The following is a 143,516-nucleotide window of genomic DNA, read 5'->3' on the forward strand; positions in this document are numbered from 1 at the left end:
TGTAACTGAGTCAGGTTTGTAGGCATCCTTGCTCGCACACGCAAGGAGGTCAGGGCTTTGTGATGGCCACTTCAATACCTTGACTTTGTTGTCCTTAAGCCATTTCGCCACAACTTTGGAAGTATGCTTGGGGTCATTGTCCATTTGGAAGACCCATTTGCGACCAAGCTTTAACTTCCTGACTGATGTCTTGAGATGTTGCTTCATTATATCCAAATACATTTCCTACCTCATGATACTATCTATTTTGTGAAGTGTACCAGTCCCTCCTGCAGCAAAGCACCCCCACAACATGATGCAGTCACTCCCGTGCTTCACGGTTGGGATGGTGTTCTTCGGCTTGCAAAAGCCTCCCCCTTTTTCCTCCAAACACAGCGATGGTCATTATGGCCAAACAGTTCTATTTTTGTTTCATCAGACCAGAGGACATTTGTCCAGAAAGTACGATCTTTGTCACCATGTGCAGTTGCAAACTGTAGTCTGGCTTTTTAATGGCGATTTTGGAGCAGGGGCTTCTTCCTTGCTTAGTGGCCTTTCAGGTTATGTCGATATAGGACTAGTTTTACTGTGGATATAGATACTTTTGTACCCGTTTCCCTCAGAAACTCGGTCTCAACCTTTAAGTCTTTACTGAAGACTCATCTCTTCAGTGGGTCATATGATTGAGTGTAGTCTGGCCCAGGAGTGTGAAGGTGAACGGAAAGGCTCTGGAGCAACGAACCGCCCTTGCTGTCTCTCCCTGGCCGGTTCCCCTCTTTCCACTGTGATTCTCTGCCTCTAACCCTATTGCAGGGGCTGACTCACTGGCTTACTGGTGCTCTTTCATGCCGCCCCTAGGAGGGGTGCATCACTTGAGCGGGTTGAGTCACTGATGTGATCTTCCTGTCTTGGGCTGTGCCGTGGCGGAGATCTTTGTGGGCTATACTCGGCCTTGTCTCAGGATAGTAAGTTGGTGGTTGAAGATATCCCTCTCGTGGTGTGGGGGCTGTGCTTTGGCAAAGTGGGTGGGGTTATATCCTTCCTGTTTGGCCCTGTCTGGGGGTATCATTGGATGGGGCCACAGTGTCTCCTGATCCCTCCTGTCTCAGCCTCCATTATTTATGCTGCAGTAGCTTGTGTCTGGGGGCTAGGGTCAGTTTGTTATATCTGGAGTACTTCTCCTGTCTTATCCGGTGTCCTGTGTGAATTTAAGTATGCTCTCTCTAATTCTCTCTTTCTCTCTTTCTTTCTCTCTCTCTTGGAGGACCTGAGCCCTAGGACCATGCCTCAGGACTACCTGGCCTGATGACTACTTGCTGTCCCCAGTCCACCTGGCTGTACTGCTGCTCCAGTTTCAACTGTTCTGCCTGTGATTATTACTATTTGACCATGCTGGTCATTTATGAACATTTGAACATCTTGGCCATGTTCTATTATAATCTCCGCCCGGCACAGCCAGAAGAGGACTGGCCACCCCTCATAGCCTGGTTCCTCTCTAGGTTTCTTCCTAGGTTTTGGCCTTTCTAGGGAGTTTTTCCTAGCCACCGTGCTTCTACACCTGCATTGCTTGCTGTTTGGGGTTTTAGGCTGGGTTTCTGTCCAGCACTTTGAGATATCAGCTGATGTACGAAGGGCTATATAAATACATTTGATTTGATATTAATTTCCACAAAGTTTGCTGCTTCAGTGTCTTTAGATATTTTTGTCAGATGTTACTATGGAATACTGAATTATAAGTGTCAAAGGCTTTAATTGACAATTACATGAAGTTGATGCAAATAGTCAATATTTGCAGTGTTGACCCTTCTTTTTCAAGACCTCTGCAATCCGCCCTGGCTTGCTGTCAATTACAGTGCCTTGCGAAAGTATTCGGCCCCCTTGAACTTTGCGACCTTTTGCCACATTTCAGGCTTCAAACATAAAGATATAAAACTGTATTTTTTTGTGAAGAATCAACAACAAGTGGGACACAATCATGAAGTGGAATGACATTTATTGGATATTTAAAACTTTTTAACAAATCAAAAACTGAAAAATTGGGCGTGCAAAATTATTCAGCCCCCTTAAGTTAATACTTTGTAGCGCCACCTTTTGCTGCGATTACAGCTGTAAGTCGCTTGGGGTATGTCTCTCTCAGTTTTGCACATCGAGAGACTGACATTTTTTCCCATTCCTCCTTGCAAAACAGCTCGAGCTCAGTGAGGTTGGATGGAGAGCATTTGTGAACAGCAGTTTTCAGTTCTTTCCACAGATTCTCGATTGGATTCAGTCTGGACTTTGACTTGGTCATTCTAACACCTGGATATGTTTATTTTTGAACCATTCCATTGTAGATTTTGCTTTATGTTTTGGATCATTGTCTTGTTGGAAGACAAATCTCCGTCCCAGTCTCAGGTCTTTTGCAGACTCCATCAGGTTTTCTTCCAGAATGGTCCTGTATTTGGCTCCATCCATCTTCCTATCAATTTTAACCATCTTCCCTGTCCCTGCTGAAGAAAAGCAGGCCCAAACCATGATGCTGCCACCACCATGTTTGACAGTGGGGATGGTGTGTTCAGCTGTGATGCTTTTACGCCAAACATAACGTTTTGCATTGTTGCCAAAAAGTTCAATTTTTGTTTCATCTGACCAGAGCACCTTCTTCCACATGTTTGGTGTGTCTCCCAGGTGGCTTGTGGCAAACTTTAAACAACACTTTTTATGGATATCTTTAAGAAATGGCTTTCTTCTTGCCACTCTTCCATAAAGGCCAGATTTGTGCAATATACGACTGATTGTCTTCCTATGGACAGAGTCTCCCACCTCAGCTGTAGATCTCTGCAGTTCATCCAGAGTGTTCATGGGCCTCTTGGCTGCATCTCTGATCAGTCTTCTCCTTGTATGAGCTGAAAGTTTAGAGGGACGGCCAGGTCTTGGTAGATTTGCAGTGGTCTGATACTCCTTCCATTTCAATATTATCGCTTGCACAGTGCTCCTTGGGATGTTTAAAGCTTGGGAAATCTTTTTGTATCCAAATCCGGCTTTAAACTTCTGCACAACAGTATCTCGAACCTGCCTGGTGTGTTCCTTGTTCTTCATGATGCTCTCTGCGCTTTTAACGGACCTCTGAGACTATCACAGTGCAGGTGCATTTATACGGAGACTTGATTACACACAGGTGGATTGTATTTATCATCATTAGTCATTTAGGTCAACATTGGATCATTCAGAGATCCTCACTGAACTTCTGGAGAGAGTTTGCTGCACTGAAAGTAAAGGGGCTGAATAATTTTGCACGCCCAATTTTTCAGTTTTTGATTTGTTAAAAAAGTTTGAAATATCCAATAAATGTCGTTCCACTTCATGATTGTGTCCCACTTGTTGTTGTTTCTTCACAAAAAAATACAGTTTTATATCTTTATGTTTGAAGCCTGAAATGTGGCAAAAGGTCGCAAAGTTCAAGGGGGCCGAATACTTTCGCAAGGCACTGTAACTTCTGGGCCACATCCTGACTGATGGCAGCCCATTATTGCATAATCAATGCTTGGAGTATGGCAGAATTTGTGGGTTTTTGTTTGTCCACCCACCTCTTGAGGATTGACTACAAGTTCTCAATGGGATTAAGGTCTGGGAAGTTTCCTGGCCATGGACCCAAAATATTTATGTTTTGTTCCCCGAGCCACTCAGTTATCACTTTTGCCTTATGGCAAGGTGCTCCATCATGCTGGAAAAGGCATTGTTCGTCACCAAACTGTTCCTGGATGGTTGGGAGAAGTTGCTCTCGGAGGATGTGTTGGTACCATTCTTTATTCATACCTGTGTTCTTAGGCAAAATTGTGAGTGAGCCCACTCCCTTGGCTGAGAAGCAACCCCACACATGAATGGTTTCAGGATGCTTTAATGTTGGCATGACACAGGACTGATGGTAGCGCTCACCTTGTCTTCTCCGGACAATCTTTTTTCCGGATGCCCCAAACAATCGGAAAGAGGATTCATGAGAGTAAACGATTTTACCCCATACCTCAGCAGTCCAATCCCTGTACCTTTTGTGAAATGTCAGTCTGTCCCTGATGTTTTTCCTGGAGAGAAGTGGATTCTTCTTGTGGCTGCCCTTCTTGACACCAGGCCATCCTCCAAAAGTCTTCACCTCACTGTGCATGCAGATGCACTCACACCTGCCTGCTGCCATTCCTGAGTAAGCTCTGTACTGGTGGTGCCCCGATCCCGCAGCTGAATCAACTTTAGGAAACAGTCCTGACGCTTGCTGGACTTTGTTGGGCACTCTGAAGCATTCTTCACAACAATTGAACCGCTCTCCTTGAAGTTCTTGATGATCTGATAAATTATTGATTTAGGTGCAATCTTACTGGCAGCAATGTCCTTGCCTGTGAAGCCGTTTTTGTGCAAAGCAATGATGACGGCACGTGTTTCCTTGCAGGTAACCATGATTGACAGAGGAAGAACAATGATTCCAAGCACCACCCTCCTTTTGAAGCTTCCAGTCTGTTATTCAAACTCAATCAGCATGACAGAGTGATCTCCAGCCTTGTCCTCATCAACACTCACACCTGTGTTAACGAGAGAATCACTGACATGATGTCAGCTGGTCCTTTTGTGGCAGGGCTGAAATGCAGTGGAAATGTTTTTTGGGATTCAGTTCATTTGCATGGCAAATTACTTTGGACTTTGCAATTCATCTGATCACTCTTTATAACATTCTGGAGTATATGCAAATTGCCATCATATAAAAACTGAGGCAGCAGACTTTGTGAAAATTAATATTTGTGTCATTCTCAAAACTTTTGGCCACGACTGTATACCTTCCTGGTGACAGTCCTTCTCATGGAGATAGTAAAGAAGAACTCCCTAAGTGAATAATTGAGCAGAGATCCTATGTTTGCAACTCCCTTCTTTGCCACCCTCTTTTCCCAATACTGCTTCCTAGTTCTGTTGCTATGACTGCATTTCATCAACAACGCTACTGCCATCCTAAATGACCCGTTATACAAAATAAGAAATGTCAACAGCTGGTAGTAAAGTGCCATGACAAACGAGACATCCATGTCCTCTCCACTGTCCATACAGCAACCATGTCGGCCACAGGGAAGGTGGACCACCTGACGGGAGAGAGAAACATCAAACCAGACTGCGTGCTTGACTATAACCTCAAAATGGGGGCAGTGGATAAGGCGGACATGATAAACAGCTTTGTGGAATGCACTCAGAAAACGACCAAGTGGTATAAGATATTTTTCAATTTTTCCAGGGTAGCTTCAAAATACAATAAGCCACTACTTCTGACGCAACTAGCATTGTTTTACAGAGCTAATATAAGAATGTAACTAGCTACATAAGCACGATTGAATATAACACCATAAAGGTTATGACATGAGTAACGTTACCTCGCGTGTCCGCGGTTATAAGGAATATACACAAATATATATATTTGCTCCATACACACAGTGAGCTACATTAGAAACGGTATAACATGACACAGAAACTATTATAATGGAATAAGGCACTTACTTTGATAGAAACGCATTCTGGATTTGAACATCGGTGTCTGTAGTGACACCTCTAGCACTGAGACGCTGTGCCACTTGGGAGTCATAAGGCCAGGGTAGCTTCAAAATACAACACATGCTAATACTTCTCTGACTCAATTAGCATTGTTTTCCAGGGCTAATAGAAGAATGTAGCTAGCTACCTAAGCATTGAGTATAACACCATAAAGGTTATGAAATGAGTAACGTTACATCGTGTGTCCATGGTTATAAGGAATATACACAAAAACATTATGCTACAGTAGAAACGACATAACGCGACATGCAGAAAGTATTACAACGTAATATGGCACTTACTTTGATAGAAACGCACACATTTCCAAAGTAATTATTTGTAACGAAAACAACTTTGATTGCGATGCAGGCAACAGACGGAAAATGTGAACACATGTATGCAGGACAGAAGATGAGCAAATGTCTGCAGACTTGAACTGTGTTTGGGGAATTCTGTCCGGGTCAGAAATGTCAACAAAAAGTAATTGGTCCGCAAAAGTAAAAATGACTACTTTTATGTGAATGAATGAGGCGGAACACACCTCAATTCAAACTGTTATTAGAAAATAAAAAACTTGTTAGAAAATAATTTAAAATTGAGCGTGGATTAAATGTACTGTTACGTAACAATCACATTCTGGAATGGAGAGAACGTTCTAACATCACGTGCATAAAAAAACTCACGCTGGGGCGACCGTTTGAGATATTTGGAACACATGAAAGGGTTAATCCTGTATTGACGCTTTGCTTGTTTGATGGTTCGTCTGAGTGCATAGCGGGATTTCTTGTCTGGATTAGTCTCCCACTCCTTGAAAGCGGCAGCTCTAGCCTTTAGCTCGATGTGGATGTTACCTGTAATTCATGGCTTCTGGTTGAGATATATACGTACAGACACTGTGGGGACGACATCATCGATGCAATTATTGATGAAACAAATGACTGAGGTGGTGTATTCCTCAATGCCATTGGATGAATCGCGGAACATATTCCAGTCTGCGCTAGCAAAACAGTCCTGTAATGTAGCATCCCCGTTGTCTGACCACTTCCGTATTGAGAGAGTCACTGGGACTTCCTGCTTTAGTTTTTGCTTGTAAGCAGGAGCCAGGAGGATAGAATTATGGTCAGATTTGCCAAATGGAGGGCGGGGGAGAGCTTTGCATGCATCTCTGTGTGTGGAGTAAAGGTGGTCTAGGATCCACCCCCCCCCCCCCCCCCCCTTGTTGCACATGTGACATGCTGGTAAAAATTTGGTAAAACTGGTTGAAGTTTGCCTGCATTAAAGTCCCCGGCAACTAGGAGAGCCGCTTCTGGGTGAGCATTTTCTTCTTTGCTTATGACCTTATAAAGTTGGTTGAGAATGGTCATCGTGCCAGCTTCGCTTTGTGGCGGTAAATAGACGGCTACGAATAATGCAGATGAGAACTCTCTTTGTAGATGGTGTGGTCTACAGCTTATCATAAGGTACTCTACCTCAAGCGAGCAATACCTTGACACTTCTTTAATATTAGACATCGCGCACCAGCTGTTATTAACAAAAAGACACACACCCCCAACCCCGCTCGTCCAGAGGTAGCGTGCGTCTCTGTTCTGCCGGTGCATGGAAAATCCCGCTAGCTCTATATTGTCCGCATCTTCGTTTAGCCACGTCTCGGTGAAACATAAGATGTTACCGTTTAATGTCCCGTTGGTATGATATTTATCCAGAGGTAATTTATCAGTGATACAGTTGTAAAAGTGTTCTATTGGTATTAATTATTATTATCCACATTTTGTCTCATTCACTTTTTACCTGCACTCTTGGATCCCGGAGCATAACATTTTCATTGTACCCTGCAATTACATCTGCTTCCTTGTACATGTGACATAACACAATCTAATCAAGAAGCTTTGTTTCCCTATCACTATGAAAAGGCTTAAAATCCTTCTTTAACCCATCTCCTCCCCTTCATCTATAATAACAGGTGACATCAATAAGGAATCATAGCTTTCACCTGGATTCACCTGGTCAGTCTATGTAATGGAAAGAGCAGGTGTTCCTAATGTTTTGAACAACCAGGTATATCACTATAATATGAGTGGGAATACTTTAGAACAGATTTCCCAAATTAAAATCACTAGGATCTGATTTGCTGGTGTTTGTAGTCTTTTATGTCCAACAACTAAAACAAATAAAAGTTTATTCTTGGCCCAGAAAACTTGGGGGGCCAAATAAAATCACCCGTGGGCCAAATTCATGGCACCAGTTGGGGAACACTGAATTACAGTGCCTTGCGAAAGTATTCGTCCCCCTTGAACTTTGCGACCTTTTGCCACATTTCAGGCTTCAAACATAAAGATATGAAACTGTATTTTTTTGTGAAGAATCAACAACAAGTGGGACACAATCATGAAGTGGAACGACATTTATTGGATATTTCAAACTTTTTTAACAAATCAAAAACTGAAAAATTGGGCGTGCAAAATTATTCAGCCCCTTTACTTTCAGTGCAGCAAACTCTCTCCAGAAGTTCAGTGAGGATCTCTGAATGATCCAATGTTGACCTAAATGACTAATGATGATAAATACAATCCACCTGTGTGTAATCAAGTCTCCGTATAAATGCACCTGCACTGTGATAGTCTCAGAGGTCCGTCAAAAGCGCAGAGAGCATCATGAAGAACAAGGAACACACCAGGCAGGTCCGAGATACTGTTGTGAACAAGTTTAAAGCCGGATATGGATACAAAAAGATTTCCCAAGCTTTAAACATCCCAAGGATCACTGTGCAAGCGATAATATTGAAATGGAAGGAGTATCAGACCACTGCAAATCTACCAAGACCTGGCCGTCCCTCTAAACTTTCAGCTCATACAAGGAGAAGACTGATCAGAGATGCAGCCAAGAGGCCCATGATCACTCTGGATGAACTGCAGAGATCTACAGCTGAGGTGGGAGACTCTGTCCATAGGACAACAATCAGTCATATATTGCACAAATCTGGCCTTTATGGAAGAGTGGCAAGAAGAAAGCCATTTCTTAAAGATATCCATAAAAAGTGTTGTTTAAAGTTTGCCACAAGCCACCTGGGAGACACACCAAACATGTGGAAGAAGGTGCTCTGGTCAGATGAAACCAAAATTGAACTTTTTGGCAACAATGCAAAACGTTATGTTTGGCGTAAAAGCAACACAGCTCATCACCCTGAACACACCATCACCACTGTCAAACATGGTGGTGGCAGCATCATGGTTTGGGCCTGCTTTTCTTCAACAGGGACAGGGAAGATGGCTAAAATTGATGGGAAGATGGATGGAGCCAAATACAGGACCATTCTGGAGGAAACCTGATGGAGTCTGCAAAAGACCTGAGACTGGGACGGAGATTTGTCTTCCAACAAGACAATGATCCAAAACATAAAGCAAAATCTACAATGGAATGGTTCAAAAATAAACATATCCAGGTGTTAGAATGGCCAAGTCAAAGTCCAGACCTGAATCCAATCGAGAATCTGTGGAAAGAACTGAAAACTGCTGTTCACAAATGCTCTCCGTCCAACCTCACTGAGCTCGAGCTGTTTTGCAAGGAGGAATGGGAAAAAATTTCAGTCTCTCGATGTGCAAAACTGATAGAGACATACCCCATGCGACTTACAGCTGTAATCGCAGCAAAAGGTGGCGCTACAAAGTATTAACTTAAGGGGGCTGAATAATTTTGCACACCCAATTTTTCAGTTTTTGATTTGTTAAAAAGTTTGAAATATCCAATAAATGTCGTTCCACTTCATGATTGTGTCCCACTTGTTGTTTATTCTTCACAAAAAAATAGTTTTATATCTTTATGTTTGAAGCCTGAAATGTGGCAAAAGGTCGCAAAGTTCAAGGGGGCCGAATACTTTCGCAAGGCACTGTACATCATGAATATAAGTGCCAGTCCTACAGAATGGCATATGTTAGCCTATATATTCTTAGAATGATAAAGGGAAATACAGTATAAGAAATGTTGACAAACACAGAGAAGGTGTAGAGAAACTTTATTTGGAGCACAGAGACAATGAAACTGGGCAGCTCAGTAAAAGTGCAGGCATTTCTGAGATGTCCTGTTGCTTGAATCAATCAGTTTTTTCATGTTTGCAGGATTTTCACATAGCATTGTACAAGCCATATATTTAACACAACGCTATTCATCTGAAAGAGACAACTAAGCAACCTCTGAGAATTCAGTTATGGCAGATTTGTAATATACATTGGATTTAAATCTGGGTTCAAATGACCCATTTGCAAGCCCTGGATGAAAGGGGTACGTCAATGCTCTGGCAGATGAAAGGCGCTATAAATAACTCGAGGTACTAAGTGTTTGAATTTCTTTTCACCTTTTTTCAGGATGTTGCATAACCAACTTGGTTCAATCATAGTGGAAAGTTTTAATATATCAAACACTTATTTGCATGATAGTCCTTCTAAACTTCTAAATTAAGCTACTGTAGTGTCGTACACTGATATTTAAAAAAAACTATTTTGGAAATGCCTATCAATCGGTGATTCATCTGCAAGTTTTAAACAGTCAAGAAACCTGGCATGGTTTAGAATAAAAACCAAACAAAAATATAAATGCAACATGTAAAGTCTTGGTCCCATGATTTCATGAGCTAAAATAAAAGATCACAGAAATGTTTCCATATGCACAAAAAGCTTATTTCACTCAAATGTTGTGCACAAATTTGTTTACATCCCGGTTAGTGAGCATTTTTTCCTTTGCTAAGATAATCCATCCACCTGACAGGTGTGGCATATCAAGGAGCTGATTAAACAGCTTGATCATTACACAGGTACAGCTTGTGCTGCTGACAATAAAAGGCCAGTCTAAAATGTGCAGTTGTCACACAACACAATGCCACAGATGTTTTGAAGGAATGGGCAATTTGCATGCTGACTGCAGGAATGTCCACCAGAGCTGTTGCCAGAGAACTGCATGTTCATTTCTGTACCATAAGCCGTTGTTTTAGAGAATTTGACAGTACGGCCAACCGGCCTAAAGAACCGCAGACCACGTGTAACTATGCCAGTCCAGGACCTACACATACAGCTTCTTCATCTGTGGGATCGTCTGATACCAGCCACCCCGACAGCTGATGAAACTGAGGAGTATTTCGGTCTGTAATAAAACCCTTTTGTGGGAAGAAAAACTCATTCTGATTGGCTGGGCCTTGCTCCCCAGTGTGTGGTCCTATGCCCTCCCAGGCCCACCGATGTCTGCGCCCCTGCCCAGTCATGTGAAATCCATAGATTAGGGCCTAATGTATTTATTTAATTTGACTGATTTCCTTACGTGAATTTTAACTGAGTAAAATTAGTGGAAATTGTTGCGCTTATATTTTCGTTCAGTATATTTTATATTCAATTGACAAGTGCACACAGCCTTGCCTGACGACTCAAACTGAATTCTTCCACTGCTCTATCTTTGGTAACAGACTTCAGTCTGAGAGTGTGATCATTGAAGTCGATTTGTGGCGACGTCATAATGAGGGGTGTTGTACAAAACAAGGCATCAGCGATTGATCATCTCTAACCCATCAGCATATCAAAGCCAATTACTAATTTTCAAAATGCCGATTTACCCACGTGTTCTGGCTCAACCCATTGGTTTCTGGAACCAATCAGACGGTCTAGATTGGATTTTCATTCTAGAAATCATCAGGGAGGTACTCAGATCCAGACTCATTGTGGAGGAGAAATTAATGTCCGTTGGCGTGGCATTCGGCCGGAACAAGGAGTTTGGGTAGCTAGGCAACACAGCCATAGAGGCCCACCTAATCATCAAGAGCATTATAGGAGAAAAATAGAAAACAATGTAAAAAAAAGTATTAACACTGAAATGCAACACAGAACCATTTCACACACACATTATCACCATCATTAAAACTTTGACAGTCTGAGTACATAAATGTTGTCAGTGTCCCCTCTACAGCAGCTGACTGTAGCGTATGTGGAATGCTATCCAGCCAGTGCAGCCCCTCCTTTCACACGCACAGCCCCAATCAGTATCGCCATGACGGCGGGCTGATACCCTGGGGAACATAGTGATCCGGGTGAGAACATTCCCATCCACTGCTCAGGTGGCAGGCAGTCTCCTGTGACCTCATTCCCTTAAGGCTCACAGGGTGTCTCTCCCTGTTGGGAAACATCAGTCATGTCTCTCATTAAAACAAATAGGTGACTGGTTTTGCTCAGAGGAGAAGAGACAAGAGGAAACAACTATTACGTGTCTGTATATTGGTGTGTGACTGAGGGAGAGAGTCACTGCTGATGCTGTTCCAATGTGACTCCTTTCCACAAAGTAAAGCACCTCAGGGATGTCTAGGAGGAATGTTGAGTGTTGAATGGTGGAATTCATGTAGAGTTCGCTCCACCAATAAAAAAGGACATTCTGTTCAATGGGTTTCAAAATGTAGCCCCAAATCTGTTGTCTTCAGCCGTATATACACACACAACACGTGTATTTTACATGACGTGCCATCATACTATCATCTTCCACCTGTTCCTCTCATGGCACCCACTTGACAACAAACCAAACAGGGGTCTGTCCATCATGGAACATTTAAACATGATTTTTGTCATAAAATATTAAAAACAAATATTAAAATATTAAAAACAAAACTACAACCAGGTAAATGTCTGTACAAAATCCTTTGAACTCAGTCCTGGTTTGCAGTTACTCATCATTGCCATAGAACGGTGTCTACTTTGAATAACGTCCAAGGCTGGAAGTAGCGCACAGAGGTTTCTTTTGACCCAGTGGACACTGGTGCAGAACAAAGTCAAAGTTCGCTGACGTGCACATGGCGTAGAAGACGTTAGCTTTGTCCGGAATGAGTAACTCTGAAAAACAGAAGATGATGGGGTTGGTATGAGAAAGTAGAATATTACATACAGTATACGTACAATATTCTACTATAGGTAGGTGTAGTTAATGCCAAACTATAACAACTCTTTGCTTGGCCAACACTGATCTGCACAGTGATGTGGCATCTTTGAGTGGGCATATAAGAGCACTGATTGTTTTAGCTCACCTCTTTCCTGGGAGATCAACTGTGTGAGGGTGAAGTCTTGACAGGTCAGGTGCTCCAGGTTGTGTTTTTCCAGGGCCCTCTGGATCACCTGGGCAGTTTTGTCCTGACTAGTCAGCTGAGAAGGACAAGTCAAACAAGCAGTTCATATGCTGTAATGAGGTAGCGAAAGCTTTGGCTGCAAAACCTCCCTTCAACCAACCAGAGTATGTTAAATAACACCCACCCCCCGACTTCGCTGATAACTGCTTTGAGGAAAAATGTACATACTACGACTGTGATATGTGGTTGTCTTACCTAGCTATCTTAAGATCAACGCAATAACTAAGTCACTCTGGATAAGAGCGTCTGCCAAATAACTAAAATGTAACCAACACAGCAGTTCTTATCTTAGATTTCATCATAACCAAATGTACAGAGCTAGATTACTACACACATGATCCCTTTTACATTTCCATAACAGGACCCCAAGATAATCCCTACCGCCAGATCCCAACCCAAGCTCACCAGGATGCTCTTGTACATGTTGCCGTTGCCAGCCTCCACACTGACCCTCACTATACAGGAGTCAGCCACCTGTCTGTTGTAGAGGGGGAGGGAGGTCATGGACACAGAGCGCTTGTGATGAGAGGCCAGCATGGGTTTAAGGTGGGCACCCACTGGAGCAGAGAGGTCAGGCTGAGAACTGGAGGAACAACTGGAGGGAGTGGAGCCATCCAGGGAGGAGGGTAAGGCCTCTGCCACATTTTGACAGGAGCTGGACAGAGACTGGGACAAGGTAGAGAGACCGAACATGCATGAGTGCCTATGGAAATAATTAATTAGTCTTTCAGTTTGTCTGTCTGAGACATTGACCTCAGCACATTTGTGGACAACTGAAGTATTGAGCCATGCTTCACCAGCGAGGCATGTGCTAAGCAAACACCACTCCTGCTTGGCTTCGAGGACCTGGTCAATTGACATTCCAGTTCTCAAGGACATCAGTTTCGATGAGATGTCAATGGGGATCACTGTTATGAATGGGAGGTTATATAAAAAGACACATAATGGCTTTCATTACTTTTGAATTGCTTCATGGTGTAACTACTGGTATTAGTAAAGTGTAACTACAGGATGTTTTGTAGTACAGTGTGTTCTATCAAAACATTTGAAACAGCTTTAACCAGGGTGTGCAATGACTGACAGAAAGAGAGAGACAGTCAGAGGCAAGTCTAAAGGGGATCGGCGAGAGCTGTACCTGCAGTCTGAGTGTGGAGGGAGGGGTGGAGAGATCCTCCATCTCAGAGCCACTGGACCCTGAAGACGACACACTGATCTGGTCTGCATGGGTTTTCCTGCTGGATCCCTCACTCACTTTCAGGAGTCTGCAAATACACACAGTTAGAACTTTCCACTAAATTAACAAATGTGGTCAACGTTCACTAGTAAAACCTTAAATACTGCATTTTGTCATTGTTCTTTTACAGTTCTTGTTTATTTGCAACAATGTTACAATAGTTGTATATGTTAGAGATGGGGTGAATACTACTGTCTTGAGTAGAATTAACAAGATGGCAACTGCTGTTAAGAGAAGTGTTCAGTACTCACGAGGACAGTTTCTTGCTGAGCAAACGGTGGCTCCAGGCGCTTGGGGAGCAGAGGTCTATTGGAGGCTCCAGGTTTCTGGACAGTTCATAGCTGTGGCAGAACACATAGAAAACAGTTATGAGCCCCGAAGTCAGGGTGGACTTGTCTAAATGTATACAGCCTTTTGTTCCAGCCCTGCACTAACACATCTGATTCTAAAAGCCTGAACACACTGCAGCCCTGTGTCAACCCCAGCTCTAGATGGGTTTTCCATTCATTTTCCTTAACAGGCAAAACCAGGGTAGGGATTTAGGGAATTGTGTTTTACATGTCATTTGAGTAGTACATTTGGGTATACAGCATATTAGAAAGAGACTATTCAGGTTGTATAAAGGGTTTATTGGCTATAAGGGGCATAATTGTAAGACATTATTAGGCCCCATCAATCCTACAAAGCTCACCAGCTCTTTATCTCCTCACTGATCTACAATAAAACAAGTGGGGGACAGATTCTCACCTCTCCTGGTCAGTGAGCAACTTCTGGCCCTGCAACCAGGCAGTGATCCTGGTGTGATGGGGCAGGTTGTACTGAGAGCAGGAGGCTTGGAGCTGCCGGATCTGAGAGAGAATCTCAAACTCCTGCAGAGAGAGGGAGATCATGAGCCCATGTCAGCTATGTGGTTGTTAAGTAACGTGTCCTGAACTAGTAACACCTGACAACACTTTTAACAGTCATGGGGCTCCAATAAAGGCTAGGAGATAGTCATTTAGAGCAGTAAGCAAACATCCTTAAGCATAAAGGTGTGCACTTTTCCCTTCGGCATGTGAAAGTACCACTAAAATGTGGTGGTGAGTGTACCACCAATTCAATGCATGTCATATAACAAGGGTGAAATATTTATTAGACATGTTCGTACTGCATCTTTTGTTTTCTTTACATGAAATCCTATTCCCTACAGGCTTAGAGATTGAAGACAAAAACAGCAACAACTTACCCTCCTCCTCTTTTCAAAGTTTATGAGGTCCCCCTGTCAAAAATAGCACAACATGCTATTATACTTGACAATATGGAAGATGTATTATCAATATTAAACATTAAGATAGCAATCCGCTAAAGTAAATATAGAGTTAACTTAAAGTAGCTGCCATAACTGAGACGTCTGTTTCAATGGCTGTTTGCTTACCTCCACAGTATCTGGTAGAGCAGTGTCCAGCATTGTGAGGATAGTCAGGTATGTGCCCAGGTAAGGAACCACCCCACTGGAGGTGCTCTGAGGAGACAACAGTACAGAGACAGCATGTCAGCAGAGGATTCTAGTAACACAGCTTTAGAGAATGTGCATATGATGCTAGAAAAGGTATTGGTCTATGATTACTGTCCTTTCATAGCCTAGTAATCTGTGGCCATTTGAAACATCCGTGGCTAAGGATAGGATGGCTTCCTCTTGCCACACATGACACTCTCGGTCTTTGAATAGATTTCTCCTAGATTTTTCCTCTTGTGGGTTAAAAGCTGATGGGGATAAGGGGCTACATGTGACTTCAAGAAGCAGAAACTGCCACCGCAAAATACTGAGTAGACAGTACTAGGATGCTTCCTCCCCTTTCCACCCCCCATAATAGCTTATAATAAATGTATATGTATCTTTTTTTTAACTTTCAGATACACAGAATTCTGCTTTCATTTCTATTTTTCTGCTTTCACTCCTTTTTCGTGATATCCAATAGCGATCTTGTCTCATCGCTGCAACTCCCCAATGGGCTTGGGAGAGGCGAAGGTCGACTCATGCGTCCTCCAAAACATGACCGACCCCCCCCCCCCAAGCCGCGCTTCTTAACGCCTGCTCAACCCGGAAGCCAGCTGTTCCAATGTGTCGGAGGAAACACAGTTCAACTGACGACCAGAGTCCATTTGCAGTTGCCCAGCCCACCACAAGGAGTCGCTAGTGTGCGATGAGCCAAGTAAAGCCCCCCTCCAGCCAAACCCTCCCTTAGACCACGTCGCCATTTGGGAGGCCTCTGCTATCATTTCTGTCCATTTAATGTTGCATGGAAAGAAGTGAAAGCTAAACTCAAACTTATTGACCCCCACTATATATAGATAGATATATATCTCATGTCTACATATCATGTCTGCAATGTCTCTTACTCAATCGCTCTCTGAAGTATTGCTTACCATCTGTCTGGCAATAGGACATCGCTTGGATATCTTGGGAGAAATGTTATCCATGGCTGTTTGGCTTCCATCCTGAAACGGGGTCAGATAGAAGCTAAATTCAGTCTGCATTTATGGCCTTCCATTGTCAACCTGTCCACTCATCTGCAATGACCTACAGCATATGCAAAGAGTCAGTCAAATATGTTCTAGGTCAGAACTTACTTTACCAGCTTATAGGGTCAACACCACATTGGTTGTTCTTAGAATAGACCCTCACACACACACATTATGTAAACAATATATTGAGCTATTAAAATCCATGCAAACATGTGAACAAAAGCAGTTTTGTGCTAAGGAGCATTTTGATAAGAACATGTGTCAAAAGCACAAATCCTGTGAGGCTGTTAATGCAGACACAGGGAGCAACTGAAACTATTTATCTGGAACTGTTCAATTGAACAAGGGGTGGACCAATACAGTAAAATTAAATAAAGACATGAGGCAAATGAAGGCGTTTCTCAAGGAACTGCTGGGGAAATTGTCATTAGTGTAGTGTTTGTTGACAATGATGCTAATATTAGCATGTTATTTGGAAATTCTGGACAATATGTAGAATTTGACTTTAGAGCCCGCTCACTGTAACCAGACCTAGTGAAGATTTGAGACAAACACCCAGAGCCGACAGAAAAATAGAACACCCTCTCTTTTGCTTTGGGACAATGGCTTACTATTAACACACTGTTACGCAATTTCACTAAACATTAACTTGACAGAAAGATGGGTTTTAATAAGTCGTAAAAGTAAAATATCAAGGTGCTTGAAGATGTAAGTAAAGGTCAACTGCTCTCAAAACAATAAAACACTCCATATTGTAAGTATTTCAACAGTGTCATATCGTCTGCATTACATTTGTGCAGAGACTCAAGTAAAGAAAAATGAAGTCAAAACAATTTCCTTAAGGTACTTGATTCTTACCCCCACAATGATCTCTCTGTTGCTCAACACACAGTTCTCATCAGGGAAGGTTTCACAGAGGTTATCAAAGATGGCCACGCTGTCCCTGAAGAAGAACAAACCAATTAAATCCAATCAATCCAAAAATAACACTCAGACAAGACACCACTAGCAACTTCATTACAAAATATATCCTTGAAACTTCAAAAGGATTTAGAGTTGGTAAGGCATGGCATGTTGACCTAAAATTATTGTTCAACTATTCTTGACTGACTCAATAAAAATAGCTTATTGCATAGTTATGGCATGAAGTACAAACTAAGGTTAGTTGAATAATGTAGGTCAATTACTAGTAAATAATTTATTTACTAAGCCTTACATTCTCAGAGGATAAGGACACCCTTGTTATTTCTTTTTGACATATATATTCTTTTTGACATATTCAGTCAATGTTATTATAGCTTCATGACTCAACTAACCCTTCCAGTATGACCCGACAGACCGTACCTACACACAGCAGCCCACGTCTTCCTCAGCCTGTAGACGGCATTGGACTGAAGGGCAGACAGGATGGCCCTCAAAGAGGAGAAATTCTTCAGCTGCCGACACTCCTGTTTCAGAAAACAGTCACAAGTTAGAGACTGACTTAGAACTTCCTACTTACTAAACGCACTGAGAACCAGGATGCAGGTTCACGTTGTGTAAGAATGTGTAAGAAGGATGCACTTGGATTTGAAATTGTATCCCTCAAATGGTCCAAGTCCCTAGATGTGTCTGACCTGTCCTACTCTGATCCACTTCTCAATGACGCAGGCCCTCTGAGCTGGGCTGGAGGCCCTGAGGACAGAAGTGGGGCTGGAGGTGGGCCGGCAGAGCAGCGAGGTGATGACTCGGTTGGTGACTGCATTAAACTGGGCAATGGTGGCGCTAACAGTAGCAGACAGGTTCTCCTTCTTGTCTCTCTGGGACCACACACAGCCCAGACACTGGTAGGGAACCACCTTCCTAAACAGCCCCTGAGAGATGCACAGATAAGGAAGGTAAAATGGAAAAAGAGTGTTAATGATCCACTCCTGAGGACGCATATTAAGAGTCAGAAATTATCTGCCATGATTGACACTTACAGCGTCCAGTCGGGTGAGCTGTTCTGCGATGCCTGTGACTGAGAAGTCCATGATGTCACCCTGATCCAGTGGGCTGTCCCATTCTAGGCCTTCCTCCCCTGAGCTCTCGTCTTCCTGATTAACCTCAGCCTGGGCAGAATGGCCACCAGTATCCATTTCTATTAAAGGAGAGAGGAATGACAGAAGGGGGTCAACAATGGTATAAAAAATCAAAGGCAATTCACAGAAACGGTTAGGAAAAACAAGTAAATTGAGAATCCTGTACCTTCTCTCTGGAACTTATTAAGCAGAGTTTCAGAGAGCTGGGACAGTGAACAGAAGGAGGATAGGCAGTGCAGGTGGTCCAACAGCAGCCTTAGGGAGGGGTGCTGAGGAGGATCCCGGAAGTCCTCACTGTACTCCTCCAACCAAGTCTGGATCAGGGGCAACAGACGCCTGAGGAGACAACATGATGAAACAATGTCTTCCCTGTTTCAGAGTCAAGGAAATAAATGTGATCAAGGGAAAAGCAGCCAGCTCACCTCCTGTGACATTCACTGTTGTACACATCTGAAGCCCCATTGTCCCTGTGAGAACAATTAGGAAGAGTGTCAGACTCATCTAAACCGGGACTGGACCACTGTCCTGTTGGTCACATTCTTCTTCAGACTGTTTTTCTTTGGTCTGTCTCTATGCTCTGTTGTTATCCTGACACTGACCTCACTCCAAACTCAGTGAATAAATGTTGTTGTTGTAAAACCTGTAATGGCTAACTACCTGCTGGGTGCTTATTATCATTACATCAAAGATGCTGAGATAGTCATTTTGTGAGGGAAGCAAGAAAGAAAAAAGTATCTGACGAAATTAAGTGACCATACACAGCGAGAGGTGTTGTTCAAAAACAGCCACTCTCGACATACCCTCTCATCTGTGTCCAACATTACATTCTGAATCCAATTTGGCTAATCTTATTTGTTACTGTGGTAACTCGGAATGTGTCAAAAGAGAGAAGAGATAGGGAGAGACATTTTTAGGTCATTTCACCAAACATTCATTTGATAGAAGATGGTAAAAGTACACCGTCAAGGCTACAGAGATCATACAACTTGCTCACATCATTTTATACTGTCTAATTTTAACAGTGAAACAGCTTCTGCATTATGCTCTGAGACAATGGTCAGGTGAAACATGATAGCAGTTATGAGTACTGTAACTTAATGACATGGCCCACCTCTGGAAGAGCAGCTCAATGAGTGCACTGGTAGTGGTGAACGTCTGGTAGGTGGACAGAAAGATCCATCTGTAGTCAGGCTCCTGACAGCAGGGGTCCAGGAGGTGGCTCACTAGCCGGTTCAGGGTGGCTGCCTTCAGCCTGCGCACCTTGCAGGTCCGGTACTGGACGAAGGCAACGCATGGCCGGGCCTCGGTGGGGCTGGCTGGTATCTGGACGGGCTCCCGACGCAGGGTGATTCCATACAACGCCCCCTCCTCAAACTCCTCACCCCACTCCTGCACTGGGTTCTGGGTGGGAAGGAGGAACTCACACAATGAGATGGGGAGACATGTAGACCACTGACAGGACAGATCCTAAAGACCATAATGACCAACTGTGAGACCAGATTGATGTTTATGGTCCATTACAGTAAGCCTATTCAGAGGCATGCCAGCCTTGTGAGCAAAATGTAGACACTTCACCCGGGAGGTCTGTGATACAGGGAGCGCGTTGGGTTTATCAGTTATTCAGCTGGGAGGTCTGTGATACAGGGAGCGCGTTGGGTTTATCAGTTATTCACCTGGGAGGTCTGTGATACAGGGAGTGCTTTGGGTTTATCAGTTATTCAGCTGGGAGGTCTGTGATACAGGGAGCGCTTTGGGTTTATCAGTTATTCAGCTGGGAGGTCTGATACAGGGAGCGCGTTGGGTTTATCAGTTATTCAGCTGGGAGGTCTGTGATACAGGGAGCGCTTTGGGTTTATCAGTTATTCAGCTGGGAGGTCTGTGATACAGGGAGCGTGTTGGGTTTATCAGTTATTCAGCTGGGAGGTCTGTGATACAGGGAGCGCGTTGGGTTTATCAGTTATTCAGCTGGGAGGTCTGATACAGGGAGCGCGTTGGGTTTATCAGTTATTCAGCTGGGAGGTCTGTTACAGGGAGCGCTTTGGGTTTATCAGTTATTCAGCAGAGGTGAAAAGGCAAACTCATGTTTACATCTGCACACACACCATCACAGATTTGTCTCAGGATATTCACACGTTGGTTTAGCAAAGCTAGATTTAGATGAGATTTCTTCACTTTAAAAGGTTTAATTCAAATCTCTTAGAAACACTGTACTGTTTACATTAGAGAAAACACTGAGCAGAAATGGAAATATGAATTCAATCACTTTGACAGCATCCCTTTTTCCCACATACATGTTTGCTGATGGAAGAAGTGCTCAGCAAGTGACTCTTTGGACATGAATGGCAAAACATTCAGGAGATAAGAGGTGCTCAAAGTTTCCCCATTTTGCATACCCCGCCATACCATCAGACATCCATGTCTTGATCATTGGAAAAGATACATGGTTAAACAGGATTGTCAAACTCATTTAGAATTTCTTGAATAAAAAGGTATGATTATTTTTTTAACCTTTAACATAAATGATCATCCACCCTGTATTTAAGAGCATGTTGTGTCTCGACTGATGGCGGACACAACACAACCTCAGATTATGTCAAATAGGGTCGAAGCTACAACGTGCCAATTAGAACAAATATATTATTTTATGTTTAAGGTTAAATATTTTCCTGTGATGAAAACATGGGTCTCATGGTATGGTATGCAAAATAGGTCAACTTTAAGCACCTTTCTCTGTTTTGGCATTCAGATCCAAAAAGTAACTTTCTGAGCACTTCTACAACGGGCAAATATGTATGGAAGGTTTTGTTTAAATCAAAAGGGGTGCTGTCAAAAAGTGACTGAATTCAAATGGAATTACCTAATTACAACATTTCAGACAATAGTCTGCATATTTAGCAGGACAAGGAACATAACTAATGTTTTCCAAAGAACAACATGAAAAGGGTACACAGCTTGCCGATTGAGGACAAGAGCAATGTGGTACAAAGAGACGGGCACCTGGGTCAAATAATTGAAACGACATGATCAAAGAAACTGTAAATAAATCAGCATAATCCCCTTTAAAATATGCAACCTATTAAATCTACAGTGGCAAGAAAAAGTACGTAAACCCTTTGGAATTACCTGGCTTACCTAAATTGGTTAACCAGACTGTCTATTGTTGTGACCTAGATGAAGATCAGATCAAACGTTATGACCAATTTATGCAGAAATCCAGGTATTTCCAAATAGTTCACATACTTTTTCTTGCCACTGTATCCCTCCACCCACTCCCCCAACTCAGTCCTCCATACAAGTCTGTCGCTAGCCCCCAATCAACCTCTCTGTTCTGATACACGCCCCTCATATCTGTCCACCGCTTCCTGATATAATTTAGGCTTTCCCCCCTATGTCCCTGTCAAAACTAAACAGTCTGGTTTTAACATTGGCACTTATATTATCCATGTATGATCAAAGCAAATCAGAGCATTTGAAGTCATATGCCATCTGACAGACATGCAGATGCGTATAGTGGGCAGAGCACTCAAGGCACATTATAATCATTACCCAGCTCCTAAATTACAGAGGGTTACTGAGGTTCAAGGCAGGCAGACGTGTGTCACAATCTAATTATACACACTTGATAAAAGACCAGGCCAAGAAAGAGAGACACTATTATCGGTGTCGTGAGGGGACCAATATCACACCATTGTCCTTTATGGAATACTGCATTACATTATCTGTAGGCCTACATGAGGCCAAGGCAAAGATATCCTAATTCTATGGGCAAGGATACAATACAGTAACATCTTTATCTTAGGTGTACCAAACTAAATTCAAAACAGACAAGAATTGTCCAATATTGAGACTAAACATAATGATACAAATGATATCAGGATAGCTCTCGAAAACACTTCTTCCCCATATGTGAACTACAATTTCAATGCTTTATTTTTTATGTTTAGAAACATAAATCATAGCTTTCAAACCGGTTTTTGAAACACATTCCGATATGCACTTTATCTTTCATATCAACGAGAAAAAATGTTCAAATAAGATAACTTACTGTAGTAGCTTTGCACAAACTGTGTGCCTCCAGTGACGAACTACACTTCCTCCCCAGTTTGTCTTTTTTGAGAGAGATCAAATCTCTCTTCTTTTTTTTTTATTAACAACAAATCAATACAGGAAATACATAGGGGAACACAAGTGTATATATAAATAATATACAAAGGACATTTAGGCTAGGGGGTACAATATCACATTACACAAGGACATTAAGGGACATACAGAACCTTATTATTCTAACAGCTTTTTTGTTAGTAGAGTATTTGTCTTAAAATAGTTCATTTTCTTTTTGTAAGGTAAGAAAATGTGGTGTTTTGTTTATAAATTTACATTTGTGAATATGAAATTTGGACAAAAGAATAATGAAATGAATTACATAAATGTTTCAAGCTTATTTCTATCGTAGGTAAAGAATCCAAGCAGTACATCTCTCCACAATAGTGTGAAATCTTCATAAATGTGTTCAATTATAAATCTACTGATGTCTTGACACAGTTTTCTTACATGCATACAATGCCAAAAAAGATGCAACACTGTTTGAGTGGTCATCACAAAAGGAGCAATTTGAGTTTGTTTTCCTTAAACTTCTTCATATAGTGGTTAGCAGGACAATATACACTTCCTCCCCAGTTATGCTTACACACAGGTTAACGCTAGATAGCAAATTAGCACAGGTGGCAGCCTATGTCTTCAGTAAACATGCGATGTAACGTGGAGATATAGCCGTGTAGGAACACTAACCTTAAAAGGTCGGTAGTAATTTAATTCTCGCCGATATGAAACATGATCCTTGTTTCCAATACCATACCGCAAGCGATGCGTTTTAACGTTTAGAACGAGTGTCGGGGATCTTTAACAAAACTGCCCCGACCAGAAAATACTATTGTCAATAGTTGCTAAAGCAGTTAACATTATGATATCACCATGTATTGTTGGAAACCAGCTATAGGTCTAATACTCGTTTTTCCATTCAGGCAGTTTTATCTAATTAATAAATAGACCATGAGGCTAAAATATTGTAACGACCCTGGGTTTATAAGCGCGGATATCGACTCTGCCGCAGGAGCATGCTTTTGCGGAACAGTTGATAGCGCGTTGGACTAGGTGGGCTAGGTCAAGGGTTCGAGACCTGCTCCCTGCCTGTTTCATTACAATATGCACCATCAGTCGTCACAGGACAATGATGCAAATAAGTCTCACTTGCAGACATTCATACACTAAATACAAGGATATCCTGGACATCCATGCAAGATGCATGCATTGGCAATATGTTGCAGTCTTATTCATTAGCTGCACATTAGCTTATTCATTGACGCCTTCTGGCCAGGGAAGTTTTGTTAAGAACCCAGACGTTCGCTCTAAATGTTAACACGAAGGATACATACGGACAAGTGGAGGCTGGTGGGAAGAGCTATAGGAGGACAGGCTCATTGTAATGGTTGGAATGGAACAGACTCAAATCGTGTGGTTTCCATATGTTTGATCCAATTCAATGAATTCCATTCCAGCCTTTACAATGAGCCAATTGCTCTTCCGATAAGGACCGTTGTCTTCTCGGGTATATATTTCATATCAGCAAGAAATACGTTTTTGTTGTTTTTAAAAATTATTATACTACTACCCACCTTTGTGGGGTTAGGGTTCCCACACAAACATATTTCCATGTTACAGCGGACAGACAGAAGACAAAGTCCACTGCCTATGCTAATTAACTGCTTCTCCAAACACCTGTGTGTAAACAGAAGACTGATGCCACAAAGTGCTGTCACTGAAAAATACTGTCTGCTGCAACTGTTTTAAAACCGGTTTGAACCGTGTACAGTAAGTGTAGCTATTATTTTGCACTTGTGGAATGATTTGGGATGTGACATGAAAGAGTGCTTTATGTTCCTAAAAAGCATACCGCAATTATGAATCGATTCACGTTTAGATGGAGTATTTGGCTGCCATAACCAATTCACCTCGAAATAGAACATCCAAGGTCCTTAGATTATACGGAGTAACGTTAGGCTTATTTAGTCCATTATTGGGCTATAGCTACACATGACTATAACCCTATGACAAGACAACACTGTCTGATTTATGACCAACAGGTGTAAAAAGAGAAATTAGGCTATTAACCGCATTTGACTCCGTTCAAAACAGTGCATACCCTATAATTCAAAAAGCCTACATTACATTATAGTTCTGAAAATACAGTAAAACTAATAAGATAGTTATCATTTCTAAATGAAACACGTCGTACAAATACAAAATTATTATGCATATCATTGGGAATTACCATTGATATCTCCCATTTTCCCATCTCGTCAGTCACCGCAGAACGTTTATGGTGTGATAACTTCCATCTTGTTCAAACTTAAGTGTTGAAGCAGAAAATACACATCCACTTCGAAGGAGTTGAAGTTTACGGCTGCATGGTGATATTAATAAATATTTTACGAAACGTATTTCTTTAAACTACATATTTAAAATATATATCATGTATATATTTTTTTATATATCTGCGTACTATTCGTCACATTTTGCGGCCGCATACAAGTAACACGCTATCACTTGTCAAGCGCTTCCCATAGCTACCCAATGCCTCTATCGCTAAATTCTTTAAAGCGAAGCTTGTCGTTCTTGCTTGAATCTCCCAGCTTTTATGCAGTGGGTGGCGGCTATGGGAAGAACATGCTTTTCATTTGAGGGCGGTCTTGATGAAAGGAGTGTGCTCTCTGTAAGTATTTGCATATTTTCTACAAAAACTACATAGGGGATAATCATCTGATCGAAACTCGAGCTCATTGCTTCTGCAAGTTCATCTTCTGGTTAGTTTTTTGGGATTATAAAGAAAAAACCTGGATGCTGAAAGTAAAATCTGTTGTAGGCGTGTTGGCAGCTCCACAACCTATGTATTCTATGGTAAACAAGGGTGGCAGAATGAGCAGGTGAGTGGGGTAAGTTGAGCCTCTCTTGTTTCTAGGAACCATAGACAGAATTGATCATTTGACCAAATATTTAGGAAGAGGTCATTTCATGGAGTCTGTGAAGAAAGAAACCACATGGAAAAATTGTAAGCAAGTTAGGTCCAAAAGATTTTCAGCAAGTCAAAATGCATTTGTGTTAGAGGTTTCATAACGCTTGTATCGTAACCAAAGTAGATCATTTTAAGAGTGTTCTGTACATCAGTTGGGGTCTCTATAAGCTTCAATATGAGGTCCTAAACCTAGCATGAAAGTGCATCGTTGTAGCTGTGGGGGCTAATATAGTTCAAATACTTGCCTTTGGGTACGTTGAGCCAGTGGTCATGGTGTAAGTTGAACCAATGGCAAGATGAACAAATGTAAGTGTTTTCTTCCCATGTGTTATGCAAGGTATTATTGTTGGGATATGAGGTAAGAACAGGGCCTGGCCTACGATAAAGGTGTTCTAAAAAAGTACAACGTCTTTGTTAGATGTTAAGCCTATGTTAAAGGATGCTTAAAATGATTATAATTCAAAAGTGATTGTGTTGAATTGTGTTTGGGAAATAGATGGACATGGTTTTAAAAAGGTTGTGTATTTCATTCAGTACATACATTTGTAGGTGGCTTAACTCACCCATTCCTGGGGTAAGTTGTGCCAAGAGATACATTTGTTTTGGACAAGCTGTGTTTTCAAAACTAATGTTTACATGAATTCTGATTATTTCCACGGATACACATCATCCTGAAATATATGTAGATATAATTATTAGAAAGAATACTAATTTCCCTTGACGGAATGACGCTGAATGTAAACAAATGGCTAAACTTACCCCACTATCCCCTATTGCAAATAAGGACAGAACACAAAAATGTTTTATTTCTCTCCCTGAACACACCCACACGGGCCCAGAGTCTGCTTCCTCCATTGGCTAGTGCCCCTTTTTCATTCTTCACAGCGAGTTGACAGTCTGGAAGACAGATGGAGAGACAGAGAGCATTGATTTGGTTGATTTGATAAAGCATGTGTTGGAAACAAATCCTGATTTCAAATTTCCTGAAAGAAAGGTCTATTTTTTGTAAATCTCAAATTAGTGAATTCAACTATCTATTCTGCATCTTCTAAAACTCGTTTTTGATTTATACTAAACAAAAATTTAAACGCAAAATGTAAAGTCTTGATCCCATGTTTCATGAGCTGAACTAAAAGATCCTTAACATTTTCAAAACATACAAAAAGTTTATTTCTCTCAAAATTTGTGCACAAATTTGTTTACATCCCTGTTAGTGAGCATTTCTCTTTTGCCAAGATAATCCATTCACCTGACAGGTGTGGCATATCAAGAAGTTGATTTAACAGCATGATCCTTACACAGGTGAACCTTGTGCTGGGGGCAATAAAAGGCCACTCTAAAATGTGCAGTTTTGTTACACAACATAATGCCACAGATGTCTCAAGTTTTGAGGGAGGGTGCAATTGGCATGCTGACTACAAGAATGTCCACCAGAGCTGTTGCCAGAGAATGTATTAATTTCTCTACCATAAGCCTCCAGAACCGCAGACCACGTGTATGGTGTTGTGGTGGGGGGGGGGGGGGGGGGGGTTGCTGCCGTCAACATTGTGAACAGAGTGCCCCATAGTGGCGGTGCGGTTATGGTATGGGCAGGCGTAAGCTATGGACAATGAACACAATTGCATTTTATCAATAACAATTTGACTGCACAGAGATACCGTGACGTGATCCTGAGGCCCATTGTCGTGACATTCATCTGCCGCCATCACCTCATGTTTCAGCATGATAATGCAAGGATCTGTATACAATTCCAGGAAGCTGAAAATGTCCCAGTTCTTCCATGGCCTGCATACTCACTAGACATGTCACCCATTGAGCATGTTTGGGATGCTCTGGATCGACGTGTACGACATCGTGTTCCAGTTCCCGCCAATATCCAGTAACTTCACACAGCCATTAAGAGGAGTAGGACAACATTCCACAGGCCACAATCAACAGCCTGATCAACTTTATGCGAAGAAGATGTGTCACGCTGCATGAGGTAAATGGTGGTCACACCAGATACTGACTGGTTTTCTGATCCACACCATTATTCTTTTTTTTAAGGTATCTGTGATCAACAGATGCATATCTGTATTCCAAGTCATTTGAAATCCATAGATTAGGGCCTAATGGATGTATTTCAGTTGACTGATTTCCTTGTATGAACTGTAACTCATATTTTTGTTCAGTATAGTTACTGTATGTGTAGCCAATCTGGGTAATTTGGCAGAATTATGACCTAAATTTAGCATCATCTTTGTTAAAGGTCCTGTGCAGCCAAAAATGTGTTTTCCTGGGTTTTCTATATATTTCCACACTATGAGGTTGGATTAGTACTGTGAAAATTATGATAATGCCCTTTTAGTGTTAGAGCTGTTTGAAATGACCGCCTGAAATTTCAACCTGTTTTGGTGGGATGGGGTTTTGACCTGTCTGGTGATGTCCCTATGTGGTAAATTAGTTAGACCAATAAGAAAGTATGCTCCAAACCTCTCTGCCAATAACAGCTAGTTTTCTGTTTTCCCCTCTCCACTCAGACCACTCCCAGACAATCCTAGCAAAATTCTTGCTTGAGAAATTTATTTTTGCTAAGAAGCTATTTTTGTGTCTTTTTCTAACCATTTTAATTGCAAACAATCACAGTAAGGTAGTTGTTATCCACTCATATTATTTTTCTATTATATCTATTTTTTCTCTGCATGGTTGGGAATGGCCCGTAAGTAGGCATTTCACTGTTAGTCTACATCTTTTGTTTACGAAGCATGTGACAAGTACCATTTTATTTGAAGTAGTTATTTTGCGATTTCTTCCTCGGTCTGGGTGATATCAGTTCAGTACTTTATCAGAATGTTTTCTTTACACTGTGCTTTTGTTATTTTGAGAAGGTTACAGAGACTACCTTGTATTGTTGTTTATCTCCCTAATACAACTTTATTTGACCTCATCTGTGTAATTTGAACTGTATTTCCACCAGGGTAGTCCATCCGTCTTTCTGGATATGTACCCTCCTGTAGGTCTGCTACAGGAGGGTGCATATGAGCATAGATATCCAGGAAAAGAGAACAGTTTAGTAAATCATTCTAAAACCATTTCAAAATTACAATAATGATGCCTATATGCTAGACAAAGATTGCACAAATATTGTTTCCCACATGTTTATGTTTGGTTGTACTCGACCCTCTTTCAACAGCATTTCTGAGTACTCTGTAGGTTTTCACACTTTCCCGGGAACCACCAAGTCTGACATAAGGGAAAGCTCCTTCTCCGCTCAAAGGTGTGCTAACTGCATCCTGTGTTGCGTGGTGACATCTCCTCAAAGTTGTAGCAGCTCAGCCATTGTTGGTGGTGGCACTTCAGGGAGTATTGGTTCATCTGATCTAAGGATCGTTCTCCTTATTAGCACCAATTGAGAGTCAAGTCTTCTCAACACTGCTCTCTGAAGTTCTGGGATGTAGGTGCAGTTTTCTAAGCATAGAGACTCCACTTTAGAGACTTGTTATTAGTCTCCTGTAGCTGAAAGATACAATAATATTTGGTGAGTATTTTGTCTACATAATTTAATTACTATCAGTGCAGAACTGTAGTGTTGACATCTGCTGAAAATATAACAGTAAATGTATTATATTTGTAGTTCTAATAATGGATTTTTGGGGGTTTTACATCATACAAATATTTTTCACAACCAGGAGGATGACTAACACTTAGATCTTGTTGCCTTCCACATTCTCCAAGTCTGGACGATGGTTATAATGGTTACAAGTGCTGCCAGTGGGGTTCCTGCCTCATAGACTGGAGTAGGGAAAGCAAACCACGTACATGAGTATGTACACCAGCTCACATGTAGACCAAGATCAGGGATGACCAACTCCCGTCCTCTGGGTTCTGATTGGTGTCACACTTTCTCCCAGAACTTTTGCTATCACGCTTGATTAAACTAATTGCAAGACCATGATTAGTTGATAATTGAAGTCAGGTGTGTCAGCTGGGGATGGGGCAAAATTGTGTTCCCAATCAAGCCCGAGGACTGGAGTTTCCCATCCCTGACTTAGATAGACAACAAATCAAACATGCTCAATCAATCCCAATCCTAATCTGGAATTCGATTTTACAATTTGACAGCAATGACAGAATTGCCTTTGATGACCATCAGTCTTATATTTCCAGGGTAGATACTTCCTTTTTTTATTTAACTAGGCAAGCCAGTTAAGAACAAATTCTTATTTACAATGACGACCTACCCTGGCCAAACACTAACCCGGACGACGCTGGGCTAATTGTGTGACGCCCTATGGGACTCCCAATCACGGCTGGTTGTGATACAGCCTGGAATCGAACCAGGGTCTGTAGTGATGCCTTTAGCACTGACATGCAGTAGACCGCTGTGCCACTCGGGAGCCCAAGACTGTACATTCAGTTTAGGATGAAGGGAGTTAGTCTTTTTTCTATAATTATAGAAACTATTAGAAAGAATGAATTCTTCCAGTCATTCAATATAATGTCATGTTACAATCTTATATTCAGTACAATATAATCTTATATTCAGTACATGTGTAGCTTTTGGGATGGGACTGTTTACATCTCATCCAGACAGCTCAAATGGGGAATAACACAGTAATATACTGAGTGTACAAAACATTATGAACAACTGTTCTTTCCATGACATAGACTGACCAAGTGAATCCAGGTGAAAGCTATGATCCTTTGTTGATGTCACCTGTGTTTGTGAACGGGAGGAGACAGGTTAAAGTATTTTTAACCCTTGAGACAATTGAGACATGGATTGTGTATGTGTGCCATTCAGAGAGTGAATGAGAGAGGCAAAAGATTGAAGTGTTTTGAACAGGGCATGGTTGTAGGTGCTGGGTTTTTCACGCTCAACAGTTTCCTGTGTGTATCAAGAATGGAACACCACCCAAGGACTTCCAGCCAACTTGACCCAACTGCGGGAAGCATTAGAGTCAGCATGGGCCAACATCCCTGTGGAACATTTTCGACACGTTGTAGAGTCCATGTCTTAGCTAATTGAGGCTGTTCTGAGGGCAAAAGGGGGTGCAACTCAATATTAGAAAGGTGTTCCTAATGTTTTGTACACTCAGTGAATAACAGCAAAAACAGGTTCAGTGGACAACATTTCTTCTCCACTAAATGTTCAAGTAAATCTGTTGGGTCTCTTTTTCCAAGGCTGTCGTGTTTGTGAAGACCAGAAGAGGCTGGTGGGAAGAGAAATGGGAGGACGGGCTCATTGTAATGATACCAAACACATGGAAACAATGTGTTTGACTCCGTTCCAGCTATTCCTTTCACACACAAGATCAGACACTCATCTCAGGAGTGGAAGACGAATTAGATTGACCCAACTAGTTCCTTCAACGGGCCTTTGAAGTCTGACTTCCAGTCTGAGTCTCCCTCCATGGATAGAATTGCGATTACACTGCATAGACATGGCACGTCAAATTGACACATTTTCTTTCAATGCTCATAAGCTAAAGAGCTGGTCACCCCAGAAAGACTATGCCAACAAATCCAACAATGTAGGGCTACTAGTGTAACATGTGTGTCATGGAATGGAAAGAGAGTATTTCTCAGTGAGTTGCTATAACAGATATTTGCACAGATGCTCACCTTTCCAGAGAACTTTCACAAAAAAACTTGTTACCCACCCAATCCATATCTGCCAAATAATGCTTTAAAATCAATGACGTTTGTTGGAGGGGTATTACATCCATACTGTATCTGATTAACCATTTAATATGTCACCATAAATCAGCCTAGGGCTCTAAACCTGTACCTGTTGTCGTCAGGACCTTCCATTTATCTGTTATTAATGTGTCATCTACAAATTAGGTTATGGGAAGTTAAAGAAATTACAACATTGTTCTCGGTAGGTATGGTTCTGTAACCTATCAAATAACTGTTCTGTCTGGAACAGACATCTAATAGTTTGTTTTGAAGGAAAAGTAAGAGATTATTCCAACTGATTGTATGGTTATTACACAGTAATAATTATTACTGATTGGATGTTATTATACAGTAATTATTATAACTGATTGTATATTACACAGTAATTGTTATTACTGATTGTATAGGTCATTACACAGTATGATACTTTAGATGTTGCAGGTTGTACTATTGCTGCTGCTAATGTTGATCATTAGTATTGTTTATATTTATATTGATGGCTGTCAGCCCATGACTGATGCACTTGCATTGTATGTATTACCTCTGGGACAAATAAAGTGGAAACCTGAACTTGATTCTTCTCCTATTAATATACAAGTGCCTCACTAAGCTGGTTGTGTAAGGGTTGGGTAGTACTTTCTAAATGTAATCGTTACAGTTACTAGTTACCTGTCCTAAATCAGTAACGTAACTTTTGGATTACCCAAACTCAGTAATGTAATCTGATTACTCTGATTACTTACTTTTGGATGACTTTCCCTTTAAAGGTCAACTGCCCCTTAGAACCAACTTCTCTGGTTTTAAACAGTCTATATGGCATCTATATGAGTCAGAAACAGTAACTCTAGTGTCAAAATTGACTTTAAAGTGTAAATAGGATAATTTGGTCATAAAGTCAGTCTTGTTCAAAACAGAGTTTGGTAAATGACTGTGTCATGATTTACTTGAGGTTTTGGTTTGGATTACAATTATGTCAACAATTCATTCTCCCTTTTGCCTATTAACACGTGGTGGCACCATGTTCTCTGGGAAAAGACTGGAGGAGTTCACTTGCACGACCCGGTGCCCCAGGCTGCAGGAATCCTCTCTTAAGGAGGACCAATGGAATGGTCAAAAATGCCTAAACCCCACCCACCTGGGGCACCGGGTCACACAAAATGAACTCGCCCACTGGAACCTCTTCCCCAGACAAGACGTGTGGTTAGTACTGGAACCTCTTCCCCAGACAAGACGTGTGGTTATTTCTTGCCCTTGCTTGGGAAATAGCTACTCTAGAGAAAATGGGCTTCCATAAAGTTGTTCATGGAATGGCCTGGATATTGATTACATCCAACTAGTTTCTACTTGGGCTGTCAACCGTCAAACCTGAGTCTGGTTTATTGTTGCTAAGTACCTAATTTGTCATTATGTGATAGCCTAGTATCATAGCGGCATAGCCCATGATACTGTGATGTAACTAGCTAAACATACAGCCTCTCCCTAACGTGTAATGTGAGAGGAAGATTTGCATAGCTAACGTTGCACCTGAAGACAGGTTTGATCCCTCCTTGCTAACATTAGCTAGCTAGCCCATAATCAAGAAAACCTGATGACATGTTTGATGCAAGTATGTTGCCAGCTTGCTTTCAATAATGTTTCAATTCGAACTGACTAACTAATGTCCTTGTTTGTTGTGATTGAATGGCAAAGACACACCCAAGACAACTCTCATTTGCCTTTAGTCATGACCGCTAGCATTTCTTAATAATAACGAGACCAAATCAGGAAGTGCAGCAGCCCTTTAAGAGACATTAGAAGAAAACAAAAATGATCCATCAAACGTGTCATCATCGTGGTCTCTGACTTGTGGTCACTCACTCAGGTCGAACAAATTTAAACTTGTCATCAATGTCATTAAGAAAACAAAGGTGTCACTGCATTTTCTTCTGCCAATATCCTTTCTGAATTTAAAAGTAATCCAAGAAGTAATTATCTAGTTATTCAAAGGTATCTGTAATCTGATTACAATATTTTTTCTGGTAAGTGATTACAGGTCGTTTTATTTGTAACCAGATTACATGTACCTGATGTAATCAGATTATATGTAACTGATGTAATCACACAAACCTGTTTGTAAAACACTTCAGCTCTCAGATTGTTTTCAATCGTCTCTGTTCTGCTGTTGAAATTACGATTAAGGGTTGTACTATTCACAGTGATGCACGCAATGATTAAGCAGGGGCGGAGCATTGATTACATTAGCCACTCCTACATCAAATCAAATTTGATTTGCCATATGCACCAAATACAACAGGTATAGGACCTTACTGTGAAATGCTTACTTACATGCCCTTTACCAACAGTGCTGTTCAAGAATTAGAGCTAAGAAAATATTTACTAAATAAAATAACATTTAAATAAAAAGTAACACAATCAAATAACAAGGCTATATACAGGGGGTACCAGTACCGAGTCAATGTGCGGGGTACAGGTTAGTGGAGGTCATTTGTACATGTAGGTAAGGGTAAAGTGACTATGCATAGATAATGAACAGCGAGTAGCAGCAGTGTAAAAACAAAGGGGGGGGGGGGGGGGGGGGGGGGATTAGATTAATTGTTCAGCAGTCTTATGGCTTGGGTGTAGAAGCTGTTAAGGAGCCATTTTGGGCCTTTCCCTGATACCGCCTAGTATATGGATGGCAGGAAGCTTGACCCCAGTGATGTACTGGGCCATACGTACTACCCTCTGTAGCGCCTTATGGTCAGATGCCGAGCAGTTGCCCTACCAGGCGGTGATGCAACCCGTCAGGATGTTCTTGTTGGTGCTGCTGTATAACTTTTTGAGGATCTGGGGACCCATGCCATATCTTTTCAGTCTCCCAAGGGAGACTGTCTTGGCTCCATTACAATGTCTTCCTCTAAACCTTATTTGCAGTTTTAGCAGTCAGATGTTCGATGGGCATCTGACATCAGATGACGTCAATGCATTTTCTTAGAATGTAGGATGGTGTTTGTAGAGGGCTATAGACATAATTTTGACATTTGAAGTTCAGTGGAATGTGGTTGAGCGTTAGGTGGAGTTTACAGTCCACATTCCTACCTGTGGAGAGAAAGTGCTGCCACAGCTGAGGCTCATGAGTTGTGACTGAGGGTTGACTATTGTGGTTGACCTGTGTGGCTGAGAACACATGGCCCCTGCATACAGGGTGGCAGGTAGCCTAGTGGTTAGAGCGTTGTACTTGTAACCGAAAGGTTGCAAGATCGAATCCCCAAGGTGACAAGGTAAAAATCTGTTGTTTGTTTTTACTTACATCATGTAACAATCCAAAACAGTACAATTAGTAAAAAGAGGAATTTTAGGATTGTTCACTCTCCCTAACATCAAGAGGTTTCAGATCTCTAAAGTGATCTAATGTAGAGATGAGTCCTTAACCCATAGTGCAGATGAAGCTCTACACGTGACAATGACAGCAAGTTGCGCGTGTCTTAGATAAATTCTTGCTGAATGAGGTCAACTTTGTTTTGCATGTAAACAGTGGCATGCCTGCTGGAGTCACACTGCGTGCTGAAAACCGGTCTGAACATTCCTCATGATTACACAGAAGGTGAATCCTTTCTCTTCTCACTGTTGGCATAAATCTCTTAGCATTTTGTATAAGGAAGTGCTGGTCAACAGTGGTATGTTTGCATGTAATAATCCTTCATTTATAATCCTAAATAGCATCATCAAGTACTTGACATTTCTGAAGCAGCCAGACCATGATGCCACCACATTCAGTGCATGCCAGACTGTCTCAAGGCCTGTACCTCTAATGAGAATGACTTGGTAGCCCTCTATGTCCACTGGGACAAGAATGAGAGGAATCCATAATACTGTGATTGACTCAGACCTCTGCAATGATGATGAACATCGCCACCAAGCCACCAGCATCCCTTCGCCATTGTTACCCTGTTTGATTCCAAACAAGATACACACTTAGTTGTTACATAAAAGCCACTGTGGTATGATCATGTGGTCCTGCCAGCCAATATAAACTGGACAACTTGATTACATTTTCGCTAAAGGGTTTGAGAAAAAGAATAGCACCACTTATATTACAATGGAGTTTTGTCCCTATTAAGCTGAGTTGCCTCTGGGGGAAGTATCCTCCTCTTACGCACTAAATACCCCATTATTGTGCTGTAGGACTGGTGTGACGTACCAGGGGGAAACAAAGTCTTGTGATTGTCACTTGAGACATACTCTATTGAAAAGGCTTTGTTTCCATGGTAAAAGAGCACAATGCATTTTGTTGAACTGATATGCCTTTGTGTATGTAAAGACTCAATGTGGGACTAAAGGGACTGAAAAGGGATGACCTTTCATAGTAGGTTACAAAATATTGTTACACAAAGACCTTTTCATGAAAGACTTCAATAGACGGCACAATAAATGGCCAACCTATTAGATTCAATTTTGCATTATTCAGGCATTTATGAATGCATATTTTAGGCTACACGTTTAGGGGGGAAAAAGGTGGTATCCAGAACCTAAAAGGTTCTAGGTATAACCATTTTGGGTCCCATGTAGAACCCTTACTACAGATGGTTCTACATGGAACCAAAGAGGGTTCTACCTGGAACCAGAAAGGGTTCTCCTATGAAGACAGCAGAAGAACCCTTTTGGAACCCTTCTTTCTAGAGTGGATAGGATCAAGTTATTTCCTGAATTGAGTGAGCTGAGAAGGTGCATTGGCTCTGTCAGCACCTCACAGAATCGTATTTGACACAGGGCACATCCACAATTCAATCATAGAGTCCCGTGAAGGAACCACAGACCTCCATAGGTTATGACCTAAATAATCACAAGCCTATTTGAGGTCACTGAACATATGCCCGAAAGCCTGATCGAGTCATCTCTAATATGTTATACAATGACTCAATTGTAGTGACTGTGAAAAATGTAGTCTATGGTGCTGCCAGTTTACGTTTTATGTAAAGTCCTGTTGGGACAATGCCAAGACAAAGTCAGTCATGCTGGTGCCAAGGACGATGGATGCTTCTTGGATCATAATGGTTCCTAGCCAGATGAGTAGGTGAATAAGCACCTGACGCAGAGCCAGCATTGGGACTGGGAGAGGTATGGAGATGCCTTAGAACTCCATCACCTTCTGCAGAATGAGCTATGCTGAGCTGTTCTTTCAATGATATACAGTTGAAGTCGGAAGACGATGCACTAGGTTGGAGTCATTAAAACTCATTTTTCAACCTCTCCAAAAATTTCTTGTTAACAAACTATAGTTTTGGTAAGTCGGTTATAACATCTACTTTGTGCATGACACAAGTAATATTTCCAACAATTGTTTACAGATTATTTCATTTATAATTCACTGTATCACAATTCCAGTGGGTGAGAAGTTTCATACACTAAGTTGACTGTGCCTTTAAACAGCTTGGAAAATAACAGAAAATTATGTCATGACTTTAATATCTTCTGATAGGCTAATTGACATCATTTGAGTCAATTGGAGGTGTACCCGTGGATGTATTTCAAGGCTTACCTTCAAACTCAGTGCCTCTTTGCTTGACATCATGGGAAAATCAAAAGAAATCAGCCAAGACCTCAAATTGTAGACCGCAAGTCTGGTCCATTCTTGGGAGCAATTTCCAAACGCCTGAAGGTACCATATTCATATGTACAAACAATAGTACACAAATATAAACACCATGGGACCACGCAGCCGTCATACCGCTCAGAAAGTGGACGCGTTCTGTCTCCTAGAGATTAACATACTTTGGTGCGAAAAGTGCAAATCAATCCCAGAACAACAGCAAAGGACCTTGTGAAGATGCTGGAGGAAACTGGTACAAAATAATCTATATCCACAGTAAAACGAGTCCCATAATCGACATAATCTGAAAGGCCGCTTAGCAAGGAAGACGCCACTGCTCTAAAACCGGCATAAAAAATCCAGACGACAGTTTGCAACTGCACATGGTGACAAAGATCATACTTTTTGGATTAATGTCCTCTGGTCTGATGAAACAAAAATAGAACTGTTTGGCCATCGTTATGTTTGGAGGGAAAAGGGAGGCTTGCAAGCCGAAGAACACCATCCCAACCTTGAAGCACGAGGTGACAGCATCATGTTGTGGGGGTGCTTTGCTGCAGGAGCGACTGGTGCGCTTCACAAAATAGATGGCATCATGAGGCTGGAAAATTATGTGGATATATTGAAGTAACATCTCAAGACGTCAGTCTTTAAGCTTGGTCGTAAATGGGTCTTCCAAATGGACAATGACCCCAAGCATACTTCCAAAGTTGTGGCAAAATGGCTTAAGGACAACAAAGTAAAGGTATTGGAGTGGCCATTACAAAGCCCTGACCTCAATCCTATAGAAAATTTGTGGGCAGAACTGAAAAGGTGTGTGCGAGCAAGGAGGCCTACAAACCTGACTCAGTTACAACAGCTCTGTCAGGAGGAATGGGCCAAAATTCACCCAACTTATTGTGGGAAGCTTGTGGAAGGCTACCCTAAAAATTTGACCCAAGTTAAACAATTTAAAGGCAACGCTACCAAATACTAATTGAGTGTATGTAAGCTTCTGACCCACTGGGAATGTGATGAAAGAAAAAAGCTTAAATAAATCACTCTATTATTCTGACATTTCACATTCTTAAAATAAAGTGGTGAATCTGACAGCCATAAGACAGGGAATGTTTACAATGATTAAATGTCAGGAATTGTGAAAAACTGAGTTTAAATGTATTTGGCTAAGGTGTATGTAAACTTCGGACTTCAACTGTATAATTGTCTGTCTGTAGAACAGTTCATTCTGTTTATAGATGCTTAATTACGCCATTCAGAGAGCCGTGAGGATCCACAGTTAGTCAGTTAAACTGTTTTAAATGGTCATCTGCCCTGACAGGCAGTCACACACACACACACACACACACACACAGGACTAAATGTACAAAAACAACTTTTATTTTAGTTTCAGAACTCCACAGGCACTTAAACAGATCCACATACACAACCCATATTTTCCCCTGCTTTCAGCCTCACACCATTTTAATACATTTCTTTACCACTCATTCCCTGGCAATTATAACAGAGAGCAAAGCATTGACGTTTAACAGCGGGTTAAAAAGGGGCTACAGTACTGTAGTAATGGCTTTGGTAATGACAAAGCAGAGAAAGTATTGCAACAAATATAAAGTAGTTACACAATTTCAAACAAGTATAAAATGTATGTCTTAGTACTGCATGTATTAAACTAATTGCATAGGTTACATATAAAAGTGCAGCTTTATGTAAATGTATAAAATACTTTACTAAATAGATCAGTTCTGTGCTCACCTTCATGTAACACACTCCAAGTAATATTCATAACAAAGCATGCTCATAACATACTGGTGTACAGCTGGCCTAATTACAGTAACATACAGCTATATTCAATAAGAACCACATTTGGTTGCTGGTTTTTGAAAATGAGGTCATCAAAATATACTTAAACAGACAAAAACTATGATTTCATCCAAACCAAATAACTGAATGAAAATGGGGGAAAAAACATCCTTGTAAGAAGCACTCTGCATGCAGCATTAAAATTCCATTTAGGATTTATACGCCTCACTCGACCACAGAGGACGGCAGCGATTGTTTGGACGCATGACAACAGATTGCCACATAGGTACTGGATGAGTGACAGCATGAGATCTTTTGCCAACCCAGTCTTTAAAGCATACTCCACTATATACAATTACACACCTGTACACACCAGAGCTTTTGCCCTTCTCCACACCACATGGGAGAGCTCTACTCTGCTGGTTCAGGCTTGTTCTTCTTATTCAGGACTTTGAGGAGGCGGTCAGACATCAGGTAGGGTCTCTCCGCACTGCCATCATTCCTCTCCAGGTCCTCCACTGAAGAATCAAGGAAAACATCATGAGACAAAAATGTGAAATGATTTCAAAAGGAAAAACTTGAACATTGTTACATTTCTAAGCAGGGGCCAGAACAGAACCAACTTGTGATGGATTAGCAAAGCTTCAAGGTTACGCCAAGTTAAACAGAAGTGCTTTAAGTCATTTAACATGTCATCCTACAAAACATATAATTGGCCTGCTTCTGACAGAATTGGTAAAGCTTGCCTAGTCAAACCCAAAAGGAAGTTTGTTACCTTAGCTTGTTCCCCATCAACACAATGCAGAAAGAGAATGAGGAGGAAGACAAATAACAGAAAGACTGGCAGCTTTAATCACTAGCAGACATACTACCAACATGCACAATAGCACAAGAAAGAGAGAAACTGCATTCAGTTAATGCTCATAGATCCTAGGAGTCTCCAGGGCAGTGCATCAAACAGACCTTGCTGACAGGCAAATATTTCAAGGCAATGAGGGATCTGATTGCATTGCTATACAGAACAAAAAATGGAGTCACTTCCCTCACAAGCGGAACTAAGAAATACATTTCAGTATATATAAAACTACATATGGCTTTTATAGATCATTGAAAAGATCACATTTTAATAATGCACTGATAGCAGTAATACTAAAGATGGAAGCATTGCAGAGATCTTTTGAATGCTTTAACTGTAAACAAATGTGATATCTGTAGGAGGTTCAATACATCAGACCAAAATGGATAGTTAGTCAATTAGGCACATTGTTTCCTATGGCTGACAGTGTTTTCCTTCTAGCAACAATGTCAGAACTGCAACATGTTCACTAAAACATCAGTGGAATTCCTAGCATTGTTTATGGGTCAGTGTCTTTTTTCCCAAATCAATGAAACAACTATCATTGAGCACAAATATATATATATATATATATATATATATATATATATATATATATATATATATATATATATATATATATATATACACACACACACACACACACACACACACACACGTTTCTATAGGGAGAAGACACTGGTCAAGCAGTTGACTTGTCCAAATTCAGGCCTTGATGTCAATCTACCAATCATGAACAGTAGCATGCCCATTTCTACAAGACAGATCTGCAGGTGGAGATCTCGTCCACAGTGTCTTTGCTATGACTACCCCTAAACGTCCTGGTCTTTCCCCTGCATCGGAGGCTGCTATTGTTTCAGCTGGACGTGTTGGTCATCTGGCTGATGTGGCGAGGACTGGGTTGGCTCCTCGGTCTCCTCCACAGCCTTGTTCTCCGACAGAATGTCATGGAGCGAAGCTGACATGTAATACGGTCTTGCCAGAGAGCCATCATTTCTCTCCAGGTCTTCGCCTATGTGTGTGTGTGTGTGTGTGTGTGTGTGTGTGTGTGTGTTAAATGGGGTCAAGGGATGGTTGATTGGAAAACAGGATGATGAAGGTGAAGGGTGGCATTAGTAAGGGAGATGGAGGAAAACAATATGAATTGAGAAGGGAGAGAAAGAGAAAGTCTGTCAAAATTCCCAGCAAAAGCACCCATTCGCATTTTAAATGAATAGATCAACACCCAAACTTCCCCATTGTCTGCAACCAGCAAGTTAACACTAGTCCTAGATAGCTGGGTTAGGATCAATAACTTAGCAATAAAGCATTATGAAGAACACCAGAATATCATCATGCAATTCATCATTAGTGGCAGCCCAACACCATTAGCAGTGAAAGAGGTCATGAAGAAAGGGAGAGGAGGTCACCGTTTCAGGACAACATGAACTCTAGACACATTGGGACATCTTTACTTCAAAACATTCCATTTAGTAAAGCTTTGAGATGTAAAAGAGTTGCCAACACGAGGCAGCCATTTCCTAAGTATACTGTGTACACCATAATCCTTTACCTTCTCACCACTGGTACCTTGTGTTTGTGGGGGAAAGACGATGCGTAAAACAAGAGGGGGATGGTTCTACTGTTACTCACAGAAGCAGAGGAAGAGTGTGTCCACACACATGGCGTACACGCTGAAGAAGCCATGGGCAATAAGGTAGGAACCAACCACCACTGTCTGAGGAGAGAAACACACTCCAACCATTACAATACATAACACCATAGGTTACACTCAGCTACATTTAAATCATAGATTAAACTACATAACCCACCAGACCCGGAGCATGGCTATGCTACTCACCAGGATGGGAACCCAGTAGTAGTGGAGGTTGGGCGCTGTGTTCTCAAAGGCCTTCACCCTCCCAGAGAAGAAGAAGAACGCAAAGATTCCTGGGAAACAGGACGGAAGAGTTCTCTTCCAATAGCACAACTGGTTGTCAACAATGAAACGTAATAAAAACTAAATACAATCATTAGAAGACTGGCCGTACGGAGAGCGTGTTATTGTTCATCATGTTTCCTGTAGAAACAGCCTCACTTACCCACAAGCCCCACAATGAGGAGTTTGCCCAGGAACAAGAGGAAGTCTGTCACCTTGTCCAGGACAGCTACCCTACAAGGTCAAACAGTGATACGTTGTGATGATCATAGTCCATTTTATAAAGTACAATTAAGTCAACACAAACATTAAGAGACAGCACACTCGCTCACCTGATCATGTTCCTCATGAGGAGGAAGAAGGCATCTTTGGCAGACGTGCAGAAGTTCTTGCCATATATCGCCACCTAGAGGCAGCAGACTCAAATTCATAATCAAGCATAAACCAAACGTTCTCCCACAGTTAACATTTACAGATGATCCAGGTGACAAAGCTCCTCTGAAATTAATTCTATCCAATATGACATGTATTTAACTGGGTGACATTGGGCATAGTAGGTGCACACAAACAGGTAGTACACAAACCATAATGTAGGCATTTCTGTTGATGAACTTGATGAATTTCTCCAGGCACCAGAAGCAGCACTTGAGACAGCACAGTAGGAACTTTGTGCACTTATTTTGGGTTCCTTTAGGGGAGAATAACAGACAGTAGGGCAGAACCAAATCAGAGCCAACACAAGTACTAAAAAACCCAACATTCATACACAGCTAGTGTAAAGTATGGTGAGGGTATACAGTGACAGCTGTGTTAATATCAACATACCGTAGTACTGCTAATACAGGATCTATGGCTCACCTTGTAGCTTGTGGTCGATGTACTCCAGCAGAACCCTGATGATCTGGATGATGGAGAGGATGAGCGAGCCAAACGCCAGGGAACCTGTGTGATACCTGAGCAGGGGAGTGAGGAGATGTCACTAACCAACCTTATTAAATGGCGCCAAGATATCCATATATGCAACAGAGCATCATGTACATATCTGAACACCCAACTTGGTTAGGAACAGGAACGTAAACAGTCACACACACCTGAGTGATCTGCCAAGGGATGAGAAGATGGGGAAGGCAGGCATGTCGTCAGGCTTGACCAAGGCCCAGTAGTAGGAGGCAAAGGCCCCAGCCAGGGTCATCTGACCCAGCGCTGTCACAAAGTTGGCACACCAGAAAAACAGGAAGACATTGTAGAACTGCAGGCCAATCAGGTACTTGTGGTAGACCGTCTCTCCACCGTAGAAGGCAAACAGACACTTGGAGTCTGGGCACTCCGCCTTCATACTGGAGGTGCTGAAGTTCTGGAGGAGACAGGTAGAGAAGAACCAACAGTTGACATTCTATACATTGTATACACTTTTATCATGGAGGTGATCGATGGTTCAATGTCTCTCCAATTAAGATCAGGCTGTTAGATGGTGACATATTGCATGGGCTAACGGAAAAGCAGGACTCACAGCTGGCTCGCAGATTTTCCTGGAGTGATCACAGGCCGTCTCATTGAACACCTTATAGATGGGCTGATTGGAGGTGGACAGGAACCTGGCCAGAGGCTGTCAAGGACTAGAATATGACCCAGAGAACTACAAATCCCAGCAAATACACATCAATCGTTCAGAAGAGCATGTTGAGTTACTCAAGCCTATGAGTCATTTTTCTCCAAACATGAAGGATACACAGCGGTGACAGCCCAGTAGGCGATGACAATGGATAAGAGGGCAAAGGTGAACAAGGGGTAAAACAGGGCTGACATCACATACCCAATGGCCCTGTAAACAAAACATCACAGTTTAGCACTAGAAAGGTCTTAGCCACCATCTATGTATTACGCCCCCATTTAAACCACAATGATCTAGCATTCAATGATCCATTTCCCATCCAATCCCATTAGAAAAGGCTGTAAGTGCAGAGATAACTCCCGTTTCCTGACCTGCTGGCTTCTTTGATGAGAGCGATAGCGATGAGGATTCTATTCCTGAGGAAGATGAGCAGCAAAATGATGATGACCTCCACAATGGCCAGAATAATAACTAAAGAGAACGGGAGAGAGAAAAGGCATAAAAACCAAATGGAGAATTCAGTCACGGCCATTTATACAGGAATCCTAGTAGTCCTTAGTATCAGTTTATGCTTGCAATAACACCGCAATGCATTATATCTAAGGGTTTATAAAAGTTACCTGGCTAACATTGATCCTGCTTCATGATATACAGTAGAACTCTAATGTATTGGCCCAGGTGTATACCTCCTGAGCCACACTAGCTGTAAGGTTGAGAGGAGGTTAGTGGGGAGACTTACTGAAGGCCAGCCAGGTCTGTCTGATATGCAGGTACACAGAGAAGTCTGTCTGGAAGCCCAGGTCCTTTAGAGTGACATTAGAGCCTGCCTCTGACTTCAGGCTAACATACTCCATGGAGCAGTGGAAGATGCCTGTGGTGCGATACAGAGCATGGCCACAAGAGGGAAGTACAGCATTTAGATAGAGAGATGGGAAAGGGACACAGGAGATGGCTTTGTTGATTAGAGCGTTCATAGAGACATGAACATTAAGAAACAACTAAAAATGGGACTTCTGTTGAACTGGTCTTTACCGTATCCAATGACCAGAATCACCATGACGATCATGACCCAAACCATGATCCCGGCCAGAAAGCGCAAGAGGACGATGAAGAGGAGACTGATGAGCATGGCAATCACCAACCCTCTGAACCCCGACACAAAAACAGACGATAGTGCCTACATAACTCACTCTTTGCTGATCAAGTGCTTTGGAATTCAGTGTGAATGCATTACTGCACAATAGTGTCAAAGGGAAGATGCTGACTTACATTAGGATCCAGTACCAGGACTGGGTGTAATCCTCAAAGATCTTCATGGCCACTTGTCGAGCCTCAATGACCACTGTGGCATTCCTATAGAAGAAAATACAGTGACCAATGCAGATTGTAGATGTAGCCCTAGCAACCATCACAGGAAAACATCATGCAAATTCTGTTTCTGTGGACTCACTTGACCCCCGCCACCAGATCTTTGGCATCTCTAATGTTCCCCTCCCCGTCATCAAACTTAGAGTTATTTCCCACGGTGATCTCCCCTCCCTTCTTCTGGCCCAGGGCAGGGAAGCACCTGCGGGTGACTGTAAGAAGAGGAAGGGGGGTGAAGGAGAAGACACAGGACAATGAGGGAGAACAGTAAAACAATGTCTTTCACTTTTTTCCAATTCCGGAAATGGGGAGGATGGGCTGGCCAGATGGAGGGTTGGGGAGTTTGACTCAGAGGAGCGGAAGAAGGGCAGGTAGACAGGATAGGGGAGCTAGAGCCGTACTTACAGGGTTTACTTGGCGTCAGCATGGCAGGACACAGGCCAGAACTCAGGATCTGTGTTACAGTCTAAAACACACATGAACAATCAGCACTTAGTATCTCAAACATTGGTGCGGCAATGTATATTCAAAGTTTGAATTGCTCACACTAAATTGCCACTGGGCACACTTTTGTTCTTCAAAAATACACTGTCACATTCTTGACATTTTATTGACATTGTCATCCATGTTGATTTTGGAAAACTACTACGCCACCCATCTCAGAATCCTCTTCACATGCTACTCACCAGCCCCTCTAGACCCTCCTTGCAGAAGTTCTTATAATACTTAAAATCCTCTTTATTGGTGTAGGCCTTCAGGAGCGTCATGAACTTATCAGGGCATTTCTCCACACACATCTGATGGCAAAATAAATGTAAGGCATGAGCCAAGATAATACAAGTGCATAGGCATGCATAAATAACATGGCGTTCAAGAACGTATCAACTGAAAACAAAGGTTCAGGTCACCTGTGTGGTTGGGCACTGAAACTCCAGCAGCACCATGGGACTGGCACACTTCATGATGTTGAAGTAGAACAGCAGGGGCTTCGTCCTACAATACAAACACAACCAGTTGTTCAGAGAACAGGAGCAGGTTAAAGAGTGAATGCCCAGGGGGGGGGGGGAATGATGGAGACAACCAACACATGTGAGTGTTAGTGATTGTCCGTTATGTATTCCACCGTGTATGAATGGTGAGGGCAGAACTTACTCCAGAGGTGTGCCTGCCTGCCCACAGAACTGTCCTCTGCTGTCTGTGGGATATATCACCTTCCTGGGGTCTCCCTGGGACCAGGCTAGGGGAGAAGGGAACCATCAACAACAAAGAAACAATCAAATACCAGGCATCTTTAACACACAGACATGCTTTAGGTGAGCAGCACTCAGAGACATACCTAAGGGCATGACTCAGGGTATACCCAAGTCCTTAATATGGGGTCAGTTAAGCTTGTTTGTGCCTACAGGACACATTTACTTACCAAGAATTCCCACTGCAACATAGCCCAGTATGCAAATAATGAAGAGGATGCAGCATACAATGTCAGTGCAGCCCCTAGAGTAAAGAGAGAAGGAGACATGGAAACGTTATGGGAACAATCGTTTTTAGATGTGAATTATGTGCCTTCCTGACTACAGTGTGGATGAACTGGCAAACCTCTCACCTGTTATAGATGGGGCCTTTGAAGGTGGGGTCATACTTTTTTGGTTCACCTAGATGGAAAGAATGCAAGTATTGAAAAATACAGTAGGAATAACATTTCAGATGGTAAATGGCTTGCAGCGTAGAAGTTAAATGAAAGTGTACACACTGCAGGGCTGTCAGAAGGCATTTCATAACCAAGATGCAGTTTGACACTGTTCCATGTGGGGGCGTCTGCCTCCTAGTTATACATTTCATGGGGTAAACAGAGTGGACTGCCCACGCGTTGACATTCTGCTCCCTTTACTGTTGGTCAGATGACTTTTCCCTCGGCGCAGACACACCTGGCAACCCAACAAATTCCTCTGTAGTGACTAAGCAGCCCTTCTGCAACATGAGAACCTGCAGTACCACAACAGTCACCAGAGGTCAGCGACTCTGTGTGAGCACAACCTATTCATCGAATCACATTTTTATTGTCACATGCTTCATAAACAACAGGTGTACACTAACAGTCAAAGGCTTACTTGGGGGTCCTTTTCCAACAATGCAGAGTTAAAATATAAAAATGGTGGCACAAGGAATAATACACAGTGAATACTGAATAACAATAACGAGTAAAAAGTAACATTGTTATATACAGGGAGTACCACTACCGAGTTGATGTGCAGGGGTACGAGGTAATTGAGGTAGCCATCTACATCACAGGTGGCACCTTAATTAGGGAGGACGGGCTGGAGAGGAATGGTATCAAATACATCAAACATGGTTTCCATGTGTTTGATGTCATTCCATTTGCTCCATTAGCATGAAACATCCTCCCCTCAGCAGCCTTCTGTGATCTACATATAGGTAGGGGTAAAGTGACCAAGCAACAGGACACATAAGACAGTAGCAGCAGCATATGTGGGGAATGAACTCGTGTGATGTCTCCTTCAGCCGATGTTACATTTGATTGAAGGACATAAGACACACAAAATGACAGATTAACCTTTTCATCAGTATTGATTACTTCTTAAAAGGTAAATGTTGATTAATGCCATGAAAAAGGTATTTTTTAAAATCTGTTCTTGTTAATGTTTCTTGATTTTCTTAACTTGATAACATCCCCCAAATTAAACTAGGCTATAAACCAGTGCACAATATCCTCTCCCTTTCATACCCAATATAATGTGTAACCTGGATCTGAACCCTGGGGTTCCAACAGGGTGAGGAGGAGCAAAGAGACGAGACTCTCCACATCTGCCCACATAAATCAAAGTTACCTACAGTTACTGTACAATGAGGGAATGAATATGTCATGAGCAAAACTGCATTCACTCAATGCCAGTTCTAAATCCTCAGACGACCAAAAGGAGGCATTAATGTCAACTACATTTAGGCCTAGATGAGAAAAGGTACGGTTATAACGATCAGTCAGAAGTGCTCAAGTTGAGCCATAGTGAATCCCAACTTCACAGAACATCAATAATCACAGTCTTAAGGTGGTTGAACCACTGGGTCTAGACCAGATACTATAGAGTATGACGTTCAGCATGGCGGCCATTAATAATGCAGAGCAGTGGTCAGGGTGCTGTTGCAGCATGCATTACAGTGGGCCTGCCCTCAGAGAACATCCTTCCACAAGCACAGAGACACAGAGTCTGGATGTTAAAGTGTTACATGGGCATAATCAGCCTGAGATGCCCTTCAAAGACATGGTGGAAACAGCCTGCCGAGGGAGTGTAGGCTGGAGCAACATGCAGAAACATTTGCCCAAAACAACAGTGGCTGATGCATTTATATTTTATCAGGGCTGAAAACAAACAATGTTTCCTGCCAATTTTCCAGCCCAGTCCTTTTACACACACACACACACACACACACACACACACACGCATTCGCATTCGATAGAGGAGAGAAAAGATTGACACAATGTTCACTTGCATTTCTCCACACACCTGTATAATCAGCAGGTTTAACCCACACCCATTCTCAGTCATGTTGTCATAATGCCGATACTAGAGGTCTAGTTTCACCCAGTGTCGCGCTTCTCTAGAGACAAATTACACCACCCATTAACAAGCTCCAACTGACAGATTCATTAAAACATTCAAGCAGTGAGAAAAGCTCTCTCTCACTTCAAGAACAAACTTAAGTTACAACCAAACCAGCCATCATAAAAGACACAAACAGCTTTTCATAAGGTTGAAAAAGGTAAAACCACATAAGCTCTAATGAAACTAAAATCAAGTAGGAGCAATTAGTAGTTACCATTCTTTCCGTAATAGGGTTGCTGCTCAGGCATCTTTAAATTCCTTTCTGGTAGTCAACTTATAAATGACCGGAAAACTCTCCTGCTTTTTCTTCAGCCCTTTTCTGCTTCCCTTCCTTTTCCTGCCAACTGGTGTGTTTAAGAAAGTGAGAGCGACAGGTATTGTGGGGAGAAACTTGTCCGACCTGTCTGCAACAGCTCTGAGCACACCCCTGTTCCTCAGAGTCCACCCACTGTCCCTCCCCCAACAGCTGCCTAACTCAAATCTCTGGTCCACCTGTTCCTTTCTCTTTCCCCTTTTCCCTCCACAAAGAGCTCTTTTTGTATGTGTTTCTCTCACTCTCTGCCTTTGTTCCTGGCTTTCTCTACCTCTTTCACACTCTCTCTCTCCCCAGAGTTTGGTCAGGTAGCTCACCTACAGGGAAGGGTGGGAGCACAACCAAGGCAAAATGGGTGGAGACAATTCCTCGTTTTTCACAACACTGACTCTCCCCTCCCCCTCTGTGAAAGAGCTGCTGGATATCCTTGTGGATCCCAAGCAAACTACACAGGAGTGATTAAAAGCATGTGTTTGGGGAAAAACAAAAATCTGTTGTGTGCACTGGAGACTGATGAGACTGGTGGGCTGGTTATAATACTGGATAGATGAGCGCTTTAATCAAGATCTCCAGCCCAGAAGCTAATTTGATTGTCAAATTAACACCAAGCTATATTTCGATAGCTCTAAAAGTTAAATAAGGTATCTTAAATGGCAATTCTGATATTTTTCCACTAATTGACCTTTTGGCGAATCAGATCAGCTCTGAAAAAGATCTGGGCCCATTGTTGGTTCTAACAAACTCAGCCTTAAGATGCTTTGGGAAACTGGGCCCTGATGTGAAAGATCTAATGTGGTTGTTCAAAAGACCAATTTGTGGAAATAATATCCGAATTGGACTGCCTGTGTAAACACAGCCTTTTTTAAACTTCATTCTAACGTCACTTCTACGTTTGAAAAATTGTCACCCCAGGGCTGCGTTCAGTATGTTTTTATGTTCTGGAACATTCAACTGAACGGCCAGGTTGGGGAATGCTGTATCATGGCCTCTGCCCTTTAAATACGTCACTCATTGCATCAAGGCATGACTCACCACACCCACCAAATGAGAGCAAATGTACCTCAAAGTCTGTTCAACGTACAAACCGTTTCTGCAACGTAGCAAACGTTCAAAGCAAACTGAGCGCACCTCTGCTGAATGGAGTATTCACAAGGTGCATTCAATTCAAAGCTGCTCATTAGGAAGTTCATTATAGGCTAAGATTGTCTATTATAGTGACAAGATAGACATGTGACTGCTCTAACAATGTAAATACATATCCTCAAAGATGGAAGACAGGCAGGAGGATGGACCATTCCAGCCAATGAGAGGGCAGATAAGCGTGTGAACAACTGGCCATAGAGCTAGATAGAGGACTCATCCTTGTATCTGTGCCATTATAGTATCTGTGACAGCATGGCATCTCCATTTTAAGGTAGTACATTTTCTTATTCTTCATTGGCTGATTGCTTCCAACTTATAGGAATCACCACCCAGTTGACTACTTTAAAATGGTGGAAGTCCTCAATGGCTAAATCAATCAGGGCTTGACATTCACTTTTTTAGCCAAGTAGGAGAGATTTTTGTTAATTGTCCGAAAGCTCAAGTCACTTGTAACCCCCCCCAACAAAAGCCAAAAAATATGACTGAAAATGTTTTGTATTATGCAAGTAACCACAAAATAATTAATTATTATCACTGGTATTGACAATGGAAGGCTGCTGGTCTGATCCCATGTATTATACAGTATCTCCTGCCGTTGTGGCCTTGAGCAAGGCACTTAACCCCCACAAAGTAAAATACGCACCAGAGTCAGCTTATCAAGGTCCTGTTGAGCAGCTGATTTTTTGCAATGTGCTGTGTTCAAGCAAGGCTGGAGCAAAAGACTGCACACCCAATAGCACTCCTGAAATCTCCTGGAGCATGATTGGCCTCCCTGCAACAATACAATTACAACCAAATATTTTTATGTCTTTATAAAATAATTCCCTCATTCAGTGAACCAGGGATCAAATGGTTAAGGTAGCTAACTAAGATGTTTATCTATTTATAAGGTTCAAATATTCAGTGTTCAGGGGAGATCTTGACAGCATAAGAGTTACTTGTCAATAAGCCTAGTCTAGGAATATTCTTGTAACTTTGTCAGAATTACATGGGCACTATTGACATTTTGAGAGACGGTTTTACAACCGGAGTTTGCAGCATTGGTTTCATCAACTGTGTACCCTGCATGTCAACTGTGCACCCTGCACGTCAACTGTGCACCCTGCATGTCAACTGTGCACCCTGCATGTCAACTGTGCACCCTGCATGTCAACTGTGCACCCTGCATGTCAACTGTGCACCCTGCATGTCAACTGTGCACCCTGCATGTCAACTGTGCACCCTGCATGTCAACTGTGTACCCTGCATGTCAACTGTGCACCCTGCATGTCAACTGTGCACCCTGCATGTCAACTGTGCACCCTGCATGTCAACTGTGCACCCTGCATGTCAACTGTGTACCCTGCATGTCAACTGTGCACCCTGCATGTCAACTGTGCACCCTGCATGTCAACTGTGCACCCTGCATGTCAACTGTGCACCCTGCATGTCAACTGTGCACCCTGCATGTCAACTGTGTACCCTGCATGTCAACTGTGCACCCTGCATGTCAACTGTGTACCCTGCATGTCAACTGTGCACCCTGCATGTCAACTGTGTACCCTGCATGTCAACTGTGTACCCTGCATGTCAACTGTGCCCCCTGCATGTCAACTGTGCACCCTGCATGTCAACTGTGCACCCTGCATGTCAACTGTGCCCCTGCATGTCAACTGTGCACCCTGCATGTCAACTGTGCACCCTGCATGTCAACTGTGCCCCTGCATGTCAACTGTGCACCCTGCATGTCAACTGTGCACCCTGCATGTCAACTGTGCACCCTGCATGTCAACTGCATGTCAGCCATTTGCGATTATACACGAGTGCCGGTGGAAAGTTATTTTAGGACATTGGACATGACAATGACACTAATACATGCTAAAAGCTAGATAGTTAATGATTTATATGATTTATTTAAGTGTTATACACCTACCGGTGCCCAGCCCAACTAGCGGGTTAGCCAATTCAAAACATATTGTGTAGTTTGGCTGGTTATCCAGTTAGTCTGTTGTATATCATTATTTTACCTGCTGTGCAAATGTCTCTCTCTCCCTCCTCTGGTAATGGCCCACTGGAACGCAGGTGATACACACACCATGACTTTTACAGGATTTTCATTGCTGACCAGAATTTGCTATAACTGTGCAAATAACTCACTAACTAGTAATAAATATCAACAAATGTGCACATGCTGCTACTTTGATTTCAAAAACGCATCTGGCAACTGCAAGACGTAAAGACCTGTCAATGCAGGCCTACAATACTATACTCAGCAGCATACCACCCTGCATACCACTGCTGGCTTGCTTCTGAAGCTAAGCAGGGTTGGTCCTGGTCAATCCCTGGATGGGAGACCGGATGCTGCTGGAAGTGGTGTTGGAGGACCCGTAGGAGGCACTCTTTCCTCTGGTCTAAAAAAATATCCCAGGGCACTACACTGTCCTGTATAGGGTGCTGTCTTTCAGATGGAACATTAAATAGGTGTCCTGACTCTCTGAGGTCATTAAAGATCCCATGGCACTTATTGTAAGAGAAGGGGTGTTAACCCCAGTGTCCTGGCTGAATTTCCAATCTGGCCCTCAAACCATGACTGTCACCTAATAATCCCCAGTTTACAATTGGCTCATTCATCCCCCTCCTCTACCCTGTAACTATTCCCCAGGTAGTTGCTGCAAATGAGAATGTGTTCTCAGTCAACTTACCTGGTAAAATAACAGATAAATAAGATGTGCTCTGCTGAGATTGGGAGGACAGTGTGCAACACATTGCACCTGGAGGAGACTGATTGGAGTAACCTAATGTTAGATATTGTGATTGTTTTTTACGTGTCCATCTGGACAACTTAAATCTATATTCTTGTCCGACAATTGTTTTACTTGTCCCGGGCAAGTGGACAAGTATTAATGTCGAGCCTTGTCCATGATGAGTCCTCAATCTATCTCTATGAGAACAGGTACAATGCCGATATAAAGTCGTTTTTTTTTTTTTTTAAAGTTGCCGAAATGCCATTTGCGTCCACTTATCAGTGCATTCGTAACAACCCAACCATTATGAAACTTCTATTCGATCAAATAAGCCTCACGTAGCAAATGAGCAATTTCATTTGGCCACACTTGATTGGATAGAGCATCTACAGACTGACTATCAAAATAGTCTAACCTTACATTTTTTTGTTGACCAAATTCAAAACTTTCATTGACCTCCATATGAAAATACCTCACTTCGTGAGCTTATTCTCATGGACATATTTTGGGCTGAATAAAACCTCTCGCTTCACCTATTCCTCTTTGTTGTATCCAGGTGTGTCCTCTCAGAGCCATTGCATGTCATATTCATAGGTGTTTTCTACCCTCTTGTGGGAACATGACTGTATTACATTGGGTGGTTTCACCCAGCCTGGCTGGATATTCACATAACCATAACCACATCCTGTTGTGCCATTTCCTTTGCTTTCATTGGGTTTGCACTCTAGCGGGATATTAGACTACTTTTTATTAAAAAACATTTAGCAGTGAGCAATGAAAAGCAATATCTATACCAATTCAATTTAGATTGCCTTTGTCTGAACTAGAGGTCGACCGATTAATCGGAATGGCCGATTAATTAGGGCCGATTTCAAGTTTTCATAACAATCAGATATTTTTTTTTTTTACACCTTTATTTAATCTTTATTTAACGAGGCAAGTCAGTGAACACATTATTTTCAATGACGGCCTAGGAACGGTGGGTTAACTAGTCCAACGCTCTAACCACCTGCCTCTCACTGCACTCCACGAGGAGACTGCCTGTAAGCCAAGGTAAGTTGCTAGCTAGCATTAAACTTATCTTATAAAAAACAATCAGTCAATCATAATCACTAGTTAACTACACATGGTTGATGATATTACTAGTTTATTTAGCATGTCCTGCGTTGCATATAATCGATGGGGTGCGTATCGTTGCTCCAATGTGTACCTAACCATAAACATCAATGCCTTTCTTAAAATCAATACACAGAAGTATATATTTTTAAACCTGCATATTTAGCTAAAAGAAATCCAGGTTAGCAGGCAATATTAACCAGGTGAAATTGTGACACTTCTCTTGCGTTCATTGCACGCAGAGTCAGTGTATATGCAACAGTTTGGGCTGTCTAATTTGCCAGAATTTTACGTAATTATGACATAACATTGAAGGTTATATTAATGACATAAGCCATGTATTTTTGTGTGTTATTATGTTATAACTAAGTCTATGATTGATAGAGCAGTCTGACTGAGCGGTGGTAGGGACCAGCAGGCTCGTAAGCATTCATTCAAACAGCACTTTAGTGCGTTTTGCCAGCAGCTCTTCGTTGTGTGTCAAGTATTGCGCTGTTTATGACTTCAAGCCTATCAACTCCCGAGATTAGGCTGGTGTAACCGAAGTGAAATGGCTAGCTAGTTAGCGGGGTGCGCGCTAATAGCATTTCAAACGTCACTCGCTCTGAGACTTGGAGTGGTTGTTCCTCTTGCTCTGCATGGGTAACGCTGCTTTGAGGGTGGCTGTTGTCGTTGTGTTCCTGGTTCGAGCCCAGGGAGGAGTGTGACGACCCTCCCACTCTGTCTGCCGTATTCTCTCTTTGTTCTTGTTTCCTTATTAGGATGCCGGTGGGCGGAGTTGGGAGGGTCGTCAGCTACATGGGAAACACCTGGGCCCGGTGTCTCCCAGGATAAATACACCACTTCCCCATTCATGGAGGAGACTCTCTCCATGCAGACACCTTTATAGATTTTGTTGTGTTTCTTGGTGGTTTTTGGGTTGTTTGCTTTAGCATCTTTCAACACCCTGCATTATCACATTCATGCATGCAAAACACTCACTTACACTACTGATGACTGATTACACACACACCATTGTATATTATACTTAGTTACTTTATTTAATAAATATATATTTTGTTACTCCTTATCTCCACGTTGTCTCCCTTTTGTTACGGGCTTTGAGCCGGTTCATGACAGGAGCGAGGAGAGGGACGGAAGCTATACTGTTAAACTGGCAATACTAAAGTGCCTATAAGAACATCCAATAGTCAAAGGTTAATGAAATACAAATGGTATAGAGAGAAATAGTCCTATAATTCCTATAATAACTACAACCTAAAACTTCTTACCTGGGAATATTGAAGACTCATGTTAAAAGGAACCACCAGCTTTGATATGTTCTCATGTTCTGAGCAAGGAACTTAAACGTTAGCTTTCTTACATGGCACATATTGCACTTTTACTTTCTTCTCCAACACTTTGTTTTTGCATTATTTAAACCAAATTGAACATGTTTCATTATTTATTTGAGGCTAAATTGATTGTATTTATGTATTATATTAAGTTAAAATAAGTGTTGATTCAGTATTGTTGTAATTGTCATTATTACAAATACATTTTTAAAAAATGGCCGATTAATCGGTATTGGCTTTTTTTGGTCCTCCAATAATCGGTATCAGCATCCTCTAATCTGAACCCAACGGGATGCTGTGTATGCTGATAATGAAGACAGATTATGGAGTATGTTTCATGATGAGCTGTGTTTGGAAAATGGGTATTGATGAGAAGCTTCTGTTGGAATCTCTCCATACTCTTTCCAGGCAGTGTAGTCACTTGTTTTGGCCAATGGGATAGTCTATGTCATTCTGGGAATGTCCAATTTTCCATTCATTACAAGTTAGTGAGAGAAAGCAAAGGCTCCCTCTGTCCTCATTTTCTGTAAGACCCTACTGGCCCCATTATTACAAGCACAGTAGCAGACTGTTTACAAGCTACCAGCACAAAATAGCAAATCAGCAACAGTCTCAACATCTCGATGGGCTATGCACAGGGAGGATATTTCACCCTGCAAGAGTTGGATCTCCACTGAATACATAATACAGGTATGACATGAATTCCCACATTTCAGTGTCACATTTTCTCTACAACTTCTCTATGGCTTGAGAAAGGTTTTTAAAAAGCTACAGCACATTAGGAACAAGAGCACAACATGGTATTCTGTTGGGGAAACATGGTGAGTGGGAGTGTGCTGTCAGGCCCTGCCAGTTTTATTCCATTTATGCATCCTTTCTTAAAGGGGTGCCTATGGACTCAGCTTCACTATATTCACTATCAGGACAAATGTTATTTGCTACATCGGTTGTTGTAATAACTTTATTATAGAGTACACTACCATACCTAGATGTTTCCCAAGAATCTGCACAAATAAATATATATACACCACTGTTTCTCTTGTGGACAGAGAGCTCATTGTATAGTGTACTACACAAGGTCCAAGGCAGTTTTACTTCTGGTTTTCTTGAGCTTCAGGTATTTGCTTTGGAACTGTTCTAATGTTTCCTGAGTCGAGTTTCCCCTCAATATTATCCTTCCTCCCTACCCTCTCCTCCTCTCACAGTAAAAACGACCATAAATAAGGTCAACCTTCCATTAAATGTTTTCTGTCCACCATGCCTGAATATATTGTGACTGTCATTCTGAATGTGTGTATGCACACATCTTGAGAGAACAGAAATAATGTATTTTGTTTGGGACTGGTGAACAGCACTGCACTTAAACAGTATACACTCATCCTATGTGCACTTCTCCTGAGTCAACTATTGTACAGAGCATTCGGAAAGTATTCAGACCCCTTCACTTTTTCAACATTTTGTTATGTTACAGCCTTATTCTAAAATGGATTCAAATGTTATTTCCCCTCATCAATCTACACACAATACCCCATAATGACAAAGCAAAAACAGGTTTTTCAAAATGTTTGCAAAAAAACTGATATCACATTTACATTTTCATTTACATTTACATATTCAGTTTGGTGGTTCCAAACTTCTTCCATTTAAGAATGATGGAGGAAACTGTGTTCTTGGGGACCTTCAATGCTGCAGAAATGTTTTGGTACCCTTCCCCAGATCTGTGCCTCGACACAATCCTGTCTCGGAGCTCTACAGACAATTCCTTCGACCTCATGGCTTGGTTTTTGCTCTGACATGCACTGTCAACTGTGGGACCTTATATAGACAGGTGTGTGCCTTTCCAAATCATGTCCAATCAATTCAATTTACCACAGGTGGACTCCAATCAAGTTGTAGAAACATCTCTAGGATGATCAATGGAAACAGGATGCACCTGAGCTCAATTTCGAGTATCATAGCAAAGGGTATGAATACTTATGTAAATAAGGTATTTCTGTTTTAAGTTTTAATAAATTTGCCAAAAATTCTACAAACCTGTTTTCACTTTGTTATCATGGGGTATTGTGTGTATTGTTGTAGAACTTTTTTTTATTTAATCAATTTTAAAATAAGGCTGTAATGTAACAAAATGTGGAAAAGGGGAAGGGGTCTGAATACTTTCCCGATGGCACTGTATACCCCTGAGAAAAGAGAAGCATGTCATATCAACACAGTAGGCTATAATAGCAGCTTCCCCTCCTCAGTCTGTCTCTCATTACAGTAAGTGCAGTAGTAGTGTTGACTGAGTGCAGTATGTATGACCGTTTCCCTCATAGGGAGTTTTCAACATCAAAATAAGATTGACTTGACCAAGAGTGCTGACTGCAGCAGATAACATAACTACTTCAGAGATATCGAAACTAGATATGGAGCCTTGTTGGTGGTTAGGGTAGGGAAGTGTGCCCTCTCTCCAAATATATCTGCTGGTAAAAACAGCATCCTCTTTATGGCCTGGACTAGATGTCTGTACACTTTGGATCAGGGTTCGAATTACAGAGCTACCAGGACACCCCCATAAATGTTACAAATATCAATGTTGGTCCAGTCCACTATTTTTAGAGTATCCCAAGAGACAATTCCCTCCATTCCATGTAATTCCATCCCTGCTCTAGACTTTAATCCTAAACAAAACTCTTCTGTAACAATGAATATCTCTGAATATAAGATGCTCCTGAGTCCTAACCATGTCCTCTTCTTCAGTTTCCACTTTCTGAAGCCTTCTGGATAAACAGGCCCATCTTCCTGAGGAGAGAGTGTCACCTCTACTGTCTGTCTCCCTAATTTACTCCAGTGAGAGACTCTCTCAGGGACAACAGACAGCCCTGCACTTCACTGAAACAGACGCCCATTCATGTCTTGTCTTTGTTGTTTTCTCCATTGTGCTCAGAGCAGAGATAGATAGGCCAGAGCCTCAGCACCAACCCATTAGACAACATCAATTAGGTTACTTGGCTATGTTTTGATAACATTGACAAAGAAACGCAATTACATTCTCTAAAAGTCTGCTAAATGAACCTAATTTCCAAAACCGGGCTCTATTTTTGTACCCCTTACTCATGGCTCTGATTCAGCTACGAAAATCTACAAAACAATGCAGAATTCCAAAGAATATAGTGGTTTTTCACCTTCCAAACATCCAGATGTGACAGACCAGACAGGCTGTGGGAGGGCAGCCAAGTCCAACAGTGATGACTACCAGGAGGAAGGGCATGGCATACCACACAAATAGACGGGGCTTCCTAATAACTCAACATCACTATTACAGGAATTGATCTCTGCCACTTCTCTTCTCCTCAGGCCCCATGACCCTAATAACTTTCCCTAATAACTTAATCTACCACAGGCTGTCTGCTGTCTGAATGGAAACAAAACGTAACTGCTGTTGGGTTAATAAGTCACATGAGTCTGTTTGGACCAGACTGTGATCAAGCAGATTAAACAATAATAATTGGGGCTGGCAAGGAACACTATTCTCCTTTCCTAGGGGCATGCCACTGGGCACAGATGTCAATTCAACGTCCATTCCACAATTCCAACGTAATTTCATTTAAATGTTGTGGAAACAACATTGATTCAACCAGAGTGTGCCCAGTGGGATGCCTGTTTATTCAATACAGTTGTTGAGTAAAGTGACAATGTGGGAAGTGATAACACGATGACAGCTGTTGTAATAGAAAACAGCTGGACTGGACTTCAAATGTAAATGTTCATGAATAGCAAAAACTACACTATTGCTACACTCTTAGAAAGAAAGGTGTTATCTAGAACCTAAAAGGGTTATTTGGCCATCCCCATACAGGAACGCTTTGAAGAATACTTTTTGGTCCTAGGAAGAACCCTTTTGGTTCCAGCCAGAACCTTTTTGAGTTCCATGTAGAACCCTTTACACAGAGGGTTCTACATGGAACCAAAAAAAGTTCTACCTGGAATCAAAAAGGGTTCTACCTGGAAACAGAAAGGGTTCTCCTACGGGGACAGCCAAAGAACCCTTTTGGAACTCTTTTTTCTAAGAGTGTAGCTGGACCTTGCCAGAGCTTGAAATAAAGATCAGAGAGACTCTGGATCAAGTTTCAACCCACTCTCCTAAATATGTCTTATAATTACACATAATCCAAGACTGCACAGGGCTGTAGGCTGTCTGATCCTGTCAGTTCCCCTGTTATTGAGGTTTCCTGATATGTGTTGGCCTGAAATTACTCCATGATGTGAAATGGGGATGACTATGTTAGATCACAGCCTAAACCCCACTGTATTTCTGAGGCAGTCCTGTTATACCATGAAAACCTCAATTACAACCATATGAACGCATCTACAACATTAGCACATGGGAGAGTCAGGGTCAAAGAAATGTTGAGAAATGCTGGGGGAGATATTGAAAACCATTTCTTCATAAAAACAGATACAATCTAAAAACCAAGTGAGGGCTGTTCATTTCTGCACGGTGGTAGCCTGTGTCAAACTCCCCATAGTTATGTTTTTTGTACATTGCCTTCTTATGTGAAACCCTGACAGATTTCCATGGAATGCAGAAAGACTTCACACGACTGCAAAACAAACGCACAAGGAACAAACAATGAAGAAGAAAAAAGAAGGGCCTCGGTCTACCAATCATTACACTATTTATAACCACACAAACACATAATACCTGATAATCACTAAATATGCTTCCTACTGGTCAGATTCCAATATATCTGCACCTCAATCATTATTTTCATTTAAGAGTAGTACGCCGAATTTGACAGTCATTTGGGAGAGTCATTTGTGTCACAATATAGTGCTAGAGGCCTTTAACCCCAAAACTTTTCACAGAATGTCTTCAACTTTATTTCCTGCCAAGTCACAGCTTACTATTCCCACAATGCAGTTTGTTGTTCAACTGTCTTTTCTTCCCATCAAAATCTTGCTCTGGTGTTGACCTGACTGCTTGTTTGTATGAGGGTTATAACACATTCCTAAATCCTGTATAGAGGGAAGAGGCAAACAGTGCTATACACAAAATAGTAGCCTATACTGAGGTTGTAAAATCTATTGTGCCAGGAAGAGAGGAAAAGGTATTGGATAATGAAAGAGAGGGTTTTAAATAATAAATGAATCATCATAAGACAGGCAGAGGGAGGAAAAGGCTGTGTGCAGTGGAAAGAAGAAAAACAGCTTTCATATGGCTGGAGGGGGGAGACAGCTAACAAGTCAACCATAAATCTTGCCTTATCCCTCCTCCATGTTGTTCATAGGGCCCTGCAAACCCCACACAAAACCAAAACACAAACAGTGAAAATGAGAAAATATGTCAGTGTTTCTACATCTTGTGGACAGTGTTGAAACTGAAAGCAATATTTTAGCTCACAACAAAGGGTTCCAGATGTCTGTGATGCTGCGAGAAAGTCTACATTTTGAGCGAATCTCATTATTTCTTTCTTCTACTGGTTTTCACCATGCTTTGCTGTACTAGAATTACAATGTTAGAACTGCAGGCAGCAGTAGCATACCCGCAAAATGACTGGGTGTGCCACTACTTACACATTTTGGGGGTATACAGTACCAGTCAAAAGATTGGACACACCTACTCATTGAAGGGTTTTTCTTTATTTTTACTATTTTCTACATTGTAGAATAATAGTGAAGACATCAAAACTATGAAATAACACATATGGAATCATGTAGTAAACAAAAAAGTGTTAAGCAAATATATTTTATAGTTTAGATTCTTCAAAGTAGCCACCCTTTGCTTCGATGACAGCTTTGCACTCTTGGCGTTCTCTCACATGCTTTTCCAACAGTCTTGAAGGAATTCCCACAAAAGCTGAGCACTTGTTGGCTGCTTTTCCTTCACTCTGTCATCCAACTCATCCTAAACTATCTCAATTGGGTTAGGTTGGGTGATTGTGGAGGCCAGGTCATCTGATGCAGCACTCCATCACTCACAGCCTGGAGGTGTGTTAGGTCACTGTCCTGTTGAAAAACGAATGATAGTCCCACTAAGCGCAAACCAGATGGGATGGTGTATCACTGCAGAATGCTGTGGTAGCCATGCTGGTTAAGTGTGCCTTGAATTCTATATAAATCACTGACAGTGTCACCATCACACCTCCTTAATGCTTCACGGTCTTGCCCCAAGCAAGACTCTTCTTCTTATTGCTGTCCTTCAGTATTGGTTTCTTTGCAGCAATTCACCTTGAAGGCCTGATTCATGCAGTCTCCTCTGAACAGTTGATGTTGAGATGTGTCTGTTACTTGAACTCTGTAAAGCATTTATTTGGGCTGCAATTTCTGAGGCTGGTAACTCAAACGAACTTATCCTCTGCAGCAGAAGTAACTCTGGTCTTCCTTTCTTGTGTCGGTCGTCATGAGAGTCAGTTTCATCATAGCGCTTGATGGTTTTTGTGACTGCACTTGAAGAAACTTTCAAAGTCCTTGAAATTTTCCAGATTGACTGAAGTAATGATGGACTGTCATTTCTCTTTGCTTATTTGAGCTGTTGTTGCCATAATATGGACTTGGTCTTTTACCAAATAGGGCAATCTTCTGTATACCACCCCTACCTTGTCACATCACAACTGATTGGCTCAAGCACATTAAGAAGGAAAGAAATTACATAAATTAACTTTTAACAAGGCACACCTGTTAATTGAAATGCATTTCAGGTGACTACCTCATGAAGCTGGTTGAGAGAATGCCAAGAGTGTGCAAAGCGTGTCATACTTTGAAGAATCTTATATTCTGATTTGTTTAACACTTTTTTGGTTACAACATGATTCCATATGTGTTATTTCATAGTTTGATGTCTTCACTATTATTCTACAATGTAGATGTTTTTTTTTTTTTAAATAAAGAAAAACCCTGGAATGAGTAGGTGTGCCCAAGCTTTTGACTGGTACTGTATATTTAAAGTCCAAATTACAACCATGGAGTCAGACTTGATCATTTTGGCAGAGGTTTGTCTACTCCAGCAGAGATTCTTGCTCGTTTTAGGAAGCATACATTAACTAATGTATTATGAGAACATATCTTCAAGGAAAACCATTTCCCTTACATGAACAACAATTGTTTGGATCCATTAACCTACCAACACCTTTATATTGCAGGGAATAGCAGGTTTTTGCTGACAATAGCTGAAACAATACACACAGTATCTTCTCTAAATTCATATTCAGACCTACCATGAGGCATTTTTTTAATTAACTAATCTATACTTGGATGGTGTTCAAATTTCTGTCAGCACAAAGCTGGTGAGTTGTTCTCTAGTGTGCCATACCAGGCTGAGGAATGAAACAACTGGACATGCAAAGGCTGAGTAGGGACACTACAGCTTAACCCTAACAATCGTAAACTAGATGTTTACTACTGATTACCTGAAAATGTTAGAGAATTGAAAGAAACTTCAAAGCCCACAGCCTATTTGAGAATCATATTGTATGATCATTTCAGATAGGCTACAGTATTTGCTAACAAGTGTGCATTTATTGTATGGAATATTGTAGGCCCTTATACCACTAATTGCTCAGCAGTCTCATTGTTTGGCACAGGGATGAGACCTGGGCGTGGGAATGTGAGAGAGGCAACAACAACATAGGCTAATCAAATGCAATCTGTAGGCTCGCCCAAAACAGAAGCATTGACTATTACGCATGGAAATTATGGCTCGATTTTGTGAGAGTCAATTTCCATTCGTCTATTCTCTGAAAATGAGACAGAGAAAAGTTGATTGAGTTAGGCTACGTCAATGGGGTAAATCAAATATATAATAGCCAAATGCTGAGTTAAATTGTTACATGCATCCAGCACACACCAATACAATGTTGCATTCCACACTCCAGTCTTCTTCATACATGAAAACGAAACTATATGGGGCTAGTCGGCTAGCTATCCCAGGACAGTGAAAGCGCTGTTAAAGATATACGGTACCCTATATAAACTAAAAAAGCTAACAACTTACCATACTTCGGTTTCTCACCCTCCAGTTCCATCATGAATTAGTGAGTCCACTTGTAAACTAAAATTGTAAGACTACATATATCATAATTCCCAGTCCAAATGGTAGCCCACCGATAAAGTTACTTCGCTGAAATCCACTACAAATCTGAACCAAACTTATAACATTTAGCGAGGCGTTACTTCTTGAAAAAGTTGACCAGTGAATGCCAACAAAACTTTGAATGACGGGCAAATGTACGAATCACTGGACGTGGGTGTGAGCACGATGACACTGCTATTATAACGGTACGTCAATGTGACCATATAACATGCAGACAGTATAGCCTATCTATTTATCTTCATATGCAGAGCACATGGACATGTTTTTATACAGTATGATACAGTGTGTCAAGAAGAGACGTTGCAAGATTTCCTAAAATACTAAATCATCTATGTCAGGACTGGAGTGGAAGAACCGCTGTGAAAAGGGACTAGGAGTACGATACAGGTTAAGCCTACTTGCCCTGTAATTTGTTTTCTAGTTTATCAGATTAATTGAGCTACACAATAAATACGTAAGAACTGTGTTGGACGTGCAGTCAAGTAAAAATATTATTTCCAAAAGAAAGAAGAATACTGGAATTGGTGCCTATCTGTCCAACTCAGATGACTGGCAAACAATTACATTACACTGGAAGGCATCATATTGGCACCATATCAACGTGGCTATTGTTGAAAATGTGTGACTGTCCTGGTAAAAAAAAAGTTACATAATTCAGCATAATACCTGGTGACTATACACCATGTCAGTTTGTTTCTGTCTCAGCATGGCTGGTACCTTGAAGGTCTTACCTAAATGGGCATCTATATCTCACTGCAGGATTCCTTAGGGCCTTTCAACAGCACACTGCTTCTGCCAAGTGTCACAGGATTAAAGTGCTTTTTTCCCCAATTATTAATATATTTCATTCTCATTTAGACCTTTTTCTAAATGTGGGATGGGGAGTTGCATGTCTGGAATCAACATCTCTTTGCACATTTAATTAACAACAATCATAAACAAACCTTCAATGAGCTTTGTAGAGTTTTATAGCTCTATTATACTCTATCATATTAGTGCATGTTACATTGAGCTCATTACACAAATGCCAATGTGCTGCACTCTACTGGTAAAGTCGGGGCCCAACATCTTAGAATAATATGAAAATGATCCTCCTTTTATGATCCAGAGAGAGGGGCAAAGTCATGAAAGTGGTTGCTCAAGTAATCAGACTCTAGTGACTTAATGTTTAATTGTTATCTACAGGAAAAACGTTCCAAGTCATAGTCAAGTTAATGTATGGAATGATAAATTACAATCGTTTTTATCAGCTTGACAGGTCCATATGTAGTGATGTAAAGTACTTTGTAAACTGCTACTTAAGTAGTATCTGTACTTTACGTTACTATTTATATTTTTGACTAGTTTCACTTTTACTTTACATTCCTAAAGAAAATATTGTATTTTTTAATCCATACATAGGGCGGCGCACAATTGGCCCAGCTTCGTCCACGTTTGGCTGGTATAGGTTGTCATTGTAAATAAGAAGTTGTTCTTAACTGGCTAAAATGCAACAACAACAAAAAATCCCTGACACCCAAAAATACTCCTTATATTTTGAATGCTTGGCAGGACAAGATGTTCCAATTCACTCTGATCTGGAGAACTCACTAAACCCCAATGCTGGAGTGTGCCCCTGGCTAATCCACAAATAAAAAAATAAATTTAAAAAATGATGGCGTCTGGTTTGATTAATATAAGGATTTGGAAATTATTTATACTTTTACTTTTGATACTTTATATTTTTAGCTGTTGATACTGACAGTTGTGGCTGCTTTGCGTGATGTATTGTTCTCTACCTTCTCGCCCTTCGTGCTGTTGTCTATGCCCAATAATTTTTGTGCCCAATAATGTTTTGTGCTGCTACCATGCTGTGCTGCTGCCATGTTGTGTTGCTACCATGTTGTTATGTTGTGTTTTTACCATGCTGTGTTGCCATGTGTTGCTGCCATGCTATGTTCTTGTCTTAGGTCTCTCTTTATGTAGTGTTGTGTTGTCTCTCTTGTCGTGATGTGTGTTTTGGCCTATATTTTAATTCAATTGATTTTACATTTTAATCCCGGCCCCGTCCCGCAGGAGGCTTTTTGCCTTTTGGTAGGCCGTCATTGTAAATACGAATGTGTTCTTAACTGACTTGCATAGTTAAATACAAGTTAAATACATAAGTGTATTTAACACCAATTATTTTAAGTTGTATTTTACTAGGTGACTCTCCGTTTTACTTCAGTCATTTTCTATTAAGCTATCTTTACTTTTACTCAAGTATGACAATTGGGTATTTTTTCCACCACTGTCCCTACGTTCTGAAAATAGTTCTGAACATGAATGTATGTGGTCAATGCATGAAAAGAACCCTCTCATAGCCACGCCTTGAATCTGCACGCCCCCGCCAATAAACCAATCAGAGCTTAATCTAAAACTACGCCACAGCATGGAGAGACACTAGATAGCAGCCATAGGGAGTGGTGAAAAGAGAAAAAAAACGACCAATGCTTTGCACAAAAAAACATGTTTGAAGTTCATAATAATTTACTTCCCACTATCATTTACATTTGGTCCCAGACATACCATTAACATGTTATTTTATCATACTAAATGTGGATCAACGTCAATTTGCCACACTCAAAATGGCGACAGAACCTAACCATTCCTGACCTACGCAACGCAGGCGCCTGTGTTAACGTTTGTCCTCCTCTACCTTGTCAATTTGGAAAGGACTACGGAGGCCTGGGTCAAGGATCTCCAGCACTGTAAATTACAGGTCAGTCTATGTATTGAAGTTAGCTAATATATTTGGGACATTGATGAAACAGTAAGTTTGTGTTCGTGTCAAGTAAATAAACTCGATACTATGCGTTTACATCTTGACACTAGAGCAAGACTGACTTTCAAGCTAGTCTAGCTAACGTAAACTAACTAATCGTAATCATTTATCTGCATGCAGCATTTTGCTAAATAGCTAGCTCTTTTAGCTATCACAACTAAAATTTTAACATCAACTAACGTGGCCAACACACACAGTGAGGTGTGTTAATAGCTGCCAAGTTTCAGTTGCCTGCAGATCATCATTTATCTAGCCAGGTACTTTGTAAATAGTTGGGATAGCTACTAGCTAGTGCTAATGTTATCTTGCGTAACAACTTGTCTGCCAACCACCACATCTCTTTTTCAACATTGTCGAAACTAATCACGACTTATTACTCCTCAAACTATCCTATGCAGCTACATGAGTTCAATTTTCTAGTTGCTTTCTCCACCTGCTCTCTCAAATTACATGTTTGTTAAAAGTTATAACCCATTATGTCTTTGAAATGACAACTATTTGAGTTTGTTGCATTGATTTATGGATTATTTTCTTATAAAACGTTTTTCTCCTTGTTTTTCTCTCATAGAAATCTAGCTAACCATCATGGCACTGAGAAGCGCTGTGTGCCGTCTGCTGGTCAACCCCCAGAGATGTGCCATCATTTCAGCATCAAGATCTCAGGGATCAGCAGCACCTGCACAAAAGGGTATCACATTACTCAATAATGACCTTGCCATCATGAGAACACAATGGTAGCAGTTTTACAAAGCCATTCTTACAATCATCATGCCTCTATTTGTCAGGGGAAGTACTCAATCTGTGTCCTTTCCACAGATGCAGAGAAAGCTAGTGAGAAGAAGGCTAAAGCACGTATGTTGATATCAACTCCTTTCAGATCAATCATACATATATTGCCCTTCTATTATTTTGGGGGTCTGATGGCTATTCAATTGTGCTTCTCTGCTCTATGATCCTTCTCTACTGAACAACCAGCCAAGGTTCAGTTTAACTGGCGGGATGGCCTGGAGCTGGAGGGTCAGCTGACTGAGGACGAGATCATGATCCGAGACTCGTTCCGTGATTACTGTCAGGACAAACTCATGCCCCGCATTCTGATGGCCAACAGAAACGAAGGTGGGTCTGACTTTTGAGACACACCATCACCCAGCCCATTGAGCTATTTATGCCAATAACCTAGGAAGGAACCCTTAACGATCAGTTTTGCCCTTTAAGATGGAATGTCAATATTATGAATTTTGTCAGTTATGCAAACCATGTCAACATAACAAGCTGCCTGTTTTGTCTTAGTGTTCCATCGAGACATTGTGTCAGAGATGGGGGAGCTGGGTGTCCTGGGCCCAACTATTAAAGGTGAGTCAATAACTTTGATCTGGAGGGTGGCCTTGCCGATATCCTGGACAGTAATAGTTTGAGAACATTCCAAGATTTGAAATACATATACATTACCAGGTAAATCATTTTTTCTATATTTACAATTTAGATCAGCTATGCTGGCCTATGGAGTCCCTTGGGAAACCCAACTACTGAACCATCCAATGATGGGATTTATAAATAAATTATCTGGGCTCTTGAAAGGAGTGATCTCCATTAGAGTTCGACCGATTAATCGGCATGGCCGATTTAATTAGGGCCTATTTCAAGTTTTCATAACAATCAGTAACCTGTCTTTTTGGACGCCGATTACATTGCAATCATGAGGAAACTGCGTGGCAGGCTGACCACCTGTTACGCGAGTGCAGCGTCAAAAGGACATTGTGGCTGCAATGAGCCAAGGTAAGATGCTAGCTAGTATTAAAATCATCTTATAAGAAAACAATCTTCACATAATCACTAGTTAACTACACATGGTTGATATTACTAGGTTAACTAGCTTGTCCTGCGTTGCATATAATCAATGCGGTGCCTGTTAATTTATCATTGAATCACAGCCTAATTCAACTTCGCCATACAGGTGATGATTTAACAAAAGCGCTTTTGCGATAAAAGCACATTCGTTGCACAAATGTTCCTAACCATAAACATCATTGCCTTTTTAAAAAAATCAATACACAGAAGTATATTTTTTTAAACCTGCATATTTAGTTGAAATAAATGCATGTTAGCAGGCAATATTAACTAGGGAAATTGTGTCACTTCTCTTGCGTTCATTGCAAGCAGAGTCAGGGTATATGCAACAGTTTGGGCCGCCTGGCTCGTTGCAAAATGTGTTTCTTCCTAAAAAAAAAACGTAGTTAATTTGCCAGAATTTGACATAATTATGACATAACATTAAAGGTTGTGCAATGTAACAGCAATATTTAGACTTGTGGTTGCCACCCGTTTGGCAAAATACGGAATGGTTCTGAAAGACTAAATGTTTTGTTTTCGAAATTATAGTTTCCGGATTTGACCATATTAATGACCAAAGGCTCGTATTTCTGTGTGTTTATTATAATTAAGTCTATGATTTGATATTTGATAGAGCAGTCTGAGTGAGTGGGGGTAGGCAGCAGCAGGCTCGTAAGCATTCATTCAAACCACACTTTACTGCGTTTGCGAGCAGCTCTTAGCAATGCTTGAAACACAGCGCTGTTTATGACTTCAAGCCTATCAACTCCCAGGATTAGGCTGGCAATACTAAAGTGCCTATAAGAACATCCAATAGTCAAAAAGGTATATGAAATACAAATGGTATAGAGAGAAATAGTCGACGTGTCATAATTCCTATAATAACTACAACCTTAAACTTCTTAACTGGGAATATTGAAGAACTGGGAAAATTGAACCACCAGCTTTCATATGTTCTGAGCAAGGAACTTAAGTGTTGAGGATCAGCGGGGTGGAGATGTTGTTACCTACCCCCAGGTGGTGAGGGTAGGTAACAACATCTCCACCCCTCCGATCCTCAACACTGGGGCCCCACAAGGGTGCGTTCTCAGCCCTCTCCTGTACTCCTGTACTCCCTGTTCACCCATGACTGCATGGCCATGCACGCCTCCAACTCAATCATCAAGTTTGCAGACGACATTACAGTGGTTGGCTTGATTACCAACAATGACGAGACAGGAGGTGAGGGTCCTCGGAGTGTGGTGTCAGGAAAATAACAGGGGGACGGGGAGCAGCCCCCTATCCACATCGACGGGACAGTAGTGGAGAAGGTGGAAAGTTTTAAGTTCCTCGGCGTACACATTACGGACAAACTGAAATGGTCCACCCACACAGACAGCGTGGTGAAGAAGGCGCAGCAGCGCCTCTTCAACCTCAGGAGGCTGAAGAAATTTGGCTTGTCTCCAAAAACACTCACAAACTCTTACAGATGCACAATCGAGAGCATCCTGTCAGGCTGTATCACTGCCTGGTACGGCAACTGCTCCACCCACAACCGTAAGGCTCTCCAGAGGGTAGTGAGTTCTGCACAACGCGTCACCGGGGGCAAACTACTTGCCCTCCAGGACACCTACACCACCCGATGTCACTCATTCTGAGCTAGCTATTAAAAAAGTTTGGTTCACAGATCTTGTTGAATCTGAATAACCCTTTAACTGGAACAGAATATGGAAAAATAAGTCATCCTGTAATCCAAGCCATCAATTTATACATTATAAGTTTGTTCACAGACTGTATTTAACAACAAGAAAATATTTCATGATGAAATTGGCCCCAACTCCATATGCTGTGTGAGTGCCCTGCAGTTAAATGCTTCTGGGGCAAAGGTACAAGTGCGATGTGCATGAATGTAAATATTCAATGTTTGGCATATATTATGTTACCTAATGATGATAGCTCCTTGAATCTCTCAATCAATCAGAGATGATTGATGGCTCTTAGATGGCAATCACCTCACTCTCTCCAAGTTCGCCAGTGGATACAGTTACTGTTAGCAGTTATAATTATCGACAGCGAGAATGAATGGTGCTACTCAAGGAACAATTGAGGCTTGGACAAATATACTTGACTCTGTAAACTGGTGAGCGGGATGGGAATGGGTGGGAAACATGGTTGGCTGTTTTTTTTATCACTTAAACTCTGTATTTCTTACAGTTTTCTTTATTTTAATTTGAGTGACAGCCTACTGGTACATGTTTTATAAACTTATCATTTGAAATGGATAATGTACCCGTAAGCCCCCCTGGGGTTATATCATTCTCTGTAAGCTTTCAAAGAAGGATTTTGTTTTCTGTGAAATTGACTTTAGTCATTTTGATCACAAAATGTTAAAGGCTATTTGTTTTTGAGAATCAACTATATGTGTGATGCCAGAAGCATTCAAATATAGATAATGTAAATTAGATAATTAATTGTAGATTCAATGAATTCCCTTTTAATGTAGGCCTACTGTTTGTTTTGGAGGTTATTGCCTATGATGTGACCTCTCTCCCTCTACACTTTGACCAGGCTATGGCTGTGCTGGGACGAGCTATGTGGCCTACGGTTTGATCGCGAGGGAAGTGGAGAGGGTGGACAGCGGCTACCGCTCTGTCATGAGTGTGCAGTCCTCCTTGGTCATGCACCCTATCTACGCGTACGGTACCGAAGAGCAGAAGGAGAAGTGGCTGCCCAGGCTGGGTAAGGAGGAGGGGACATCCACATCCCTTAAGCCTCATCTTAAATGACGCAGCCCTGTTTGTATCTGGGTGTATTTGTCCTGTAATGCGTCCTCTACCTCCCAGCTCGTGGAGAGATCCTGGGCTGTTTTGGGTTGACTGAGCCCAACCACGGCAGTGACCCCGGTGGCATGGAGACCCGGGCTAAGTTCAACCCCTCCAGCCGCACCTTCACTCTCACTGGCTCCAAGACCTGGTGAGTAGAACTGGGAGACTGTACTTCACTACATAGTAGTGCTAGGGAGAAAAAATCAATACAGTTACATGTCGCAATATTATTTTTGACGATATTGTGTTATATATAATTTTTGCTAGATGGTGCTAGTTGTCTGTACCTGCACCAAAACTCTGGTATTTTTCATTTTATAGCTTGTTCTCCATCTTCTTTTTAAATAGTGAGCCACCATGTCTTCAGCACTTTAATTTCCTGACTGATCAAAACAAATTTTCTCATGCTTTCTCATCTCTCTGCAGCAGACATATAGTGAGCAATATGTTTGAAACATCACCTTGCAATAAAATTGCAGTATTGAATCACAATACATGAGAATTGCAATACATATTGTATCGTCACCTAAGTATCGTGATAATAGCATAGCGGGAGGTCCCTTGTAATTCCCAGCCCTACTACATAGTGACGGAAACAGTTCATCACCCCATGGGGACTTCAGGACTGACTGGACAGAGATGTGTGTAGCTGGATAGCAGGCATTAGGAGAACCTTGATGTTTAGATGTGATGTACTCAGTGTTTTGTGATGTACTCAGTGCAAAGAAATGTAGAATTGCTTCCTAATAAATAGCCAATGGATTATATAACAGAACAAACACCTACAGACCACAAACATTGATGAAGGCTACCTTTGTCTCAACACCTTGGAATGCATTCCTCTACTGATTGAAAAGACTACCTATTCATGAAACATCAAGAATAGGCCACTTCCAAAAATTCTGAAGAATAGGAATATATGCTTTCTATCATACAGAAATCTTCAGAGGTTTTGTATTCATTAGAGCAATTTTTAAAATATATTTTTTAATGTATTTTTAAAATAATAAACCCAAGATCAAGTGGTTTGGCTTTTATCTAAATTGTAAACATTTCACTCTGTAAACTAGTCCACAGGGTGGTGCTGTTCACAAATATATTAATGCTAGGTGCATGAATACTAGGTTCCCCTCAGTTCCCCTTTACTCGGGTAAACGAAAGACGTCAGCAGTGACTGAACTGGACTTTGTGGTTGTATACTTAACCATTGAGTGCATTGGCCCTTACATTGCGTAAGCTTAACACTGAATAAATACATGTTAATTGGTAACCTGGGCCTGTAGTTCATGTTTTATATATTTGATGTAACACTGTTTCCTCTGGGGAAATGCAGCTTAAACAACTTCAACAAAATGCTTAGTTTGACATTGAGTACGTGGTTCTGTTCAATTCTCCCATCACGTCTTGTGAAACTTATGCAAAACTGTCCTCATATAGCCCTAGAAACCAGGCTCACTCTGTAGCATACTGATAAAATAGCTCCTCCCTAAATTACAATGCCTTCCCTCATCTCCTTCACCGTCGTCAGGATCACCAACTCCCCTGTGGCGGACATCGCTGTGGTCTGGGCCAAGTGTGACGATGGGAAGGTGTGTGGCTTCATCCTGGAGCGCGGTATGAAGGGCTTCACCACACCCAAGATCGAGGGCAAGTTCTCTCTGAGGGCGTCTGCCACTGGAATGATCATCATGGACGAGGTGGAGGTTCCTGAGGAGAACCTGCTGCCCAAAGTCTCTGGCCTGGGGGTGAGTAGAGGCCAGGATACCACTCTCATGTACTGACTTTTATGTGGATGGCCAGACTTTCTTATAATGCTGTTTAACCTTGTTGGTATAAATGTTTTGTCTGTTCTCTTTGGCTCTAGGGTCCCTTTGGTTGCCTGAACAATGCCCGGTATGGCATCGCCTGGGGTTCACTAGGTGCTGCAGAGTTCTGCTTCCACGCGGCTCGTCAGTACACACTAGACAGGTGAGGATTCTGCGGCTACTATTGGTATAGGATGTTGTTTTGGATGAGCAGGACCGAGCAAAAGTCTGTAGCTCTTGAATCTTATTTTGTTTTCTCAGCTTTTCTGAGTGAACTTAAGATGTTCTGCTACTCATGATATTTGTTAATCTCAGAATCCAGTTTGGAGTACCCCTGGCCAGAAACCAGCTGATGCAGAAAAAGATGGCCGACATGTTGACAGAAATCACCATTGGTCTGCAGGCCTGTCTACAGCTGGGGAGACTCATCGACGCCAAAAAGTAAGAGGGAACTGGAAATGATGTGACATAATTGTCTTGTAGTGTGACACCACTTTTTAACAAATAACTAAACACCATAGGGGAAGTACAATTTCAGGTTGTTTCAGAGTGAATAGAACCGGAGGAGACTTATCTCATATGTCTTCTCTCCTCCCTCAGGGCAGCCCCTGAGATGATCTCTATGCTAAAGAGGAACAGCTGTGGGAAGTCCCTGGACATCGCCCGGCAGGCCAGAGATATGCTGGGAGGAAACGGCATCTCTGATGAGTACCACATCATCCGCCATGTTATGAACCTGGAGGCCGTCAACACATACGAAGGTGAGGAGAAAGAAGGCCATAACCAGGTCTAAGAGGATATGGATGTGTCATTGCTATGGATGTGGAAGCAAAACTTTTTTATCATGGTTTATTTCCTCACCAGTAGAGGTCAGTAATATGTCATTTACAATAAATAAATAGGTCATATGGGAAAACCATTAAACTTTCCACAATATTTTCAAATTAGAAAAAAAAATGTCTCTCTCCCCTTATATAGTTGCTCAACTTCAGCATCAGCACTGTTCCACATGGTTCCTTATATTGTTTTTTGTCTTCCAGGTACCCATGACATCCATGCCCTGATTCTGGGCAGAGCCATCACTGGACTGCAGTCTTTCACTGTTAATAACTAACTGCCTGCTGCTAGTGCTCAAACAGACCACTATCAGAAACCTCAAGTCAATCTGTTCCTTAAAGGACAAGTAGTTCTACACTGCTTTGATGGCTTGTCTTCTACAGTAACACTAATGCTAATGTTTCCTCTCTCTTGAGTTTGTAGAATATGGGCTGGTTTTCTAGACACAGATTAAGCTTGGTCCTGGACTAAAAAGCATGCTCAATGGAGAATCTCGATTGAAATTGCTTTTTAGACCAGGACTAGGCTTAGTCTGTGTCCGGGAAACCAGTCCTAAATCTTTATTTTATGCGAAAGACCAGGTCGGGTTTTAAAGGCAAGTCTATCATCGATCTCATGGACAATTCATGGGTGTAATTATTTCAACTTGAAAAACAAAGCTATTTTTCTACTCTCATAAAACCCTAGTACATACTGGTTTGTTTGGACAATTTCTGTCTAGAATGTGTTTGAAATAGTTTACTATACGGTGGAAGTTGAAATGCTTGTTTCCTCACAGCATTTGTAGTAAAATGGTTGTTGGACAAACATTTTAAAATTAGGTCATGATCCATACGTATGTCCTGAGTTTTTAGAACTGTGATGGTACTAATGACCAGTTATTGGTAATTGAATGCCAAATAATTGATACTGCATGTACTGTTAGAGTTGGGGGGAAAAAAGTTAAATCAATTGAAGATAAATTAAGTAAATAAATTAAAGCAGTTTAAATAATCATGCCATTGCTTTTTTTGTAATTTAATAGTTGTATTTGTGACCATTTAGGCAGATCCGAGAAATTTGTATTTGGGGTATTCCATGAAGTGTATTTTGCGTCCCTTTGATATAGAAATTGTGCACCACTATTGAATTTTAAAAGCCTGTTACATTAAATGAAGTGCCCTTTAATATAGATTACACGGAGTATTCAATAAATCCGATTTCTATTATGACTCGCTAAATGTGCACTGTGACTTCTGGAAGATTTTAACGCACTTAAACTCAAAAGTTTTCCCCATCACTGTGAAGTTGTAGTTATTTTGTTGCTTTGACAAGGTCATTTGCAAATACTTATTTAATGTGATTAGTGATTTCTGTACATTTTAAGGTCAACACTTATGTGAACTGAACTTGTTTTATATATATTTTTCTAAACATTGAACATCTAATAGTCAAATCATAGTGTAAAAGTACTACTCTTTTTGGACATTTTCTGGTGTTTAGTGATGGAAAACTGAGTGGGTCGAGCATAACACGTCAACCCTGTTACCCATGGATAGACAGGCTAGAAATGTTTTAACAATTTTAATGTTGGGTGAAGCTTGCATTCAATTGCCACTGTTGCACACAAGCTTCCATTCCCCCTGTCACAAGGGATTTTTTTAGCTGCTTTAAGAAGTCATCAACCCTGTTACTTTATTTGGCACTTAATATACACTTACTATAGTAATTATTTTTATGACGTCTTTTGATAGAAACATTTCTTTAATGAAGTTCTCTGCTCTTTATGACAGCATGTTAAAAAAAAAATTAAAATTATACCAAGTTACACTTCTCCAAAGGCAGCGAATTGGTGGACCGACCCATAGGCATTAAGGTGAATGTTTTTGATTCTAAACTGGGCACAAACCTATATTCTGTCCCATTAAATATGTTCTATAATGCTATTTGGTCATGGGTATGAACAAAAATATCCACACTAGTTATGTAATAAATATTTTTTATAAACAAAAGCTTCCAACACCCACTCAGTTTACAACCACTGTTTTATGTTATATTTGACATATACCACAGTCTAACAAACAAGGCATTGCTTTAATTATTCAAGACCTCCCAGAAGTTGGGATGCTATAAGGCAGTTCAAATAAATTAATGGCTGGGTAGATGTCAGTTCTTAGCTGTCCGCTGCAGGCTGTTGTTAATGGCTGATAAGGTCTGACTGGCTCCCTGCAGCTCCATACTGAGCTGACTGCACCTCTCCAGAACCTCAGACAGCTCCTGCAGATTGGCCTCCATCCCACGGCCATGTTCCTCATAGCTGCTGAACATCTGCTCCTTCACCTGTTGGCACACCTCACTCACCTGGGGAGACACGCGCACTAGTCACAGTCACTCTCCTTCACATAAACATTAGGCTAGACTCGTAATCTAAATGCATTCTTTTTTAACTACCAAAAAATGTGACCATGTGCTTTTTACTCAACAGTAGGACAGTGATACCTTATTCATTAACTTGTTCTCGAAGGTGGTCATGATTTCCTGGTCCATGGCTCGGCTCTGGTTGATTCGCTCTATCAGATCCTGGGCCTTCTTCCCTATCTCCTCTATCGTTGAACTGAGAACAGTCGTAGCCTCCTCACCTGGGCGCTCACTGGAGGTACTGTTGTGTACGTCACGTCTATTGGATATGTTTGAAATGTCGATGCCGGAGTCCTCACTTCCATTTAAAAAAAAAAAGTTAAATACTTAACAGAACACATAATGAATAATACTTTAAACCCAGTAAGCCATACCTTTGCTGTCCATGGCTTTCGTCCAGTGTCACAAACGAAAATGTCTCATCAGGGATGTCCTGTTCTGGCCCATGTCCTTGTTCAGGGTCCTAAAAATACAGGGATAAATGTCAATCTAACCATAACATTTTCTGATCCCTGTAATATACATTGACAATGTGTACAGTTGTCAAAAAAAAGTAGCAAAGGATTCAACGGTGCAAGATCTCAGTCATTCAGAGTTGAGCTGGACAGTCATATTTTCCTTCATTTACCTTGGGTGATGAAGGATGATGATGACAAAGTTTTGGTGTAGACTGAAAGGTAGGTGCTGGCTTTCCAAAGAGGAGCTGGGACATTTTCTTTGAGCAAAATGTGGCATAGGAAAAATAAATGCAACCGGTATGGAAGTTAGATCATTCTGTAACAACTCAACCAAACCACTTTCTCTAACCTTCTCTGACTCTACTTTAACGTTACATTGGGCTATGCTGGCCAGCTAGCCTAGCTAGGCCTAATGCTAACACTTCAGACTAATCTGATCATGACAAAACCAAATAGGTATCCAGTCTCGAGTTTTGTCAAGGGTAAATCATGTGGTGGTAACCAAAATATTAGGAATATTTAGCGAAACTCCATTGGAAACAACAAAATACTGTTGCTGGCTACTTACCAAAAATGTTTTATATTATTCAGTTGCACTGTGTCATAAAAGTTTTCGGCAGAACTGTCTGGCCACCTCGAAAATTGCGCGCGAAAAACGGGTTCTGGAGGACACGTGCTGTGAACTGGTTAGTTGTCAACGTAGATTCGAAGTCGGAAGTTTACATACACCTTACCTTAGCCAAATACATTTAAATTCAGTCTTTCACAATTCCTGACATTTCATCCTAGTAAAAATTCCCTGTCTTAGGTCAGTTAGGATCAACACTTTTTATTTTAAGAATGTGAAATGTCAGAATAATAGTAGAGAGTATGATTTATTTCAGTTTTTATCACATTCCCTGTGGGTCTGAAGTTTACATACACTCAATTAGTATTTGGTAGCATTGCCTTTAAATTGTTTAACTTGGGTCAAACGTTCAGGTATCCTTCCACAAGCTTCCCACAATAAGTTGGGTGAATTTTGGCCCATTCCTCCTGACAGAGCTGGTGTAACTGAGTCAGGTTTGTAGGCCTCCTTTCTCACACACTCTTTTTCAGTTCTTCCCACATATTTTCTATGGGATTGAGGTCAGGGCTTTGTGATGGCCACTCCAATACCTTGACTTTGTTGTCCTTAAGCCATTTTGCCACAACTTTGGAAGTATGCTTGGGGTCATTGTTCATTTGGAAGACCCATTTGCGACCAAGCTTTAACTTACTGACTGATGTCTTGAGATGTTGCTTCAATATATCCACCTAATTTTCCTCCCTCGTGATGCCATTGTAGGAGAGTTAAAAAGGTTTTTCCATCAAACTTCTAATTATTAGAAAAGTACACAACGCAGAACAGAACAACCAGATTGAGGGTCAGTGGCAAAAGCCTGTGAACAGGAATATTCCAAGTTCAGACAGAAGGGGGAAGTCAGATCGATATGATTGCCAGTTACTTTACTTTTGGTGTCTATTTTTAATTGTTGCGCTACTGGTGCTGCCTGTTGATGTTCAGTAGGCAGCTACTCAGTAGCTGAATAATGTTAACATCTTCGGGTTGTGTTTCATTAAATCTATTTTATTTCATCTGGGTGCTTGCGTCACCTACTAACACCCTGGTACCACCCGTAGCTCTCATTCTCCTCAGTCCAAGAAAACACAGAGAGTAAGAACAACTTGTCAGATGGTGCATTGGAGACTGATGTGTTCCTGTCCTGTCTTTTCACAATACTATTGCAGATCAACATAAAAGCCAAAAAGACAGCCATGGTGTCACTCTTCATTTCTTGGTTCTCCTGTGTGACATATAAGACCCGCTACACCATCTATTTTGTGAAGTGCACACGTCCCTCCTGCAGCAAAGCACCCCCACAACATGATGCTGCCACCCCCGTGCTTCACGGTTGGAATGGTGTTCTTCCGCTTGCAAGCCTCCCCCTTTTTCCTCCAAACATAACGATGGTCATTATGGACCAACAGTTATTTTTTTGTTTCATCAGACCAAACAACATTTCTCCAAAAAGTACAATCTTTGTCCCCATGTGCAGTTGCAAACCATAGTCTGGCTTTTTAATGGCGGTTTTGGAGCAGTGGTTTCTTTCTTGCCGAGCGGCCTTTCAGGTTCTGTCGATATAGGACTCGTTTTACTGTGGATATAGATACCTTTTTACCGGTTTCTTCCAGCTTCTTCACAAGGTCCTTTGCTGTCCTTCTGGGATTGATTTGCACTTTCCGCACCAAAGTACGTTCATCTCTAGGAGACAGAACGCGTCTCCTTCCTGAGCGGTATGACGGCTGCGTGGTCCCATGGTGTTTATACTTGCATACTATTGTTTGTACAGATGAATATGGTACCTTCAGGGAAATTGGTCCCAAGGATGAACCAGACTTGTAGAAGTCTACTATTTTTTTTCTGAGGTCTTGGCTGATTTCTTTTGATTTTCCCATGATGTCAAGCAAAGAGGCACTGGGTTTGAAGGTAGGCCTTGAAATACATCCACAGGTACACCTCCAATTGACTCAAATGATGTCAATTAGCCTATCAGAAGCTTCTAAAGCCATGACATCATTTTCTGGAATTTTCCAAGCTGTTTAAAGGCACAGTCAACTTAGTGTATGAAACTTCTGACCCACTGGACTTGTGATACAGTGAATTTTAAGTGAACTAGTCTGTCTGTAAACAATTGTTGGAAAAATTACTTGTGTCATGCACAAAGTAGATGTCCTAACCGACTTACCAAAACTATAGTTTGTTGACAAGAAATTTGTGGAGTGGTTGAAAAATGAGTTTTAATGACTCCAACCTAAGTGTTTGTAAACTTCCGACTTCAACTGTAGCTAGAGCACCAGAGACGGGGTATTTTCAGGATGAACTTTGTGTGATCAAACAAACTTTAAAGTACATCCATCTGAGCTCAGCCATTGTGGAAATGTTTTGATATCTGGGGATTAATCCTACTGAGGTAATGCCAGTGGGATTTAAACAGAAGTGATCAGCAAACTGAAAAAAAGAGAAAAGGAGAGGGGGAGACAGGAAGAGGTTAAAACAAAGTCAAACTAAGGGCTGAATTTCATGTTAGGCAGTTCCTAGGATAGACAAACACCTAACTTCAGAAGGGTGAACAGGAAGATGCAGAGGAGATGGTGTGACAGACAGGAAGATATAGACTCAATAGAACTATCATGCTGCACATGTGCAGTAGCTTAATCTGCTTTGGCGACTTTGACGCAATGTCTGGGTCAAACTGATTGATGAGCAGTGTTGTATTGCAATAATTAAAAAAAAATGTATTTGGCTGGGTCATCTACACAGTGATTTGTCTTGGCAGGGGCTCAGCGGTAATTTAACCCATGCAGTGTCCTTTCAGTTCCATTCCGAGTAAAGCAGATTCAATCCGGAGGAGGGGGGGGGGGGGGGGGGGGGGGGGGGGGGGGTATTGGTCCGCTAAAACACGACTAGTAAAGGCCCAGTGCACTACTTCTGTGAAAAATAACGAAAGCAGGTGGCATGTGCATTCACATACACACGATGTAGATATATTGGGCCAACAGAACAAAACGTTGTCAAAGTTCAGGAGATAATCTCTGGAGGTATTCCAGTGGCTCTAGCAGTTTAAATCCATCAGGAAATGAAGGACATGGGGTGGTCAGATAAAGGCTTGTCTCATAGAGGGAATAAAACCTCTAATCTCTTCAGATTCTGCTTCTTTGCATGTCTACTGCTGCTTTGAAATGGGGAATTATTAAACAGATAAATACCATACATGCCCAAGCCTGCTCTCTACCTAAGGAAATAGAAGTCAGTCACTGAACATGAACCAGTGTAGCTCCTATTTTGGTAGAAATGATTCGTAGCGTAATAATAATAATAATAATAATAATAAATGTATTTGATAGGGACAGTCTATATTGACACATTGAGGCCATGAACTGTATGCTCATTTCCAGTTAGGATTTGGCTCATGAGGTTGCGTTTCAAAATCTGCTAACAATTAGCGCTTACAAATACAAATACAAATCTAGTCTATGGAGGGAAAGCATTAAAGGCCAAAAGGCTTTTTCATTTATGTGCCCTGAATTATTCCCGGCGGATAAGTATATTCCCTCTAAAATAATCGAGTGGAGATGAACAACTACATGTTTTAAAGATGAAAGTAGGTTTATATTGAATAGGAAATGTCTACAATATTTCATAAACAACATGGATTAAACAAATTCGTCCACTACATGCGATCGTGTGTCGATTAACTAACTCCTGTAAAGGTTCTAATTGGCATGATCTTCACGCCATGAGTGCTTAGTACATTTAAGGTGACATCATTTCTTGGTAATGTAAATCCATCAACTATAGAATTAAGGGAACATTATCAACTACATCTAGCTGATACAGGTTGGCTGTTTAAGTGGAGGCTGGATAAAGTTGATCCCTTGAGTGATGAACAGTGGGCGGTCTAGGAATAGAACTGTTTACTACCGCGTGAAAATTGTTTGGGTTCATTACAGAACCAAGGACAGAGACAGAGGGATGACAAAGACGCGCGTCAAAGGAAAACTCCAGGGGGACTGTCTTATGAACATGGAAATTAATTTCAGATAGACATCCAAAAGTTCTCTCCCAATTAGGGACCTTTAAAAAAAAAAATCTAAGCAAAGCCAGTTTCATCAAAACAGCGGTCGTCCAAAACCAAGGTAAGCAGCTAACGGTTGTACTGTCAAAATGGTATTGAAATCGTTTTGAAGTAATATCTCCATAAATGAAACTATATTTGGTGGAGATATTAACATATATACATGTTTCATGCTTTTCAATCCCCTTTAGGATCATTCGAACTGAGACATCAAAGAAGTTGAGACTTGAGTCTTGCACGGATACAAGAATCACCACAAATCAAGTCCTTGTCTTGGTGTTGTGGGGGTGGGATTGCCTCATCTCCGGACATCAGCGCGTTTATCATCATTAGAGCTATATCGTTTAGGCCACTTTTCCATAATGAATGCCCTCAATTTCACCAGTTTTAATTTCAATGATGAGGCACATGCTTCCCCACTAGTCTACAAATTCGACGTACAAGTCGGGACGGAAGACCCGCTGTACAAGGAATATAAGCCGGCAGTCCGGGACCTCATTCCGTTGCCAAAGGCAGTTGTCTACCTGCTGATTGCAGCACTGGTAGTGGTAGGAGTCGCCTATGCTATAGTTGGACATCTGATCAAGGACCTGGCCCTTGATATAACAGGTATGAACTTAAAATGAACTTAAAACGAAAATCAGGTCGAAATATAACTAATCTATGTAGTTGTTAGGCTGATCCATCGCAATGTATAAGTGCACCAAATAACTTGTGTCAAATAGGCATAAGCCTAAGCTTTTCTATGCAAAATGGCAACATGACTAGCTAACACAGAGATGATCAGGGGCACTAGTCCTGAAGCAAATGTACTTATCTCCAGTGTCCCCTCTGTTTACCCCTTTCATCAGAATGTCTTCTTGGCCCCACTGAGGAGGACCTAGAGAAGAACAGAAATCCGGAGTGCTTCATTGCCAGACACCCCCCCATAGTCCTGACCCACAATGCTTTCCACGTGTGGGACACAGATGATGTGGGCTTCCCCATGCCCCTGGATGAGAGCCCCCCGGGCAGCCCTTTGCTGTTTCCTACAATCCCCTACATCCCCTTCTTCCCCACCCATGGCACCGGCAACAACAGCCCTGCTGCCCTGGCCATAGACAGCAGCCCCTGGCCTGGGTACTCTAACTCCCTCCCCAGCGAGATCTGAAAGGAGCCAGCACCAACTACCCTCCAGCCCTTTGGTCACTGGTTGATTCTGATTACACCAAGCTCGTCACAGGACTCAACAGACCTACTTAAGGTTATTAACAAGACAACTAAATGGGTTGAAATGTTAACATCACAAAGCAACCAAAGCTTGACAAAGGAGTTTTTGAAGACAACTTCCATGCTGGTGCTATACAGTATCATCCTGTACTGACACATAGAATTATCTACTGCAGGGTTTCTTAATTAAACTATGGGTTGGGACCAGACTTGTAGAAGTCTGCTATTTTTTTTCTGAGGTCTTGGCTGATTTCTTTTGATTTTCCCATGATGTCAAGCAAAGAGGCACTGGGTTTGAAGGTAGGCCTTGAAATACATCCACAGGTACACCTCCAATTGACTCAAATGATGTCAATTAGCCTATCAGAAGCTTCTAAAGCCATGACATTATTTTCTGGAATTTTCCAAGCTGTTTAAAGGCACAGTCAACTTAGTGTATGAAACTTCTGACCCACTGGACTTGTGATACAGTGAATTTTAAGTGAACTAGTCTGTCTGTAAACAATTGTTGGAAAAATTACTTGTGTCATGCACAAAGTAGATGTCCTAACCAACTTACCAAAACTATAGTTTGTTGACAAGAAATTTGTGGAGTGGTTGAAAAATTAGTTTTAATGACTCCAACCTAAGTGTTTGTAAACTTCCGACTTCAACTGTAGCTAGAGCACCAGAGACGGGGTATTTTCAGGATGAACTTTGTGTAATCAAGCCAACTTTAAAGTACATCTATGTGAAAGGAGGGACACGAGTTACATCTACATAGATGTATCTATGAGGATACATCTACAATCACACACTATTTATTCTTAATTTGGGTCATGGGAGGACCGTCAATTTCTCATTTGTGTCTCGAGCTGAAAAAGTTTAAGAACCCCTGGTCTACTGAATGGACCCTGTGCAGGACAGGGGTTAATCAATGGCTATTGCCATGAGATGATGATTTAAAGATGTGAAACACATTCAAAATGATCCAGACTGATCCCATGGAAAAGGATTTGCCATGTTTCATCCCAAACCTATAACCATCAGCTGCCTACACTAGCCCCATTTCTTAAATAACATTTAAATACTGCTTCAGTATCCATCAAAACATGGAGACTTGGGAGCCTCTAAAAACTGCTATTCCTCTGTAATATAAATGTTGCTTAATTTCAAGATCAAAGTCAAATGATCAAAGGGAAATAATGAGACCTATAGGGTAAAGGCTAAACAAGGGAACTGATTATTGCTAAATCTTAACTAAGCTACTTTAAATAAAACTTTCAGCAAGTCTCTCAGGCCTGGGTAGATCACGTTTTGATGAACTCCTAAATGTATTAATCATTGACTTGACGAAATGTCCGATTTTCTGATCAATGCAAAGCATTGCATTCATGGTGACATATGTGGAACTGTGTGCAAAATGACTCCCAGATGTGGCTTTGGAGTTGAAATGAGAGTATGAGGGTGAACACGATTAAGGACCAGCTAATAGGTTTGTCCACTGGTTGTGCCAACTGAGGAATTTGACATTACTGTCTGTATCTTCAGAACATGAAAAGGGACTACAACTATACAGGACCACATCAAAGCTGAGATGTTCAATGAAGTGGTAAATATGTGTACCGAGTTCAAACTAAATGGCTATTACATCGGTTGTTATTACTGATTTAGGTATGTAGTGTAACATGACATGATGCAGCGGAACACACAGGATAAAAATATATATTTCAATTTGCATATAAAACTGGATACAAATACCTATGAAGCATTTTTCTATCCCAGTGCTTGTGAAGATAGTTAGTACCTGGTAGGATAAAACTGCATCCAGAAGTATGTTCCAACTAGAATTAGAGGTTCTACAGAGAAACTTGGTTGATCTGTTCTGTCTATATATTGTTTTGTTCTGGGGAACCCTTAGCTTGGACTCCCAGACTCCGGTTTAAAATGTTATTTCCAGACGTTGAAGGATTAGCTGAACAGAAAGACTTAAGGAGTTCCTGCATTTGATTAAGTAAACAACCTTTAATCCTGTCTGTCCATTATTGCAGCAGACACAGGATTTCCTAGTATTGGCAGAGCACGCAACATCAGAACATCATTCTCTTTGTCACAAACTTTCAACAGCATCTATTATGGGCCCTCAAGTCAGCCTCAATAGCATGCAAGGTTTTTTAAAGACTCCCGAATTCAGAAATTCAGCTCCATGTAAGCGTCTAAAGACAGCACAGGATGCTCAGGCAGACTTGCATGTACCACGACGTCGCTGTGCCAGGTTCATTCAGGAGAAGCTATTCCAGTGAAGTGATTACACATGGCTGAAGTACAACTTCAATATTGCTCCTCAGCAGGATACTGATTTGCATTACAACGTACAGTCTCAGTGATTCAGACTACGGAAGACTTTACTAATACATAACAGAAGAGTGTAGAACATCTCTTTGCAACAGTAAATTTATTCAGAATCTTGCAGGGATTGGGGATGAACTAAATATGCCTAAAACAAACTAACAGGAATAGACTTGACTCTTTATTTAGTACCATATTAAGTTATTTTAGGTTACACTTACAACCAAAGTGCTCTAATGTGTTAACCCAATTATCTCCTGTGCGCACACAGAGCTAAAAATCGACCCTGTGTACGATGACATGAGACTTAGAGGCGATGAAGGTGATTTGTAATTCCACCTTCACTGGAATGACACAAATAACTCCTAAATCCTCTGGGTTAAACCTTGGCACACATCATTCAACATGCCAATCCACGTTACGCACCAGCCACAACAAGATTGAGGAAAACAAGAATGTTCTTCTGACAGGTTTAAAACCGGACCTGGCACAGCCAGAGTAGAATAACAAAAGCTCAGCATTACCAATGGGGATTACATTAGACTGACGACGTAAATCGTGCTCCTTTCAAACACATCTTTATTTGACTATTTCTAATTTGTCTCATGAACTGAGTGGACACAGCACAGAGTTGGTTGGTTTTGTATGGAAGGCTAAAGGGCTTCAAGTTAGCATCTTTACTGTACAAGCATTTCATTACATAGGAGCTCAAAGGTAGCAGCTGTACAGCGTTCTAACGTTTAAATTAAAAAAAGACTCACTGGTGAAGTTCCTTATGCTCTGATGTAGTGCACACATCAGCAGAGAACACAGTACTAGCACTACCTACCCCTCAGCACATGCATAGATACTGATTAGGACCAATGATGAGTTATCACTGTTTCATAAATTAAGTTTAAAGTATAATATGTGTATCACTTTCTAAACAGCAGCAATAATCCAGCTAGAATCCCAGACAAGCTATAAGGACAAAAGTAAGTCCTCTTTCCCACCCTCTCAAACAGACAGATCTGTCTCTCTGGCAGTCTCTGGCCAGGGTAGATTAAGGGTTTGTGGGATTGTTCAGTGTTCATGTGGTTACTAATGAGCAAAGGGGTCCTGATGACACAGGCCTTGGATGGGATGTGTATGGTAATGTGAGCCTGTCCAAGTGGAAGCCTGAACAGAATCTAAGAGTCCAGTCGACACACAGGGCTGTCGTAGACCATCTGTAGGTTGACCTTGTGTCCCACCAGCTCACGGATGTTGTTGATGCCATACTTGATCATGGTGGGCCTGAAGGAGACAGAGAAGGGCAGAGGAAAGAGTGTCAGGAAGATGACATAGTACATTATAAGGAGAGTTGGAAGACAGCAAAGAGAGAGGACAAACAGGTGATAGAGACAAAGGTCTGTATTGACAGAGGGGATGGAGGACAGCGATTACACAGAGTAGATGATATGGTCCTTCCCAGCTCACTGACTATAGCCATTAGCAGTGATTGTTCTCATAGATGCAAGTCCTCAGTGTCACCAGGATTCAAGCACCCGCAGTAGAGCACAAATATATCTAAATGGTCAATTCTGACCTGCATCTGAAGAAACCATTATTCTAGGCTCATTAGGCGATATGGTGTTTTATGCTCATTGCTCAGATATAACAATCCAGAAGTAAACATGTCGACATGTGGGCCAACAGACTGGTGTTGTGTGCTGGAAGCATGGCTGCACATCTGGGGACATGACCACACTACTGTCCACCTTTAATCCCTCTATGGGAAATCACACTGGGATTACAGGCATAACATTGTATATTTTCACATTATGGACACATTTTCCTATTGAAATCCCATGTCCCATTCAAGTACACTAACAGTTGAGACTGTGCATCTGGTTATGAGAGGGTTAAGGTCAGGGTAAGGGATATGGAGCTGATGTGAGTCAATTCCGGTGAGATAGCTGGCCCAAGAGTGGGTAGTGATGGGGGGGGATAGATAGTTACATATTGCAATATTATTTTTGGATGATATTATATCGATATCCAAGTTGATTTGTAATTAATAATAAATAAATGGTTTTGCTACTCTAGGTAGCGTTAGCTAGCACGAGTTGGCTGTACCTGCCTATAGCTTGTTTTCCATCTTCTTTTTAAAAACAGTGAGCAAACATTTGTTCAGCACTTATTTCCCTGACTGATCAAAACGTGTTTTCTCATGCTCTCGCTTGTCTCTCTGCAGCAGACATACACCGAGTATAACAAACATTAAGAACACCTTCCTAATATTGAGTTGCACCCCCCCCCCCCTTTGCCATCAGAACAGCCTCAATTCTACAAGGTGTCGAAAGCATTCCACAGGGATGCTGGCCCAAGTTGACTTCAATGATTTCCACAGTTGAGTCAAGGTGGCTGGATGTCCTTTGGGTGGTGGACCATTCTTGATACACACAGGAAACTGTTGACCATGAAAAACCCAGCAGCGTTGCTGTTCTTGACACACTCAAACCGGTGCGCCTAGCACCTATCACCATACCCCATTTAAGGCACTTAAATATTTTGACACAGTCCATGTCGCAATTGTCTCAACGTTTCAAAATCCTTTAACTTGTCTCCTTGAAGTGGATTTAACAAGTGACATAAATAAGGGATCATAGCTTTCACCTGGATTCACACAGTTTGCCTGTCATGGAAAGAGCAGGTGTTCCCAATGTTTTAGACTACATATCGTATCGGCACCTAAGTATGGTGATATCGTATCGTGAGGTCCCTGGCAATTACCAGGCAGAAGGGGTTGTGTATTGTAGATCTTGTATTAGACAAATGTTGGTCAGTCAATTCCATTACATCACCAGGATCAGTTCTAGTTGAAGAGGATAATGTGTTTCTTTGTCATTGACTCACCTCTCCAGAGACAGCCCCCAGGCGATGACCGTCACCCCCTCAGGGAGCCCCATAGGCAGCAGCATCTCTGGCCTGAACATCCCAGAGTTCCCCACCTCCACCCACTTCTTCAGCCCTGGAGAGAGCAGGAATGGACAATTTAAGATGGATTCCGTGTGGATAGCGTTGTCTATGGGCTTTTGGGTTTGAGTGAGACAAAAGCCCAAGGCCTATACACACATATCCCACAAACATGAGAAATTTCAGGGTTTGAGGATATTCACAATAACTGTACCTTCATGATAGCTGAACACTTCCATGCTCGGCTCGGTGTATGGATTGTAGGCCGGTTTAAAGCGTAATTTGGTGATTCCTGGAGAAAATTGAAAATATATTTACTTTCTCAGAAATACTATATCTGACAGATAGAGAAACAAGCTCATGTTATACTACAGTCATTAAGATGCATTAGAAGCCACATCAGTACGGACAACTGAACCCACTGTAAACAAAAATAAGAAAAAAATAAGAAAAAATAACGAGGTACTGGAAGCAGGGTGGGGGTCAATTCCTATTTCGTTTGAAATTCCAATTCAATTCTTGAATTCCCTCATTCATGAGAATGTACGTTGAATTGTAAAAACATTTCATCTTTGGAATTGAATTGGAATTCAATATTTTTACATTACATTGGAATTAATGCATATAGTATAAAACATTTACTGTTGGATTTGTTTTTAATAATTTCAACCTGTATTCCGATATTTCCAGTATAGCTAGGCTGTCTGAACAGTGACATGATCAGCCTGAATGTCTGAAGAAATGTAATTTCTAATTGGACTTTGTGGAATTGTTGGGGATAATATTGAATTCTCTCTGAATTCAAAGACTGACCTTCGAATTTGTATTGAATTACATTTCATGGGAGAGAATTGAATGAGTGGAATTGACCCCAACCCTGACTGGTAGAGCCCTCACCTAGTTTATTGAAAAACTGATGAAGGATGCCCATGAGGTCACCCAGGGTAAGGCCAAAGTCAGCCACCACTCCCTCAATCTGGTGAAACTCTGCCAAGTGGGTGGCATCCAGAGTTTCATTACGGAATACTCTGTCGATGGAGAAGTACTTGACAGGGGTGAAATTTTCCTGGTAGAAAGAAAATAACATTTGAAATGGTTACAGAGGAGTTCCTCAATTGCTGCACAGTTAGAATGTAACATCATGCAATTGATTTCTAATTAATTTGAGTAAATACTAAGACAGCATGAACCAATGTAGATAATGGGTTACCTGCTGAGCGAGTTTATACAGCATGCGAGCGCTGACTGCTGTGGTGTGAGTACGGAGGATGTTCTTCTGAGCCTCCTCAATCTTCCAGTCATACTTGTACCTGTCAAACACAGGCATCGTTAAAAATAGAACATGCTGGGCCTCCCGAGTGGCGTAGTGGTCTAAGGCACTAGAGATCCTGATTCGAGTCCAGGCTCTGTTGCAGCCGGCCACGACCGGGAGACCCATGGGGTGGCGCACAATTAGGATTAGAGGAGGGTTTGGCCGGCAGGGATGTTCTTGTCCCATCACGCACTAGCGACTCCTGTGGCGGGCCGGGCACAATGCACACTGACATGGTCGCCAGGTGTATGTTTCCTCCGACACATCGGTGCGGCTGTCTTCCGGATTAAGTGGGCGTTGTGTCAAGAATCAGTGCAGCTTGGTTGTGTTTCGGAGGACCCATGGCTCTCGACCTACACCTCTCCTGAGTCTGTACGGGAGTTGCACCGATGGGATACCACAGAATTGGGGAGAAAAAGGCGTTCATATTTTATTTTAATAAAAATAAAATAAAACATGGTTGTGGTCATGGTGAGTGTGTGTAAATCCATGCGTATGCATTTGTGTGGAAGATTAGCTCTCACCCCTGTGATCCAAAGCCTCCCTCTGAATGGACCTTCCTCACTCTCTCCAGGTAGTCCTGGGGAAACTCATGGGCCTGAGCTGGGTCTGAGACATATAATAATAGGAGGGGCCACAGTTACCAGTAAGTTAAATTGAAATAATACTGATGGTACATGATGAAAACAGATGAGTTATATCTAATGGAAATCTAGAGTCTGTTTTAGCTAGGGATTTCCCTTTCAGCGCATCATCAATAATGCACCATTTTATCTTATCTGGGCATCAAGTCCAGACACACAGAGACACCCAGTCGCTCACCAGACAGGAAGAAGGTGTCGTGTTGGTCCCTGGCTGGGTGCTGCTGGGGCTGAAACAGGGAGTCAAAGTTCCAGAAGGAGCTCTCAATGAAGTTGTTGGTGGGCATCTCAGTGAAGCTGAAGGAGACAGGAGGAGTGAGTACACACAGGTCTTAGAACTTAGTCTTACCATACATTAGTTATATAGGGTATACTGATGGTGTCCTGCAAGGGCAGAATAGAGGATAGGCGACTGACCCCATCTCCAGGAAGATCTGTCTGAACTGCGTGCGGACCTTCATGAGCGGATGCAGGTGGCCACAGTCTAGGGCCACACCCATGGCCTCAAAGTTATAAGGCTTGAACTTCTTCTCCTTCCAGCTCCCACTGTCACAGACCAGAGATAGGTCAGTTTGGAGGAGAACATATAATATGTTCTAGAGAACATCAAATTAATGAGTGTATATGGCCAAACACAAGCAAAGTCTGTGTGCAGATAAAACATGGAGGCAAATAAACAAAAACACTAATTTCATTTTTGGGACACCTGAATACAGTTCTGTGCCAAATCCCCTCATGTGATAATGCAGACCAAGTGCATTTTCATTCATCTATTTTAGACTACGAGAACCAACAAATTGTTTCAGACAATCACATGAAAACCAGGAATGGTCAAGAGATCACCTGCATTTTGAGAGAGACTGCAGTTTCCAGGTAAAGACAAAACTTATTGGATCATGCGCGGTACCTAATGAAAACACTGCCAATTTGACTACAACATTCAGTGATATGAATAGAAATGACACAGACATCACTGTGAGAGAATGAACCACTTAATACATTTGCCTTAGGACAGGGTCCTCAGCAGCAGCATGCAGGTTAGAGATACAGAATCCCTCATCCATCTTAGCAATCATAGAGCGACCATGTCAAAGTTGACAGTTAAAGCAGAGCAGGATTCACCTAGCGATCATCTCTGGGGTGAGCTCTGTCTCCTGCTTGGTGATGGTGGTGCTGAAACAGCTGCCCTTTGTGATCCAATAGGACTTGACCGTCCTAATATTCACAGAAATAAACACAATCATTCTCATTCAAACTGCATAAATGTGGTCATTTGAAAGTGTTATATCACATGAGTCACAAAGGCCACAAGAGGTGTCATCTTGGGGAACATTGGAGATTGGGAACATGTGGTGGTGAGTGCCTGGGACACTATTTAGCAAATAGGAAGTAGACAATTAACAATCTGTTGCTAAATGCGTCTAAACTCTGGACGCGTGGAACGTCGCAGGGTTGAGTTCTCATACTGCTGTTCATTTATGATATTAAAACCGAACAAAGCCTGGGGCTGGAAGCATGCCATTTACGGCAGACAGAGACAAACGAGAAACAGAGAGAGCTACCTGGGGGAACAATGGCCTGAGCTAGCGACGGAGCCAACAGTCTCACCAGGTACAGTATTAACCTCACCACTGGGATCCTGACTGACTGGACCCAGAAAAAGCTGGTGCATTAATTTAGTAATAACGTATATAAACACAATGTTAGGGTATTCATATCATTGGGTGAACGAGACATCTCGACTCAGACAAGGAGACAACATTGACTCACATCTGATCTGTGAATATTATGTAAGTAGGATGTAACTATGATATGACATAATTTATATTCTAATCCAAACCTGCATTTCTCAGCTGTTATTCAACTAAAGACTTAAGGGTCAACAAGTCAGAGAACATCATCAGCATGAGACTATGCTGAGGCTAGTTGTGACTGGGGCATCCTGAACATGCCTGGATGCCAGATGATTGAACACTGTTGTACTGCTGAATGGCATCTATTGCCATCTACTGGTAGATATCAGTTAGGCATATACTTAACATTTCACAAGCATTTTCACAGTAGTCAAATATTATCAACCGGTCTGATTCTTACACTTCAGAGAGCAGTTTGCGTTTCTTCAGCTCATTCTTCTCCTTCTCCTCCAGTTGAGACGCCTGGCCTTTCTGTACCAGGAGCAACTTGTCCCTCACCAAGTCTTCTAAGCGCTCCACCTGGAAATTGATGCTTGTGTGTCATACTTATTTTCTCCATTATAAAAGCAACACTCACACTCAGTCACAAAGCACACCAAGTCAGATGTGAAGATAAACTCACAGTCTTGAAGATCCTGGGGCCGCCCTCGTGGCCCTTGTCCAGACGGATCCACTTGTTGGACATGGCCTTGCTGAAACCCACCTTCCCAAAGGCTAGTTTCTACACAGAAATAGAGACAAAACTATCTGTAAACACTGCCCCAATGCTCCAAGTAGGGAGCATATACTGTATATTGCTATGACCCAAAATCACAATGTAAAGACCAACTTTAATTGAATGTTTTATTTTTCAGCCAGATGTTTTTCATCCAAATAAACATAACATTACGGTACATATTATTTGTCCAGGCACCCTGCAGGTCCTCTCACCATGAGCTGACTCTGAGGCATCCCTTCCTCTGGGATGGAGCTGACGACTCTGGCCTCATGGCTGCCCTGCTCGGCTATCTCACAGCCTTCCCCAGTCAGCTCCCAGTGCTTCGAGGATCGCTGCTCAGCTGAGATCACCTGTGCAGGAAAACAAACAACCATGATCAAAATCATAATGGAGGCTTGAGGCAGAGGACCACCAATTTGGTTATCTTCTCAAGGTCTGATTGGTGTACACATCATGAATTAGCTATCACTGCACATTATACGTTTACCATGGGCTCATTTTTAGATCCAGTGACAATAACAGCTCCCAATTTATTGACTCGGTCTAACTTCTCAAAGTTGACATTATGGTATTTCGTATTTTATTAGGATCCCCGTTAGCTGTTGCAAAAGCAGCAGTTACTCTTCCTGGGGTCAACACAAAACATGAAACATAATACAGAATGACATTATACAGAACATCAATAGACAAGAAAATAACTACATAAAAAAATGTAAAGGCACACGTAGCTTAGATATCAACGCATAAACACAAACTATCTAGGTCAAATAGGGGAGAGGCGTTGCTTTATCTGTTTTTTGAAACCAGGTTTGCTGTTTATTTGAGCAATGAGATGGAAGTTCCATGCAATAAGGGCTCTATATAATACTATACGCTTTCTTGAATTTGTTCTGGATTTGGGGACTGTGAAATGACCCCTGGTGGCAAGTCTGGTGATATAAGTGTGTGTGTCAGAGCTGTGTGTAAATTGCCTATGCAAACAATTTGGGATTTTCAACACATTCATGTTTTTTATAAAAAGAAGTGATGCAGTCAGTCTCTCCTCAACTCTTAGCCAAGAGAGACTGGCATGCATAGTATTTATATCAGCCCTCTGATTACAATTAAGAGCAAAACGTGCCGCTCTGTTCTGGGCCAAATGCAGCATAACTTGGCCTTTCCTTGCTGCATTGGACCACACAACTGGACAATAATCAAGATTAGACTAAACTAAAGCCTGCAGAACTTTCTTTTTGGAGTGTGGTGTCAAAAAAGCAGAGCATCTCTTTATTACGTCTAGACTTCTCCACATCTTTACAACCATTGAATCGACCGATTAATCGGAATGGCCGATTAATTAGGGCCGATTTCAAGTTTTCATAACAAATCGGAAATCGGTATTTTTGGACACAGATTTATTATTATTTATTTTTTTACACCTTTATTTAACTAGGCAAGTCAATTAACAACACATTCTTATTTTCAATGACGGCCTAGGAACAGTGGGTTAACTGCCTTGTTCAGGGGCAGAACGACAGATTTTTACCTTGTCACCTCGGGGATTCAATCTTGCAACCTTACGGTTAACTAGTCCAATGCTCTAACCACCTGCCTCATGAGGAGCCTGCCTGTTACGCGAATGCAGTAAGAAGCCAAGGTAAGTTGCTAGCTATCATTAAACTTATCTTATAAAAAACAATAAATCAACCAATCATAATCACTATTTATAACTACACATGGTTGATGATATTACTAGTTTATCTAGCATGTCCTGCGTTGCATATAATCGATGCGGTGCGCATTCGCAAAAAAGGACTGTCGTTGTACCTAACCATAAACATCAATACCTTTCTTAAAATCAATACACAGAAGTATATATTTTTAAACCTGCATATTTAATTAAAAGAAATCCAGGTTAGCAGGCAATATTAACCAGGTGAAATTGTGTCACTTCTCTTGCGTTCATTGCACGTAGAGTCAGGGTATATGCAACAGTCTGGGCCGCCTGGCTCTTTGCGAACTAATTTGCCAGATTTTTACGTAATTATGACATAACATTGAAGGTTGTGCAATGTAACAGGAATATTTAGACTTATGGATGCCACACGTTAGATAAAATACGGAACGGTTCCGTATTTCACTGAAAGAATAAACTTTTTGTTTTCGAGAAGATAGTTTACGGATTCGACCATATTAATGACCTAAGGCTCATATTTCTGTGTGTTATTATGTTATAATTAAGTCTATGACTTGATATAGCAGTTTGACTGAGCGATGGTAGGTACCAGCAGGCTCGTAAGGATTCATTCAAACAGCACTTTTGTGCGTTTTGCAAGCAGCTCTTTGCAATGCTTCAAGCATTGCGCTGTTTATGACTTCAAGCCTATCAACTCCCAAGATTATGCTGGTGTAACCGATGTGAAATGGCTAGCTAGTTAGCAGGGTGCGTTACTAATAGCGTTTCAAACGTCACTCGCTCTGAGACTTGGAGTAGTTGTTCCCCTTGCTCTGCATGGGTAACGCTGCTTCGAGGGTGGCTGTTGTCAATGTGTTCCTGGTTCGAGCCCAGGTAGAAGCGATGAGAGGGATGGAAGCTAATCTGTTACACTGGCAATAATAAAGTGCCTATAAGAACATCCAATAGTCAAAGGTATATGAAATACAAATGGTATAGAGAGAAATAGTCCTATAATTCCTAAAATAACTACAACCTAAAACTTCTTACCTGGGAATATTGAAGACTCATGTTAAAAGGAACCACCAGCTTTCATATGTTCTCATGTTCTGAGCAAGGAACTTAAACGTTAGCTTTCTTACATGGCACATATTGCACTTTTACTTTCTTCTCCAACACTTTGTTTTTGCACTATTTAAACCAAATTGAACATGTTTCATTATTTATTTGAAGCTAAATTGATTTTATTGATGTATTAAGTTAAAATAAGTGTTCATTCAGTATTGTTGTAATTGTCATTATTACAAATACATTTTTTAAATGTTTATTTATTTATTTATTTATTTTTTATTTTATTTTTTTATTTTTATTTATTTTTTTAAATCGGCCGATTAATCGGTAGCAGCTTTTTTTGGTCCTCCAATAAATCGGTATCGGTGTTGAAAGATCATAATCGGTCGACCTCTAATTGAATCTATATGTTTTGACCATGCTAGTTCACAATCTAAGGTAACGCCAAGTAATTTAGTCTCCTTAACTTGTTCAAAAGCCACACCATTCATTACCAGATTCAGCTGAGGTCTAGCACTTAAGGAATGATTTGTACCAAATACAATGCTCTTAGTTTTAGAGATGTTCAGGACCAGTTTATTACTGGCCACCCATTCCAAAACAGACTGCAACTCTTTGTTAAGGGCTCCAGTGACTTCATTAGCTGTGGTTGCTGATGTGTATATGATTGAACCATCAGCATACATGGACACACATGCTTTGTTTAATGCCAGTGGCAGGTCATTGGCAAAAATAGAAAAGAGAGGGCCTGGAGAGCTGCCCTGCAGTACACCACACTTTACATGTTTGAGATTAGAGAAGCTTCCATTAATGACCATCCTATACAAGTAGTAGCCCGCTAGGTGTATCAAACGTTGGTAGATTGCCTTAATGACGATTCAATAAAAGCTAATATTGAAAATGCCTCAGTTTTTAGTCAAGCTGAACATTCAGTCTGAACAGTCACCATTGCCTTGGATTGTAGTCCACATTGCATTGTTGGATTGTTATGTGTGTCTTGACAGGGATGCAAGTCTGTAATAGCATTGTCACTGTATTCAATAAGAGTAGCTAAATTATGTATTTGTTCATGGTCTACAATTATTTAGTCTTCACAATAGAAGGTTGCTAACTAGCTGGCTAACATGATCCCGTTTACGTCCCTATTGCATCACTTTCCTATCCAATCGCCCACCATCATAGAATGAACAGAAAAATGCTATAAGTACACGCTTGACGCCCAAAACGATATTTAATTACAGAATTTATTAAAATTAGCTTAGGGTTAAGGTAATGGTCAGTTTTAGGTTTTTCCTAGTCGGTTTAAGCATCAGCTGTGTCCTTAAGTTCTCCGCCGAATGAACAAAGTGGACGGTCGCTTAACTTCCGCTTCAACACTGGCAGGTAAACTCACATCACCAAGTGCCTGTAGGCTCTTCACAGCCCCGACGATAGCTTGGTGGTCCACACCAAGACTGGTTGCAACATCCTGACTGTCGAGACCACCGTCCACCTTTTCCACCCGCTGAAGAAGCGTTTCTACAAGACCAGTGTCAGCCATGCTTGTCACAGCGAAGCCGAAAAGAGACCGGTAGTGAGCTCAGTATTGGATATGTCGAAAGTACTGGAATACAAGAGCCCATATTTTTGAAATACCGTAAACTTCACAGAATAAGCGAAAATTAATACCTGAATTGACATCTTGAAGAATTTTTAAAAATCCACTACACACTTGATTTATCCCTTGCATTGCATGCAATGTACTGACAGTGACTGAATTGCGACTGATTATGAGAATGGATATAGTTGAATGACTGAAATGATATATCTTGGAAATATTGTGCTTGTTGTAGGTAGGTGACGTTTAAATGGATGTAAGATCAAAAAGTTGCAATTCTGTTTTTCTGAATGGCTCTCAACACCAGGATTGTCGCACGAAAGGGGGCTATGACGTGTTTGCCTATAACTGGAACGAATATTTCAATAGAAATATAATACAATTTTACTTTACACAAAAGCAAATTACTACACATATTCCTTGTTGAGAGATTCAAAAAGGACTAATGGAAACAGACACGGAAATCCAGATGGATAGCTGTACCAAATATAAAATAATGTAAATGTCAATTGTTGGTCCCGTGTTTCATGAGCTGAAATTCAAGTTCCCAGAAATGTTCCATACAGAGAAAAAGCTTATTTCGCTCAAATTTTGTACACAAACTTGTTTACATCCCTGTTAGTGAGCATTTTTCCTTTGCCAAGCTAATCCATTTACCTGACAGGTGTGGCATATCAAGAAGCTGATTAAAATGCATGATCATTACACAGGTGCACCTTGTGCTGGGACATTGATAGGCCACTCTAAGATGAGCAATTTTGTCACACAACATAATGCCACAGATGTCTCAACTTTTGAGGGACCGTGCAATTGGCTTGCCGAGAGCAGGAATGTCCACCAGAGCTGTTAACAGGATGTTCATTTCTCTACCATAAGCCGCCTCCGTCATTTTGGAAAATTTGGCAGTACGTCCAAACGGCCACACAACTGCAGCCCAACACCTCCGGCTTCTTCACTTGCGGGATTGTCTGAGACCAGCCACCCGGACAGCTGATGAAACTGTGGATTTGCGTGACTGATAAGGTAAGCTCATCTGCGTACTCATCATCCTCAACAGGGTCTTGACCTGACTGCAGTTTGGTGTCGTAACTGACTTCAGTGGGCAAATGCTGACCTTCGATGGCCAACTGGCTCTTCACGGATGAATCCCAGTTTCAACTGTACCGGGCAGATAGCAGATAGCGTCATGTGGGCGGGCAGTTTGCTGATGTCAACGTTGTGAACAGAGTGCCCCATGGTGGCGGTGGGGCTATAATATGGGCAGGCATAAGCTATGTACAATGAACACAATTGATGGCAATTTGAATGCAAAGAGACATCGTGGTGAGATCCTGAGGCCCATTTGTGCGCCATTCATCTTCCGCCATCACCTAATGTGTCAGCATGATATTGCACAGCTCCATGTTGCAAGAATCTGTACATAATTCCTGAAAGCTAAAAATGGCCCAGTTCTTCATGGCCTGCACACTCACCAGACACTTTTTCCCATTGAACATGTTTTGGATGCTCTGGATCGACGTGTAAGACAGCATGTTCCAGTTCCCACCAATATCCAGTAATTTAACACAGCCATTCAAAGGGAGTGGGACAACATTCCACAGGCCTGATCAACTCTGTGTGAAGGAGATGTGTCATGCTGCATGAGGCAAATGTTGGTCACAGCAGATACTGAATAGTTTTCTGATCCACACCCCTACTTTTTCTTTTGTTGGCATCTGTGACCAACAGATGCATATCTTTATTCTCAGTCATGTGAAATCCATAGATTTAGGGCCTAATAAATGTATTTCAATTGACTTATTTCCTTATATGAACTGTAACTCAGTAAAATCTTTGAAATGCTTGCATGTTGCGTTTATATTTTTGTTCAGTGTATATTTGGCTCAATTGCCTGTAATACACCTATGCAGAAAGAAAGCTGTGCGTTCATCACTCAAAGCAGTATATACAGTGCAGGTCCTGAGCCCTCTGGAGCAGGTTTTCATCAAAGCTCTCTCTGTACTTTGCTCCATTCATCTTTGCCTCGTTTCTAACTAGTCTCCCAGTCCCTGCCGTTGAAAAACATCCCCATAGCATTATTCTGCCACCACCATGCTTCACCGTAGGGATGGTGCCAGGTTTCCTCCAGACGTTACGCTTGGCATTCAGGCCAAATAGTTCAATCTTAGTTTTATCAGACCAGAGAATCTTGTTTCTCATGGTCAGAGTCTTTTAGGTGCCTTTTGGCAAACTGTCATGTTCCTTACTGTAAGGCAAACATCTAGCAAAACAAAGGTTCCAAATTAGAATCTTATCACAGAATAACTTTAGCATTTGAGCTACTTTGTAACTATTTAGCACGTTAGCTAACCCTTCAACAATAGAAAACATTTGCGAACGCTGTTAGCTTGATGTTGACTGTGAACGTTTGCTAACGTTAGCTAACAGTTTGAAAAGGTATTCTCACGGACTCATCTCCAAGCTCATCAAAAGCAACTGCTAGTAGGGGAAGCAGTGCTTCAATAAGATGGGGACCAAAATAAATGTGAAAAATCCACAATTGCTCTAGCTGCAGCAAGCACAGCTGCTCTTCTTGCCGCATCCATATCACTTTTTTCAATAACTAACAGAAATGGAACATTCAACCAACTCTGTTGAAAACAAACATCGTTAGCCGCGAGGGTTTGCAAACGGAAGCCTTGTTGAATGCACCTACAGCTGAGAAGATCGTCCAAAACATGCTCAGGAAGCTAGAGCACCTGTTTGGCACTACTAAACTCCTGACTGACAAACTAAGCACAGGTGACACACACCTGCTCAACACCATTACTGCTGAGATCACAGCTAAAGTTAAGAATGTATTTAAGGGTCCCAGCAATCTCAATGTAACAGTCAGCACTACCCTCAGACTCTTATCGGAGGCTACTAGGAATAGGACTCCAACAGAAGAGGACTTGCTGGTTCACTCAGACACTGTGAGGTGCAATGTCTATCTCTTGCACATTCAGATTTACAATGACACCCAAAAAAACTAAATCATAGACTTGCATGACTGGCAGCTCATTGATTGTGTTGTGAGCAAGATAGATTTATTTTAAGGAGTCACAGTGTTGAAAACGATGGCCAACCTCTGTCTTGAACCAAGGCAGGTTTTAGAATTTGTAACTTCTGTCCATAAGAGACTGTTGGTACACCGGGGAAACAGACTAGTCCTTCAAGATATGTTTTTAGTGAGTCCAGATATTGGTATTAACTACGAGTTTGTCTCCAAATACTTATTCTGCAGATTTGTAGGGTGGATCTACCCTGAAGCCAAGATCACAGACCAAAGCTTTTCACTCTGTAACAAGCTGTAGTTGAACACCTGCTTACCTTGGTTCTGGGCTTCGTGTCAAGAGCTCATATGAGCAGAGCAGAGCATTTGCCCCGCCTTATCTCAGTTCACTGGTCACCATAGCAGCACATCTGTAGCACGCGCTCCAGCAGGTATATTTCACTGGTCACCCCCAAAGCCAATTCCTACTTTGGCCGCCTTTCCTTCCAGTTCTCTGCTGCCAATGACTGGAACGAACTGCAAAAATCACTGAAGCTGGAGACTCATATCTCCCTCACTAAGCACCAGCTGCCAGAGCATTGTACCTGTACATAGCCCATCTGTAAATAGCCCATCCCCATATTGTATTTATATATTTTGCTCCTTTGCACCCCATTATCTCTACTTGCACATTCATCTTCTGCACATCTATCACTCCAGTGTTTAATTGCTATATCATAATTACCTTGCCACTATGGCCTATTTTATTGCCTTATCTCCCTTATCTTACCTCATTTGCACACACTGTATTTATATCATTGATTCTTGAAGAATATAACTAAAGCCTCATGAGCCTAGTTCAACTGTCACACTCCATGAGAAACCAAAATATGCGCTTGTTTTTCTCCAGTTTGTAAACATTGTAAATCTGAACAAACACCGTATAGCCTCACATGGTTAAAACAATTTTGGTATCATGGATGGTCAGTCCTTGCATCAATAGCGGTCTATTAATCTCAGTGGTTACATTTCTCCAGGCCCATCCCTCAGCTTTTTTACCAAAACAGAGGCGGAGTCCGTATTGTTTTTATCAATGGATTTGCCCTTTAAACAGCTGCATATTATCAAGATAAAGTGTCACCAACAAAAAGGTAAACAATAGGCATATAGCAAATGCAGCATATGGCATTCATTTTTCACATGTAAATAGTACTTTTCAGTAGTGATCAATGCATGCCATTCCATGAGCTCACCATTTATTTTTCAACTCAAATCAATGAGCCCAAACAAAATCATAAACCGAGTAGGCCTGGCTAATAAATCCTTAGTTTTGGGTTATGCTCCGGTAAAACAATTTGGCTAATCTATACTTCCATATTTCCAAGTCCTATTTCTTGAAGATCAAGGGGTATGACCTTTATTAGAATAACTGGAATTCTGACTTTGGTTTTTAATGGAAGGATATAATCCTATTATATGTAGTAGAAAGCGATGGGTTAGATTAGAAGCGTACATAGCCCAACCCATAAAGTACAATTTAACATCCATATATGGCCAGCTATGTAAATGTGAACTAACATTGATGTGGTTCAATTTGGAACATACATTTGTCTTCCAATACCTTTTATGGGGAAAGGAATCTAAGTACTGAATGTAATCAAAATAAATTAGTTTGGGTAATCCAAAAATTGTTACGGATTATAATTTTGGACAGGTAACTCATTTTGCTGTAGCTAGCATTTTCCTTGAGGAAAAATGTATTATGAAAGATGTGGTTGTCCCACCTAGCCATTTTAAGATGAATGTAGTAAATCACTCTGGATTGGAGCGTCTCCAAAAGGACAAATGTAACATTTCATTGCACAATATTGACTTCAAAATGTATTTTCTGATATCTGGGAGGGAACATAAGGTTAGTAGAGTGCCTCTTTCATGAAGTGAAATGCTTGGTCGACACACAAGTTGCTTTCCTCCAAAATAAAAGTCCTTTATTGATACAAACACCAGTTTCTTATACACGGTTCTGAGAAAAAAATAAAATCATCCCAACCACCAAATCTACTTTGACCAGAAATGTAATTGACATTTAAAAATGTCTTCCTAGTCATTTCCAAAATTATTTGTTGGAGTTAAAACTACAGAAATACGTCAACTAAAACATTGAAAAATAAATGTCTAAAATTACAAGCAAATACGTCAACAAGCAAGCAGTTCTCCAGGCCCATTGTATTGTAAAATGAAAATTTAAACAAATCCTCAGCCAAAAACAACTAGTGGTCAACATAGTTAACTGTGTATGGACAGAAATAAAATTATAGCTGGGGTAAAAAAATAAAAAAACAAGTGGTGTGTCATTCCCTCTTTTTGGGTGGTAGTGATATGGGGGAGGGGAAATTGGTGGAGTGCATACAAATAAAATACAAGCTTGAACACTGAACAAACTGATGAAATAGACCATTTGATACAGCCGTGGGGAGCTGCCAACTAATAAGTCCAGTTAATTACTTTAAATTAAAAAATAATAATAACCAAATGCACGTAGACATGGAAAAACCATGGATCACAGGACAGCCACCATCGCTTCTTTGGAGAACGCTTGTGACAGGGTTGTGGGGTGGTACTGTGGGGCTCAGTTGGGGGTATGCAGAGGGCGGATTCAGTCTATCTGTACTGGTAGTTCACGGTGGGGTCTCCCCTGCCGTATCCTACTGGGTTGTGGTATGGCGCTGGATTTGCACCATAGCTCTGGTTGGCTCCTGCCTGTGCGTTGTAATTTGACTGATTTCCGTAACCTATGGAAGAGGAAGTTGATTAGTGAAACTCTTGATAAAACAGCTTAGGTTACGTTGAACTTGTGATCCCCTGTGCCGAAAGTCCATCTTACCGTCGTAACTGTAGTCTTGGCTGGCAACAGTGCTGCCCGTCACCTGGCTGGGGTAGGCAGTGCTGTAAGGATAAACTCCTGCTCCTGCCTGGTTTTGATTGAAGGTCTTATTGCCTTGCCCATAGCCCTGGCCGTACTGGTTATAGGCACTCTGGCCAGGGGTGGTCTGGTAGGCCCCTTGGGCCCCCCCACCAACGCCTGGCGGCCCAGGGAAGGTCGACTTGGCCTCCTTTTTGACAGGGGCTTTGGGAGCTGGAGATGGGGTGGAGTAGCCCCCATCATTCTGGTAGTATGAACCATAGGTTCCTGTAGCTGTCACGCCTGTAGTGCTGGCCGCAGCGACTTCAGTAACGGTGCCAGCAGCCGCAGCTCCACCATTTGCTCCACTATTGTAATAATCTAAAAGAAAGAGGCATGAAATTAAGAGGGGGTTTTGTAGAGTTCTACTGCTGTCACACCTATGCTTGTGAAGATTAATACATTGTATTTCAAGAAAGTGAAGCGTTTCACTAAAATTGTAGTACCACATTATTGTATGGGATATCACATTTATTTTTTAAAAACATACAAGACTATTTTTACTTCACAATCATAATGCAGAATGTCAAAATCAGTCTTGTGCAAGTATCAACGCTGTGGTTCTTTCATGCCTAAAGGTGCCTCACGTGTGAGGTAAATGAGGGGCATTGTGAACATTATCATTTTCAAAGTAAGACTAGCATGTAACCACCATCATGCATCAATAGCCACAATTTAGCAATTCTGACATTTTAATAAAAAACTGCAAATATTCAAAGCAGCCTTATGTTCTCATAACAAAATGCTAAATAAAATAAAAACACTGACAATGAGGTGATTGATAATACATTTTTCAGACAACAAAATGAAATAGGACCGTTCACATCATAAGAAATAACTTTTGTGTGTGTAGACATTCAAGACAGATGGCCACAGTGGGATCAATCTCCCCAGTCTGACCCACTCCAATGTGCATGTCATCACAGTGGGCCATTATCCATCAGCCAACCATAATGCTCTGGTCTCAATTCCACTAAGGAAGGCAGTCTATTGGGAAAGTGTGCCTGCGGCTTTTGGCATATCCAGGTGTCCAGGTACGTCCCAGGGTTGGCAGAGGGTATGGAAGGTGACCAAAGGCAACAAGCACTCACTGGCCTCCCATCTCTCTAGGCGTTGGGACATGAGTCGTAGCGGTTAAGCAAAGGGAGTTTTTTCCCCAGGGGAGTGATTGGAGTTCATGTTGCAGGAACACTATAGTTTGCTCCTCTTTCTCTACATTTTGTTTTGATTTAAAAGATTGGGATGATCTATGTCGCAAACTCGTGGTAGCCATAGCAGTCTGAGACAAAGTCACCTAAAGAATGAGACAGAGCAGAGAAGGAAAAATTGAATTAGATTGGTTTGTTTTTTTTGCCATAAAAAGTGGCATGTTTCAATGACTTGGTCAAATTGTTTTCAAAACTGCTTTTTTTGTTTGTTGGGACTTTTAGATTTCTCTGCTCCTGTCACGCTCAAGAAGGTGTTTCCTCAGAACAGGCTGCTGGTAGGAGGGGGGTCTCTCATATGGGGGGGGGGGGGGGGGGGGGTTGTCAAAGTGATATAGATTGAGTCCTGTGGCTTAACAAAGCAGAGAAATGTAAAATCATAATCGAACCAGGAATAAGAGCACTCAAGTTCCTTCTTTTTGATAGTTTGTTTAGATGACATTCATTGGCATACTCTCCAAAACAAAAATATACTTTGATTATAGATTTAAATAACATTTCCAGGTCTTGTATTGTTGGAAACCTCCAGATGTATGCCACTAACTCTCCACCAAGATGGCTGAGCATGTTGTGCTCTGATCAAACCACACTGAACTTCTGCTTATCTTACAATGCGAGTAGAGTGAGAAACCCTCTTGTAGTGTCCTCATGATAAAGGTGGACATATCAAATGAAAACCAGACTGAGTCGCAAGACTATTCCAGGGATTGGAAGATGAGGATAAGGGAAAATCAATACTCACTATAGCCGCCAGAGTTTCCATTGTTCCCATATCCATAACTTCCATAGCCACCTGAAGAGTTAAGCAAACCAACCATTACATTTCTCAGCTGACGTGAGATGTTGTCATCTACCATTTAATGTTGAAAAATAGTATTTACAGCATAAAGTCAATTAAGGGACAGAATACACAATAATTGCATGTAGTGCCTTCAGAAAGTACTCATACCCCATGACTTACTCCACATTTTATTGTATTAGAGCCCGAATGAAAAATTTGTTTTTCTGACCTGACAGTCTACACACAATCACCCATAATGACAAAGGAAAAACATGTTCATGGACCCCCCCAAAAAATAATTATATATATATATATATATATATATATATCACCTTTGGCAGCAATTACAGCTGAGAGTCTTTCTGGATAAGTCTAAGAGCTTTACACACCTGGATTGTACAATATTGGCACATTTAATAGTTTTTTTTAGTCAAGCTCTGTCAAGTTTGTTGTTGGTCATTTGTTAGAAAGCAATTTTCAAATCTTGCCAAAGATTTACAAGCTGATTTAAGTCAAATCTGTAACTAGGCAACTCCGGAACATTCAATGTCTTCTTGATAAGCAACTCCTGTGCTTAACTGGCCTTGTGTGTTCGGTTATTGTCCTGCTATCACCTCCCACTGCCTGAGGGAAAGAAGTCAACCAGGTTTTTCTCTAGGATTTTGTCTGTGCTTAGCTCCACTCAGTTTCTTTTTTATCCTGAAAAACCCAGTTCTTAAAGATTACAAGAATATCCATAACATGATGCAGCCACCACTGCGCTTGAAAATATGGAGTGTTACTCTGTATTGGATTTACCCCAAACATAACACACTGTATTCAGGACAAAGAGTTAATTGCTTTGCCACATTATTTTGCAGTATTAGTTTAGTGCCTTGTTGCAAACAGGATGCATGTTTTGGAATATTTTTAAACTTTGTACAGGCTTCCTTTTCACTGTCAATTAGGTTAGTGTTGTGGAGTAACTACAATGTTGACCCATCCTCAGTTACTCCTATCACAGCCATTAAACTCTACCCATTTTAAAGTTACCATTGGCCTTGGTGAAATCTCTGAGCAGTTTCCCTCCTCTCTGGCAACTGAGTTGGGAAGAAACCCTGTATCTTGGTAGTGACTGGGTGTATTGATACACCATCCAAAGTGTAATTAACAACTTCACCATGCTCAAAGAGATATTCAGTGTCTGCTTTTTTAAAATCCATCTACCAATAGGTGCTCTTCTTTGCGAGTCATTGGAAAACCTCCCTGGTCTTTGTGGTTGAATCTGTGTTTGAAATTCACTGCTATACTTAGGAACCTAACAAATAATTGCATGTGCGGGGTACAGAGATGGGGTAGTAATTCATTTTTTTTTTTATACATTAGGGCAATGTGTGTTGGCCAGTGACAAAAAATACATTTAATCAATTTTAAATTCAGGCTGTAACAAAACGTGGAGAAAGTAAAGGATACTTTGAGGGCACTGTAGGTAGCTCTGTTTTACCTTGTCCATAGCTGCCACCATTATTGAACCCTCGGCCCCTCCCCCTGCCACGCCCTCTACCTCTGCCCCTGGGAGTGGCTGCCGGGTCACCAGTCGGGTCACCCATCATGCCAAACCCATGCTGTTGGAGAAAACACGAGAGGACTAAATTGACAGACAGGTCAGCAGCAACCATAATTACCCAGTTAATATATTTGACAAACAATAGCAAGCACATTTATACAGTAAGGCAGAAGGAATCTTACCATTGGGAGTTTCTTCTTCTTGGCTGCCTCAGTCACAGAGCCCTCTGGGAAGAGTTTGTCCAGGGCTGCCAAGGCAGCATAGGCCTTGGCCACCTTCTTATTGGAGCCAGTCCCTTGGAACTTCTGTTCGTCTATCTCCACCTGGAACAGGGGGAAAGACAGGTCAATACATAGACAAGAACATAATAAAGCATGGGACCAAGAATTTGTGTCAAAGCCAAGCTCATGTTGTTATTGTCAATGTTTAAAAAAGGTCAAGTTAACTTTATTTGAACAAAATTTGAGATTTAAATTGTATGTTGCTATAGAAGTGTCCAGACACTGTTTTGAGAAATGTACCTCACCAATATACTTCCTTGTTGCTCGTTCTGCAGTATGGGAGCCACAGATAAACAAAACTCCCAAAACACCCAAATGTAATGTTAGAAACGACAAAGCTCTCAGTATAGTGATTCAGGGGTAAATTCTCAAAACCAAGCAAAAAAATAAAATAAAAAAAGACACCTAAAATTTACATGAAATTGAGATTTGGTGCAAATAAAGTAAACTCCTCCAATCATTGAAGCAGCTGGATATCTACTGTTTGATTCTAAAAGGCATCAGTCTGGTTGCAGGGTGGATGGGCACTTATTCCACTCCTGAGACACTAACCTCCATGACGAAGCGTTTGTCGTGGCTGCCTCCGGTCTCTGAGATGAGCTCATACTTGAGGCCGCGCCGCTTCTCGTTTAGCTCCATCACAGGGTTCTTCCCATGTTTGGTCAGGATTGGTCCCTGTTGACGAGCACTCTAAGACAAAGAAAAACACACTTCTCTGTAAACAAGACCAATACAACAAAACTGGAGTCAAAACCGAGCCCAGTGTCCAAAAACATTGTTTTGAGTTCTACTCCGAGGACCCATACCTCAGCACCGTCTGTGGCCTCCACGCTGTCCGCCCCTGTGGCTGCAGTGTCCATTGCGATGGGAGTGATGCAGGGTTTCACCTCCTCCACAATAGCCGTTGCCACCTCAGTCTTCACTGGCTCAGCAGTCTTCAGCTCCACACCTGTGGGGAGGCCCATATCCTGGAGGACCTATGATTGGGCCAGGCAAAAGATTGGCAAGGAAAATATGTGAAGCGCAGCAGACAATAGTTACAATCTTCTGATTTCACGACAACACCAAATGCTTAGAACATCTACACCATTTACCTCAAACACCCACTCACCTTGACAGCAACGTGAAGCTTGGCAGTGCGTTTGGATGGGCCTGAGGCTTCAAAGCTCTTGCCGTCCACTTCCACAGCCATGGTGAAGACTGGTACGTGCACCGGGCCAGTTTGGGAGAGGAGTTTATACTGCAGGCCAGGCTTCAGCTGGTTCAGCCTCATCAGAGCATTCATGGCCTGGGGAGGCTCCGACTTCTCATCTGGGGCTAGTGAAGATTAGGATTAAAACCACTGCCACTTAATAAATTGTTTTGGTCCAGCCAAGGGGGAAATTAAAAAGAGTAGCCGAATTTGCATGACAACACTGAAGAACAGGAAGAACTAAGCAACACCTACATTTCTTTTGCAGCTTCTTTTTTTTCTTGTTTGGACTTTTGTCCTCCCCTCCTTCCTCCTCCTCAATAGGCCTCTTCATTGGTGGGGCGTAGGTTGTACTGGGGGGGATTTGGACTGCAACAAACACAGGGACTGCTGAGCCTTTCCAAAATATGGACACTAAGTTGTATGCACACGTCTGCAGCCTGGCTTACCTGTATAGTCAATTGGGGTCTCGCTCCTGGGTTTCCGGGGCATTTTGGAAGGAAGGGGGTCCATCCCTAGCACTTTGTGAAGCTGTCCGAAGGCAGACAGCCTTAAGGCATGCTGAAAACAGATGAACAAGTGGTGATTTTTTCCATTCACTACAGCCACCATAATCATACCCGGTCGTTGGTGTAGAAAACACACAATTTTACCCCCTTTTCTCCCCAATTTTGTGGTATCAATTGGTAGTTAATCTTGTCTCATCCCTGCAACTCCCGGACGGACTCATCCTCCGAAACGCAACCCAAACAAGCTGCACTGCTTCTTGACACAATGCTTGCTTAACCCGGAAGCAGTGCAGCAATGTGTCGGAGGAAACACAGCACACCTGGCGATGTGCATGTGCACACCCGGTCTGCCACAGGAGTCGCTAAAGCGTGATGGGACAAGGACATCCCTGCCGGCCAAACCCTCCCCTAACCCGGATGACGCTGGGCCAATTGTGCGCAGCTGGGTCTCCCGGTCACCTGGACTCGAACCAGGATCTCTAGGGGTACAGCTAGCAACTGCAATGCAGTGCCTTAGACCACTGCCCCACTCGGTAGGCCCTGTTGGTGTAAATGTGACTCACCTGGGCACTCTGTGTGAGGTCCTCCCTCTGCTGGAGGTCCAGGTGGCCAATAGCATCTGTCAGCTCCTTCTCACATGGATCACAGATTCCAGCACCATCTAAAAACCAACAGGCAAATTATGACATCTTTTGGCTTGTGATGTGGAATTACTACTATATTAATTAAGCAGAGGTGGGAGGACATGTCCTCTCCGTTCTTTGAGACTACTCACCAGCCATGAGGATTCCAGAAGCCAGACACTCCAAAACTCTTCGCAGAGCCTCTCCTGCCCCCATTGGCCGGTTCCCTGTGCCAATTGCCTTCTCACACAGCAGCTCTATTGGCTAGCAGGGGTGAAGGGAAGAAATGTTAATGTTTGTATTTTGTCCAGATGTTTGGCAAATTAGATAAAAGGGCTGTAAATAAGTTTGTAATAATTGTTAAATAATTGTTGCAGATTGATGTACTAAGCCCCTTAAATAAATTACCATCTTACACAAACCTGACCACTGTAATTAGAATGACATTTCTCAAACCAAATGTCAGGAGTCAGACGAACCAGCAGGCAAGAAAATGCTGCTGGTGACTCACCCATCCATGCAGTGGGGCCCAAGTGGGGACGCGGGAGCACAGGTCCCTCAGGATACGGATGACGATGACGCAGGACCTCAGCCCGTTGGCCCTGGCCTGGAGACACAAGCAGGGAGGGGGAGGAGGGAGAGGGAGCCTTAGTCAAACAAGAACTCACAAAAACACGAAGCAGCAGCTACATCAAAAAGCCACACAGACAAACGGCTCTGCTTTGTCATTATTGTGGTACAGTATGGGAAAAGTGCAGCATGAATGTGATATTTGTTCTGTCTGCAGATGTGAATTTAATAGACAACTCCATTTGTGTGAAGTAAAAAGCAGATTTGATCAGTGGTGCTGTAATAGGTATGACAGGGTGGTGATTGTTGAGTAATTGTGCTTCTTGCAGCTCCGTATCAAATGTGTCAACTTGTGATTCTGTTAAATGATTAGAGGGAGAAGGGGAGTCAATGTAAAGCCAAATGCTGACATGGAAAAATGTAGGACAATGACAGTATTTATAATGTGCTTAGTTTAATGAGTGGTGATACCTTACAGTAGCTCTAAAGGTTATTGTATGGGGTATATACCAGGGGCCTCATTTATAACCATTGTGTGAATTTAACAGTAAATATTTGCACCATTTCTGAAAAGACTACGCACGGACAAAAATGGCTTTATATAAACTTTGCCAAACATATGCATTTTCCCCATTAGAAATCAGACCAGTCATAAAAATGTAAACAAGTGTGCACGTTAACGAGCAGGATAAGTCCACCTGAAAAACACCCATATTTCACATTTTATGGTGACAATAATGCCCTTATTTGCTGTATACTAGAATTGGAAATAGGCAAAGACAGTATCTAAATAGCAATAGCGAACTTGATCCGATGTCGTGTGTTGGCAGAATGTTTTCTTTTGCAGTATCTGAATGACAAAATCAATTGCAAATTGTGGACCTGTAAACAGATCGTTGAACGCAATAATGTTTCTCCCCACAAACCTAAATATGTAGTAATGTCCAAAAGTTCTGAAACAATACCTACTCTAATAAAAAATTTAAAAATGACCGTAGGCCTACACATTTCAGTAGATCAACTGTCTGTTCATCTGTTAAATTCTCCTGTTGGATGCAGACTAAAACATGACATTATAAATAGCACATCTAATTGGCCCAATTAAATGAGATGTGACATGGTAATTTGTTATATGGCTACTTCAGGAATATGAACTCAACCATCTTAACATGGCCAGAAATGTTGAGGAATGTATTATGCAATGGTTATGTTGTATTTTGCTTCTAAATGAAATGTCTGAATACTGTAATGTCAAATTTCTCCAGTAGACATAGGCCTAGCCTACAAACGTCAATGAAAAGGTGATCAGTCCATTCTACTGTTAAACAGTGTTTTGGAATGGATCACACAGCAAAATACTTGAAATAGCTTATTTACTACTGTGACGTAAGTCAAATGAAATGAGCGATGGGAAGAATGGTAGCCTATAGTAACTTGTAGGCCTATAGACCATTTGGCAAGTAGCCTATGAAATCACGAGTCAGAAAAGGTGAAGAATTTACTCTGCAATGATCATGTAAGTGAAATAGGATTTTATTTTAGAATGCAAAGAAAATAAAAAAGATTTTGCTCTTCTCGCTAATGGCAGATTTTGGCATTATTTGTGAGTGAGTAAGAGTCATATTCCCCATTAGCACAAGGCTACCACTTTCACCTTGCAATGTAATACTTCAACCACTAGAAACTGTGCTTATGCATGGTCTGAAGTTTGTGGGAGGAGAGTATTTTTAATTAATGCCAACTTTGGTGCACACATGTTTTGGGTCATATTTTGTCATAAGCCAGGTTTATAAATGAGGCCCCAGAAGACGGAATAGTGAATGTACATTTTCTAACTAAGGTGCAATATTCCTTTTTTGTGGCACACAGAAAGCTGAAACAGCCAGAGCATGGGGGATTGGAGCCTACACACTCTACAAGAACAGGCTGCAGAGATGGAGCGCTTACAGTTAAGAGCGAGAGATGACAGTTCACTATGATGACTAAGAATCAACATAGTCTACAATGAGGAATCAACCTCAACACAATATGATAGTACAGAAAAGGGTTGTCGATTGATAGATTGATAATATTTTAGAAATATTGCACCCGAGTGTAGCAAGTTAGTTCCACATCTCTGATCAAAATTAAGCAGTGGTTTAAGACAACGGTTGCTTTGAGGGGATTGTTGAACGTCCTTTCTAAAAGCAGCATTGAACATTTTCAATGACACTGCAATCAAACCTGTTAAGTCAGCAGAGCATCTCTACAAGGTAATGACAAAGGTTTCCTTGGAAACGCTATAAAACCACAGAGTAAGAAGTCTACTACAGGTGATAGATACACTTCGAAAGGACATTTAAAAATAAAAACAGAAAAAACGACCAAAGAAAGAAACTGCGTCAAATGTAGAAAAAAACTGAACTACTTTAAGACAAATAAAGACAAGATGCAAACCTGGAACCACTTGGCGTGGCGAAGAGACGCCAAGGCAGTAAGGCATTTCTGCCTGTCCAGAACATCCGGTGGATCGTTGACTGATAGCGTTTCTATTGGCGGGTGGAATAAGAAGACAAGGTACAGTTTGACCAAGGGGGGTTCTGTCACACGGCCAGGGGGAGTAGGCAGCTTTCCCAAACCACAGGCAGGACAGGGAAGGGGAGGGGGGACCCCCCCCCACCTGGAGAACTTGATGGTCTGAACCTCTCAGTGAAACTGCAATTACACTAAAGATATATAACTTCAACCCACTTCAGAAACTGCTGTTAAGTAGGTGATTTCTTAAGATCACTCTAAGTAGGCCTATATGGAGAAAAATATGTATGATGTAAGATTACAGTGGGAGTGAATTATCAAAAGGGAAGTTGTCTCCATTATGTTAACTCAATGTCAACTCGTATGCCTCAGCCCAGTTCTGAAGTCTGAGTGCTTTGCTATAACAATGAGAGGTAGAGCCCCTCCCCTTCACCCCTATACTGGGTGTACTGCTTAGCCCCTTCCGAGACAGAGAGCGTCCAGTTGGTCAAAGGTCCAGCGTCCCTAAAAATTGACAAACTAGAAGGCTTGACAGAGAGAATCAGATGCACAAAATTATCAAAACAAGTCCACACTGCAGCAAAACTGATGGCCTTCAAGAGCCAAACCGGGCTTCAATGTTGACACAGTTATAGATAAGGCTAGGTTGATGCCTGGTGGGTACATCCAACTTCCTGTTCAGAACGTCTGAGGGAACATGGGCCGCCACCGACTAGTACCCTTTCTCATTATATACTATGCCCTCTGTAATTGGGAAAGTGAAGCATTTTGTCTTCTTTGGACTCTATACTCCAAACATTTGGATTTGAAATCCAACAATGACTACAAGGTTAAAGAGCAGACCATCAGCTTGTCTTTGAGGGTATCTATACCGGGTGAACCGTATAGAAATTACAGCACTTTTAGTACAAATTCATTTGTAGTTCAAAGTTTAGTATTTGGTCCCATACTCATAGCATGCAATGACTACATAAAGCTTGTGACTCGACATTTGTTGGATGCATTTTCTGTTAGTTTTGGTTGCGTTTCAGATTATTTTGTGCCCAATAGAAATTTATGGTAAATAATGTGTCATTTCGGAGTAAACTTTCTTATAAATAAGAATACATTTCTAAACACTTCTACATTAACATGGATGCTACCATAATTATGGATAATCCTGAATGAATAGTGAATGATGAGAGAAAGTTAAAACGCACAAATATATCCCCAAGATATGCAAACCCCACCCAATTACACTAACAGGGGAGGTTAGTATTTTGGAGTGGTATGATATGTGCATCTAACTTCCTCAAATAATTAGAGCCAAAATAAATTAAGAAAATGCTTCACTGTGCCAATAATTACAGAGGGCACTGTAGGTATTTCTTGTATTTATTATTGAACTTATGACTCCCTCTGCTTCGGACAAACCCCCATGGATTAGATTTACAAAGACTGATCACAGTTGTCCCCTGATTTTGACTGTGACTGGGAGAAGTGACATTCAGCCATGCAGAGTCAAAGAGCCCCTGGCGTTATCTGTAACCCGTGTCCTCCCTGCTGATGAACATTAGTCAATAGCCCACTGCTGGGTCTAGTAACCAGAACACTTGACAACACTTTGCAACTCATTTTTGCTGCAATGCAAACCGTTCAGTGTTCAGTATAAAACATGCAAACAAAGTGGTGTTTGTTCTTTTTGTTATTCTCAGTAAGCCTTCATATAGTTAATGTCTGGACTCCATAGGGAATAGAAAACCCTTTTCAGTCAGTAACTAGCCTTTCTATACTGTGTATTGGGCCATCAAAAATGTACATCACATTACATGGAACTACGAGAGTCTAAAGAGCTATAAACATAGCACGGTTTCATTACATGACAGTTCCCACATATCCCCTAGCTCCATTGAAGGCCCAATAAACAATATCTGTCTAGACTGGCTGCCTGCCTGTTTAGTCTCCCTGCCTAAGGGGGCGCTAGTGAACCATCTGCCCCTGTGTGGCAGCCTACCTCCGGCAGCCTGTTTCTCCACCTCCTCGCGGACCAGGGGGGACGTCATGTTGATAGTCAGGGTCAGGGGAGGCTCCTTGGTGCTCTTGATTACGATGGTGGCTTCACGGATGACCTGAGTGACCTCATACTTGTCCTCTGTGATGGTCTGCCAGGTAGAACAGGAGGAATTGTTAATACAATAGCCATGTAGTGGCTATCCCACCAAGGAGTCAAGGTCATGTACCCCAAGCATAAAAAAAACTATTTGCTACTGAATTCAGTTGTGACCATTCCTCTCAAATGAACGCATCACCCCACAACTGAAATGATGCAGGAGAGTATATTCTCGAAAGAACAAATTCAACTTCACAAAGCCAACTGAATATGAAGACACAGAAAACACTAGAGGGTGAATGGACTCGCCTTGAGTTGCACAGCCAGGTTATCTGCCACGTTCTTCAGCAGGGTGATGGTGGGTTTGTCCTTACACAGAAGGACCAGCTCCAGGTCCAGGTCCCCCTTCAGCAGCAAGCCCTTGGCCACCAGGCCCACCCTCATCACCCCACGCAGGGACCGTGTGGCCTGTTCCGACACCTTGGGCTCACTGGCAGAGGAGACATGGGTACCCAGGTCAATTACCTTTGAAATTCAAAGCTGAAAGTGATGCTGCCTTCACCAACACTCCAGCCTTGATGGTGCAAAACGTATTTCTACGCAACTGACATTTTGTACCCCATGCACCCTTTTGAATACAATTTTCCACTCACTTACCTTTCTTTATCGGAATCGGTTCCGTCTGGTGCAGACTTGACCACCTTTTCCTGCTCGTCCAGCCAGTCAGAGACAGCCTTGAGGGCGCGCTCCGTGTGGGACACCATGTTCTGCACACCCTCCAGCTCCTCCTGTGTGGGGTACACAGCGGAGTGCTTGGCCATCACGTGGCGGTCATCGTTCATGAAGATACGCATGGAGCGGTGGCGCAGGGGAGGAGGCTGGACCAGAATAGAGGAGTTATTTTACGGAATTGACTTCAGCAGGTCACAATTGCAGTCAGTAAGTGGCTTTGATAGGAAGAAACAGTCATATTGTGATAACCTTCACCCCACTGTAATCCTCAAAATACAGTAATTTTACTTAGTCAGCTTTCACTGTCCTTACATAATCACCCATGGACTACTGCTGGGTGAGAGTCATGTACAATTAGAGGAGTGCAATCAAATGCAAGCAGGAGCATGTGTTTGAAATGCCCAGGGCAGTTTTGACTGGCAGCAACCTGAATTACAATGGACATTTGATGGAATATTGTTTTTTTAGGTCTACTTGTATGCCGCGTCCTTGTTAACTTACAAATAATCTTCTCAATCAATTATGTCAGACAGTTGATTGCTTGCAGAGGCAAATTATTATAGTGGTGAGTGAGGCTAGTAAAATTAAAGTGCTCCATGTTCACTACTAAATAGAAAGTGTTTACACAAAATAGCCTTCCTAAAAATGAGTGTATAAGAAAAGCGGTACCATAGTTGCTTTAGAGTCTTCGATCCTGTGTATATGGCAGTGATACAAGAACAGGTCCTTCCTGAGAGAACACCAACACTGCTGCTTGGTTCTGCTGAGAACAAAAGGGACATGCTTAAAATGAGCAAAGCAATAAAAGGATGCCAGATTCCCCTAGAGTAGAAGATGTCTTTTTTTTTTTGCTAAAATAAAAACATGTTATTTAAGGTTAACAGAACATAGGGATTTATTTGAACAGACCTAAGAATGCACCTCCCTAAAGTGGAGGGCGGCTTTGCATGACAAGGGAAATTCCATGCTAAAGGAATTACACAAACTCCAATTTCACTTTAAAATGTATACCAAACAAACCATTGATTTCTAAGTTTAACAAACCAACAACTATGCACATTGACTGCTTTAAACAATTTACACAGGAGTTTCAGATACCACGGAATTACCCATAGGCTAAGTGTGCTGAAACAGCAGTAACAAGGGTGTTCCTACTGTAGCCTGTTGCAAACCTGGGTTGTGTTCAGTAGGCACGAAATGGGGGAGGGGAAAATAGGACACAATGAGCATCGTTATTGGACAAGGTTGCGCTAAAATGTTTCTCCTGTTTTGAGCTTCCCTGTATAAAACCCAGTGTGATATCACCATTGTTGATTTTTTTTTAAATGGGCAGTGCCATCATTGTAGGCCTACAGATGAGCAGGACACCGGTCGCATTCTTCCTCCCAAAAATAAAAGATGGGAGAAGTTGGACCAGGGCTGAAGCAGTGCCAGGACACAACTGTAGCACAATCCCTGGGGGCACTATCAGCATCTACTTTCAAAACACTGATTCAATCAGTTTGATTATGAATCAGTCCTGCAGGAGCAGATGCCAGATATGCTAAAATGTAGCTCTACCAAGGAAGATAAATTGGGCTACTGCTCCTGTATACCAGTATGACTCCGAGAGCAATAATGACCTAAAAAAAACATGGTTCTTCAGTTTGAAATTAACATTCCAGAGCCAGTGTACATTTCAGAAAGATGAGGCAAAGGGTATCAGTTACCAGACAGACCTGCAGTACATGCACAGTCCTAAAGCCAAAATGTATTTAACACATGAGCACACTGCAGTTAAAATCTACAAACGGTTCATTGCAGTTGACATCAATTAGAAACTGGCAGTACCCCACATCTTGAGTCACTCAGTTCTGACAGTAAACCTGGCTGAGAAGTCATTCAAGGTACACAAACAAACCGATAATTTCTATCATGTGTCAAATCCCTCTATTCAGGAAACTAGCATTGTAATGGTGGCTATATGTGAATGCTTCCATACCTTAGCTAGTGTAAAATGGCAGGAGCAATTTTTCAACATGCCCAATTCACCAAAGTCTTCTCCAAACCCATCGCTACTTACGGAAGAAACATTTGAATTTAGAAAATTCATAAACATTCATTCAAACAGCACTTTCACGTGTTTTGCCAGCAGCTCTTCGTTGTGCGTCAAGCATTGCACCGTTTATAACTTCAAGCCTATCAACTCCCAAGATGAGGCTGGTGTAACCGAAGTGAAATGGCTAGCTAGTTAGCGAGCGCTAATAGCGTTTCAAACGTCACTCGCTCTGAGCCTTGGAGTAGTTGTTCCCCTTGCTCTGCATGGGTAACGCTGCTTCGAGGGTGGCTGTTGTCAATGTGTTCCTGGTTCGAGCGAGGAGAGGGACGGAAGCTACGGTTACACTGGCAATACTAAAGTGCCTATAAGAACATCCAATAGTCAAAGGTAAATTAAATACAAATGGTATAGAGGGAAATAGTCCTATAATACCTACAACCTAAAACTTCTTACCTGGGAATATTGAAGACTCATGTTAAAAGGAACCACCAGCTTTCATATGTTCTCATGTTCTGAGCAATGAACTTAAACCTTAGCACATTGTACTTTTACTTTCTTCAATACTTTTTTTTTGCATTATTTAAACCAAATTGAACACGTGTCATTATTTATGAGGCTAAATAGATTTTATTGATGCATTATATTAAGTTAAAATAAGTGTTAATTCACTATTGTTGTAATTGTCATTACAAATAAATAAAATTGGCCAATTAATCGGCATCGCTTTTTTGGTCATCCAATAATCGGCATCGGCGTTGAAAAATCATAATCGGTCGACCTCTAGTAGACGACAACAATACTGAGAAGTGACTGGTTTGGATTTCTCCCTGACCAAAATGGCTGCCATTACCGGTACTATTCTGTCACTTTGAAGGTTTATGGCATAGATACTATTACATTACTAGAGGGGCTATGGCAGAAAGAGACTGGCATCCAGGCCCGATAGCTAGCTAACTACATGACTAGCTGTGAAAAAAACATTGCCGTGGCTCTACCAACCCAGGGCCTAGCCAAGTACCATAACTTCATGAGGATGGAAAACAAGCCACACCTTTTTTGGGTTTTTTGTTTTTTTAAAGATCAGAATCAAAACAATATTCACACAAAAAGGGTGTTGATTGTTTTCCATCATCCCCTGATTCAGCATGTACCCTTTTCATGGCACGCTATCTATTGATGCAGTCAAATGAAAAAGGACTTAAGTACTTTTCCAAGCACTAATATTTATTTTCAATGACCATCGATTTGTAATAGTTCCTATTATGCAATCATTCTTCATCACCACCAGATAGCGGTGTATCGCCACAACCTCATGAAAAAAACAGCCGACTATTCATCACTACCTCACAAGTGCTACTGTGTTGTTTCACTACATACATGGTGGTAAGTGAGTACTGATGTAACTTGAGTAGTGACAGGGTTTGACATGCCTACTGACATAATTTACTCCACAATTCCAGCTTAATGACTATTATATTATTATTGGGCATCTACTTAATAGCTAAGGAAAAGTGTCTTGATTCTGACTGGCTGCTTTAGTGTCGCTATTTGGAATGGTTGTGTGAGGAAAACGGCATGTGAACGGCAGGAGCCTGTGAATGAGGCGATTGGCAACAAAGGTCTGGAGGTTGTTGCAGAGGAAAATGTCACAATGTTGAACTGCCGCCAGCGCAGGATGCAGCGCTTTGTCTTTCCCCCTTCATATAGCTCTTCAGGACTGATTCACAAATGCTCGCAATATCAGTCTAATGTATTTGTTGCACTTTACAGTGTGGGCTGGTTGGGTCCAGTGATGTGGATATAAAAACAAACAAAAAAAGTGGGTAATATATAATGACCAAAAATATAAAAATGCAACATGTAAATCGTGGGTCCCATGTTTCATGAGCTGAAATAAAAGACAGCAAAAAAATTCTGCTATGCACAATAGGCAGGATTAGATCTAAATTTGCCTGCCATTTGGCATTTCATAAACATATGAGCATTTTCTGTTCTCTCAATTTAATTAAAGTACTTTTACGAGTACCAACCTGAGAAAACATCTGATTTGGAAGGTATTCCAGTAGTTTTTCAGAGTACCAAATTCAAGTACTTTAAGGCACCTTGTGCTTGGTCAACTTCTTGGTGACAGGGTGGCAGTATTGAGTAGCTTGGATGAGTAGCTTGGATAAGGTGCCCAGAGTAAACTGCCTGCTACTCTGTCCCAGATGCTAATATATGCATATTATTAGTAGTATTGGATAGAAAACACTGAACTTCTAAAACTGTTTGAATGATGTCTGCGAGTATAACAGAACTCAGAAAACCCGAGAAAAATCCAACCAGGAAGTCGGAAATCTGAGGTTTGTAGATTTTCAACTCTTTGCCATTCCAATATACAGTATAAATGGGGTCATATTCCAGTTCATAAGGCTTCCACTAGATGTCAACAGTCTTTAGAACTTTGTTTGAGGCATCTACTGTGAAGTGGTGGCGAATGAGAGGGGATTGAGCCAGGTGTCTGGCAGAGTGCCACAGGTCACGCACGGTCACGAGAGAGTTAGCTCTCGTTCAATTGCTTTTCTACAGACATAAGTATTATCCGGTTGGAACATTTATGATAAAAAACATCCTAAAGATTGATTCTATACTTGGTTTGACAAGTTTCTACGAGCTGTAACGGAACTTTTTGTCTGACGTTCGGCTGGATCTGAACGCGCGTTTGGATTTGTTTACCAAACGCCCTAACAAAAGAAGCTATTTGGACATAAATGATTAACTTTATTAAACAAATCAAACATTTGTGGAACTGGGATTCCTGGGAGTGCATTCTGATGAAGATCAAAGGTAAGTGAATATTTATAATGCTATTTCTGACTAATGTTGACTACACAATGTGGCGGATATCTTATTGGCTGCTTTGTGGTCTGAACGCTGTACTCAGATTATTGCATGGTTTGCTTTTTCCGTAAAGTTTTTAAAAAATCTGACAGTGGTTGCATTAAACACACCTCAATCCTGGGATGATAACTGGTTGTACACCAAATTGTCCCATTATCCCAACTGTTACACCAAGAAGACTGAATGACTGCTTGATTTTAAGTAAACGGATGTTTGTCTTCATGCTAGTTAGCAGTAGCCATTATGGAATGGCATGTCACTTGAACGACAAAGGAGCCAATTGGCTCACACTGATATTCCAAAATGGCTGCTGTGGCTTATGCTTCCTGAGGAGGAAAAGGACAGTTTTCCTGAAAAACTACCAGTTGATCAATGTGACAATTCAGCATATAGAGCAATATTTGGCGCAGGCTCTGTGGTGTCTTTATCTACACAGGAACGCTGTCTGACCCTAGTCAGTGTTGCTGTAAGCAAGTGGGTAGGATCTGCTGGCTAAGAGAATCCTCCCAGACGCCATTTTAATTTCAAACCTTAATTCAGTGCGCCAGTCTGGAATATGCCCCCATGCACTAGTCACACCACGATTAGACTGCTAACTATGTGGGTATATATAGATAGTTAAATATAAAATGCCATATGTGATCGCCATGATATTGTGATAACATTTTATGAGCGTCTGTTAGCTAGCATGGCTAGCCCAAGATGGTCGTGTCCTCGCATTGTAGCCAACGTTGACTGGCCATAGCTATATAGGCAATCATACATAACGATGGACAAAATCCTGCATTTGCTTTCTATTCCTATTCGCGTAAATTATTTTTTTCTCCATAATATAACGTTAGGTAAGCTAGCATGGTGCCTTACGACGTGCTGCCTTTGCTTGTCGTTCGAGCTGAGAGAGCGTTCTGAACAAAGAGGGCTGCTGCTAGGCTAACGTTAGCTTGCGAGACGTAATTCGTACAACGGCAAATTAGTGTCACCGGTAATATAGTTGCTTAATTCATGTTCATATGGACGGTGGTGATCATTTAATCAATCTGAATATAATGTGCATCGTTGTAAAACACTCAAAATAAAACATCCTTCTAGACTTACCAATTCAGCGACGCTTCGCTCCAACTCTCCTCGCTGAGGAGCAGAAATGACTACACACACCTGAACAGCACTTTCTGAAAGCTAATTGGGCGAAAATAGCATGTGACCAAAGAAGTAGCCAATCCCGTTTCACCTTTCGATGTCTAGTCTGAAACGTAAAGTACTAGCTAGCTAGTTCACGAGTCAATACCGTACTGTGGGATAGATAATCACCAGCCAATTTCCCAAAATTACATAGCTACTATAAATCATTATTTAATTATTAACTCTATACACCATGCCCTGTTCATCCAGGATATAACATAGTTATAATTTGATATCTGGGGATTCCATTAAAGTATGTGACCAAACACACACATTTCAGGCAGAAGATGTGGTGTATTTAAACAATAAGGCCCGAGGAGGTGTGGCATGTGGCCAATATACCAAGGCTAAGGGCTGTGTCAGGCACTCCGCGATGAGTCGTAGTAAGATCAGCCCTTAGCTGTGGTATATTGGCCATATATCAAATCCCAGAGGTGCCTTATTGCTATTATAAACTGGTTACCAACGTAATTGGAGCAGTAAAAATAAATGTTTTGTCATACCCATGGTATACGGTCTGATATACAACGGCTGTCAGCCAATCAGCATTCAGGGCTCGAACCACCTAGTTTAAAATACCTGTTAAAAATATTAGGCAATGTTTATATAACCACCTTTCAAACGGACCTCTTATTTACCACCTTCTTGCAGGGCCCTTTATACATATCAGTGGGTAATTGGCAAATTTGGAGGGGAACCATGAGGACTGTTAGCATTTCAAATGAAAGAGGTGTTAAAAAAATCGAAGTGTTAATGAATTTCCCTGCACAAGAGCAGCAAATCATTCACTCAGACCCAGGGTCTGTGAAAATGCAGGAGTCATGACAATATTTTTAGGTGTGTTTTAATTTACCATGTTTTAATCTGCACTCCATTAAGGTGACTCAAAGTTACCTGAACAAAAATATGAACGCAACATACAACAATTTAAAATATTGTACTGAGTTATAGTTCATATAAGGAAATCAGTCAATTTAAATAAATGAATAAGGCCCTAATCTATGGATTTCACATGACTGGGAAAACAAATAGGCATTTTTTTCTTTTTTTTCTTGTGGCCTGTGGAATGTTGTCCCTCTCCTCTTCAATGGCTGTGAGAAATTGCTGGATATTGTCGGGAACTGGAATACGCTGTAGTACACGTCAATCCAGAGCATCTGTTAACATGCTCAATGTCTGGTGTGTATGCAGGTCATGGAAGAACTGGGAAATTTGCAGCTTCCAGGAATTGTGTACAGATCCTTCCGACATCGGGCTGTGCATTATCTTGTTGAAACATGAGATGATGGCGGCGGACGAATGGCACAAAACTGCTTTAATGTTTACGTACTGCTTTACTCATTTCATATGTATATACTGTTTTCTATTCTAACGTATTTTAGGTAATACCACTCCGACATCGCTAGTCCTAATATTTATATATTTCTTAACTCCATTATTTTACTTTAGATTTGTGTGTATTGTTGTGAATTGTTAGCTATTACTGCACTGTTGGAGCTAGAAACACAAGCATTTCGCTACACCTGCAATAACATCTATTGGTCTGTATGTGACCAATGCAATTTGATTTGATGACTATGAACCTCAGGATCTTGTCACGGTATCTCTGTGCAAATTGCCATCGATAAAATGCAATTGTGTTGGTTGTCCGTAGCTTATGCCTGCCAATACTATAACGCCACCACCAACATGGGGCACTCAGTTCACAACATTGACTTTAGCAAACCGCTCGCCCACACGACGCCATACACGTGGCCTGCGGTTGTGAGGCCAGTTGGACATACTGCCAAATTCTCTAAAATGAAGTTGGAGGCGGCTGGCTATTGTGGATAAATAAACATGACATTTTCTGGCAACAGTTCTGGTGGACTTTACTGCAGTCAGCATGCCAACTGCATGCTCCCTCAAAACTTGAGATATCTGTAGCATTGTGTTTTGTTACAAAACTGCACATTTTAGAGAAGTCTTTTATTGTCCCCAGCACAAGGTGCCCATGTGGAATGATCATGCTATTTAATCAGCTTCTTGATTTTCCAGACCTGTCAGGTGGATGTATTATCTTGGTGAAATAGAAAGACTCACTAACAGGCATGTAAACAAATTTGTGCACAAAATTTGAGAGAAATAAGCCTTTTGTGCATATGGAACATTTCTGTGATCTTTTATTTCCGCTTATGAAACATGGGACCAACATGTTACATGTTGCGTTTATATTTGTGTTCATTATATTTGTGTTTCTAAAATATTTACTGTTTATGTTTGAATGCAGTGACTACGTGTTCTATCTTTTTTTCATGAAGAAGCATTGTTTGTAATTGTTTTTTGTCCGTTTTTTGTAACTGTCGGCAACATATCTAATCCTGTGAAAGCACTGTTGCACTTTAGACATGAGCAAAGATCTAACACGGAACCCAAACCAGGCTGCGCATGTGCGCCATCATGCATAAATGTATTTTGTCCCCGTACACCAAACGCGATCACGACACGCAGGTTAAAATATCAAACAAACTCTGAACCAATGACATGAATTTGGGTACAGATCGAAAAGCATTAAACATTTATGGCAATTTAGCTTGCACTTGCTAGCTAATTTGTCCTATTTAGCTAACTTGCTGTTGCTAGCTAATTTGTCCTGGGATATAAACATTGAGTTGTTATTTTACCTGAAATGCACAAGGTCCTCTACTCTGACAATTAATCCACACATAAAAACGGTCAACCGAATCGTTTCTAATCATCTCTCCTCCTTCCAGGCTTTTTCATCGTTTAACTTATATAGTGATTGGCATCTAAACTTTCATAGTATTACCACGACAACCGGCAACAGTTCGTCTGTCAATCACCCACGTGGGTATAACCAATGAGGAGATGACACGCAGACGCTTGTGAGCAGTCTGGGTGCAATAATTGAATAACATAGATTCCTAAATGTATTTTGCAACGCAAGCGAGCGGTGTAGTCAGGGTATAAGACTCCATTTGTGTACTTGTGTCATTGTCTTTTGTACTGTTACCTACTACTATACAAGCAAACCTAAATTCATAGAATTCCATAAACTTCAGAGAAAATTTATGTAATTGTAAGGCGTTGTGTGTATTGCAGGAAATTATTTGTGGTAGTTCATCAATATGAGCCAATACAGACCACTTTACTCAGTAATAATTAACATTTGTTACAACCATTGCAATTGTTGGAGTAATGAAAACTTGTATCAATTCATACCTATACTGAGATAATTTCTGTTCTACTTCCCCTGTCAGAGAACATTTTCCACACCTCTGTTTTCTCCTGGGATGAGCACCATGGTGCTATGACCCTGAAAGGCCATTTTGTGGTTTATTTTATTTATTTTTTATTGAACCTTTATTTAACTATGCAAGTCAGTTAAGAACAAATTATTATTTACAATGACGGCCTATCGAAAGGCAAAATACCTCCTGCGGGGACGGGGGCTGGGATACATTTTCTTTTAAAGAAAAATAAAATTATATATGTTTTTCAGTAAAAAAGGATAACCGGCAACTTAAACTTTATTAGACAACATTAAATTCTATAGCTTTTGCAACACTTAGCTTCATTTAGGTCCCCAGACAATTGGGGAAACAATATAAGCAATAAATACACACACACACACAATTCACACGTCAATAGCATTACAAGTTTGACACATACTGTATGTCTTTCACATCTTCAAGCACAGGTAAAAGCACAGCCTTTACTTTGCTTTGGCATAGTGCCACTGACTTCATGATGTGTCAAAGTGCACTTTGACATTTCCACAAACAAACAAAGTATGAACTCCAAAAAAACACTGACAGTAACACACACAAACACGTATATATAATTTGAGATGTTTGTTGTTGATATCTTATAGGCAGCTTCATTTCATGTACAGTTATGTACACAGAGAAAGACTCATGTTGCGTGACCTACCAGACACTTTTACAACAAACCCTTCTCCTTGGGCAGATTTATCTGTGCTATGTCTCCAGTATCCAGGTGAGGCATACTGTCCTTACTTGGTCAGAATGTTTTGTTATAAATCCATTAATGACATTTAATTTGTTTGAGTATAGTCTGGCTTGGCTGTTTCCCATAAAATGATGAGACTTCTCCACACAACAGTCAAAGCAGGTCTTACTGGCCAATCAAATCAATCTGAAAGAGATCCAAGATCTGGAGGATGATGATTTCAATCCCAAACCCCATAGACTTTCACAGTCAGGCAGACCCACACAGTTCTCAATAAAGGAATATAGGTCTTATAGGCAATGGGTATTTCCTTTTGTGTGATACACCAACACTGCTGTTAGATCCTACTGCTGGATGTTCAGTCTTCTCCTCAATCCAGCATGTTGAGTTGAGTGGCAAATAAAGCACCGAGAACAACAAAGGACCATGATAAGATGCCAGTCTCTTTCTGTCTGTGTGTTTTCTTCTCCCTCAGATCCTGTTGACAGTGTTTATTTTCTCAGAGTTCTGGAAGGAGCTGATGTCCCAATGGCGGAAGGTGCTGTTCTTGAAGCTGGCCCGGCTCTTGGTGATGCGATAGATCTTCCTCAGCACGGCCCGGCGCAGCAAAATGTAGACCCAGGGGTCCAGGATCTGGTTCCAGGAGGCCAGCCGGACGCCCATCACCATCAACCTCCTGTATGTGTCCTGGTCATTGCCTATGGAACCGCTATAGGACCATGTGACTGACATCAGGCCAAAGATCTGCAAGTAACACAGATACCTGGGTTAGTTTTACAGTGGTTGTGCAGGATATAGATATGTTCAGCTGGTGTATATATATTTGCATCAATCTGCATACACTGCTAGTAATTTATATACATTACCCGACACTGTAGATTGCCACATGTTAACAAAAAAAATTAATAAAGGTAGCAGTCAAAATGCATCTTCACAACGTGTTCCTATGAATACTGATTTACTGATGTTAGAAATCACAGGCTCAAAATTGTAGCCTTATAAATCTTATTTACAATTTTTATAACAATTGGCCACAGCTTATTAAGAGATTTTAAGCACAAACAATGCCTCTGTAACGGTTATTACATCTCCCCAACAGTAAAAAATGTATGCTAAGCTGTTCTTATTTAGTTCACACATCAGTAATTATATTTGGGCCCAACTTTTGTGCAGTATTGTGCAAATCAACAGGTCAACTACTGACATTAATGGGCGTAATGTCTTCCAGGTGAGAAATCCATTAATATACACTTTTTATGCACATAACATGCTTCTACACCTGCATTGCTTGCTGTTTGGGGTTTTAGGCTGGGTTTCTGTACAGCACTTTGAGATATCAGCTGATGTAAGAAGGGCTTTATCATTTTGATTTGACAATGTTCTAAATAAAGAACAATGCATACTTTTTGGGAGAGGGAACAAGAGGGGGGGGGGGGGGGGGGGGGGTGCTCAAGGCTACTCTAAGTTTTAACAGACCCAGTGATGACAAGTAACAGGCTGCCATAATTTGAAGCATGGTTTATAGTCTGTCCTCTTTCACTTCTCACAGTTTGTGTCAAAATAAATGGTTACTTTTAAATTGGACCTGAATGTAGATTGCTTTGTATGTTTCTATTGTTGTTTGGTCAGGGTGTGATTTGGGTGGGCATTCTATGTTTGTATGTCTAGGTTTTTGAATTTCCATGTTTCGGCCTGGTATGGTTCTCAATCAGGGACAGCTGTCTATCGTCTCTGATTGGGAATCATAGGTAGTTGTTTTTCTGTTTAGTGCTTGTGTCACCTTGCAGGACTGTTTCGGGTCTTCCTTTTGTTCTTTTTTGTATTCAGTGTTCAGTTCCTTAAAATAAAGATGAACACGTTTCCCACTGCATTTTGTTTCTGACGATTCCTCTTCTTCCGATGAAAGCCGTTACAACATATTAACAGTTTATACAAAATTCTTAGTATTGGAATTGTAAAAAAAAAATATCCTTGATTAAAAAATCATCAAACCATCACCATGTTTTTGTATTAAATTATTTTAGTTGGCTAATATTCCTCTTTCCCAGAAGACTGGAAAAGGAGAGAAGCTGTAACATTTTCAATGTCACCCAATCTGAAATCTGTTATTCAAGCCCTTCATAATGGCATTACCTTAAATAATTTATTCCATCTAGTCAATGCAAGGGCCCACCATGACTATTCATTTATACCCTTGGTGCAGTACACCATGTCTATCCATCTGTTTTAGGTGCACTATTCTGAATCATAGTGTTTATGACTGGGAACTGGAAAGTGTCTATTTCAGAAGGTGTACAAAAAGAGGATGAAATAGTACTGGATTGTTAGCAGAGATTTTCTATATTATTTCAGGCCTTTGAGTTTATGGGGCAGAATATCTTGGAGATTTACAGAGAGGATGAATTACTTTTGTTAGCTGAGCATTTTTACAATATTATTTTATGCTTTTACCACCCTGCATCTCACTACTGGTTTGTCTCTGAAGCTTAACAGGGTGGGTCGGTCCTGGTTGGCCCTGGATGGGCGACCAGATGCTGCTGGAAGTGATGTTGGACGGCCAGTAAGAGGCACTCTTTCCTCTAGTCAAAAACAAAAAGATCCCAGGGCAGTGATTGGGGACATTTCCCTGTGCAGGGTGCCGTCTTTTGGGTGAGACAGTAAACAGGTGTCCAGACTCTCTGTGGTCACTAAAGATCCCAATGCACTTATCTTAAGAGTTGGGGTGTTCTCAGTGTCCTGGCTTCATCTCCATTCTGGCCCTCATACCATTATGGCCAAGTAATCATCCCCAGCTTCCAATTGGCTCATTCATCCCCCCTCTTCTCCCCTGTAACTTTTCCCACAGGCTCTATTCAATCTGTATTGCTGAAGCGCAATAGAAATGTAAATGTAACCCACATGAAAAATTACTACAGTTTACTATAGTAAACTGTAGTATACTGTATAATACTATACTACACATGGTAGTATCCCTAAATCATGTGTAGTACTTACTATAGAATGTTGTAGTATACTGTAGAATACTACAGTTAATATTACAGTATGATCCGCAAAAGAACATCGTAGTAAATACTACAGTAATGTCTGCAAAAACACTACAGTCCGCACAAACACAAACCTTTTTTATTATAGTAAAGACGACAGTATTTAATTTGCATATACCCTGCCCATTCCCCTCCCCATATCCCAATTTGTGCCACCCATAAGTGAGAAACCTACATGCCAAGTATAGAAGATATTATGTAATAGAAAATAGCATAAGTGTTGAATTATTTGGTAAGATTTTAGGCTGGCTGATTGACTTACAGGTTATGGAATTTGTGCTCATTTAGTAGGTTTCATGAAGGAGAAAGCCTCTACTTCTATGTCAAAAATAATAAAACAAAAACACCATAGTAAGTACTACATTAATATATTGCAAAGCACTACAGTGAATACTACAGGGAAGTCGGCAAAAACACTACAGTGAATACTATAGTATTTAAACCAGGGCTCTCCAACCCTGCTCCTGGAGAGCAACACTCCCGTAGGTTTTCACTCCAACCCCAGTTGTAACTAACCTGATTCAGTTTATCAACCAGATACTTATTAGAATCAGGTGCGCTAGATTGGGATTTGAGCAAAAACCTACAAGAAGGCAGCTTTCCAGGAACAGCGTTGGAGAGCGCTGATTTATACCATAGTATACTAGTCTTTTTTTCATGTGGGATTTCCCGATTGAGCAGACATACGAAGTGTTCACCGTGGATGCAGTAGCAGCTAACGTGGGAGCATTGCCTTTCAATCATGCTGTAGCGCTGAATTTCCATGATAAGGACTGAAAAGAGACCTTAATTCCCAAATGGAACACAATAAAGATAGTTTTGACCCCTACCCTGATTCATGCAGAATTGTGAACTGAACTTTTCCAACTCACCAGCAGGGGGCTCCAGCAGATGCAAGAAGTGATCATAATGCCCACCAGCTGGGCCACCATCTCAATGTCATGGGACTTGGCTGAGCGACGGTAGCAGGTCTTACACTTCTTACGCAGTCTGGCAAGCACCAGCGTGACCCCACTGATGGTATTACACACCAGGGCCACAGTCAGAGAGGCCAGGCCCAGTCCAGAGAACAGCATGACAAAGGCCACGTCCGTCTCCTGAGTCTCTCCCAGGACACTGATGAAGCACCAGGTCCCGGGGTACTGGTAGGTGTAGGCCCCCAGCCTGAAGAAGGGCAGAAAGGCCACACACAGAGCCAGCAGCCAGATGAGAGCTAGTGCCATCTTGGTGCGAGCCGTGGTGACCAGTGAGGCATGGAGCAGGGGCTGTGTGACACCCAGGCAGCGCTCAGCAGCCATGGCACAGCCCAGGAACAATGGGCACAAGCCGAAGAACACCATGCTACCCCCTAGGAACTGGCAGGGGGCATCGGTGGCAGCGAGACCTAAGGGCCCAGTCGCAGCCCCAGCTGAGTACAGCCTCAACACCAGTGCACCGGGGATGATGTGGCCGGCAAAGTCTGTGGCTACCAGGGAACTGGCGAAGAGCAGGAAGGTGGCCTTGGAGCGGCGGCGCAGACGGGCATAGGCTTTCGCCAGGATGACCAGGGCCACGATGTTGGACAGGATGCCCAGGGTCATGGAGAGGCCAGCTGCAGTGGGGTTACTGGGGGGAGACATGGGCCTCTCTGTGGTGATGTTTGCCCTCCAGGCCATGGCTGGCACACCCTCCACCCCCCAGGTCTGGTTGGGGAGGAGATTGGGGGCAGCCAGGCCTGAGGAGTTGTAGTGCTGCATGGCCAACATCACTGGCCTCAGGTAGCCATCGGGGTCCTCAGAGTGAGAAGGCACTGAAAATAGGAAAGGTGTTATGATTAATATACTGACCAGTTGACCTGGAAGAACTCCTAACCTCACTAATATATAGTACTACCATAACCAAACTTAACCAATAGCCTATTATACATAGCATAAATAAAGTTTACTGGGGAAACGAAAACTCATTCAGTATTCTGTTATTACCTAACAACAATAAATATTATCCTGCATTATGTAAAGATTTTTTTCTGTCATAAACCAGGTCTCCATCCAACCTTATGCGAGAAAAGTACAGTGCATTCGGAAAATATTCAGACCCCTTTTTGTTACATTACAGCCTTATTCTAAAATTGATTAAATAAAACATTTTCCACATCAATCTATTAACAATACCTCATTGTTACGGTTTTCTGTATGGGAAAGAGAGTCGGACCAAAATGCGGCGTGGCTATTGCGATCCATGTTTATTTAATAATGATGAAACACGAACTGTACAAAACAATAAACGTAATGTGAAAACCGAAACAGCCTAAACTGGTGCAAACTAACACAGACAGGAAAAAGGACACTAAGGACAATCACCCACGAAACACCCAAAGAATATGGCTGTCTAAATATGGTTCCCAATCAGAGACAACGATAAACACCTGCCTCTGATTGAGAACCACTTCAGACAGCCATAGACTTCACTAGAACACCCCACTAAGCTACAAACCCAACACACCACATACAAAAACCCATGCCACACCCTGGCCTGACCAAATAAATTAAAATAAACACAAAATACTTCGACCAGGGCATGACACTCATAATGACAAAGCGATTTTTGCTAATTTATTAAAAACAAAAAACAGAAATACCTTATTTATGTAAGTATTCAGACCCTTTGCTATGAGACTCAAAATTGAGCTCAGGTGCACCCTGTTTTCATTAATCATCCTTGAGATGTTTCTACAACTTCATTGGACATGATTTGGAAACATCCCGTCAGAGAAAAAAACAAGCCATGAGGTCGAAGAAATTGTCCGTAGAGCTCTGAGACAGGATTGTGTCGAGGCACAGATCTGTCGGAAGGGTACCAAAAAATGTATGTCTGTATTATTGAAGGTCCCCAAGAATACAGTGGTGTCGTGTCTTTACTATCATTAAATTGAAGACTTAGTTTTTATCAAAGATTTTCTGTAATTAGTATTACGCGATCAAACTGATCAATCATGTAACTGTAATTAACTAGGAAGTCGGGGCACCAGGGAAAATATTCAGATTACAAAATTATAATTTCCCAATATAACCTTTAAGATATTTTCATATCTGAACAACAGTCTTCTGATTAATTAATTGTTTCCTTTACCTCACGTTAGTCTCATTCCAAACGTAGTAAATTGTTGGTTATCTGCACAAACCCAGTCTTCACTATGAGTCATCCATACATCAATTGTCTTAAATCATTTATTTATTACTAAGTAATTCACAGAAATGCATAAACAAACAGTAGATAGTTGTTGTTCAGAGTGACATTCATTCATTCGTTATAGAAGGGATGTTTCGGCGGTTGTCGTTCTTCGCATTCAATGATACCGAATTCCTAGCTGCAGACTAGTAATTAATATCAAAGACTTGTTCTTATTCTGTCGGTATCGATAGTCTAAGAGTTTAACCACGTGGTATGGTTAAAAGATTCAGCAATGGTCTGCAACCTTTGTCCTCCCGTGATTGAGAGAAACATGGTCTACTTGAGGAATTCTCAAGATTGGGGTTTTATTCGGAATTGCAGAAAAGGGGCTGTCCCAGGATGCCTGACCCTAACTGGGCTCATGGGCGCTCCTCTGATTTAGTTCAACTCAAAAGAGAATTGGAGTTTCCTTCATTAAACATTCCAAAATCACATTACACAATTTTACAAACAGTATCATACTCACTCATTCATCTTATACAACAATTAGATGTAAACCTCATATCTGAGGCTATTATATAAACAGCGTTATGGTAATGTGGCCGCACCGTCTCCCATGAGCTTCCCCAAGTTGTAACAAACGGACCAGTTCGTAGCTGGATTCTTCACCGATATTTTATACCTTCTCCGGAACGTAAACGTTGTTCGAACCTCAAGTTCTGTGAGGTGGAAGAAATTCATTTGTTCTCTATGAAACTTCACTATCTCTATACTGTGTGGCCATGTGGCAGGGTCTTCCCTAGGAATATACGACCTCACTGACCACAGCAGCCTGGTTGAAGGAGCAGAGAGCGGGTGATGGTGCTCGCTGTACCCAAAGAGGGGCATCATTGTAAAATTAAAGAAGCTTGGAACCACCAAGACTATTCCTAGAGCTGGCGCCCAGCCAAACTGAGCAATAGAGGGAGAAGAGCTTGGTCAGGGAGGTGACCAAGAACTCAATGGTCACTCTGACAGAGCTCCAGAGTTCCTCTCTGGAGATGGGAGAACCTTCCAGAAGGATAACCATCACTGGAGCACTCCACCAATCTGTCCTTTATGGTAGAGTGGCCAGACGGAAGTCACTCCTGAGTAAAAGGCACATGACAGCCTGCTTGGAGACCATGATAAACAAGATTATCTGGTCTGGTGTAACCAAGATTGAACCCTTTGGCCTGAATACCAAGCGTCTGGAGGAAACCTGGCACCAGGCCTACAGAGAAGCATGGTGGTGGCAGCATCATGATGTGGGGATTCTTTTCAGTGGCAGGGACTGGGAGACTAGTCAGGATCAAGGTAAAGATGAACGGAGGAAAGTACAGAGAGATCCTTGATGAAAACCTGCTTCAGAGCGCTTAGGACCTCAGACTGGGGTGAAGGTTCACCTTCCAGCAGGACAATGACCCTAAGCACACAGCTAAGACAATGCAGAAGTGGCTTCGGGACAAGTCTCTGAATGTAATTGAGGGTCTTAACTAGAGGTCGACTGATTAATCGGAATAGCCGATTAATTAGGGCCGATTTCAACTTTTCATAACAATCGGAAATCTGTATTTTTGGGCGCCGATTTGCCAATTAATTTTTTTATGTTTAATTTTAATTAGATTTTTTTATACCTTTATTTAACTAGGCAAGTCCGTTAAGAACACATTCTTATTTTCAATGACGGCCTAGGAACGTTGGGTTAACTGCCTTGTTCAGGGGCAAAACGACAGATTTTCACTTTGTTAGCTTGGGGGATCCAATCTTGCAACCTTACAGTTAACTAGTCCAATGCAATAACGACCTGCCTCTCTCTCCCTCTCTCTCATTGCTCTCCACAAGGAGACTGCCTGTTACGCGAATGCAGTCAGCCAAGGTAAGTTGCTAGCTAGCATTAAACTTATCTTATAAAAAACAATCAATCATAATCACTAGTTAACTACACATGGTTGATGATATTACTAGATATTATCTAGCGTGTCCTGCATTGCATATAATCTGACTGAGCATACAAGCATACAAGTATCTAAGTATCTGACTGAGCGGTGGAAGGCAGAAGCAGGTGCGTAAACATTCATTCAAACAGCACTTTCGTGTGTTTTGCCTGCAGCTCTTCGTTGTGTGTCAAGCATTGCACTGTTTATGACTTCAAGCCTATCAACTCCCGAGATGAGGCTGGTGTAACCGAAGTGAAATGGTTATCTAGTTAGCGAGCGCTAATAGCGTTTCAAACATCACTCGCTCTGAGCCTTCTAGTAGTTGTTCCCCTTGCTCTGCATGGGTAACGCTGCTTCGATGGTGGCTGTTGTCGTTGTGTTGCTGGTTCGAGCCCAGGGAGGAGCGAGGAGAGGGACAGAAGCTATACTGTTACAATGGCAATACTAAAGTGCCAATAAGAACATCCAATAGTCAAAGGTTAATGAAATACAAATGGGTATAGAGGGAAATAGTCCTATAATTCCTATAATAACTACAACCTAAAACTTCTTACCTGGGAATATTGAAGACTCATGTTAAAAGGAACCACCAGCTTTCATATGTTCTCATGTTCTGAGCAAGGAACTGAAAGGTTTCTTACATAGCACATATTGCACTTTTACTTTCTTCTCCAACACTTTGTTTTTCCATTATTTAAACCAAATTGAACATGTTTCAATATTTACTTGAGGCTAAATTTATTTTATTTATGTATTATATTAAGTTAAAATAAGTGTTCATTCAGTATTGTTGTAATTGTCATTATTACAAATAATAGTTTTAAAAAAATCGGCCGATTAATCAGCATCGGCTTTTTTGGTCCTCCAATAATCGGTATCGGTATCGACATTAAAAAATCATTATCGGTCGACCTCTAGTCTTAACTTCTTCGGAATAGGAGGCAGCATTCGGAGGTGCCCAAAGTAAACTACCTGTTACTCAGGCCCAGAAGCTAGGAAATGCATATATTGCTAGTATTGGAAAGAAAACACTCTGAAGTTTCTTAAACTGTTACAATAATGTCTGTGAGTATTTTTTTCACCTTTATTTAACCAGGTAAGCTAGTTGAGAACAAGTTCTCATTTGCAACTGCTTTCCTGGCCAAGATAAAGCATAGCTAGTTCGACACATACAACAACACAGAGTTACACATGGAAAGAACAAAACACAGCAAAAAAGACAAAGTCTATATACAGTGAGTGCAAATAAGGTCAAATAAGGGAGTTACGGCAATAAATAGGCCATGGTGGCGAAGTAATTACAATATGGCAATTAAACACAGGAATGGTAGATGTGCAAAAGATGGATGTGCAAGTAGAGATACTGTGGTGCAAAAGGTGCAAAATAAATAAATACAGTATGTGAATGAGGTAGATAGATGGGCTGTATACAGATGGGCTATGAACAGGTGCAGTGATCTGTGAGCTGCTCTGACAAATGGTTCTTAAAGCTAGTGAGGGAGATGGGAATCTCCAGCTTCAGTGATTTTTGCAGTTTGTTCCAGTCAGTGGCAGCAGAGAACTGGAAGGAAAGGCGACCAAAGGAGGAATTGGCTTTGGGGGTAACCAGTGAGATGTTGAATGGCATTGAAGCTCGTCTGGAGGTTAGTTAACACAGTGTCCAAAGAAGGGCCAGAAGTATACAGAATGGTGTCGTCTGCGTAGCGGTGGATTAGAGAATCACCAGCAGCAAGAGTGACATCATTGATGTATACAGAGAAGAGAGTTGACCCGAGAATTGAACCCTGTGGCACCCCCATGGAGACTGCCAGAGGTCCGGACAACAGGCCCTCCGATTTGACACACTGAGCTCTGTCAGAGAAGGAGTTGGTGAACCAGGTGAGGCAATCATTTGAGAAACCAAGGCTGTTGAGTCTGCCAATAAGAATGTGGTGATTGACAGAGTCGAAAGCCTTGGCCAGGTCGATGAATACAGCTGCACAGTAATGTCTCTTATTGATGGCGGTTATGATATCGTTAAGGACCTTGAGCGTGGCTGAGGTGCACCCATGACCAGCTCGGAAACCAGATTGCATAGCGGAGAAGGTATGATGGGATTGAAAATGGTCAGTAATCTGTTTGTTAACTTGGCTTTCGAAGATGCAGGTTAGTGTCAGGTGCGTGACAGGTGGTAGTAGAGATGCAGGTTAGTGTCAGGTGCGTGAATGAGGACCCAAAAGCGAATTAACAAACAGAGTTTCTTTAATGACGAAACACACGTAGGCTCAGATGGACAGGCAGATTCCGACAGGACAGGACAAGGTTAGATGAACAGGCAGATTCCGACAGGACAGGACAAGGTTGCAGCAAACACGACGATAGTCTGGTTCAGGCATGAGTAACACAAACGAGAATCCGACAAAGACAGAAGCAGAAACAGAGAGAGATATAGAGACCTAATCAGAGGGAAAAAGGGAACAGGTGGGAAAAGAGGTGAACGAGGTAGTTAGAGAAGACAAGGAACAGCTGGGGGAAAGAGGGGAAGAAAAGGTAACCTAATACGACCAGCAGAGGGAGACAGGGTGAAGAGAAAGAACAGGAACAGGACACAACATGACAATACATGACAGTACCCCCCCACTCACCGAGCGCCTCCTGGCGCACTCGAGGAGGAAACCTGGCGGCAACGGAGGAAATCATCGATCAGCGAACGGTCCAGCACGTCCCGAGAGGGAACCCAACTCCTCTCCTCAGGACCGTACCCCTCCCAATCCACTAGGTACTGGTGACCACGGCCCCGAGGACGCATGTCCAAAATCTTACGGACCCTGTAGATAGGTGCGCCCTCGTCAAGGATGGGGGGGGGGGGGGAAGACGAGCGGGGGCGCGAAGAACGGGCTTAACACAGGAGACATGGAAGACCGGGTGGACGCGACGAAGATATTGCGGAAGAAGAAGTCGCACTGCGACAGGATTAATGATCTGAGAAATACGGAACGGACCAATGAACCGCGGGGTCAACTTGCGAGAAGCTGTCTTAAGGGGAAGGTTCTGAGTGGAGAGCCAAACTCTCTGACCGCGACAATATCTAGGACTCTTAGTTCTACGCTTATTAGCAGCTCTCACAGTCTGCGCCCTATAACGGCAAAGTGCAGACCTGACCCTCTTCCAGGTGCGCTCGCAACGTTGGACAAAAGCCTGAGCGGAGGGGACGCTGGACTCGGCGAACTGAGATGAGAACAGCGGAGGCTGGTACCCGAGGCTACTCTGAAAAGGAGATAGCCCGGTCGCAGACGAAGGAAGCGAGTTGTGGGCGTATTCTGCCCAGGGGAGCTGTTCTGACCAAGACGCAGGGTTGCGAAAAGAAAGACTGCGTAAGATGCGACCAATAGTCTGATTGGCCCGTTCTGCTTGACCGTTAGACTGGGGGTGAAAGCCGGAAGAGAGACTGACGGAAGCCCCAATCAAACGGCAAAACTCCCTCCAAAATTGAGACGTGAATTGCGGACCTCTGTCCGAAACGACGTCTGACGGAAGGCCATGAATTCTGAAAACATTCTCGATGATGATTTGTGCCGTCTCTTTAGCAGAAGGAAGCTTAGCAAGGGGAATAAAATGAGCCGCCTTAGAGAACCTATCGACAACCGTAAGAATAACAGTCTTCCCCGCTGACGAAGGCAGTCCGGTGACAAAATCTAAGGCGATGTGAGACCACGGTCGAGAGGGAATGGGAAGCGGCCTGAGACGGCCGGCAGGAGGGGAGTTACCGGACTTAGTCTGCGCGCAGACCGAACAAGCAGCCACGAAACGACGCGTGTCATGCTCCCGGGTGGGCCACCAAAAACGCTGGCGAATGGAAGCAAGCGTACCCCGAACGCCAGGGTGGCCGGCTAACTTGGCAGAGTGAGCCCACTGAAGAACGGCCAGACGAGTAGGAACGGGAACGAAAAGAAGGTTCCTAGGACAAGCGCGCGGCGACGGAGTGTGAGTGAGTGCTTGCTTTACCTGCCTCTCAATTCCCCAGAGGGTCAACCCGACAACACGCCCCTCAGGGAGAATCCCCTCGGGGTCAGTGGAGGCTACTGAAGAACTGAAGAGACGAGATAAAGCATCAGGCTTGGTGTTCTTAGAGCCCGGACGATAAGAAATCACGAACTCGAAACGAGCGAAAAACAGCGCCCAGCGCGCCTGACGCGCATTAAGTCGTTTGGCAGAACGGATGTACTCAAGGTTCCTATGGTCAGTCCAAACGACAAAAGGAACGGTCGCCCCCTCCAACCACTGTCGCCATTCGCCTAGGGCTAAGCGGATGGCGAGCAGTTCGCGGTTTCCCACATCATAGTTACGTTCCGACGGCGACAGGCGATGAGAAAAATACGCGCAAGGGTGGACCTTGTCGTCAGAGAGGGAGCGCTGAGAAAGAATGGCTCCCACGCCCACCTCTGACGCGTCAACCTCGACAACGAACTGTCTAGAGACGTCAGGTGTAACAAGGATAGGTGCGGATGTAAAACGATTCTTGAGGAGATCAAAAGCTCCCTGGGCGGAAACGGACCACTTAAAGCACGTCTTGACAGAAGTAAGGGCTGTGAGAGGAGCTGCCACCTGACCGAAATTACGGATGAAACGACGATAGAAGTTCGCGAAGCCGAGAAAGCGCTGCAGCTCGACGCGTGACTTAGGGACGGGCCAATCAATGACAGCTTGGACCTTAGCGGGATCCATCTTAATGCCTTCAGCGGAAATAACAGAACCGAGAAATGTGACGGAGGAGGCATGAAAAGTGCACTTCTCAGCCTTCACAAAAAGACAATTCTCTAAAAGGCGCTGGAGGACACGTCGAACGTGCTGAACATGAATCTGGAGTGACGGTGAAAAAATCAGGATATCGTCAAGGTAAACGAAAACAAAGATGTTCAGCATGTCTCTCAGGACATCATTGACTAATGCCTGAAAGACAGCTGGAGCGTTAGCGAGGCCGAAAGGAAGAACCCGGTATTCAAAGTGCCCTAACGGAGTGTTAAACGCCGTCTTCCACTCGTCCCCCTCCCTGATGCGCACGAGATGGTAAGCGTTACGAAGGTCCAACTTAGTGAAAAACCTGGCTCCCTGCAGGATCTCGAAGGCTGAAGACATAAGAGGAAGCGGATAACGATTCTTCACTGTTATGTCATTCAGCCCTCGATAATCTATGCAGGGGCGCAGGGACCCGTCCTTCTTCTTAACAAAAAAAAACCCCGCTCCGGCGGGAGAGGAGGAGGGGACTATGGTACCGGCGGCAAGAGCTACAGACAAATAATCTTCGAGAGCCTTACGTTCGGGAGCCGACAGAGAGTATAGTCTACTCCGGGGGGGAGTGGTTCCCGGAAGGAGATCAATACTACAATCATACGACCGGTGTGGAGGAAGAGAGGTGGCCCTGGACCGACTGAACACCGTGCGCAGATCGTGATATTCCTCCGGCACCCCTGTCAAATCACCAGGCTCCTCCTGTGAAGAAGAGACAGAGGAAACAGGAGGGACAGCAGACATTAAACATTTCACATGACAAGAGACGTTCCAGGAGAGGATAGAATTACTAGACCAATTAATAGAAGGATTATGACAAACTAGCCAGGGATGGCCCAAAACAACAGGTGTAAAAGGTGAACGAAAAATTAAAAAAGAAATGGTTTCGCTATGATTACCAGAGACAGTGAGGGTTAAAGGTAGCGTCTCACGCTGAATCCTGGGGAGAGGACTACCATCCAAGGCGAACAAGGCCGTGGGCTCCCTTAACTGTCTGAGAGGAATGTCATGTTCCCGAGCCCAGGTCTCGTCCATAAAACAGCCCTCCGCCCCAGAGTCTATCAAGGCACTGCAGGAAGCTGACGAACCGGTCCAGCGTAGATGGACCGACAAGGTAGTGCAGGATCTTGAAGGAGAGACAGGAGTAGTAGCGCTCACCAGTAGCCCTCCGCTTACTGATGAGCTCTGGCTTTTACTGGACATGAAGTGACAAAATGACCAGCGGAACCGCAATAGAGACAGAGGCGGTTGGTGACTCTCCGTTCCCTCTCTTTAGTCGAGATGCGGATACCTCCCAGCTGCATAGGCTCAGCTCCCGAGCCGGCAGAGGAAGATGGTAGTGATGCGGAGAGGGGGGCAACGGAGAACGCGAGCTCCTTTCCACGAGCTCGGTGACGAAGATCAACCCGTCGCTCAATGCGAATAGCGAGTTCAATCAAGGAATCCACGCTGGAAGGAACCTCCCGGGAGAGAATCTCATCCTTTACCTCTGCGCGGAGACCCTCCAGAAAACGAGCGAGCAAAGCCGGCTCGTTCCAGCCACTGGAGGCAGCAAGAGTGCGAAACTCAATAGAGTAGTCTGTTATGGATCGATTACCTTGACATAGGGAAGACAGGACCCTGGAAGCCTCCTCCCCAAAAACAGATCGATCAAAAACCCGTATCATCTCCTCCTTAAAGTCCTGATACTGGTTAGTACACTCAGCTCTTGCCTCCCAGATTGCCGTGCCCCACTCACGAGCCCGTCCAGTAAGGAGAGATATGACGTAGGCGATACGAGCAGTGCTCCTGGAGTAAGTGTTGGGCTGGAGAGAAAACACAATATCACACTGGGTGAGGAACGAGCGGCATTCAGTGGGCTCCCCAGAGTAACACGGCGGGTTATTGATTCTGGGCTCCGGAGATTCGAAAGCCCTGGAAGTGGCCGGTGGATCGAGGCGGAAATGGTGAACCTGTTCTGTGAGGTTGGAGACTTGGGTGGCCAGGGTCTCAACGGCATGTCGAGCAGCAGACAATTCCTGCTCGTGTCTGCCTAGCATCGCTCCCTGGATCTCGACGGCTGAGTGGAGAGGATCCGAAGTCGCTGGGTCCATTCTTGGTCGGATTCTTCTGTCAGGTGCGTGAATGAGGACCCAAAAGCGAATTAACAAACAGAGTTTCTTTAATGACGAAACACACGTAGGCTCAGATGGACAGGCAGATTCCGACAGGACAGGACAAGGTTAGATGAACAGGCAGATTCCGACAGGACAGGACAAGGTTGCAGCAAACACGACGATAGTCTGGTTCAGGCATGAGTAACACAAACGAGAATCCGACAAAGACAGAAGCAGAAACAGAGAGAGATATAGAGACCTAATCAGAGGGAAAAAGGGAACAGGTGGGAAAAGGGGTGAACGAGGTAGTTAGAGAAGACAAGGAACAGCTGGGGGAAAGAGGGGAAGAAAAGGTAACCTAATACGACCAGCAGAGGGAGACAGGGTGAAGAGAAAGAACAGGAACAGGACACAACATGACAATACATGACAGTTAGGATAGATATAGGTTTGTAGCAGTTTGTGTCTAGAGTGTCTCCCCTTTGAAGAGGGGGATGACCGCGGCAGCTTTCCAATCTTTGGGAATCTCAGACGATTCAAAAGAGAGGTTGAACAGGCTAGTAACAGGGGTTGCAATAATTTAGGCAGATAATTTAGGAAAGAGAGGGTCCAGATTATCTAGCCCGGCTGATTTGTAGGGGTCCAAATTTTGCAGCTCTTTCAGAACATCAGCTATCTGGATATGGGTGAAGGAGAAATGGTGGGGGCTTGGGCGGGTTGCTGTGGAGGGTGCCGGGCAGTTGACCGGGTAGGGGTAGCCAGGTGGAAAGCATGGCCAGCCGTAGAGAAATGCTTATTGAAATTCTCAATTATAGTGGATTTGTCGGTTGTAACAGTTTTTCCTCAACTCAGAGCAGTGGGTAGCTGGGATGAGGTGCTCTTATTCTCCATAGACTTTACAGTGTCCCAGAACTTTTTTGAGTTTGTACTGAAGGATGCAAATTTCTGTTCAAAAAAGCTAGCCTTAGCTTTCCTAACTGCCTGTGTATTATGGTTCCTAACTTCCCTGAAAAGTTGCATATCACAGGGGCTATTCGGTGCTAATGCAGAACGCCACAGGATGTTTTTGTGCTGGTCAAGGGCAGACAGGTCTGGAGTGAACCAGGGGCTATATCTATTCCTGGTTCAACATTTTTTGAATGGGGCATGCCTATTTAAGATGGCGAGGAAGGCGCTTTTAAAGAATAACCAGGCATCCTCTACTGTCGGGGTGAGGTCAATGTCGTTCCAGGATACCCAGGCCAGGTCGATTAGAGAGGCCTGCTCGCAGAAGTGTTTTAGGGAGCGTTTGACAGTGATGAGGGGTGGTCGTTTGCTCGCAGACCCATTACGGATGCAGGCAATGAGGCAGTGATCGCTGAGATCTTGGTTAAAAACAGCAGAGGTGTATTTGGAGGCTGAGTTAGTTAGGATGATATCTATGAGGGTGTTTACGGATTTGGGGTTATATCTGGTAGGTTCATTGATAAATTGTGTGAGATTGAGGGCATCAAGCTTAGATTGTAGGATGGCCGGGGTGTTAAGCATGTCCCAGTTTAGGTCACCTAGCAGCACGAGCTCAGAAGATAGATGGGGGGCAATCAAATCACATATGGTGTCGAGGGCACAGCTGGGGGCAGAGGGTGGTCAATAGCAAACGGCAACGGTGAGAGACTTGTTTCTGGAAAGGTTCATTTTTAGAAGTAGAAGCTCAAATTGTTTCGGTACAGACCTGGATAGTAAGACAGAACTCTGCAGGTTATCTTTGCACTAAATTGCAACACCGGCCCCTTTGGCAGTTCTATCTTGTCGGAAAATGTTATAGTTAGGAATGGAAATTTCAAGGTTTTTGGTGGTCTTCCTAAACCAGGATTCAGACGCTGCTAGTACATCCGGATTGGTGGAGTGTGCTAGGGCAGTGAATAAAACAAACTTAGGGAGGAGGCTTCTAATGTTAACATGCATGAAACCAAGGCTTTTACGGTTGCAGAAGTCAACAAATGAGAGAGCCTGGGGGATGGGTGTGGAGGTAGACACTGCAGGGCCTGGATTAACCTCTACATCACCGGAGGAACAGAGGAGGAGTAGGATAAGGGTATGGCTAAAGGCTAACAGAACTGGACACCTAGTACGTTCAGAACAGAGAGTAAAAGGAGCACATTTCTGGGCACGGTAGAATATATTCAAGGCATAATGTACAGACAAAGGTATAGTAGGATGTGAATACAGTGGGGGTAAACCTGTGCATATAGTGATAATAAAAGAGATATTGTCTCTAGAAATAGCATTTAAACCAGGTGATGTCACTGCGTGTGTGGGGGGTGGAACTAAATTGTTAGCCGAGGCGTGTTGAGCAGTGCTAGAGGCTCTACAGTGAAATGAAACAATAGTTACAAACCAGAACAGCAATCGACACGGCATGGTGACGTTAGGGAAAGGCATGCGTAGCCGGGTGATCATACAAGTCCAGTGCGTGGCTTCAAGCAGCTAGCGGCACGGGGCTAGCAGGCTAACAGAAAGGCCTTAGAGGGATGACGCGATGGAGGGAAGTCTGTTGTGCCCCCCTCGTGCAGTTACATCAGCGGACGGATCAGCAGGGCTCCGTGTGGTAAACCAGGCCAATTGGCAAAATATGTATAGTGGCTGAAGAAATATGTCCGAAGGGCCTCTTAAGTCAGCAGTCCAATGTGCTTAAGATAGCTAGCAGGCCGCAGATTAGAGGCTGTGCGTTCAGGGGTTGTTAGCTGCTATAATTCCAGGTGGAAAAATATATATATATAAAAAATAACATAATAAAAATGTTTAAAAATAAAATAAAATAAAAATAGGTTCAGATCTTGCGGTAGGAATCTGGAGATATCGAGAAGAATAAGTCCAACTAACTGGCGAGAGTTGTCCGGGATAAAGGTAGCTGATGACTGCTAGAAAAGGATAGCTGACTGCTAGCTAGCTAGTGGCTTCGGAATGTGTTCGATGGGCCTCGTAAGCCAACAGTCCGTTGTGCTCTAGACAGCTAGCATTCAGGGGACGTTAGCTGCGAAGGTCGGAAGGTGAGAGGGTTCAGAGCTTGCGATAGGAATCCGGGGATATGGAGAGAAATAAAATAGGTCCGGTATGCTCTGGTTGAATCGCGTTGTACAAACTGCCGAGAGCTTTCCGAGCTAAGGTTAGCTGATGACCGATTAGCTGGCTAGTTAGCTGGCTAGTTTATGTTGGAGAGGTTCCAGTAAGAGGCAAAGAAAAATATGTTAGAGAAAAAGCAGGTCCACACCACATTGGGTGACGCGGGTTGCAGGAGAGTATTTTGAAATAAGCGTTTAGAAAAATATAAAAAGATTTGCGAAGAAAAATATATAAAAATATATATACATGGGACACGACAAGACGAAGGACAAGTACGCCTGACTGCTACGCCATCTTGGAAGCAGTATAACAGAACAGATATGGAAGGGGGAAATCAGCGGAGAATCCATACAGATTTTTCATTTTGTTGAGGTCACAGCCCATTCAAATCCTTGTTTATGGGAGATTCAAAGGAAGATTTAGATTTAGATCCACTAGATGTCATAAGTCTTTAGAAAGGGTTTCAGGCTTGTTTTTTGAAAAATTAGCTAGAATTTGTAGTTTTTCTAGGTGGCTCTCATGTTGACTGTAGTGTTCTGGCGCGCGCACTTCGTTATTTATCTCCGGTATTGACCACACTATTCTACGTCTTAAAATTTAGCGTTTATTTACATATTAGGATACCTGAGGATTGATTAGAAACATTGTTTGACTTGTTTGGACGAAGTTTATTGGTAACTTTTGGGATTCCTTTGTATGCATTTTGAACGAGGGGAACAGGTGGATTACTGAATCAAGCCCGCCAACTAAACTGACTTTTTTGGGATATAAAGGACTTTATCGAACAAAACAACCATTTGTTTTGTAGCTGGGACCCTAGGGATTTCAAAGGTAAATTATTTATTTTATTGCAATTTCTGACTTTCGTGACCCCTCTGCTGGTTTGGAAAATGTGTTCAATGCTTTTGTACACAGGGACTGTCCTCAGATAATCGCATGGTATGCTTTCGCCGTAAAGCCTTTTTGAAATCTGACAAAGAGGCTGGATTTACAAGAAGTTAAGCTTTTAAATTATGTATGATACTTGTATTTTCATGAATGTTATTACGGTTTTTGCATTTCGAATTTCGCGCTCTGCAATTTCAACGGATGTTGTCGCGGTGGGGAGCTACCGGCATGTCTAGCCCAAAGAGGTTTTAATACTTATGTAAATGTGATATTTCCCCTTTCGCATTTTTTTCTTCTTTTTTTATAAATTTGCAACAATTTCTAAAAACTTGTTTTTGCTTTGTCTCTATGTGGTATTGTGTCACGCCCTGACCTTAGTTTCTTTATTATTTTGGTTAGGTCAGGGTGTGACGAGGGTGGTATGTGTGTTTTTGTCCTGTCTATGGTTTTTTGTATATCTATGGGGTTTTGGTATGTCTAGGTAAATGTAGTTCTATGGTGGCCTGAATTGGTTCCCAATCAGAGGCAGCTGTTTATCGTTGTCTCTGATTGGGGATCCTATTTATGTTGCCATTTTCCATGTTGGTTTTGTGGATTATTGTCTATGTGTAGTTGCATGTCAGCACTCGGTTTCTCATAGCAGCACGGTCGTTTTGTTAGTTTGTTTAAGTGTTCTTCGTTAATTAAAGAGGAATGTGTTCATATCAAGCTGCGCATTGGTCTCATCGTTATGACGAACATGACAGAATAACCCACCAAACCAGGACCAAGCAGTGTGAAAAGGAGGAACAGCGCTTAATGGGAAAATGGACCTGGGAGGAGATATTAGATGGAGCAGGACCCTGGACACAGCCGGGGGATTATTCGCCATCCTAAGGAGGAGTTAGAGGCAGTGAAAGCCGAACAGCGATACTACGATAAATACCGGAGAATAGAGGAACAGTGACGATATGAAGGTGCACGGAAGCCCGAGAGGTAGCCCCAATAACTTTTTTGGGGGGTGGAACACAAGGAGATTGCATGAGTCAGGTCAGAGACCTGAGCC

At 42.0% G+C, this 143,516-nt stretch overlaps 7 protein-coding genes and 1 long non-coding RNA gene across 14 annotated transcripts in view; 2 read left to right on the forward strand and 6 right to left on the reverse strand.

Moving 5' to 3' along the window:
* Positions 1-9,509: 9,509 nt before the first annotated feature.
* LOC110538295 (ral guanine nucleotide dissociation stimulator-like 1) lies at positions 9,510-25,134 on the reverse strand. The gene is made up of 17 exons (XM_021625022.2): positions 24,789-25,134; positions 19,572-19,861; positions 18,883-18,927; positions 18,627-18,796; positions 18,362-18,519; positions 18,017-18,253; positions 17,745-17,848; positions 17,259-17,343; positions 16,302-16,373; positions 15,310-15,396; positions 15,121-15,153; positions 14,643-14,764; positions 14,147-14,236; positions 13,797-13,923; positions 13,067-13,327; positions 12,563-12,677; positions 9,510-12,371 (listed from the first exon to the last, which is right to left on the reverse strand). Exons 1-17 carry the CDS (start codon positions 24,810-24,812, stop codon positions 12,232-12,234), a joined length of 2,160 nt encoding a protein of 719 aa, XP_021480697.2. The 5' UTR covers positions 24,813-25,134; the 3' UTR covers positions 9,510-12,231.
* LOC118937747 lies at positions 24,038-31,756 on the forward strand. Its single transcript, XR_005035146.1, has 2 exons — positions 24,038-24,328; positions 30,693-31,756. It is a non-coding gene; the product is annotated as an uncharacterized LOC118937747 (long non-coding RNA).
* A 6,358-nt stretch (positions 31,757-38,114) lies between these two features.
* Positions 38,115-62,685, reverse strand: LOC110538294 (choline transporter-like protein 2). Of its 4 annotated transcripts, none has more exons than XM_021625020.2 (22): positions 62,529-62,685; positions 45,911-45,959; positions 45,728-45,801; positions 45,460-45,544; positions 45,216-45,300; positions 44,994-45,104; positions 44,713-44,773; positions 44,393-44,519; positions 44,212-44,295; positions 43,975-44,087; positions 43,682-43,813; positions 43,314-43,413; positions 43,060-43,152; positions 42,841-42,925; positions 42,422-42,684; positions 42,189-42,283; positions 41,915-42,018; positions 41,663-41,736; positions 41,494-41,564; positions 41,253-41,341; positions 41,045-41,129; positions 38,115-39,074 (listed from the first exon to the last, which is right to left on the reverse strand). In XM_021625020.2, exons 1-22 carry the CDS (start codon positions 62,560-62,562, stop codon positions 38,968-38,970), a joined length of 2,121 nt encoding a protein of 706 aa, XP_021480695.1. In that variant the 5' UTR covers positions 62,563-62,685; the 3' UTR covers positions 38,115-38,967. The 4 variants fall into 4 exon arrangements, with proteins under 4 accessions (XP_021480695.1, XP_021480696.1, XP_021480693.1 ...); XM_021625021.2 differs by lacking the exon at positions 62,529-62,685 and adding an exon at positions 48,142-48,561; XM_021625018.2 differs by lacking the exon at positions 38,115-39,074 and adding an exon at positions 40,057-40,424.
* Positions 62,686-65,209: 2,524 nt separating this feature from the next.
* LOC110538293 (glutaryl-CoA dehydrogenase, mitochondrial) lies at positions 65,210-73,982 on the forward strand. The gene is made up of 12 exons (XM_021625017.2): positions 65,210-65,367; positions 65,999-66,118; positions 66,247-66,282; positions 66,406-66,546; positions 66,721-66,783; positions 69,808-69,978; positions 70,083-70,212; positions 71,593-71,809; positions 71,929-72,032; positions 72,185-72,310; positions 72,470-72,630; positions 72,910-73,982. The coding sequence occupies exons 2-12, from the start codon at positions 66,016-66,018 to the stop codon at positions 72,981-72,983; spliced, it is 1,326 nt and encodes a 441-aa protein (XP_021480692.1). The 5' UTR covers positions 65,210-65,367; positions 65,999-66,015; the 3' UTR covers positions 72,984-73,982.
* Positions 73,983-74,712: 730 nt separating this feature from the next.
* syce2 (synaptonemal complex central element protein 2) lies at positions 74,713-76,198 on the reverse strand. The gene is made up of 4 exons (XM_021625015.2): positions 75,732-76,198; positions 75,478-75,566; positions 75,185-75,401; positions 74,713-75,046 (listed from the first exon to the last, which is right to left on the reverse strand). The coding sequence occupies exons 1-4, from the start codon at positions 75,813-75,815 to the stop codon at positions 74,852-74,854; spliced, it is 585 nt and encodes a 194-aa protein (XP_021480690.2). The 5' UTR covers positions 75,816-76,198; the 3' UTR covers positions 74,713-74,851.
* Positions 76,199-84,214: 8,016 nt separating this feature from the next.
* LOC110538291 (phenylalanine--tRNA ligase alpha subunit) lies at positions 84,215-95,366 on the reverse strand. Its single transcript, XM_021625014.2, has 13 exons — positions 95,177-95,366; positions 91,271-91,408; positions 90,963-91,061; positions 90,741-90,859; positions 89,769-89,861; positions 89,064-89,192; positions 88,828-88,943; positions 88,530-88,614; positions 87,904-88,003; positions 87,591-87,759; positions 86,908-86,985; positions 86,634-86,748; positions 84,215-85,031 (listed from the first exon to the last, which is right to left on the reverse strand). Exons 1-13 carry the CDS (start codon positions 95,321-95,323, stop codon positions 84,926-84,928), a joined length of 1,494 nt encoding a protein of 497 aa, XP_021480689.2. The 5' UTR covers positions 95,324-95,366; the 3' UTR covers positions 84,215-84,925.
* A 4,989-nt stretch (positions 95,367-100,355) lies between these two features.
* LOC110538289 (interleukin enhancer-binding factor 3 homolog) lies at positions 100,356-119,817 on the reverse strand. Of its 3 annotated transcripts, none has more exons than XM_021625013.2 (19): positions 119,411-119,816; positions 114,067-114,160; positions 113,323-113,543; positions 112,975-113,155; positions 112,570-112,717; positions 110,499-110,590; positions 108,004-108,099; positions 107,645-107,756; positions 107,433-107,530; positions 106,810-106,921; positions 106,616-106,729; positions 106,280-106,485; positions 105,975-106,145; positions 105,721-105,858; positions 105,070-105,210; positions 104,825-104,945; positions 103,303-103,353; positions 101,278-101,676; positions 100,356-101,185 (listed from the first exon to the last, which is right to left on the reverse strand). In XM_021625013.2, exons 2-19 carry the CDS (start codon positions 114,067-114,069, stop codon positions 101,055-101,057), a joined length of 2,535 nt encoding a protein of 844 aa, XP_021480688.1. In that variant the 5' UTR covers positions 114,070-114,160; positions 119,411-119,816; the 3' UTR covers positions 100,356-101,054. The 3 variants fall into 3 exon arrangements, with proteins under 3 accessions (XP_021480688.1, XP_036794436.1, XP_036794437.1); XM_036938541.1 differs by having other exon boundaries at positions 114,067-114,157; positions 119,411-119,675; XM_036938542.1 differs by lacking the exons at positions 100,356-101,185; positions 101,278-101,676 and adding an exon at positions 101,793-102,649 and having other exon boundaries at positions 119,411-119,817.
* Positions 119,818-122,988: 3,171 nt separating this feature from the next.
* The window catches only part of LOC110538288 (prostaglandin E2 receptor EP1 subtype), a 24,525-nt gene continuing 3,997 nt past the window's right edge, over positions 122,989-143,516 (reverse strand). The window contains exons 1-3 of one of the 2 annotated variants that reach the window (XM_036938544.1): positions 128,661-128,792; positions 127,383-128,299; positions 122,989-124,210 (exon numbers count right to left, since the gene is read on the reverse strand). In XM_036938544.1, coding sequence (XP_036794439.1) covers positions 123,938-124,210; positions 127,383-128,255 — 1,146 coding nt within the window. In that variant the 5' untranslated portion in view covers positions 128,256-128,299; positions 128,661-128,792 and the 3' untranslated portion in view covers positions 122,989-123,937. Of the gene's footprint in view, positions 124,211-127,382; positions 128,300-128,660; positions 128,793-143,516 lie in introns of those variants that run through there. The other variant, XM_021625012.2, reaches the window with a different exon arrangement.

Source organism: Oncorhynchus mykiss, chromosome 12, assembly GCF_013265735.2.
Source record: "Oncorhynchus mykiss isolate Arlee chromosome 12, USDA_OmykA_1.1, whole genome shotgun sequence".
NCBI classification, from domain to species: Eukaryota; Metazoa; Chordata; class Actinopteri; order Salmoniformes; family Salmonidae; genus Oncorhynchus; species Oncorhynchus mykiss.

What these genes read in the sequence shown, in the direction of transcription:
- LOC110538295 (XM_021625022.2), bottom strand. Translation starts at nt 24,812, where the DNA reads ATGGGAAAATGGGAGATATCAATG. An exon ending in ATTGAGCTGCTCTTCCAGAG is followed by an intron (nt 18,928 to 19,571) that starts GTGGGCCATGTC and finishes TTGTTCTCACAG; the next exon opens with GGACAATGGGGCTTCAGATG. An exon ending in AACAGTGAATGTCACAGGAG is followed by an intron (nt 18,797 to 18,882) that starts GTGAGCTGGCTG and finishes TTGTCTCCTCAG; the next exon opens with GCGTCTGTTGCCCCTGATCC.
- LOC110538294 (XM_021625018.2), bottom strand. Translation starts at nt 62,562, where the DNA reads ATGATGGAACTGGAGGGTGAGAAACCGAAGTATG. An exon ending in AAAGGCCCCATCTATAACAG is followed by an intron (nt 45,802 to 45,910) that starts GTGAGAGGTTTG and finishes TCTTTACTCTAG; the next exon opens with GGGCTGCACTGACATTGTAT. An exon ending in GATCTGGTGGCGGGGGTCAA is followed by an intron (nt 44,296 to 44,392) that starts GTGAGTCCACAG and finishes TTTCTTCTATAG; the next exon opens with GAATGCCACAGTGGTCATTG.
- LOC110538293 (XM_021625017.2), top strand. Translation starts at nt 66,016, where the DNA reads ATGGCACTGAGAAGCGCTGTGTGCCGTCTGCTGGTCAACCCCCAGAGA. An exon ending in CTCACTGGCTCCAAGACCTG is followed by an intron (nt 70,213 to 71,592) that starts GTGAGTAGAACT and finishes CACCGTCGTCAG; the next exon opens with GATCACCAACTCCCCTGTGG. An exon ending in AGACTCATCGACGCCAAAAA is followed by an intron (nt 72,311 to 72,469) that starts GTAAGAGGGAAC and finishes CTCCTCCCTCAG; the next exon opens with GGCAGCCCCTGAGATGATCT.
- syce2 (XM_021625015.2), bottom strand. Translation starts at nt 75,815, where the DNA reads ATGTCCCAGCTCCTCTTTGGAAAGCCAGCACCTACCTTTCAGTCTACA. An exon ending in GAAAGCCATGGACAGCAAAG is followed by an intron (nt 75,402 to 75,477) that starts GTATGGCTTACT and finishes TTTAAATGGAAG; the next exon opens with TGAGGACTCCGGCATCGACA. An exon ending in AGAACAAGTTAATGAATAAG is followed by an intron (nt 75,047 to 75,184) that starts GTATCACTGTCC and finishes GTGTCTCCCCAG; the next exon opens with GTGAGTGAGGTGTGCCAACA.
- LOC110538291 (XM_021625014.2), bottom strand. Translation starts at nt 95,323, where the DNA reads ATGGCTGACACTGGTCTTGTAGAAACGCTTCTTCAGCGGGTGGAAAAG. An exon ending in GCCCCAGGATCTTCAAGACT is followed by an intron (nt 90,860 to 90,962) that starts GTGAGTTTATCT and finishes ATCAATTTCCAG; the next exon opens with GTGGAGCGCTTAGAAGACTT. An exon ending in TGGGGGCTGTCTCTGGAGAG is followed by an intron (nt 85,032 to 86,633) that starts GTGAGTCAATGA and finishes TGTCTCCTTCAG; the next exon opens with GCCCACCATGATCAAGTATG.
- LOC110538289 (XM_021625013.2), bottom strand. An exon ending in GCCACGCCAAGTGGTTCCAG is followed by an intron (nt 108,100 to 110,498) that starts GTTTGCATCTTG and finishes TTGTGTCTCCAG; the next exon opens with GCCAGGGCCAACGGGCTGAG. An exon ending in GGGCCCCACTGCATGGATGG is followed by an intron (nt 107,757 to 108,003) that starts GTGAGTCACCAG and finishes CACCCCTGCTAG; the next exon opens with CCAATAGAGCTGCTGTGTGA.